Source organism: Seriola dumerili, unplaced genomic scaffold (assembly GCF_002260705.1).
Source record: "Seriola dumerili isolate Sdu_G_001 unplaced genomic scaffold, Sdu_1.0 BDQW01000018.1, whole genome shotgun sequence".
Lineage (NCBI taxonomy): Eukaryota > Metazoa > Chordata > Actinopteri > Carangiformes > Carangidae > Seriola > Seriola dumerili.
Window position 1 is genome coordinate 1,167,740 of NW_019174273.1, and position 144,179 is coordinate 1,311,918.

Here is a 144,179-nt window from a genome sequence, read left to right on the forward strand (position 1 = left end):
CGCCACACATACTGTTTAATACCAGGAGATATGAAGCTGCTAGACGCCTCAGATTCTCAAACACATGAGAAGCCTGACTCTGTTCTAGAGCTGTGGGAAAGTTTCTATTTTTACTGCTCAGGTCAGGATTTTAAAGCTGTACTTCAATGATCTTGATCGATCATATCCAGATTCAGAAATATACACACACAGCACTTTGTTTTTACCCATTTTCAAAGATAAAGAAAACACAAAAACAACAAGCAACAAGCTGCTTCCTGCCTGGAGAGCATGAAGTCTTTCCTTATTGAGTGTAGTAGCAATGCATCATTCCTGCATTTTGTCATGTTCATCACATATTCATCCCAGTTTGTATCGAAGGGAAGGGTCACTACTTCAATAGTTTTCTACATAAGTGAAGAAAAAATACATAAAGGAATAAATTAAAAGGAAATGTGTTGGGCTTGTTCACAGTCCCTATAATTAAAATAAGAGAAACAGTATTAAAAGGATTTTGGGAAATTTGGGAAAACATAAACAAAATAAAAGGTGCTAATTGAGAAGCTTTCATCATCTTACTCTTTTCTCATCTTACTGAGAAATCAAATCAACATATTTCCTTAATTGTCAAATGATTCCTTTCACAACGCAGTTAGGAAGATAATGTTTCTTGGTTCCCTCCACCCACAGGTGTCCTGTGGAACCTGTCCTCGTGTGACGCGGTGAAGATGACCATCATCCGCGACGCTCTCACCACACTGACCAACACGGTCGTCATCCCCCACTCGGGCTGGAGCAGCGTCTCGCACCGCGAAGAACACAAAGTCAAGTTCCAGTCCTCCCTGCTGCTGCGCAACACCACCGGCTGCCTGAGGTGAGGAAGGAATCAAACGCACCCCTCACTGATGAGTTCTCAGAAGAGTTTTATATGATGTTAAAGAGTCTGTTGTTTTTACTTTTTCAGAATAGATATTTAACATTTTAAAAAAGAAATCTCCAATCATCAGTACTGTCATTATTGTAGTTATTGATCAAAGCACATAATATCTTTGATGAGCATGCTTATGCATATTAATCACCGCACTGCTTCACATTTCCACAACTCTACAGTCAGATCTGTCCCTATTCAATATCCATCTATTCTCCTTTCTTAATGAAAATAGATTGAACAAAGTCCTCTGCCTCCTAAGCCTGTTGAGTTTCCAGGCGTGCCGTTAGCTCATTAAATCGATTCTTGCTTTGAAATGCAAGGATGACTTTTGGATTTATTGGTCGTTGGTGCTGCTGTTTTTCTGTCTGCTCTTCATCTTAATGATTCTGTAAAACCAAAGCACATAATCACTGTTGCATAATCCATCAATAAGAGGCTCTGTAATGGAGATTTTATGCAGGCATGAAGTCAACAGAGGCAAATACCAGCAAAGTGATATCTTTTTTTAACAATCAAAGCTCAGGATGAAGGTTTAGATTTATTATGTGTAGTAGTTACTCAGTTCTTGGCGCATTTGAAAGATGAAATTTGAAATAGAACCTTGTTTAATCTCATACAACTCATCTAGAGACCAAGATCTTCATGATGTTTTGTAAATAACTGATGTTAGCTTAAAGTTGCATGTGGCAAAATCACGCACTGGAGGCTTCAGAGTGACGGGAAGAAAACATTTCAGCTGCAAATTCTCACATTTAAGAGGCTAAAACCAACAAATTTTTGACATTTTTACTTGGAAAGTGGCTGAAACGATAAATTGATTATCAAAATATAAACCGATTTAATTTTCTTTCAATTGGCTAATCTCATAATCCCACGTGATGTGAACGTGGCATCAGGAAGCCAAACCTGACACCAGATTTTATTTTGTCAGGGAAACAAAGAATCAAGTCATGGAAATGCAGTGTTGTATTGCTTGACAACAGCATCTAGTGAGTGAATTTGACAGCTGTTCTTCAGTTTTAGACTCTGATTGTGCTACAGCTCCTCTGAATTAAACCTGCTGAGCGCAGCCTTCCCAGTTAAATGAGAAGATAGCTGCCATCATTCTTCAGTGTCAGGAGCCAATCAGGACCAGGTCCAGGTGTGATGACAGAAGTAGGTTTATGAGAGCAGCTATTTGAAAATGCAACAACCTTGATTTTAACTACAAACTAAATACATTTTTAACAATTTTATTTTACATTTTTGTTCACATTTGTTGTGATCATCCATTTCCTTTAACAGGGCAGCTTTAAAACAACATCTCTGTACACACAAGCCTCCAGCGTTGCTCTGCACTCTGGCTGAGGCTGTAGATTGATGGTATAGAGATGCATTATGGGAGCTCAGTGCTGTTGTGCAGTCTTCTCATGTCAGCTCTCCATTAGCAGCAGCTGAAGGATCCTATTGGAGGAGCAGCCCCCTCCTTTACTGTATCCAGGCAGGTTTTAAGCCACCCTGTGGGGGAATCCACACACTGCACCTCCAGTCTCAATTCGTGTGTCTGTGTGTGTGTGTGTGTCTGTGTGTCTGTGTGTGTGTCTGTGTGTCTGTGTGTGTCTGTGTGTGCGCGCGTGTGCGTGAGGAACCTGAGCTCAGCAGGGGAGGAGGCGAGGAGTCAACTGCGTTGCTGTGAAGGTCTGGTTGACTCACTGCTCCACGTCCTCAAAGCCTGCGTCAACACCTCCGACTACGACAGCAAGGTGCTGCAAAAACACACACACGTTTCTGTCAGTTTATTACTTACTACACTTACCTAAACCTACGTCTAACACAGCCTCCACCACATGTAATAAATGTGTTGAGTCCCCATAATGTGCCATTACTCTTGTCCAGTGTAGAGTCTAATGTGAAGCAGAAGTCAAAGGTCTCTGTTCAGTTATATTTCCGGTAGCTATAGAAACAAGTAGGTTTAATAGTCACAGGTCCATCGTCAGCACGACTTATAGAACATGTGATTTATCTTTGTATAAAACTTTGTCATCTTTTGCACATGAAGTAAACTGATTGTTAGCATATGAAAAGTCTGTTGTACTTGTTATTCTACTTGTTGTAGGCCACATTTCTCTGAGACTGGACAGCTGATTTTGGCAACGAGATTCACAACGTGTTGATAAACACATTTATCTCCTCTGCACCAAATTTATTATCCAGGCATTTGGTCACAAAGACCTCTGTCAGAGCCTCTATTAGCTTCTATGTCTTTAAAAGCACAAGACCTTTCACAGTAGCTAAGTTTAAAGACTTGTTTTGTTATGAGATCTAGGTGATACACAAGGAGTAGTCAGTTTTTATTATTATTATTTAAGTAATTTGTACAATCAATAAATGACCAGACTGATATGAAGGTCAGCTTTGTGCACAAGATCCTGTTTCTTACATCTGCACTGATGTTTGTTGTGGATGTTCAACCTGACTGTGTTGACTCTATTTCCTTTCCTCTAGCGCCTCCCTCAGGCTCAAACTTGAAAGTACTGACAGCAGAGGCATTAAGACTTGAATATTTCTCCTCAGATCGTGGAGAACAGCGTCTGCACCCTGAGGAACCTCTCATACCGGCTGGAGGTGGAGATGCCCTCCTCTCGTCTCCTCAGCAACCAGGAGCTGGACACGCTGCTGGGCTTCTCCTTCCCGGCCAAGGAGCTGGACTACCTCTGCTGGGGGAAGAGGAGGCGAGGCAGGAAGCGGGGTGGCTGGCCCGACGACAAGGTACCAACACAGAGGGTTGGGTTTATCAAGAGGTGTTCAGGGCCTGGAAAAATTTTGAAAATACAGGAGATTTCCAGGTCTGTTTTGGAATTGGAGAAAAGGGTGAGAGCGTATGAGAAAAATAGTTTTGCAACCCAGTACTCAGAATTCACTAATGAGTAAATGCAATTACACACATCCTGATAAGCAAAGGTAATCGAGTTTACAGCTCTAGTTGCTAAAGTTCATTAAATGAATGTGACCTAAATCCAGTTAAACAGCAGAAAGTGGATCTTTCCCATTATGAGTCAGTGAGCTTCCTTCCTACTGTAGCTAGTGTTTGCTATAGGTCTGAAGGTGCTGAAAGCCTCCTGCTGCACACCTCCACTTTTAGTTTCTAGGTGTGCAACCTCTCCTGATGTTTTGTGCAGTGGGATGACGTGGGGCCAATCCCAGGTTTCTCCCAGCCTCTGAGAGGAGCAGAGCTGCTGTGGCACCCGATGGTGGTGAAGCCATACCTCAACCTGCTGGCTGAAAGCTCCAACCCTGCCACACTGGAGGGAGCCGCCGGGTCACTGCAAAACCTCTCTGCTGGAAACTGGAAGGTAGGACTCCTCTATTTTTAACACAAGCAAGGCCATGATAAGTAAATCACTCACTGCATAAACAGAAATTCAGTAGTATGATTTACTCCTGAATCTTGAAATTGAAACATTAAAATTCCAAAAGTTTTGTTTTTAAAGATAAAGTAAGTTGCTTTGTCTTAAAAATCTAGAGGCAAAAGTCTTTACCTTAAGCCTCTGTGAAACTTACTGGATGAACTTCAGATGAGCTAAAAAGGCAGTTTTTCTAAAATTTTACATTTTAAAGCCACAGGTTTTTCACTCAACAGCAACATGCACTAAAATCCTCAAACTGTCCCATTAATTCATAAAATTGTAGGATCCTATTGCTTACAGTAAGAAATAGTTTGTCAAGGCCTTTAAGACTCTGTGTGTGTGTGTGTGTGTGTGTGTGTGTGTGTGTGTGTGTGTGTGCGTGTGCGTGTGTGTGTGCGTGTGTGTGTGCACGTGTGTGTGCGCGCGCAGTTCTCGGCCTACATCCGAGCAGCGGTGCGTAAGGAGAAAGGTCTGCCCATCCTGGTGGAGCTGCTGAGGATGGACAACGACCGGGTCGTCTGCTCCGTCGCCACGGCTCTCCGCAACATGGCGCTGGACAGCCGCAACAAGGAGCTGATAGGTCCAAACACACACAGTGAACAGATTGATCCCAGCTCAGCTGAGAAACTGAAACTGTGAAAAGATCATCTTCACACTTCAGTCAGAAACATCAACAGCAGCTTGTTCAAAACAGGTTTTCATATCAGACCACAGTGTGACACAAGTCCATTCACATCAATCACATTCAAGTCTGACAGAGTGAGAACACATTGCCCCCTTGTGGACAACAGGTGTGTAGCTGTTGAAATAATCCCACAGTTAACCTGCCTGCAGACAAATCAACAAATCATTGAGCTTCCACACAAAACAAACAAACAAAATGTAACTGGGGGCAATGGTAAACACAAGAGTCTCAGCAAAATAAAGCCCCAGCAGCCTCAGAAATTGGAAGCAACCTGCAGTCTCACACACCTTCTCCCTGTGCCACCATGTGGAGAATCTGCAGGACACACCTTTACAGAAACATCTTATATTTTCTCTCTCTGTGTAAAGCTAAGGTTAAAATATTTGTCAGTCCAAATCAAGTCTGTTCTGTTCTGCGTCTCCTCCTGCAGGGAAGTACGCCATGCGGGATCTGGTGAACCGACTGCCCGGCGGCAGTCCCTCAGTGCTGTCGGACGACACGGTGGCGTCGGTCTGCTGCACGCTGCATGAGGTCACCAGCCGCAACATGGAGAACGCCAAAGCTTTAGCCGACAGCGGAGGCATCGAGAAGCTGGTGAACATCAGCAAAGGACGAGGGAAAGGGTACGAAACAGCAGGAAAACTTAAAGTAGAAATTCTGCTTTATTTTTTAACCTTTGTTATGACTTTTGAAGTGTTTTACTGGTGTTTTGTGATGTGGTGTTCCAGCTATTCGATGAAGGTTGTGAAGGCAGCAGCTCAGGTGTTGAACACACTGTGGCAGTACAGAGAGCTGAGGAGCCTCTACAAACAGGTCAGCACCAGCACATACACCCAGACAAGTTCTCTTATGTCAAACTTAATTAAGAAGCTAAGTCTTTTAATTTATCAGCACCACATTGTGAAACTTTTAATAATTCGGACTCATGATACACAAAGAGTCAAAATTAACTCGGCAAAGCAATTACAGAGTCAGATTTGTCCCAGAATAATTTCTGCAGTGCTTGCAAAACATTAAAAGGGCTGGGTGACACAGATTTGCGTAAACAGTGTGTTAGATTTAGCTGTTACAAAAAGCTGAGTAGTAATAATATTTTTTTCCACATTATCTGACAGAAATAAAGAAACTGATAAACACTTTCAATACAAACAATCAGTATACCACAATAAATACATTAATCACATGAACTTTGTGCAGGATGGATGGAACTACACCCACTTCATCACCCCCGTCTCCACTCTGGAGCGAGACCGCTACCGTTCACAGCCGACTCTGCCCACCAGCCCTCTGCAGATGTCCCCTGTCATCCAATCAGGTGAGAGATCCAAGTCCGACCCATTGGAACAAAGTATAAAACTGTCCCGGTAATGTTTTGAGATTGTGAAAACATTCAGTTGTTTTTGTCGTTTTTACTCAGGCGGTAGTGCAACATCCTCACCAGCGATGCTCGGGATAAGAGGACACAGCTCAAATTATCAGAGGGCGCAGTCATCTATGCAACTCGACACCTATTATGGAGACAACAGTTTACACAAACAGCAGTACACAGGTTTGTCTTGTTTATCTTGTAAACCTAAATTATGACCCATGAAAAGCCCCCCCCCCCTCCTCTCTGTGTTTATGCTTATGTTTTTCTCCTGTCTGTGCTGTTGAACTTTCCACTTCAGGGTCTGAGAAGAAAACCCCATATTTCATCGGGACATATTCTTCCCAGTCAGGGGAAGATTTGAGAAGGTCCCAGGTAAGAGCTTTTGTAACCACATTGTTGCATTAAAGTATTGAATCTTGGTTCGTACAGCTAAAGATTGTAGAGAGATTGTACAGGTAAATCAGTGATCTATCAATCACTTGTTTGTTCCTCCCCCAGCATCCAGAGCCATTCTACGACGAACCCGACAGGAAGAACTACAACAGCTACAGAATGTACCTGTCGTCCCCACAAGGCTACGGAGAGGAGCAGTACGAGGACGAACCGGTCCACCTGACCCCGTCCTCCCCCGATGGCTACGCCAGCCAGTCGCTCCAGTTCAAAGCCAACACCAACTATGTGGACTTCTACTCCACCACACGGAGGCCTTCAAACAGGGCGAACAAGTTCACCGGCTCCCCTGACTCCTGGGTGTAGATACAAAACGGACAGTGCGTAGGTTGAGCTTCGCCGTTTTGGCTATGTTTTCCGTGGGTGTTGGTGTGTGGGGTGTTGGTGTGTGGGGTGTCGGTGTGTGGGGTGTCGGTGTGTGGGGAGTGCACGTGGGTGAGCCGTATGGTCGTGTGAAAGGTTGAGGATGCATGTGAATGTGTGTGCATCTGTGTTGAAACTGTACTGAAGGACCAGGGCTTGGTTTTCTACCTGCAGCTTTTGCCTAAGTCAGAACATGTGCTCAATAATGTAGATAAATATGAACTATTCCTTTATTTTTGGCCTTTATCCCACACTAAAAAAAAGTTATTCAAAGGGTAGATCTCAAGTTTAAAGCTGGAGACTGGTAATATTTGCTTTATTCTCATTTTCTTTGTTTCATAATTGAAAACATCTGTGAGACTTAGAGGTGAAGGTTGTTGCCCATGACTCATGTGTATCTAATGACTCTCACATGACTGCCAGGTGGCCTAACAATGTTACCGGTGTGAACGACCCGACAGAGGTCGCCATCATGGGCATCCTTACCAGAAGTTCAGATAAGAGGCGAGAAAGTAAGTCCATTTACCTTTTGACTTTAGATGAGATCTTCAGACATTTTTCTATTGGAAAAAAAAAAGATTGGAAATTTAAAAACGTATAAAGACACCAGGTGTTATCTGCATTATTATGGACATGGACTAAGCATCTTTCCTGTTGTAAATGCACACAGCACATAGATGGGCTCAGTCAAAAGATGCTTTTTGAAAAAACCCAGCCCTAACTTTGCTGTTTACCAGAGTGTTTGTTAACGTCAACTGGTTTCATTTTTCTCTGCAGTTAAAGTGTGCAGTGTGTTGGCTTTGTAACATAAATATTGTTCGCCAGCATCATCTTGAATGCAAGAGAAAAAGAAATTATTGAAGGTAAGGATCCTGTAAAAAAAAAAAAGGAAAAAAAGACCACACCTGGGCCAAATACTATTTACCAGTAATTCTTTGCACCAAACAGGATAAAAGTCTCTCTAAAAATTATTTCTAAATATTATTTGACCAAGGTTTGGAAGAGAAACTCACTCTCTGGAACCTTTAAAGACTCAGAGAACCAAGGTTACATCAGTAAACCTTGGGTTTTCTGTAATGTTTGGCCAAAAGTGCAGTATATCATAAAGTATGTGAAATATGTGACAAAAACATGTGAAAATCTATTTGTACAGATACAATGGTTTAACTGTCCTGTTACATTGTTGTATTCAATATGTAGAACTTTATATGTGATTGTGTGAAGAAGATTTTTCTATTATTTGATTATTTTTATTAATTTAATTGTGACCTGACCAAAATACCCCATCTGTCTGTTCTGTCCAAAACTGATAATGATAATGTGCAATGTTACAGAGGGAATATATGTATAGGGATTAAAGATTATATCATGAAGATATCTGAAAGTTGTCTTTCATCTTTTTGTCAAAAATAAGGACAAAAATGAAAGTTAAATAGATATATCTTTTATTATCTGTTGCAGGTATTATTCAGAGACATGATGCCGCAGCCAAAAGAAACGAAGGGAACTAAAAAAACATTCTGCAAACTTAAAATGTACATCGTGATGAGGTAAATGCATTGTGTATACAATTGCCTCAGTTTGTCCTCCCTGAGCATGCCTTTAACACAAGCTCTGGTTCATGCAGTTACATTCATTTATTCAGCGTGACTGCAGCTGCCCGGCTCGCTCAAAACAACCACAATCGAACGATTAAACGTCAAATAAAGAAGCTGATAATGGGGCTCATTCTCGGGCAACGAAAGCAACTGATCTGAAGCCTGAAGCTCTGTTATCTCAAAAGCTTCCCAGTCTATTTACGTTCTTGGCCGATAAAATTAGAGGACACATCCACCGAGATATATACATTCAAAAGCATGCTCAGCTGGCAGCACAGACTAATATATCTTTGATTAGAGGGTAAAGACTGATTACAATCTTTTGCTTTTAATTGGACGTTTTTTCTACAAAACCTTGTAGCCTCATTTCTGGTAATTTAATTTACCTTTTGCTGAACAAAAGGTAAACCAGCACAAGTCTTTCATTCTGGTGGTCCAGGTGTTTCTAAAGGCACGAGGTGTGGCAGAGTGAGAGCCAATCAATAGGATGATCATTAAGTTTGTCTGCTTTAGTGTTTCTGTTGCATTATTCTCACTCCATCTCTTTGTTTTTAAGGATGCTGAATGATCGGGAACTTTACATCATTACAACATCCTGAAATGTTATGGAAAAGAATTTAAGAAGATTTAAAGCCTTCTCCAGACTGTTGTACTGTTCTCTCAGTCCAAGGAACATCTGATTGGCTGGTCAGTGTCCCTGCAGTGCAATACAGTCAACCACATCTTAGAATAATTTCAACATACAAGATTCTGAAACTCAAATACTTAACCTTAAAAAATTAAAGGCCAGAACTTTTCTTAAGATTTTTACCTCCCCTGAGGTGAGCCAATCCCACTTGCAATTTAATGAGGTCTGTTTTTTTGACTGTTAACCACCTCTCTCTCTTGGCAAGAAAGCGAATAAGAATGTCAAACTCCTTCATTTAAATGCTGGTTTAAGATTAAATTATAAATCTGCTCTGCCTGGCTCTCTAAGCCGTACAAACTGTAGTTGCAAACTTATTCATGTCGTAACTCAGGGCCTCATTTATAAATGTTACACTTTATTCTGTTGCATAATTATGAATACAAATGAAACTATCTATAATCTGGAGCATAATTTAGGACATAAACACAACACCTTATAAATGAGGCCTCTGATCTACATTTAGCAAATCTCATATCGGTATATGCACTATGTTTGGATTCTCCGAGCGATGACAGTCTGTTGTGATGGTCTCCCACTGGTGCTCCAGCAGGATGGGTGGTGCTTGTGGTTCCAGGTGGAGGGCATGCTTTGAGTTGTTTATGGTTTGTCTGCAGGAAGAAAATATCTAAATCATCAAAATGTTAAACCTTTTACAGGCATTCAGAAATTTGAAATGCCATTATAAGAACTCACTGGGTTAACTTGTGGTTTTTAGTGGGTGACTCCGGCTCTGATGCAGGTGCTGATAGGGGATGACAGTGATGGATGATGGCCTGGACGGATGGGCTTTGCTGAGACACAAAGAGCAAATGGTAACTCCACACTGTCAGTTGTCAGTTTTTTTTTCTACTGCATATGTAAAAAAACTAATCTCACCAATCTGAGCAGAGTACCCCCTCCTGGCCATGTTCTTTGCCCGCACGGCCTCTTTGATGCGGTCAACCTCCTGCTGGTAGCGCTTGCGGTCCCTCATTGCGTTCTCCTTGGCCTCCTTCAGGGCATTCTCCAAGGCTTTGACTCGCCCAGCCGTGGCACGCAGACGCTTCTCCAGCTTGGGCAGTTCGCAGCGAAGGTCTGCGTTGTCTCGAACCAGCTGAGAAGAGAAGTACATTTACATTACTGAACTACAATTACAACAATCCTGATCTACTGCAGGTAATAGACCAGAACTATTAGTGCAAGTGAAGAAACTAGGTACTTCATCTTTCATCACTGGCTGGAGGGAATACTATTCAGACAGTTTTATGTTCATGTAACTTTACCTGCTTGTGGACCTTGGTCAGCTGTTCCAAGTTGTTCTCCAGGAAGGAGATCTTCTGTTTCTGGGCAACGTTGCCAAGTCCCTCCTCACAGTCCAGTTCTGCACTCTAGAAGAAATAGACAGTGTTAAACTGTGATTTTGAGAGAAACTAATACTGAACAAAAACAAAAAAAAACAGGTGATGTACTTTTTTAACCCGTGTGGTTAGGTCCTGAATGAAGAGTTTACGGAGGTTGTGCAGAGTCTGCAGCTCTTTGGCCTGAGGAAGAAGAAAGAAATCATTTATTATGGTTGAGACACAACTGATAGCAAGCCTCACTACAGGTAATAATTCTTTTTCTTACAAAAATCCACCACATTGCCAGTGCCAGGAAAGTTAAAAATAAATGTTATAGTGTTTTAGACACTGCCTCTCCCAAATGTCCACTGAAACAATCCAATATACCTTTAAATGAACCTTAGAAGCTCAAGGTTAGAGTCATCCTGGAATTATGTAAATTATAAAATCCAAGACTCTCTGGCCGAACCTGTTTGTCCCTGACTTGCCTCTCTTGTCTGAACCCTGGTAATCACTTCAGCCTTCTGTCCCTGACCTCAAGAACTGCTTTGTCTGAGTGATCCTGTGCTGGCTCATTCAGCCCAAGCATTTTTTTGATTTACCTGCCAGCTCCAGTTTCTGCCTGGGCAAAAATAAAGGTCATTACAAACTACTTTTGTTGAACTGTTCTGCATTTGGATTGAGGTAGTGAAAAGACTTTTTGACTAACACTTGTTCTTCACTTTAATGTCAGCAAGACTGACGTGTTTCAAAGCTCCATTAAAAGCTAGACACTGGTCCTTGAGTTGAGATTTTTTTTATTCTCCTGAGCTATCTGCAAGTTTGAAAGTTGTCTGGTTTTACAGCTGCAAATTCCTAACTTTGAAAGGGTTTTTTTGGTCTTGACATTTAGAGAAAATGTCTTGACCAAATATGGAGGCAAAGTGCACACAAACAGAAACATAATATAAAATTCCTCACTAAAACACTGTAAGCTGTCTTCCCCTCTCGACCATTGTTTACAGTTTTGACTTTTCCTACATTTCTTATCAATGATATGAGTTAAGATGTTTGAAAGTCAACAGAGAAGCTTGAACCAGTTAGCCCATGTGGGGAAAAGCATGCTAAGTTAGCTTAGCTGTGAATTCAATGTCAATTTGAGACTACTAACTTTGACATGACTTCCAAGCTATGAAAGAGCTACACAAAGGCATTTGGTGTCATGTATTTACATTCTTCTGTAATGATATTTAATTGAAGTTACCGAAATGTTTGTAGCATCCTTTCTACCGCAAAGCCAAGGTGAAAGGTCAGACTGTCAAACAGGAGGTGGGTGAATCCAATTTGATTTATAGAAGGGGGAACCCGGATTGGAGTAAAAGTTATTTAGTCTCCTCCATCACCAGGAAGTCACCTCCATCAATTGCTCTGCTCTCATACTATGACATTTTATGAAATCCTATACTACAACATTTTTATGGCAGTAGTAGTAGAATACAAGTTGTTAGACTCACCACTGTTTCCTCCAGCCCCTTCAAGTCTTCTCTGGCCTGTTCCCTCTCTTCATTCAGCAGCCTGGACAGAAAACAGATATACTATAGTAACATTGACAAAACATATTAAGCTGAGCTCCATCCAAGTGTCAACTGGGACCTACATGAGTTTCTGCAGCTTTGTATCCTTCTCCTGCTCCTCAGCCTTCAGTTTCTCATAATCTGACATGAGTCTCTCCTGCTCCAGTAACAAACCCTGGTTCAGACTGTGAGACAAACCGAAATAGACACAAAAATAAAACATTTTGACATTGTATAGGTATCAATTATTTGAGTATTATTGATGTTTCCTCACTCTGTCAGTTCATCCAGCATCCTCTGTTTGTCTTCAATCTCATCTCTGAGGCGGCTGAGCTGCTTCTGATGAGTCTCCCTGTGGTTCTCCAGCTGCTCCTCCAGTGTTTTCTGGAGGACAGTGACAACAAAAAAACATTACACACAATCATTTCCTACTGTGAATAGTGACAGTCCTTTTAATTCACCTTGATCTCCTCGCCCCCATCCAGTCTGCTGATGTCCTCCTTCTCCAGCCCCGACATCTCGTGTCTTTTCTCTAAGAAACACCAAAGACAACAATTTAGTTTGTACTGTTTGTGATGTGGCATGAATTTAAGATCTATCTAACAAAATAAAACTAAGTGGATTTGACCCTGGATGTGTGCTGACCCTGAGCCTGCAGTTTGGCGAGCTCCTCAGTCAGAGCATCCTGATTCTCCTCCAGCTGCCTCTTCTTCTGCTCCATGTTCTGCATGTAGTCGGTCAGAGACTTGATCTTGGCCTGGTGCTGTGCACAGAGGAGACAACATAAACACCTCAACGCCAGTCAACATTCACAACATTCAGTCATGGGGCACTGAATTTTGAAAATACCTGCATAGCTGACCCAATTTTTATTTATCATAACTATGACTAGTGAGTTATGATGATGATGATATAGTTACAGTGATTATAACTATGGCCCAAGGTGACAGTTACCTGGGAGATGAGAAGCTGACAGGATGCCAGCTCCTTTTCATTGGCCTGGATCTTCCGGTGGGCGTCGGCCTGAGCGCTCTCCAGCTGCTTGCTGCGGTTGACCAGTGACTTCACCTCGGACTTCATCTTGCTGATGTAGAGGCGAGCGACGGTGAACTCCTCCTCCACCGCCGAGCCGTTCCCCTTCGTTTCTGAAGACTGAGGATGGAGGAACAGGTTAGGGTGTGAGTGTGGGATATGATGTGCTGTATTTAAGTGTGTGTGTGTGCTCATCCTCACCGCAGCGGTCTTGACGTCACTGGTGCCGATGATGGCGCCAATGTCGCTGAGGTCTCGCAGCAGCTGATTGAGGACTTCGCAGGCTCTCTTCCTCTGCAGGCCATTTAGCTCCTGCAGCTGACTCAGCTCCCTCTGCACCGCCGAGAGCAACACCTGTCCACAACAGACACACGGGGACAACTCATTGACATAATGCATTGAAAACATTGTGAAATATATAGAGCACACATTTAACACAAAGCTGACCCACCGTCTTGTGGGTCAGCTCCTCCGTCAGCTGCAGGTTGGTCTGCTCTCGCTCCTCCACCTCCAGGCTCTTCCGGTCGTAGTTGACAGCCAGCTCCTCCAAGGCCTGCAGCACCTCCTTCACCTCCTCCTTGGCCAGCTCGTTCTCCGTCTGCAGCCGGCAGAGCTCTTCCTGGATCTTCTCGTAGTCGCGCCGCGTTGATGCCAGCAGCTGAGAGCATGCATAAAGGACAGGAAACATTAATATCCAACAAAATGAGTTCTTACAGTTTGATAAAACAGAAGGGACAAACCTCTTCCTGATCCAACATCTGCTCCTTGAGTTTCTCAGCCAGTTGACTGTGTTGGTTGATCTCATCATCCTGTAAAAATATATTCAATAAGAGTAAATTAAACCTTTATCCATTGTTGTTATTTCCCAACTGTTTCCAGTTATGAGCCCCCTGTTAACTGGTCACACTGAGTTATATGTTGTTAATTTTATTCAGGCACCCTTTCGGTCAGCCCAGGTGCATTGTAGGTTACTAACATTCGGGAGTTAGTGTTACCATAGTAACCGACGGGTTTCCCTTGTGTACAGAGAATGCATTTGATGAAAGTTATTAATAGCTCGAAAAACCATTTGTTTATATGAGATAACTTTATATGTAGGTTCTGTTATGTTGCCTAGACTCTGTTGTTATTGACTCACTCTCGGTTGAGCTAATACTAGCTAATTAGCCGTGTTGCATGTGTTACGTGTGTGTGTGTGTATGTGAGATGCTAATTAAGCTATTCTAGTAGCTATTTTGTTCAGTATAAAGCCTAGTGTCTTCAGTATTTAAATCTAATCTGTTAAATATTATTTCTGTTTTATTCTGTTTGCAGGAAACCATTCTCAGTTAAATTCCTGCGTCAGTGGATCATTCAATATGCTGTGCTACCAATCATCTAAACCTAAATAAAGATCAAAAAGCAAGAACTGTTCCCTGTGTCTGCCTTCACTTTCTGACCGGAGTTGCTGTAGTGGATAAAGTGGTCCCAGCATTACATTTCATTAACCCACAATCATCAATATCCATAGAAATGTGGAGAAGGGTGAGGAGTCTCACTTTGTCATCCAGCTGCTTGTACAGGTTGGTGATGTCCTCCTCGTACTTGCTCCCCTCCTCGCCGGAAACTGAGACGCCTCCTCCGGCTGGCAGCAGGTTGTCGATGATGGGAGTGTTGTCGTACGGCTCGACGTTCTTCTGGTCTTTAGAGCTCAGCTGTTCCTCCTCAGGAACGTTCTCCCCTGTAGGTTACATGCATCTGTTAGTTCATTTACTCGTCCATTAACATCCAGTAAAATCATATCATCATATTGTCTCATGGGTATGTGCCTTAAAACAAAACTAACAGTGTGTGCACAGCCTGTTAGCGGCAGTGTGACTTCAGCAGATAAAGAACTTACGATGATTATTGATTTTTTTTAATTTTTTTTTTATTGAGGTTTGCTTCAATAGTGATGAGCGCCAACAGCAAATGAAAAGATGGAGCAGAGGACAGACTGAGAAGGGGATGTGCAGCTCTCAATAAATGGCTCGGCATGAAGCCAGCAGCTGACTCATGTCAGAAACACTGCATCAGCATAACACGCACGCGCGTGCGTGTGTGTGTGTACCTCCCTGTCACTACATTTACATTTATAAAGAGCGTAGGCTTCAGAGGCTGCAGCTGAGCTAATTTGTTGCTAAGGAGCGTTATCAGCGTCCTCAAGGGAATTACAAAATAAAAAACGACAGCCAGAGAGAGGTATGGAAACACATTAAGGCAAAGAGGAAAAGGGGGAGAGCGACAGAGAGGCGGGGGCTTCAGTGGTTACCATGCAACAGAGATGGAAAAAAGGCAGAGAGATGCTGTGCAGGAGATACTGCTCAGAGGAGAGACAACAGACAGTGTGTTTGAATATAATCGAACAACTCTTGCAAACATCCAGCTTTTGTCGGTAGAAGGAAAAGGTACAACCGGCTCTGATCGGCAGTGATGTAAACACAACACAACTGTAAACACACCTGCAACCTGGTAACCAGACACGGCAGTGCTTGGGCACCAACCCCAGAATAAGACCAGTTTGCACGGTGGCTAACAGCTCACTCTTTCTCCCCTGCGTCTGTGTGTGTGGTTTACCAGTTTGCCCTGTTTGTATCTCACCGTTCCTCCAGCGGTTGAGCTCGGCCTCCAGCTTCTGGATGATGCCTTTCAGGCTCTTGTTCTTCTCCTTCTCCTTCTCATATTTCTTCTTCCACTCCTCAGCTGTCAGCTCCAGGTTCACACACACTGTGTTCTTGATGGTCTTGGCTCTAAACAGTCACGGACACAGAGCAGAGTTAAGTTTGTTGTTTAAGTCAACAGGTTACTCAAGCACCACGCACGCATGCACAGTTTTAATTAACTGCCCTGATTAATCCTCTCCTCTGTATCTCACTGACATCTCCTTCCCTCCGTTGTTGTACCGCAGAGCTAAACTGAGTAAAACACTTGTGAGGGTGGATTTAAATTATATAAATTCTGTATTAAAGGCCAAAGTCTTGGCTATGAAGCCCCAAATCAAGTGTTTTTCATGGTGCCAATATCACATATGTTAAATAAAGATTCCTCATTCTTTTTTATTGTTAACTGTATGTATTAGGAGAATATAATGAATATAATCTAAACATGTTCACTGGGTAATGCAGTCTATTGTGTGAGGCTGACATGTTGCTCTCTGTCAGAGGAAGTCCAGCCATCCAGATCTTTCCTCTAATGATGGAAATCTCATTTCAAACTGAAGCCCTCATTTCCTCTCCGTCTCTCAGGCAGATGGCTCATCAGTCATCTCCCGTCACTGCTGCTGCTGAATGCTTTATTACATAAGCAGTTTGAACTGTGTAGACACTATCTCATTTTATCTTGCATCCACTGCCATCATCTCTGTCAGTGTCACTGTCTGAATGAACAACAGAGATGAAGAAACGAGGTGTTGTGGGATCTTTAAATAGGAATAAACCAGGATGCACAGCGGGAAACTCAGAGCCATCTGGCTTCTAGCTCTGACGTCAGATGAGGACCATCATACACACACACACACACACACACACACTTTATTCAATACGCCACCTATCAGCTGGTCAGGGCTGAGGCGCTGAATGTTAGGTGTCACACGTACCTCTGTCCAAACATGAGCGTGGACTTTGTCTCGGCTTCGTTGTAGATGGATGGCGAGCAGCAGATGATGATGGTGGTGCGACAGTTTCCTCCCAGGGAGTCCTGCAGGATTCGAGTCATCTTACTGTCTCTGTATGGCACGTGGGTTTTCTGAAAAATCAAATTTATCATTAAGTGTTGCTTGGTGCTGCGTTTCTTCAAATATGTGGAGACAGAATGATGATGAACTTACTGTTCCCTCGGCCAGTGCTGAGATGACGTTTCCCAGCGCAGACAGGGATTTGTTGATGTTCTTCGCCTCATCCAGCACTGCTCCCTCAGCTCCCGTCTTACTGACCTGTTCAAACAGACAATATACAGATTTTATAACATTTTTACTTCATAAAACTCAACAACAGTAAGCACCTTTCACTAAACATTAACTCTATCTAAGACTGACCTTCTCACTGCCAGCCAGGTCGACCAGGTAGAGCTTCCCTGACAGCTTCTTCTCCGTCTCAATGTTTTCCTGCTTGATGTTGATGAGGAAGATGCTGTGGCTGCGAGAACTGTGCTCATTCATGTCTAGAAAATGATTTAAAAACATTATTACAGGTGGTCTACAGCAACTGCTAGCAGCTACTCCATCCAATATTTGTTGCTATCCATGGAGCTAAGCCGCTAGCGTGGATGAAAATGGAGATACAAACATTAAAATAAGTACAGATGCAGTGATACGTACTGGTCACTGCCACATGCCGATTGGCTTTGCCCTCATCAATAACATCCATCACCTCCTCTGGACTGGACACAAAACGCTCAGTACAACCCTGAGAGAGAGAGAGAGGTAACAAAACAAGTGAGATATCATTGCTCTTTCTGCTACAAAAGGTAGCAAATGTAGAGTCACTACTTTATTTTTATCCCAAAGGAAACATTTAAGCGTTTCATTAGCTGTCAGGAAGAGAGTCTTGGTGTATTGTCTTATCTCAAGTTCACCAACCTTGACGTAGGGCACTCTGTTTTTGTCTTCATGCACAGAGAGGTTTGTCTTCGACACTTAAAATAAACCAAAGAATCAAATGACTTTTAATAAAATCTATAATGCAAAATATTCCCACTAAATGTCACCTAAATTTGTCTTAAATGTTGCACACTCACCATCCAGCAGGTCTCTGATCTTGTCCAAGTAGATTTCAAAATAGGAGACCTGCACAGAGAAACACATCAGTATCTTACTCCACACCTTGAAGCATTTCCAAACATGATCAAGGTCCAAATAATTATTCTACAACATCAGCTATCTGAATCTTTGCACTAGGACTGGTTTCTTGTGAAGTGTGTGATTTAGATATTTAGATATGTAACATATATTATATCTAGATATGTTGTTAGATCATTTTTTATGTCTGAGACAGTTTATGTTTGGTGGATAAATCACCTTCAATGCAAATTCAATAGCTGTGTTGAGCCACAACTGGGATTCTCATCATTACATAATTATTTTTTTAGCCTTAACTTTCATTCTGAGTTTATGAGAATTTATAAGTTTGTGCTGTGACAAACATATTTGTCTACCTTGATGTGAAACTCCAGGTTCTCGTCCATGGAGTAGATGTGGTCAAAGATGTCGTGGGCGATGCGAGGGATGATTCCCATCAGCTGGGGGTCGTGCAGTTTGCCCTGAGCACAACGGTGGAGATTGACGTTTTAATACAAAATGTACGTTTCCAAACAACCAAACAGACAGTGAAGTGAAGGTTCTTCATCACAGATCACATCAGAGAATTAAACAGAGGCTTTCGGCTGCTGTCTAGGTGGATTAGTCTACGAGCTGAAGTAATTTGCACTCATGATGCTGATCTCCTCTGAGAGTCAGTCCGTGCCAAAACTCTATTTTTTCTACGTTATCTGTAAATTTCTCCACAGACAGTGAATTTGGACGTCAGTGCCTTGCTGAAAGGCTTTGCTGTTGGCAGGAATCAAACCCTCCTGGTACAGGACAATCTCTGATATCAGGCTTTTGATTCCTGTTTGATTCCTTCCTGTAAGACCTTGTATGGATTTAGTGTTTGGGGTAAATCTGTTACACAATGGCTGCTGTGCTCTAATCTTCTGACTGGAGACAGAAGCTTAAATAAAAGTCACTGCTGCGCTGTACTCTGGGATTGATCGATGGGTTGATTGATTGACAGTAAATATACAAAAAGTGGAGGAATTGAGGGCTTCTATATCAGTCATCTTAACATCTGGCTTGAGATATTTCTGATAACTGACTTCTGTGTTTTTGAAATACTGTACTGGACCAGATGAGTCTCTCACCTCCATGGTGTGTGTCTTCCCTGAGGACGTCTGTCCGTAGGCAAAGATGGTCCCGTTGTAGCCGCCCAGCACATCTGCAATGACACAGAAACATAAATATGGAAAATTACACACATATTGGTAATGCTATTACTTCTGTTACTACTATTTTTTACTACTATCGATACTGTATTATTAAACCTAAACTACTAGTGCATCACTATCTGCTATGTCTATCACTAACACAGCTGCTACTAATAAAACATCTTCTTTTAAACATGGCTACACAAAGAGCTTAATGTAGAAATGATCATTTAAGATCAGAAACATAGTAAATAACATAAACTAAACATGTATGGATTTTTTTTAAAGTGACTAATGCCAAGTGCTTATACCTAGTGTAAAATGCCATTTCTACAGCTCCATTATAAACTAAGAATAAAAAGAGAGTTGAGGATAAAAGATGGAGGACAGATTAAGTCTGTGTGCTGATATACAGTAGATTAACGTTACATAACAACGTTTCCTCCGTCTCCCTCCAGCAGGTTTAAACCTTCATACCGTACCTTTAACTATCTGTTTGGCACACTGGTCGTACACTTGTTCCTGTGCCGTGTTTGGAGGCAGCACGCGGTCGAAAACGTAGGGTTTACCCTGTTTCAGACCAACAGACATACACATTAATAACAACAGGGAGATGACAGTGGATTACAATACAACTGACAACAGCATGGCAAATGGTTGCATATAAATATTAATGTATTGTAGTTAATATTCCACCACTGTGCACAGAATCCTGAGCTGCAAACACTCCAATAACTTCCAGGATCTGTCAGTCTGGCCATCCATCACTCCCCCTGCCTATGTCCAACTACTGACTCTTTGTCTCAGGGGTGGAAGGATCGCTGCTGTGAAAAGCAGCTCTCAGCACTTGGAAGCAGCAACAGCAGTGCTCTCGCTCTCTCTGAACACCCAAAACGAAGCAGACAAACCACTGACACCGACAGTATCAGAGCGCACGGCCTCAGTAATGTGTTTCTGCGGTTTGATTGATGGCACAAGGCGGTTACGCGCAGTTTGTCCTGGCAGAGCAGGTAGAAGACAAACAACAAACTTACAGGCTCTACAGGGACAGAAAACACAGTTTTCAGGCTGGGCATTTAGAGAAATAACACTCGTTAAGATTCAAGCAATAACCAGTGCAGTGTTTTCTGTCCTCTTGCTTTAACTTCTGATATTTGAGGTTGGAGATTAAAATGACTTTGCAATAAATCATCTAAACCTTCTGACCCAAATATGAAATTGTCTGTGTTATCTTCACCCACCTGGAATTCCATGGAGTAGAAAACAAACAAACCAAACCCAAATCTCAGGCCTCTCAGGAGTACCCTATATAATATGTATGTGTATGGTTTCACACTGTGGTTAAGCACAGTATTGATGTAACCCTCCCTAACTTCCTGTGGCCTCCTGAATCAGCACATTTATAATGGTGAGTCAGTGTGAAAATGACCTTTGACTCCTCCAAATTATAACGGCATTTGTGATTGAAAAAAATCAAAGCGTTTTCCTCTGCAGCAAAACTCTGTGGATCAGTTTTAATATAGCTATAAAGCTTTGAACTGAAGCCATGACTGCTTAAAAAGGCTGTAGAAGAAGATTGTTTTCTCTGTTTCCCACATATGTTTGATTTTGTTTGTGTGGTTACATTTAAAGTTCTATTTTCAAAACAAATTTTTTTTTAATGCATCACAGCAGAGAATCACTAAAATCCTTTATGATCTGTGTATCTCCTGTTCCACTTAAACACAACAATTTTGCTATTTGATAAATAAGATTTGGATGCAAACACATAAAATATCAATTTTATATGATTAAACTATTTGAATTATAGATTTAAATGCTGCAGCAAGGAGCTATGAGTCTGTTGAGTACTAGAATAGTCCCAGTTGTGTTGACAATGAGTCAGTGTTTGTGCCCACTGCTGCAGTGAGTCCAAAGACAACACAGCCTGAGGTTCTTATTGTTTGAATACATTGATGAAATATTATTAGTAACAGTCTGTCATGCAGTAGTAGAGCATGTGTCTATTTTCAGTAGAACATGTTTTGACATGAGGTATTTGGCTCTGTTTTAAAAAGTACATTTGCATCAAATACAGTACATAGAGGCAGCTTTGAAGTTTGAGCTGACACAAGAGCACCACAAATTCCTACAGTTTAGAGTTTATTTGGAGTACTTTCACACACTATATCTCTGTGATATATGATATAATTGGTATAATAATATAATATTCTTCTAAAGCATCACAGGCATATTGCGCACTTGGCATCCCCAGCCTGCCTGCAGGGCTCCAGGAGACTTTCTTCCTCCAGCACACTGCAGTGTTTACACACAAATCACTACCACCACCACCATCATCATCATCATCATCATCATCATCATCATCATCACAACATCAGTGAGAGGGCACACTCACCGTTATGACCACGGTGTCGTCGTCTTTGAATTTGGGGATGTATTTGTCTCCTCTGGTGATCTCGGCCTCGTTCAGAGGCCTGAAGCGGCACATCACTCTCACCCCGCACTCCGCTGCATCCACCATGGCTGCTGCTGCTGCTGCTGGCACTGTTTACACTGCCCCTCCAAATAATGCGGGTACACACACTCAAACAAACAAGCAAACACACACACAGACCACACACACACACACACACAAACAAACAGGCTAGAAAAGAGGCGAGGATCAGTCTGTCTCACGCAGGGTGGTGCCTAAAGTGAGGTTCAGGGACCTTCAGCGGGGCCTTGAGAATTGTCCCTGCGTCCCGGGTCAACTGGGAGTTCACAATTTACTAAAACACGGTCTCAGATCATTATTGGCAAGCAAACCGTTTCCCGAGGGTAAAACGTAGGGTTTACGGGAACCCGCACCGCGTGAAAGTTTAGAAACCTCCGACGTGCAACGCGCCCTTCATCCCAGCCGAGTGTCTCCGGGTTTCCTCAGCTGCGCCATGGCCAAACCGGATCAACTGCAGCGCTGCGAGGAGCTAACACACCACTGTACAGGCCTCCCTCCCTGTGCGGCGGTGACACTCAACAATCGCGTCGACAGCGGACTGAGTTGTATTTGTGCTCCTTAACGGCAGGGCACAGTCAGGGTTTGCTGCCCGGTTTGCAGAGGGAGAGCCCGGAAAGGATGCGCAGAGTCAGCCGCATCGTCCTGACTTGCAAAAGAAGCGCGCTCCCGGCACGATGCCGCGGCGCGCTTCCGCTCCTGCATCAGCACCACCACCATCACTGAGCTGTTTGTGAACGCGCACACAATTCAATTCAATGCCTTTGTTGTCATTACAGTGTACAAAAACCTGAATCATCTTCTTAAGAAACCAGCAGCATGAGTGGATACAATTTGCTAACCTTTGACAGCTGATGAGCACATAAATGCATCACTAATTGTGATTTAGCTAAATTATAAACATTAATGTGAAATGAGCCAAGGAGTATTTTTTACTTTTGGTATATTAAGTATGTGTAGATGCTAATACTTTTACAGCTTTGTCCGATTTAGACTGGCAAGGCTAGGCTAGGCTAACAATAACATATTATATATTTAAGCCGTATATAGTTACGACTGTGATTGTCTTCGGTACTGCGGCCTCGTACCTATGACCAAATCACAGCCGTGCTGATATTCCGTACTTAAGACAACATTTCGACCTCGAGTGTAATATTGCCTTTATACAACAGTTCTTCGAGCAGCATATTAGTCAAATAAGCAACAACACATTATGATTTGTTCGTTTAATTGGTCACTTATTCGGCTACGACAACACAAATAGTTCTAGAACTGGACTGGTAGCGGACTGTTGCTAACCAAAACACAAACTTTGTCCTGACCTGCACAGTTAAGTGTAGCTTGATACCTTGTCTACGTTACCTCAGGAGTGCGCTGAAGTATCCAGGCTTCTTCCCTTCATCATCTTCTGACGACCATACATGACTTAATTCAAATGTTATTCCTCGACATATTTTCATCTCTGCAAAGTTAGTTAAAACCCAAGCTAGATAACGACCGCTAGCGTGACGCTAATTAACAGTTAACAGAACACCTGTGACGCGGAGTGATACATGTTGCTAAAGTCCCAGTGCCGTTGTACTCTGTATCAGCACTAATGGAATGCCTCTTGTCCAGTCAAATGACATGATCGGAACTAACTGTTGTATAAATTATATACATTATATCAGATATATATTATTTTATATATTAATTGTCCTGTCATGATTACTTTTTGAGGTGGAAACCTCAGTTGAAACGACAATCTCACCACAAGGTGGTGCTTTAGATCATATCACACAATCATCACGTCATCATTTTTTTTGTTAGGGCAAACTTAATCTCCTGATGATCATCTAGTACAAGAGAGAGCTCTAGAACATCTACTAAATGGACTTTATGGTAAGTTTCCTCCAAGGAAATAATGACTTGCATTTTCATAGACTGAATATTATATATATATTTATTATATTCTAGATAGTTTTGGTTAATAAACACAAGATACCAAACTGTACAGTTCATTATCCGTGTATTCAGTAATTTGTTCTTTAAATAATATATATTTCTATATTTTAATTTCATATTTCGGACCATTATCTCAATTTTTTATTCTAAATTCTACATAATCTTTGGTGGGGAACATTCAGTAGACAATATTAAAATTGCAATCTTCTATTTGCCCACTAGAGGGCAGTGTGTAACAGGAAATTCTGGCTTTAACACCAACGTCTGATATAAACCATATTTTTAAACTTGGTATAAAATTAATCTGGGAACTGTGAAGAAAGAATCAGGAAACAGGGAACATAACAACACCTAACACAACCGATTATTCAAGTAAGAGTGACCATGTTTTTAATATCTTAAACATCTGTGCAACATTGTTCAAAATGTTACATCACTGCATGACCTGTAATGTTTCACAATATTTACAAAAAAATGCTGCTTACATCAAACCATTAAAAAAAGTCCAAACAATCTCAAAATAATGGACTCTGACAAACTATCCCTAGCCCACATTAATGCAAAAAGAAAAATAAACAAGAGCAATCAAGTGCACATCATACTTCACGCAAGTCTATTTTTTGTAAAGTATATATTAGTGAGAAAATATATACTTAATTACAAGTTGAAAAAATAAAATACTGACAAGGAAAGGGTGGAAGAGGGAAATGAGATTCAAAGAGCAGAAACAAGTTCACCAGAAAAAATAAAATAAAATAAAAATAATAATCACCCTCACACACACACAGTCACAGGCTGGAGGAGGAAAAAATAGACTGCACAGACCATCTGAAACACAAAAATGCTTTGAACTCTTGACCACAAATAACATGAAACTGATAAAACAGATCCATAACACATGGGTTCCCAACACGAGACCAGGTTCCTGCATGTCATTGCACAAAAAAAACGGGGGAAGAGAGGCAGAATGAACTTTACCGAAAGAGCTCATGTGTTCTCGACACCGAATGTCACATTTTGAAAAAGGCCGGAGGATTTCCTTGCCACAGTTTACAGTAAAACTCAACTCTGAGGTTCCTTAAAAGTGCGCACACTGAAAAAACTGGGACACTTTGAAAAGCATAGACGTCAGACTATAAAATTTGACTTAGATATTTAGAATTTCCATTATCAAAAATGGAAAATAATCACACTGGGTTGAGCTAACACCGATGTCTCATATTCATCAATGAATACTGACATTTTCTTGATGTTACCGGGCTTTGTTGCTACAAATCCAGGACAGAAACTGAGCTTTTTCAAAAAGTCCTTGAGTTTTTTTCAGTGTGCACATGACAAAAAAAGGTCAAAAATACTTTGAAATAAGTCAGAGATCTCATCAGAAAATACAGTACAAATGACTTTAACGTTCTTCAAAGTGTGAACACACGAATAAAGTTAGAACTGTTGAAATTGCTTACTTGGCTGTAATTCATAGTTTGACTTTGAAGCTCCTGGTTTTGGATATTTCTCAATGGTTACATTTGAAAACTACTGAAATTTGAGAGTAATACTCATCTGTGTGAAGTAGTGTACTATTTGGTTCAAGTAACGGCTTTTTAGTAATATGATATTTGGATGCATCAGATATTTTGTTTACCTTAGTAGAATTAAATGTGCTGTTGGCCTTAACGGGTGTGGCGTGTGTGTAAAGGTAAAGCTACGAATAAATTACTACTTCATGGCTCTTAGGTCAGGACATCTGAAAAAGAAAAGGGTAACAGATTACACGTCAGAGGAGATGCCGACATTTTGAAAACAGGCAACAAATTACAGTCCGAGTTGTTGAAGGTGTGTACAAAAGAAAATGTTTCAAACAATCAGAGATGCAGTGTTTCTAAACGGTTGATCTTTGCCATCGATTAGTATATTGCACTTGATAATTCTGTAGTGATTTCAGGTTGTTGGTTGATTTTGATCAGGAGGAGCACCTGTGTGTGTGTTTGTGTGTGTGTATGTGAGTTCACGGTCGATTATCACGGTGAGGATTCTGCTTTCCGGCTTGAAACTTTCATGATAGTTTTTTAGTGTTAAAACTGCATTTGTTACCAACATAAACGCCATCTGCCTTTTCACACGTGCATATTCATAAATAGTGTGGTTATTTTCTTCAACTAAGAAATCCATGACACAGTCTGTAACAAAAACAAGTAGCTCAGAAAGCCTCACGGTAAAAAAAGTGTTATCTGTGATGCTCACTTCTTAAATAAAAGGGAAAAGACCTTTGTAATGGACTATGAATACATGATCTATTCACTTGTTTAAAAAAACAAACAAAAAAAAAAACAAAACATACATATACACATATAAGGCTTGAGTTCTCAACTCTTGGTAGTATTATTGCCATCTAGCATATTTGTAAAGCTTAAAATAAATATGGAGTACTGTACATAAATAATTTACATCAATAAGCAAAACAAACAAACCAACGAAAAAACAATAAAACAAAATAAAAACACAAGGCCCCTAAATGCGAGAAATGCTTTCACTGCTCCTGAAAAGCATGTTAGTGTTACTGTTTGATAATCTAGACTCTGCCTCTGAGCTCAGTTCCTCTACCTAAAGCTATAGATGTGGCAAAAACGACTACAGTCATGAAAAAAAATCAAAAAAATCAAAAAAATCACTGTACAAACAAGCACTAGAACATGATCACAACATCCAAATGAAATAATTCATCAATGCAGACTGTGATTCTTGGTCGTAGGTGAAGGAAAAATCCATCCAGCTCCACTGTTAGTGGTGATTTTATGTTGCACTTCAGTTTGGAGTTTTACTTCTTCCCACAGATAACTGGCCAGAAGATGAAGCCAAGGGAAACATTTCCAGCTACAGAAGTCTCTGTGACCTCAAACATCAACAGTAAGTGGGGCCTTCTTTTAAAAACATCAATTTGTACTGTTCAATAATAAAAAGAAGAAATCCATCATAGATGAGGCACAGATGCCAATTTCTGCACCAGTTTACAGCCAGCTTTCCCCTATTGAGCCGATTTCTTGAACGCCATGTAAACAACAAACCTGGTTTCACTAACCAGAGTATGAGATTAGAGAAACGGGATTGCCACAGCTGGATTCCTCCTAAAAGTCTCCCCCAAAGTCAATTTCCTGCCACAACCTTTCAGGAAGCAGCAGGGGAGAAATCAGAGCACTGGCCTGCTGCACGTATACACATCTTCACGGTAACCAGGTAACCAACATACTGATAGAAACAGCTACATGTTAGCTTGCTGGGTAGCCATCAGGTGACGCTGCAACTGGTGTTTATTTTACCTATAGATTAACCCGCTGAATATTGTTTTGATGAATCGATTTGTTGTTTAGTCGATGAAATGCCAACATCTCAGAGCCAAGCCTTCAGCTTTCATCTTCTTTCACCCAACGCGCCTAAACCTCTAGGTATTCGATCGACTAATCAAGTAATCGATTTAACCCAACCACTGTGAGTTGTAGGAAATTGTTCTGGAAAATCTTGGAAATAATTTTGGCAAAACTCCGAAAACTCAAACAACAACACAAAATGTAAAACTGCCTGAAGGTGGATTTTTCCTTCTAAAAACGTCAGGTAACCAACTTCCTTTTGTCTGCCAGTTACGATGATTGGTAAACCCAAAAAATTCACCTGCCAACCAGACTGGATCTCCCAATATGTTGTTTTTCCTGTCAAGGTGCCTGGTGGAGCAGATGAAGATTTACCAACACTCGTCCGGCCGCTGGTCGTTTCCCGCCCTGCTCAGGGGAACATTGAACACTTTCAGCTGGTAAAGTTCATTCTGTTTTTTATCTTTTTTTTTTTTTTTTTACCCAATACAAATGAACACTTAACTGGTGTGAAGTGGCTATCGTAATGGAGAACTCATATACTCGTGCCTGTTCCACTGCTGTTCCCTTACATTTAAAAAAACAAACCAAAAAACAAAAAGAAACAAAAAAAAAAACAAAAAAAAACAAAAAAAGCACGTCTTACAGTTCATCATATAAAAGCTTTAGGCTGTATTCTTATTTATCCTATGCATGCGGCCGTATGCAACCGCATTTCTGAATAGAAACCAAGACATTGGTACACTTCTTCTGCTTTGTTTTGTACAATAAAAGATAAAATGTGCATTAGGTACGCTTGTACATGACATTGTACAATATTTACATACATTTCTTAATAGCATGAAATTTCAGGATTATCTATATACATATTGAAAATGTATCAGAAATATTTGGACTGTCTATTTTTCTTAAATATGTAAGGTAATGCTTGTAGCTTTTTTTGTTTATTTTACTATCTTATACTAGAAAAAAATAGTTAATTCAGTGAGCTGTAGACAAATTGCAACCATTTTTGATGTTTTTCTCAATTTTTTCTTTTTTTTTGTCTTCTACAGTTAAAACTGTATTGGTGATTGGAATTTCCAGCACCTTCTGTGGTCAGTCATTAAGTCAAGTCGATATGGAACAAAGATGTACCACTGAAAGTCCATGTGTAGCACCTGTTAGAGAGCTCAGATCGCATCAAGGCTGAACGGACAAAGTCTCCGAAGGCTTTGAGGACGTTCTTGGGCCGACACATTCAATGTTATCTGGATATTTTCCTCCTCTTAGGCTTGGGGAGCTTCACCTGACGATCTCTCGACGGGATCTGATGGCAGACGGACAGAGAGAAACATGATGGTGAAGGCTGGACAGGTGGAGAGAGAGCTATCCTTCATGAGGAAAAAAACGGTCTCTCTGTGAGATCAACAAAGGTCTAAATACTCACTGTGCCTGACATCTTATCCAGCTCGCTCATGGCTTCGTGGATAGCAGCTTCCAAGTGATTATTCAGTTTCCCCGGTCTGTTGGACATTTTACATTATTTACATTTCCAAAACCAAAAACACAAGAGCAAACATGTAAGGAATAGAGGGGGTCGACTGATTATCGGCCTGGCTGATTATCAGATCTGACATTCAGGCTAAAATGTGTAGTTTTACTTACTTCAGGCCTCTTTTGGCGGCTCGGTCAAGTGCCTCCAGGTCGTGAGTTAGTGTTTTTAGCTTCTCTGGCTCTACCTGTATGAAAAGCAGAGAAAACACCTGAGTACAGCCAAGACTGTTCAGCAGCAGAATGAGAATTTCCCACCAACCAAAATGATGCTGAATTTAGACTGTCATCAGTTTGTCACGTCTACAACTTAATTTCACAGTCATAAGTCAAACCTTTTCTGTTCTGAAGTTAGAATTTGGCAGGTAAAATGGTGTTTAGAGCATGTTGGCCTCTGTGGCCAGTGGACAAAATATCTCTTGTTTCCTTCTGACTTTTCAGAGTTGCAATAAATTTCCATCTGAGGAAAAATTGGTTACAGTCAAATACAACATATTCTCTCATCTTGACTTTCTGGCAAGCAACCATCTTACAGTGGAAAATAACTTGCTGTAATCCAAGACTCTACAGAACTTTTAATATGAATTTATAGGAAACATTTCTGGCTGCTAAGTTTGTAAAGTGCACCAGCCACTGAAATCTGCCGTTAGTCTTATTTAGTCAGAAATTTCAAATTGGCTGGTAAAATGATAAGACAGGTGGTCACAGACTGGTTTCTCACCTTGGCCTGCTCCCGCAACTGCATAGCAGCGCTGTGCACTTGTTCGTCCCCGGCCAGCTTGGCAGGCCAGGATGGAAAGCCCTTCAGCTGGCCCCAGACCAGCTCTCCCATGTTGAAGGTCCTGGACCGGTAGTGGAGCAGCTCTGACGAGGGAGAGTCAGGCTGCCGCAGGTCCTCCTCGCTGCTCAGGCTCTTTGTGTCCGAGGGGCTGGGCGCCATACCGTTGAAATGGCCGTTGTAGTGGCTGTAGTCTTTGGCTGTGGCCAGGGGACCCTCCAGGCTAGTGGAGGAACTGGGTGACTGGTCGTCCCCCGTCAGCTCCTGCCGTGGGGGGCCCAGGACTTCTCCGTAACCCCGAGTGTTAAAGTGAGGGGTGGCACCATTGATATGGGCGCAGCGTTCGACTGTCTGCTCCAGACGCTCCTTGTAGTTCGCAGGTGTCCGGCTGCAGTTGGTGAAGCGGTAGCCCTCGTCGAGAAAGGCCTTATCGTGGGCCATGGCCAGGCCATGATCGTTGGACCCCTCAGTGGGGCAGGGTGGGGCGGGAGCTAAGCTGGCGGGTCGCTCCATGCAAGGGCTACTCCTCACCTGGGTAGAACACTCCAGAAACTCCTCACCTCCCCAGGCGCTGTTGTTGCTGAGAGCGTCGAAACCTCCCCCATGCTGCGTCTCCCCGTCCCATTGCCCCCTGGGAGTCCCACGGCCAGGAGAACGGAAGTAGTCATTGGCGTCAGGGCCATCTGGAGTGCTTTTCCCTGGATCCATGTTCTTCTGACCCCGTCCTGGCCTCACCTGCCTCGGCCTGGTCTGCTGGGGTAACGCCTCCCCTTCCTGGTGCCCGTGCAGGACTGCACTAACTGCTTGGGGGAGGTTGACAGGCTCCCCTATGGAGGCAGTGAAGGCACTCATGGCGCTGAGGGCAGGCACCGGACTCGCCTGTGTGGTCCCGCTCACTGTGGTGGTTATGGTAACATGCATGCCCTTGCTGGCGGCGTCCACAACAGCTCTGTAGATGGCATCCACCGACTCCGGACCTCCACCGGGGCCCCTGTCAGAGCCAGGTGTACCCGCTGGAAGCCCCTCTCCCTGGGGCTGTTGCCCCTCCCCAAACTGTGAGTGAGGCAACATCCCCTGCTGTGGACACAACATCAAGGTCACAACATTATGAAAAATGCTTTTATGAAACTATCTGGAAAGATACAGAGATTAAAAGCTAACTCATCATCCCACCTGGTAGTTCTGGTAGAGGCAGGCCATAGAGCCAGCGTTGGCAATGTTGCTGTCTGTGTAGGGTGGGTTGTCAGGAAAGTGCTGCTGGCCCTGGTAGGCTGGGTGGGAGGCCACCCCCTGCTGCATGCCCTGGTGGACCTGCTGCTGGTACATCTGACCTGCGCCAGTGCTGACATGTGGCTGCAGGCCTCCCACACCACAGCCAAGGGATGACGGGTTTCCTGCAAAACCATTGGGACATACAAGTCAAAAGGATGTCACTGCTGCACCTCTGCACCTTTAAAACAGTGAAGCTGACATCAGAGAGCAAAGAAAAAAGCTGTCAGTGTCCCCTGTACCTGAAACTGCACAGAGGAAGGTCTGACATGCACTATTTCTATTTGGTATGACTACGCCTAGAATTCCAAAAACAATTATTTTTTGTCAATAAACCAATTCCAAATCAAAGTAGGACAGCGATGAGACCGTCCATAGACGGTCTCATCGCTGTCCTACTTTGATCCATTGCTGCAAGAAACTTATGCTTCGAATGACTTGAATCCATGGTTTCTCACAAGATGAGAATGAGTTTGTTTTGTTTTACTCCTTTGCTTAGTAGTACACTGTATGAAAATACAAAATGACTTATTCTTATTATTCTTAATCGTAGGTCGCCCAAATACATTCAAACTTTGGTAAACACTTTTCACACAGGTTTTTGAAAGGATTTACATCGCTGAGTGTGCATATGATGCAAAAAGATTTTTCAGAGACACAATTTAAAGACAGTTGTTCTTAACTCTGGTGTCATTGTACTTTTTTTTAGTGCTAATAGTCAATGAAGTACGTCTACTATTATCTGCTGAGCAGTTGGGTGGAATTTATACCTTTTCAGACCAGAATATGATCATGAGTTGCACATTAACAATCTGTTCAATCTGTTGCACCCACAACTAACAGATAGACATGCTGCTAGATTTGTGGTACAGACTGACTTGTTAGCAAAACACACAAAAACACAACATGAACAATATATATCAAGGCAACAAATGTATCAATGAATGGAGAGAAAACCCAGCAGCAATGTTATGCAGACAAAGCTGAAGCAGATACAAAATCTCTAAGGCCTAATGGTGTGTGTGTGTGTGTGTGTGTGTGTGTGTGTGTGTGTGTGTTTGTGTGTGTGTGTGGACAAGTGGCGACTGGAGCAGCTGGTGCGATGCTACGTAGCTGAAGGGCAGCTGTGTGTGTTCTCCATTTTTTTTTCTCTTCTCGTCTTTCTTCCCCTCTCCCTCCCCTCTAACGCTGAGAGCCACGACTCGGCCAACCCCTCCCCCCTACCTCCCCACATCCTCCGCTACTGCTATGATATAGTGACGGCTGTTGCCGAGGGAGGTTGCCATGGCTACCGGGTGATGATTGGTGGTGCTGTCTGCTGCCAGGAAGCTTGTTGGGGGAGTTGGGTGGGTGGATGAGGGGGGTTACGAGGGTCGGGTGGTGTGATTTTCGCCTGCTGGGGGATGGGGGGGCAGTCAGCTGGGTGGCAGGAGGTCTGGGGGGGTTTACAATGAACTTTGGAGTATTTGTTGATGGCAGGAGAGGGGGGGGGTTGTTCAAAGCTTGCTAGCTGTCTAGAAACAGATGCTTAGAGGCTAATGCTAAGAAGGCACTGACTAGGACACTTTCAAAGAGCTTTCAGCGCTCTTAAGATCCCTAACATGTCATCCAAATTAGCTTCAAGTACTGGGAAATCTACAGAGCTACTCACCAGCATAACATCTGCCATTTGGTGACAAAATATTCTTTCATCCCAAGAGCCTCTGATTGCTTGTTTTGCCACCAGGGACCCTGGACAGCTGACTTAACCTTCTTCAGGAGCTGAGTTGATTTAATTTGCTGTATTGGTCATCTGTGAGATTCTTAATGTTTTATTTATTTATTTATTTTAAAAAAAGAAAAAAGAAAGGAAGAAGCACCAATTAGTTTTGGGCCACTAGAGGGATTGCAGAGTAATGTTTTACTGACCAGATCCCCTAAATGTTTGTATCACCTGTTTTACAACCATGACACAAGGGTGTACATGAATGAACACATATATGGCACCAGTAGAGGCTGGTATCGGCTACTGGCAGTAATAATTACAATATAAATAACAGAGTAGGAGCAGCAGACAAGACAGGGCCTATGCAGGGTTATGTTTTTAAAATGAGGTAAGAAATCTATCCAACATGTTTGTAATAATATAGTTAATGATACTCTGCAACCGCTTTGATCTCCAAAAAAGTCAAAGTATTTAGCATATAATGTTTATAAAAAGGAGACAAGTGGGAGGTTTTCACAGGACGTATGCGGCAGATGTTTGGCATTTCACTTGATATGTGACTAAAAAAATTAACTGATGGAACAGAATACACATGGTTGTATATACTGCAAAGAGAAAAAAAACGCAGAAAAATAGATTAGCTAATAGATTGGCGACATAACCCTAAATAATAAAAACAGGCATGACATAAGCAACAGGAGGACACAACAGGTTGTCTCTCTTCCTCCTCAGAGTCGAACCCCATATGGTGTTGAGTCAGACGTGCCTGCATGTTGGTTCAGTTATGATGAAAATATAACACTGCCATGGCTGTATTTACAAACAGCTTTAGACACATCGATCTTTGTTTCATTTTTTAACTTATGAAATCCAAAATAAGGCCATAGCTTGAAATGAAGTAGGCAGGTGTTGCTTTAACAGGTGTGTCATTATTTTTCATGTTTTTTTTTAGTTTTACGTCACATAAATGAGGATATGGAATAGGTTTTCTCCCAGCGCTTTAGGCATCAAATGCAGAAAACTACAAACCTCAGATATGATGATTAAAATGATTGTTGCTGGAGTCACTATGACGATATCAAAAATGTAAATGTCAAAACTACAATTTGCAGTGACTTTTTTCTCCCTTTCCCACCTCCGCTGGCAACAACCGCCATGCTCTACCTCCTGACCCACACCAGACCACCTGAATTTCAATGACCTGACTTAGGAGAAATACAGAATAACAAGGCACCTGGTGATAAGAACAGGTGGCCTGCAGCAGACCTTGGTGTTATCTCCATTATAAACCATATGAGGACACACAGATGCATGATGAATACATAAACTCATAGCCCAGCCCCACAGCACACAGGGAAGGAAAGAAAAAATACGATCTAGGTCTTTTCAGTGCTTTTAAAACAAACACTAACATGAATGTGCGTAAACAGACACACACACACACAAAAAAAAAAAACCATAGTCACACACAAAGTTATTCATATGCACACAAATAAAACAGAAGAACACACACTGTAAAACACAAGTAGACATGCACACACAGTCATTCAATCACACACACAGGCCAAAACCCTCATCAAAGGCTTCACTCTGGTCTCTATTCAGGGTCCATCGTTACTATAGCGACCAGCTAGCTGGGAGAAGCTCTTAAGAGTGCCCTATCTGGGCTGCTTCCCTTAAAGCGTGATGCAGATCCCATTTCCATCTTCTTACACCATTGACTGATGCTAGCATACAAATAAAACAAAGGGAAACACTGGCTGACTGACAATTAGCTGAGCTTCCAAAGATGAGGGGCCTGCTCATTAGCTCAAAGATACTGGAGGAGCCAAACTGTCCAGGCTCAGGGCCTATCACCTAAATCCTAGTTTTGGGTCACCCATAACCATAGAAACCACATCTTTATCCAACCAGTGACTTATCACAAAGAAAAGAGGGGGACATCAACACCATCCTCCAGCCAGAGGATGGTCAATCTCATAATTCTTCTGATTATTTCTATTAGTGGGGCGACTGGGATTATCAAAGTTGCTGTTAAGTATTTAAATCTACCAGAGTAGATGTAACACAGGGTTAAAATAAGTGTTCATAAATATTATCCTTAACAATCTGACTTTTAGCGTCTGATGTCATACACTGCAATTCCAACATTTGATAAATCTAGATACAATTCAACCATCAAGACTAAAAAGATACACTACTGGTACTATAAAATGTATTTTAAATTGATTGTTGTGTCCATTTTGCTTAAAATTAAGATCCTATTAACCCTGATCAATTTGGTAAGATGACTAATGCTGAGTTTAGCAATAGCATTTTCAGCCCAATTAGCAGACCTGAGGTACTGTAGTGCTGCTGTCTCACCTGTATCAGAAATAGTCTGTGTACAGCTTCCATCACCACCTCCATGTGACATCACCACCATGTTAGTCCGCCCCATACTGTGAAGGAGGTTCTGTTGTGATGGATGAGGTCCAGGATGGGATAGCGGTGGGGGGTTTGTGTTGGGGCGTCCCAGTGGCATGCCATCAGGGCCCACCGGTCCACCGCCTGGCCCCATAGGCCCACAGTTACTCATGGAGGAAGCCTGCATTGGGGCCATCATGTCAGGGAACTGGCCTGGACGAGAACCCAGATGGCCCCCAGACGTGTCCATGTTCTGGCAGTGCTGCATGGCATCTCCTGGACCCCGCAGCCTCTGCTGGGCAAGGAGGCTCTGCTGAGGGCCACCAGGGACTATGCCTGTGCTGTCGTTGTAGTGCAGCTGTGCAGCTCCTTGAGGACCCTGCCCTGGACCAGGGCTAAGACCTGGACGATGGCTGTTCCCAGCCAGGTTGTGGGAGCTCTGGCAGCTCATGGACTGGAGAAGCTGGGCCATGGAGGTGTTTGGGGGAAGGTTTCCAAGTCGGCCCACTTTTCGCAGCTGCTCAGTCGCACTGGGCCCTGGCATGTGGGGTCCTCCCATGCCTGATTTGTTAAGCATGTTGTAGACCATGTTGTTACTGTTGTCATGGTTTACAGCTGCGCTGCCTGACGACTGCTTCCGTTTGCGCATGGGGTCCCTCTGCTGGGCCATGAGCTTGTCTCTAAGAGCTGCCCGACCACTCTGGCCCTCAGGAGTGTTGAGCAGCATGGTGGAGTTTGGCGGGAGCATGGGGTTTAAAGTGCTGTGTCCCTCCATGCCTCGAGGGCCACTCATAGGGCCAGGATGCCCACCACCCCCACCATTACCTCCGCCACCTGCCCCCATGCCTGCCATACCAACTCCACCACCAGTCATGCCAGCAGTGCTGTTGCCAGCAGCGCTGAGTTTGTTTTGATTTGCTAGCTGTGCTTTGGCTGCAGCTGACAAGAGACTGCTGGCGGGGAAGGAGGCGGCATTCTGTTGGCTGAGGATCTGGTTGAGGGGCATCCCCAGGAGTCCTGGGTGGCCCTTCTGGGAAGCGCTGGGGGTCACCAGAGAAGAGGTTGACGAGGAGGACGAGGTGGGTGAGTACATGGGGTTGCCGTGCTGCTGGGTGCCAATCGAGTTTCCCATCCCGGGCAGCAGCTGGGAGTCTTTGTACTGGTGGAGTGGGTCTGTTTTGTTGGTGGAGGGGCTGGAGGGCATGGCTGGCCTGGGAGATCCCATAGCTGACCTGGGGGAACGAGGAGGAACCTTCATGGTGCCACAAGGGCCCTGGTGCCCAGAGGGCATTGCAAAGTTCCCATGATCAGAGGAGGTGGAGGATGAGCGTGAGCGATGAGGGGAGGCCTCAACTCTCCCAAGGGCAGGCCCGGCCATGTGGACAGGGGAAGTGACAGGGGAGGGGGACATGGAGGAAGCTGGACCACCCTGTTGAGTCCTCTGAACATGGCCACCATGCCCCACAGGCCCAGGCTTCACTGTGGGTAAAGGTAAGTTGCTTGGCAAGGGAACAATGGCGGGAGGGGGTATGTTTACATTCATCATTGGTACCTGAGAGTGGATGTTAGGCTGGAAGTTGGAGGGGTTTGGGGCGTTGGTGGGGGGCTGGCTGACTGGTTTGCTGGGGATAGGGTCCAGGATGCCTAAGGGATCTTTTTCAGAGGTCAACTGCCTTTTCTGAAGGGCACAGGAGGGTGGTATGGATGGAGGGGGCGGCACGGGGTGCACAGGGGGCTGTGTTTTATGGTGAAATGCTGCACGGGGCATATCCACACCAGGGGGGAAGTTCCCCCGTGGCATGTTCATGTTCATGACAGGGCTTTTGGCAGTGGCCGTTGGGGAGAGGGGCGTGCTAGTCCTCCCTGTCATGGCACAGGATGGCTGGCCCGCAGGGGAGCCATGGAGCATCACGCTGGGTGGGGAAAGAGGCGTCCTAGTATTCCCATGGATGGAGGCTGAGCCGGGACTGCCAGCTCCTGGAAAACCACAAGGATTGGTCCTTGGGAACCCCTCAGGGCTGCCCAGAGTGTCTGCACTGGGAGACTGTGAGCCATCTCCATACAGCTTAGCACTGGAGGGAGGTGGGCTCAGCATGCCTCCATACCCAGCCCGGTAAGGGGATTTGGGGCCTGGCTCCACACTGCCCAGCCTCTGTGGCCTCGTATACCCAGAGTAGATCTCGGACTGCTGGGCTCCACCCATCTCCTGGGGTGGATACAGCCTCTGCTGCTGTTGTCCAGCTGCCATCATCATCTTGAAAGGACTCTTGCAGTCGGGAACAACAGCATTGGGCGGAACATCGTGGGGTTTAGTCCTTATTGCTCGTTGAGTCATGGAGTGCGCAGCAACCACAGATGATGTACCTGCCAAACAAAGCACATTTGAGTTAAATCCACATAAACACCTTGGACAAAATGTCAGAAAAGCCATTATGTATAGTGGCCACAGTGGCTGGCAACCCATAAAAATGACAACTGAGAAGAAATAAAACATTTAACCACCTACATTTGGCTGGTTGCTGGTGTTTCATTCAGCAGAAACACATACTAAGTTACTGCAGATAGGAACACCAGCCACCGGCTTACCTCTGCATGTTTTACTTGGTGTGTCTGAGGCAGGCCATCAAATGAAAACATTGATTTTTGAGTTGAAACAATTGTTATTTATATGTGCTCGTACCTCCCCCTGGACTGGTCAGCGTCAGAGGTGGGTGTGTCTCCATGCTCTTGTGCAGCGTGGCCACGGCCAGAAGCTTCCTCTTGTGAATGCAGAGTTTGGTGACGTCTTCATCTGCTTTCACATCCTCCGCTGTCCTCTGCTTGACCGCTGCCCCTGGGTCGAAGTTGAACACCTGAAAATGCATTAACAACAATAAATTCACAGTTACAATGTCATTGTTTTCTTTGCATTTGTTTTGGATACTATCTAATACTGTTGTCATGTACTCCGAGCCAGATGAATGAAAAGACCAGACTATAATTCATGGCATATGACCAATCAGTCAGAACGGTGATGCTCATACAAATCTTGCAATATCTTCATGTTTCATTCTTTCTTGATGTTTTAAATTAGATTTCTACAGGGTAAAAGAAAAGTGACCATGGTCCAATTATGTTTTTCAGATCCATGACTTCATGTCAATGCACCAAACTCTTCAATTCATGGTTTCCAGAAGTCAAAATCTCCAATCATATATGAAGATACCTGTTTAAATGATCCATTCAGATGGTCAAAATACATACAGATGGATGGATTCAGTTGGATACAATTGTTACGCTTCTTTTTGAGAGTGCAAGTGGTACACAAGGCTTTTGGGACAATCATAATTTATTCAAGTGAAAGGTGGGATATCCAGTGATCATGAAATCAAAGATAACAGTAAGCTGATTATCATGGGTTTGTGGCTAATCCGAGGACTTACAGGGATGCTGACGACTTCATGGTGCCATGTCAATATGCAGCAGCTCACCCTTGAATATCATGTCAATTACAGCCAGGTGTTAGCTAAGAATTGTACACACACTTTATGTCTCAGAGCAGCAGAGAATCAAATCTTACGTTTTCATGTCAGTGTCACAGAAAGCGTCACATATACAGCGAGAAATGAACCATAACAACCACAACATCAAATTGATGTTTGGAAATGTTTTTAATCACCATTCTTGGTCGGCCGACACTCTAAGGAGCATGTAGAGGAGTGTACGGAGGAGAATGTTTAAGGATTGGTGGGGTTTATATTTGCTTAATTAAAACATCAATAATAGAGCAGAGAAGCCAACGTTTTCACAGATGAGAGGATATCAGCCTGATTGGACAGACAGGGTGTGTTGGGGACAAATTTAGCTTCAAGAAGGATAATCGGTCGGATTACTCCATGTAATGTGATACAGTGGATGCTTCAGAGCACCCCGACATTTGTAGATTGGTCCTTCACAGAGATCAGCGGAAGTGGTCAGTGTGAATTTATTTCAAACGTCCTGAGCATATGAAACGGCAGCAGAGAAGTGGATTATGCTTCAGGAAGTGGTTTGAGAGCTTTCTATGGGCATTTTAATACTTTTTTTTCCACTGTGAAAACTGGTCACTATTGGAATTCATTGAAACACACATTAACTCAAGCGGACCTCATCCACCAGACTCCGTGAAGGACAAAAGTCCAAAATTTTTACAGCCACCTTTCAAGCTGACAGCGGTGACTTTTTGATACTCAAAAGACCATTTCCACACAAACAAAAGCCCCACTTTAACAATAGCCTGTCAGAAGTTGTTTTCACCTTGGTTTGACTAGAGTGACACAATTTCCTCCTCACAGACATGTTTACTTCCTTCTCCATCTCCTTCCCTCCTTTCCTGCTGCAGTCATGAATGTCAAATACGTAATGTGTTCTATCTTGAGGCCAAGACACGTCAACAGCTGATTGTCTGCTCTGAATTAAAATATCATGTAGTTTAAAGAGCCATTTAGCTAACACTTATTCTCTGTGACTTTGAGCAAGTACATATTTCTTGATCACCGACATCATCACATCTGCCCTGGATGTCAGTCACTTTTTTTTTTTTTACAAGCAATTACTAAATGCAACAGTCAAGTGGCATTTAATTCCTGCAAAATAAATTAAATATCAAAATTAACAAACCTTAAAATTGCAAAAGGCTTATGGAATGTTAAATTAAATGTTTTCCCATCTGTGTTAAAGGTATGAAACGTAGTCGGCACAATACGACAGAGTGGCCAAAACCCCTGCACAAGCAATCATGCAGTATCTTCACTGACCTTTACTTCTCCTCCAAAAGTAAATGTGAGAAAATGTACTAAAGAACTAAAATATTCTTCTTACAATGTGACTGTAAAGACCTGACAAAGCACACATGACCCCACAAACTAAACCAAAATCCTGCTCAACACAGTCTGCTAATGCACACTTAAAATGATGTGGGGTTCACATCGTTCCCTTTTTCTGTCACTGTTACCCTCCAGTGAACAGATGATTAATAAAGCTTGTTATAAAAACAATGACCAACATGTCACATACACAAAGGCCACCTGCTCATGCACATTTAGATACGATTGTTTTTAATCCATTTGGGGGCCTCGTTGAGCTGGAATTTTTTGGACAACAGCATCTTAATTTCATTTGCAGATTGTGACCTCCACCTTCATCTTTAATTACGTTGTATTCTGGAGTCAAGTTCAAAAGGCAGCTGTAAAATCAAAAAAACAAAACATTACCTTGTGGAGGATGAGTGGGCACTCCAGGCCGCATTTGCAGGTTCCATCTGTCAGCAGGTAGGTCTTCACCTGCTCCAAGCTGGACAGCACTGAGCCGCTGGGACTGCACACAGAAAACAACATTAGGCCGAGGGCAGACTTCAGCTGGTGTAGCTCCAGAGCACAAATGCTCCGATGATATCACATGTGGCAGCACTTATTTGCGTTGTTTGAAATAGGTTGTTGAATATCATGAAATATTTCTGAAGTGACGTTCCTGATAATCAATAATATTTTGCATTTAACTGAACATTTTTATGTGAAATAGTGTGCATTATGTGTGCTCCCACCACAATTTCATTCCTGACTCACAAGAAGAAAACAAACCATTGATGCTCCACTGACAGGCGTAGCATGTTTACAGGCCTGCAACCATGAAATTACACAGTTATCCATATGAATTAAAAACATTTTCAGTACCTGTGAAGCAGAAGACGTCTGTACCATATTGGCAGCGGACAACAGCGACTGAACAGCATTTTGAATAAAAAGTCCAAACTCGTCCAGTTCATCAGAAGATCAATTCATCACTCTAACACTAGCACTAATGAATGTTTAAATATGGAGGCAGCCAGTAGTTAATCTAACTCTCAGCTTGGACATCAGTCAGTGCCATTCATTGTTATTCATACATTTTATATTATTTGTCCCTTTGGTTGAACCCTGTTGTTTTAAATGTGCTAAATAAATAAACCTGATTTAATTTGATTTTGATACAGCAAGAAAATTATCCCTCAACTTCTCCAACCGTTTTTCCTTTCCCATGCAAGTGAATGAGAAAGTGGTCTCAGACTTTTGGACTCCACTGTGTGTCATTATGGTTTCCACATAATAGACAAATCTGGGGTTTCTTCTTTTTGCCCAATCAGGGTAAAACTATTGAAAGACTAAAGATAAAAATTAGAAAAGTGATCGGGAGGTCACAGCTGCAGGAAAGAACCCATGAGAAATGAAAAACAATGTGCCCAAAAAAGTTGGGAAAACCTGACAAATACCTCCTGTAAAACATTTAAAACTTGCCACCAATGAAAGAAGCACACTGTGTACCATTGGTTTCTATCAAACACATAGCACTGATGAGTTGACAAAACAACCAGTGACTGAATCATCAGTCACAGCTGCTGTGAAAATATCTGCTGTGCAGATCTGTAACTGCACATCCCTGAAGCAAACGCACATTTTAAATGTTAAGAATATGAGCAAATACAAGTGTGTGGTGACAGTATCAGGCCACGGTCACAGAAGTAGACAGGATTCTTTCCAACACCCAAAATAAACCTGACACCAGCCAACTGCTTTAGTTCATTGTGGCTGGTAAATACACGTGCTAGTGTTCATATATCGGGAAGGACACCAACTTCCAGTCTACATGACACAGTGACTGTCACAGGGTCCAACTCATTAGTCAAATCTGGTTTCTTTAAGGAGCCAATGGGTTTGTGAAATTTGTCAACCACATCCAAAATTTACCAAAATTTATTTTCGCGTCTTAAGAAAACATGTGGGTTGCCCTTCACCTGTTGAGGGACGGCATACTGTGATGACAGCAGTACAGAGTAACCATGACTCCTCACAGTGAGCAATGGCATCAAAAACACAGCCACCATGTTTCTGTCCATCTCCTGCAGAGCCAATCAATTAGAAGAACTTTATCCATGTGTAGCAAGTAAACAAACCTATTGGTGCTCTTTGATTTGAAAGGAATGGACACCAAAAGCTGACGTTTACCATAAATATATCAGAGCAATGAAATTTGTACTATTGAACTGACCAGTTATTGGCCACACTGGAGATGAAACAGTTAATTCAAAATATTTTACGTTGTTATGCGACAATGTAATTCTGGATGCTCGGATGTGAGGATTTGCTTCTGTTCTGTTTTATAACAATGTAAATGGACTATTGTTGAATTTTGGACTGTTGTTTGGTGCAAAGTGAGCGTTCTGAAGATGTGAAGATGGAGCAAAACTTCAAACTTTTTAAATTACATTTAATGCAATGGGCATTGTTGGCATGACCATATTCAGGTTCAGTACTGCCAAAAAATTTGTCAAAATTCTGTCTGATTTCCTAATTTTCTTGGTCAAATGACATTTTGTGGACCAAATCATAACTTGAAAATAATCATTGATCATTTCAGCCATATCATACTCTTGAAGAAATTTGAACAATCCAACAATCAAAATGAGTCCAGAAACAAAACCTTCAGTCTCTATAATAGTTTTTTAGATTTTTAAAATCAGTTTTGCAATTTTCTTTTCTCTTCAACTTCAAATTATGAAGGACAATGCTGGTGCTACAAAGCTTGTTTTTCTGGGGTAAGTGCCCAGAACTGACAAAATTATGGTGACCTTCTGTTCAGAACAGTGAACAGTGTTTTGAAATTTATCTCCCCTGATAGATTTGTCTCAAGTAGCACACTTGTCTGGTGTCCGACCTCTGATGGATGAATTCTTCTTACCTTATGTATATGACCCCTCTGCTGTGCTCCGCCTTGCGCTGCCAGCCAATGGGGACCTGGACAGGGACGGCCTGCCTCTCATCTCCCGCCTCACAGTCCTTTCCGCCATTCATTGCTCCACTGGTTTTACGCTCGACACCTCAGAGGTATATATATCAGACATCAACCAGTGTCTTCGCAATGCACGTCATGTTCGTCTTCCAAAGCCGTGGTGGAGGTGGTGGAGGGAGGGTTGAGGAGATGGGTAGGGATGCAGGATTATGCTTCAACGTGGGACTCCCCTCTCAGGTGGAGTTGAATGGGGTGGTGGATGAGTGGGTGGTCGGGTAGGGTGAGGCAAGCTCACAGCAAACCCTACCCTTTGAGCTGCTTCATGGCTACAGTGCTGAATTGCACGTAGACTTCCATTACTGCATCTTGTCGTTCAGAGCCATCCAACCCAGGAAGATGCTGGCTGAAAAGGAGAGGATGAGGATTTGGTGTGCACTGTGCTTTCACGGGGAAGTCCTTTATTACTAGTTTTTCACCATTTGTCTTCTGCCGCCCAGAATACCGTCAGACAAGTAGAATATGTTCAACATATTGGTTCCCAAACGCAGTTGGGTAGTGGTATTCCCATGGTTCCTGTGAGGGCAGAACAAGAATGTTAAATCCATAATTTAATCTGCTTTTATTTACAATCAATTATTTCCATTATCTTGAAAGGAAACTGCAAAATTATTGCTTGAAAAGGTGTTTTTAAATGTTTCGCCACAATGACCAAGACGGCAACCTTTAGACTCAATAAAAATGAAACCCCTTCTATCTATCTAGTCTTGATACTGGTCAATCTTTTGCTGGCCACCACACATTCTGACAATTACATTGACTTGACTGAATCAAGCCACTGCTTAGCTGCTTGTTCTGCCACTCCACACAATGAGGCCAGCATTATTCCTATGAAAGATGTCCTTTTATTTTAAATAAAACCATTTGTTATAGGCTACTAATGTTAAAATAGTGTTAAAGGTGTGGTGGGAAATATGTAGAGCTGCAAAAAAAAAAAACAGAACCGATTGGCAGATTAATCAATAATGAAAATAACTGTTGGTTAATTAGTTGCCCTGATCATGAGGATTTTTTTCCTGGATGGTCTATAACACAGGTTGGCTTTCAAATGCAAAAGCATGTAAAAAAAAAAAAAAAAAATTCAGCCTGTCAAAATTGACAATATTGCAATTTCAAGTATATTTTTAAATTTTTATATCTTCTAGGATGTTATAATTAGGTTTTTCTGTCTTAATTATAATCCAAGTCCTTTAATGCTGTATTGTAAATGACATTTATGCTTTCCTACAGATAGGATCCACTATTCCAGTATCTGCTCCAATAATGACCTGATTAAGAAGATCATCTATTGTGATAGACGTGATCTATATATCTATCATGATAAGACCAATTCACATAAAATGTATCTTTTTCATCAATGTCATTATACATCATAGTCACAAGGAGCCACAGACTCAGTTTTGTAGTGCCAGGGTCAACTGTGTGTAGGGATGGGTGCCAACAGCCAGTTCCATTTTGGATCCAGTTGCAAATTGATAAAAATACCTGGATTTGTTAAGCTTTGCAGCCTATCAATCACTTATTGAATTTTTCATTTGTACCCTCTGTCTGACACTATAGGCATTGGTAAAGAAAAAATAAAAGACCAAAATATATAAACGCACAATAACTCAGCGACTCTGTTGTTTACAGCAAACATGGCAGACTGGCTTGAACGTGTCCAAGTCAATGAAACTACAGAATCTAATATTTGTGGGAGAAATGCAAATCCTTTGTTTATTTATCATCCAACATGTTAAAGTAAGAACCAAACAAACGACAAAAAAGGATTCGAAAAGCAGATTTGGAACAGGATTCATTCTATAAAATGCCATGGAACCCCATCCCATAACTATATGGATCTCAGCTGATATCCAATCATCTTAATAAGGTCAGTAGAAGACCTGATACCAATCCAGTGTGTTGGACAGGTAGAAGTATATAAAATCCAATTTAAAAAAGACACGTCTGGTGAAGATATTAATTCAGCCTGTCGCCTGGTGTCTGTTTGTCCATGGTACTCTGCAGTTCAGGTGCTCATAATGCTTAGAGTGTTTATTTTACAATAAACTAAGAACTGAAAACTGGAACAGGACTTGGCCAACAGGTCTCAGAAAATGCCTTGATTAGTCCCAAATTGCAATTCTACAGATCTGCTCAGGATATCCCCTCTTATATCTTTTTATTTTATGGTACAAATATTGCAGGTTTACAATAAAACTTGTTACACACTATGACTGTCATATAGAAATGTTGTCTAATGAAAAGATGACAAAAAAAAAAACGTTACTGGCAGTTTCCCTCTCTCAGAAAATGATTTCAGTAGAAGCCCATCAAAGCTGGTAAATCAGGATGAATTCAGTGAGTGATGGAGATCCATGTAAAGCCTCCTCTCAGCCGCCAGTGCTGCTGACTCATAACTGCCCTGTGAGCTGCTGAGACCAAACCCAGCGACACCACCACCAGAGGAAGAGAGGCGAGGGGGGTACTGCTCACCGTGGCACAGTAAAATGAAGCAGCAGTTATACGTATACTGTTCATCTGGAAATACGCAGCTGCATCAGTCACACCTCTTCATCTCAGGAGGTGTGTTAGTCCTATGTGAGAAACCACCACATCATTAAAATCTCATTTCCCACAACTCCATGTTTGGAACATGCAGAGGTAACAGAGAAAAAATAATTTCTATTGTTGTATTCACACTAGAGGAACAAACTAATTATTTTCCCAACAAGTGCTTAGTGCAGCGTTGGATGTCTGTGGCTGTGACAAATATCTCATCTCTATCTTTAAGATTTCTATTCGTTATTTTGTCTCTTTTTTTGGTTGTATCAGAAAGAAAAAGATGAAGGATGGTAGAGAGGGGAGTGAGGTACAACATTTCTACATTACAACCTTTGGCAAACCCTTTACTCCCTGAATGTGCCACTGTGCTAATGTGAAAGCATGAATTAAAGCTCAACTTTTACTATTTTTCTGCTCATCTCTCCACGCCATTTCCTGACTCATGACTCAACAATTACCGTGTCCAAATTACATACGGTACTTACTAATCTCCAACCTTTTACAGCAGGCTGATCTTTTTTTAAGATTGCGCTTTTGCCCTTTTCGCATTTACTGTTCACAGCAATGAGACAGAGACAAACAGGCGCAAGGAGGACAGACAGAGGAGCAGAGGGGTGGTCAAACTCAGGACAATGTGGACACAAAAATCTACCCGAAATGCAGCGTGAATTCAATTATTTCTGCACTGGAAACATCTTAAGGTGGATTTTTTTTTCATTTAAGACAGCCTAGGCTTTGTTAGGTTGCTTTGCAGCTTGCAGCTATGAAGGTAGACCAGCTAAAACTGTATTTTTAGTTGTGCATTAACAGGTTACAACATAGATTTGCCTACATACGTAGAAGGGATCGTAGTTGATGCACATCCTCAAAGATGTAACTACATATTCAGGAGATACCACATTGGAGACACCAGAACTGTGATTTGCAAGCTTGGGATGCTCATGCAAGTTTCTGATGCCAAACAAAACATAAGTTTCAGTCCCACAAACCTACAAAAGTGAAAACCCTCTGCTCACCATGACTGCCGCTCACAATCTCAGTAAAAGGAAGAATGTAAACACAGTGACGACACTGGAGTATTCATCTATTCAGTCATGAAAGAAGCTGAGTGCAAGCAACCGAGATGTAACTCCAGTTTGGTGCATAGCCCACCATTGCTCCATATTGCAAAGTGAATGAAAAATATAACTAAAGCACAACGTGGCATGATCATGTACGATAAACCTGTCAAGTGCTGCAGGGGTTCCATCAATGTGTGAACTCCAACGCTGAAACTATAAATCAAAAGCTATGCCATCAGTCTCTCTTCAAATGAAATGCATATATCCTCTTTATCAATAAAATTGGACTTGGACGCAATACAACAAATACCCTGGCTATTGGTGAACTGGAGAATCTATAGCTTGTGGACTTTTTGGCTGATCAAAAGCTGACATATTCAAGCCTCATCAGGCCACAAAGCATCAAATATCATGCAAATTGTGCGTTAATTGTGTGGCACCAGCAATATGAAACTTGATTAACTGACAGTCTGTTCCTTTACCATTTGCTACAAAGAATTAAACAAGTCGCATGCAGAGCTCCACTGCAGCTTTTCAAGAGACAATGAGCAGGTATGTTAAAGGCTTTGTAATGAAGTAGTATACTGCTGTTAAGTGCATTTCTTATGCAGATCAGTACGTTCAGGACGTTGGCAAGAGCAGGTTGAAAACAATAAAGACATTTTGACTATCTATAGAAGGCTTAGGTCCAACAATCCTTAAAGTGAACTTAACACATCTTCAGAATTATTACCAATAGCAATTTTGAAGACACATCATATAGAAAGGGACGTACATGATCAACAGACACATTCTTTTTAAAGCTTGATGAGTCCACATCACTAACACAATACGCACTTGTGGATCATGTATGAGTTAGGTTAGGTGCCAAGAAGGCATAACAGCAATTAGAGGAGATATGATAATTTTAAGGCACTGTGCAATCACTGCTAAATAAAGAAGGGAAATATTGAAATGTCATCAATTATTGTGCAGTAGTTGAACACGTTTTCAGTCCCTGTGTAGCATTTGGTGCTAAAGCCTGAAGATACCTGTGACAGAGGGAATGCATGTGCTTGTTATTTCAGTGTCACTTTTTTTTTTAAATCACCTGATCACATCAGCAATTGATCTGGCTGTGTCAAAAAGAGAGAGAAAAAAGGATTTGCTCAGAATTTGGCTCAGAAATAAATGTGGAAGTGGATCCTGAATTTAATCCTATAATAAAATGCCCCCACCCCGTCCTCATTTTGTCCTCCATCACAAACGATGTTGGGGAGAAATGCCCTTAATAAATGACAAAAGAGAGTAATGTGGAGCCCGACAACGTCACTGCAGAGTCACTGATGTCTGTGATTTGAGACAAGACTGCAAAAATGGTGTGAGTGTCATACATTTTGTGGCACCTAGGAAGATAAATCTGATCTATCTGATGAGGTGGAAGTTGAAAAGTAAAAAAAAAAATCAAAATCATTTCCCATTTTCTTTTCCAACATTACATTAAGAAAAAGATGCAGCACCGCTGAGAACATATTTTGGGGGTAAACAACCAGTTTTGGCATAAAATTGACTTGAAAATGATGGTAATTAAACACATTTTGGACTCAATCCAGCTGCAAACTTCATACAAGAAGTGTGGAAGACGAAGAGGAAAAAGTTAATGCAGAAAAAGACATAATAAACACAGGCGCTGGAGAGTTACAGCAATGCGGCCAAAGAAAGAAAAAAAAAATTTAGATAAGAAATCGCATCAAAATGACAAGTGGAAGCCAAAGGTTCTTGAGTAACTGAATTTGCGGTCCATTAAGGATGGCAGTTTATGTAAATGAAAATGTTTTCATGTCCAAATTATAAAGCATATGATCAGACAAAGTAGCTTGTGTGCATCTCATTACATGGTCAAGAAGTAGATTTCTTCTTCTCTTATGATCTGTTATCATTAAAGTGGTTCATTGTGATATTTGGCATTTTTTGTTATTTTACAGTGAAATTATTGCATCATAACAGCTCTTTATTACTGTAGTGATCACAGGAGCTGTAAGTCTGGTGTTTACTTTGTCTGTAACGAAGGTCTGTCCGACCAAAAATCACTTCTAATTGTCTTTACTCTTCATGACCACACCAAGAAAACAAACTATCTACTAGCTGGTACAGCAACTGGTCAACTTCACCCGCAGACTCATGATGCAGTTCAGAAAATAACCTTCATACAATGACTGCTGAGGAACACAACAAAAGTTTACCAGCATTTTGATTTAGTAAATTCTCACCTAGCTCTGCCCCAATGGGAAGCCTTAATTCTTCAGAGTGCCAAATGAATAAAGCTGATTAAAAGTGATAACAGTGAGAGGGCAGCATTTCCTAAACCTGTAAAATCAAAGCAACAATCTCAGTCCACCATGACCTTAAAAGTCATGGATAAAAATGTGTTGACCCTGAACGTGTCTCCGAGCAGTCCCATTTTAATGAGATTTAAAGTCTTGTTAATTTGTCTAACGCTATGTATATCCAGATAAGGCCTGTATTTAGAGCCAGCTGACATAGATAGGCAGGTTACAACAAGATCAGAAATTTTGGTCAGATTTTCATTCACATTTGATATTTATCTGTTGAACTGCTATTTAACAGAAAAATATCAATTTGTGTTCAACCAGGGGTAAATTAGAGGCTTGCGGTGCTATTGTTGTCACCCTGAATATGGATAGTGTTTTGGAGACTTATCTTGTAAGGTTGCGCAGGACATATGTCACATATGACACGTATGTAATTTTGTCCCTGACAACTATTGAACATGAATTTGAGTATATATTTGTGCATTTATATCTGCATCTAAAGCTGTGCATTTGTAATCAGATCTCTAAAAATGCATTTAATGCAAAGTGAAGAGGGTCTGTCAAAGGTTGTCAAATAAAGCAAGAGTTGAGAACAGGTAACACAAAGCATTTACAGTCTGTGGTACGATAAAAAGGAATATGATACAAACTGTGCAACACCAAAATGGTAAATCTGATAACTCTAGTCTCCTCACACTGAATCACAAGCTAGCTACCACTGCTCTTTGAGTAACTGGCTAGATTAAAGCCATTAATTCTCAACCTAGCATTTAAATCTTGCTGTAACCCCATGGAGTTGGCTAAGGCTAGCTTTAGGGGTAATTTTGCCATATTGCATTTGCAGCAGCCTTCAAAGTTGACAGCTACACAAGTTGGCTAGCTAGATGACAAGACTTTTTCCCCCAAAACTGGAGAACATGACAACCAGACTGTGCACATTACCAAAGCAACCATAGGTGCCTGAACGTTAGATAATAGCTAATTAGCTTGGTGAACATTAGCCAGGCTGTCTATCAACTGTGCCAAGTGTTGCTTTATTAACGTTTAAGGGACAACCGTGTGGCACTAAAGGTTGCTTAGTTTATCACCGGGCGAGACGTGCAGCTCAAGCTCCGTCGCCTGCGGGCCTCCGCGTTAAAAAGTGACCGTGTCAACAAGCGATATCAGTCCTGTCTGACTGGGCTTTTTGATGCATTGGACACAGCATCTGAACTAGCTGGGGGTTAGCATGCCAAGCGTCAGCTGTCTAGCTACCGTTAGTTGGCTAGCCAGCTAGCTTGTTGTAACGAAAATGAATTAGAGGGCGAGCTCGGGTACGCTAATAACATTTTAGCATTTAATTGGCGAACCGTAACTGCGGCCGCACACATTAAGGACCCGCAGTCCTGATTCCGACCTCAAATTGTCGAAGTAAAAAGCAGCTAGGCCCGCGTTAGGGTTTCGAGCCAAGGGGCCAGGCAAGGCCAGGGCCAGGCCGAGTTAGCACGGGTTAGCTTAGCATGCTAGCTAACAGCCGTGCAAACCCGTTGCGTTCGCAGAGAGAGAGAGAGAGAAGAAGAAGAAGAGAGAGAGAGACGCTTTTCAGGCACTAACGTTTCTGTCTGCGTCAAATCAAATCGTAAACTGTCCGTTCTTACCTGGGCATCCCCGCAAATGCGTGCTGGTGCTAAAACATTGAAATGAGCGAGCAACAGTACGTTTCTGACCTTAGGAAAAATAAGAATAAGAAGCCTACCCATTAGTTCTCTTGCCTCTCTGCTGGTTCTCCTACACTGGGATATTGGAAATGATGGAGAGCCGCAGTGCGCATGCGCCGAGCAGGAGCAGCCAGCAGATGGGAGAGGTGATGCACGTTTTCATCCAGAGCACAGTTACACATACAGTAACCTCTGCACGGCCAAAGTTAACAATAAACATTATTAAATGAATGAGGGACGGCTGGATGAATGTAGAGGTGGAAGAAATATCTAGATTCATTATCACACTATAAAATCTCTATTACACGGAAAAGTCCTGCATAGAAAATGTTCATTACAGAAGTATTATTAGCTAAATGAACTTAAAGTATTCAAAATAAAAGGACTCGAAACAACATAAAAGTACAAAAGATATTGCTACCTTAGATGTTTAAATTAAGATTTAAATTCAAGATTAAAGAACTGACCATAAGTAGGCTAACTCAGGAAGAGACTACCTACATTATGAAAGGTAAACAGTCCATCCTCCAAACCCTTTACTATATAAAGAATGTAGATTTAACTAATAAGGTATACACATAAGTCATGCTCTGCAATTATAACTCTAACTTCTTTAACTCTAACATTTGAAGACTGAGACAAGCACAAATAATATCTGCATGAGAGCTGCTGGTGAATGATGGTAAACATGGTGCAGAATACAGATATTTTGTTGACTGACCAGGTGAAAAAGCCTGAGAAAAAGCATTTACATGAAGGAAATTTCAAGTTAATACTAAATGTAATTTCATGTCAAAGGGCCACAGCAAATAAAGGCAGAGGAGGCAACTGGGTTATTTACAAAAGAAAAAATACATTAAAATGTAAAAAGAGATGAGATGTGGATGTCAGTGAGGTCAAGGCAAGTGAATGGATGTCTGTGAAATGAAGTTGGTGAACACTGGTTTTTTAAAAAAAGACCCAAACAAAACACATGGAGAGAGTCTCTGTGAAAGGTGGTGGCTGGGAGCATTGGGCTCATGTGAACCTGTACCTGCAAGAGACAAGCAATGAGGCACATTTAAAGAAGCCAGAGGGCTACCACATATAACATCACATTCATACTTAAATAACTTAAGTGTAAATTAAAGGGATTCTCACAAAAATGAACTGTTGAAATGATTGACTGTATAGTGAATATGCAGGCACATACAGTAAATTGCAGCACTGCAGCTGTAAGGAGCTTACAGTTCGTAGCCCAGACTGTTTTGGTATTTGTTGATTTTGCACTTTGTGTAAATCTAAATTCAAACATGTCCGACCACCAAACTCCTCTGCAGTGCTGCTCCTCTTTGTGAAATCTCAGTAATAAGTTGATTTAGTCTTTGTTTTACAGATGAGTAAGCTTGTAGTCCGAGATCAAAACAAAAAATGACACATACCAGCAGACAGTTTTTCCTTTCATTTAACAAAGGCTAAACAAGATAAAGGTTCATTAAATAAGGACATCCCTCAATGATAGTGAAGTATTATCATTATAATATAATATTATGTACTTTTAAAAATTAAAAAGGATATTCTTTCATTCTTTTTCTTCAGTTTGAAACTGTTTCTAAAAAATGCAAAAGCACCAGTGTGGTTCCTCAAAGTACAACACATAAAGATCAATATGAAATAGTCAACAGAAATTTTACCCAATAATATAATATCCATTGTAAAGATGTATTCATAGTCAGGGTTAAAAAATCACCCATCCTTCATGTAATAAAACTTACTAATAATCTAATTAACAGGAAAATAGTTATTTTGCTAATAGCTTGGAGATGTTGTGTGACGTTTAATGAGGCATATTGTGTTAATAAGTTTATTACACTGCTAGCTGCAAATTGTTGTAATGTTAATATTTAATCACATTAATTGGAAGGTTTCACATTAAAACTTTTATCACCAGCTGTATCACCTGGAGCCTTTTTAGTATTTGATCAACCATCATGAAACAATGCTAAAAATCATTGCAAATGTTAAAAAAGAATAACCTGGAAAGACTTTAGTTCTTTAAAGGAATATTGTTGTGATATTATTGGAGAACAAACAAACAAAGAAACAAACAATCAAACAAAGAAACAAAGAAATACTATAAAATGTTCAAAAGACAACAAACAAACCAACAGTAACTATCAGTAAGGTGTTTTTGAGCAAGCCACTATTGTATTGTGGTCATTTCCCAGTTAAGATTAAATTAAATTAAATAAAGATTAAATGTATGAAAATCTGAAAATATGTAAAAAAAAAAAAAATGTAGTGGGTCTTGAGTAAAAACAAAAGCCCTGCTATAAAATTACGTTGGATAAATGAAGGTCGTAAAAGCTCAAAAAACATAAGAAGTTCAGTGATCTGAAGTGAAAAGAAAAAGCAGCTCAGGGTGCAAATGCTTGAATTTTGTCTGAAGGTCAAACCTGAGGAGATATTCAATTAATTCAGTGTATGGCTGCTGTAAAAGGGCCGCTTCATGTATTTTTAAGGGCAAACACAGAGCTGAATGCGTGAGCAGAGAGTCGTATTTTAGAATAATGTGACAGGCTAAACGTGAGCAGAGGCTGGGAGACGATTTGTGAGATATCTGGTGGTTTTATTGTGCTTTTTTCATCAGTCAACCAAAAGCCACAGGAAGCGTTTAAGTATCTCCAGAGCTTCATCATCACTTTGAATGAGTAAAAGATGTTGTTATGCAGGCAACCCTCAAGCCATTCAGATGAACCATCGCTCCTAACTTGGCGGTGGCAGTTATGGCTTTACAGATTTAAAAAAATAATCAATTTATAATTACATATAATTGCCACCATTAAGGCAATTAGTTTCATTTTTTTTAAATGCTATGCACCACATCTCCAAATTTAGACAAAATGACAGATTTTGTTTCAAATTAATATTTTTTGCTCTATTATGTACACTTATTGGGTCCCAACAAGATTTTGCTTGTCCAAAGAGAGTAAAATAGGCTAAAATTCAAGAGTAAAAGAAAATGTATAATTTAGGTTGTATGGTGTTATTGAAATTATTTACATTATGTATTTGCCAATTATTTGTAAAATAGTATTTCTGTACACACCTACTTGTTGAAACTCTTTAGATGGTCAACTACCTGAAAATGCTTAAAGCAAATACAAATAATAATTTCAAACTGCTACCACTGATGAAGAGTGTGATGTGGAGCTGAAAGCTCAAGGAAAAGATACTGTAGGCTAGTAAGTAGGCAACTTCCATATCCGAGGTCAAGAATGTTCCTGAAAATCTTTTAAAATACTAAAATTTGGTTTAATATTTCTATAAGGCTCTATAAGTCCAACTCCTAGCCCCTGTCTTTCAACTGACGATGTAACTGCTCAAAATATATAGTTTTTTTAATTTTTTTTTTTATAACTTTTAAAATATTTCCTATAACAGCCAGAAAGTTATTTTTTGCAAACATTACACTATCAGAAGTAAACGGTGCATTTTTGGGGGGACTATATTCAGCTACGGCTAACACACATTTGGTGCTATTTGGGGCAGCAGGATGTATGAGAGAGAAAGTAATAATTATAGTGATAAATTACAAAATGCCATATTCTAGTCTATTCTGTTCTATTCTAGTCCATTCTATTCTATTCTATTCTATCCCGAGCCTCAGCCAATCAGGGCCAGAGATTAAATAAATGCAGGAAGTCGTCATAGCTGGCTGAGCAGTTTTCCCGCGAAGATTGAGACCTCTCCCTGTACAAACTACTGTTTTCTTTAGGTATGTGTCGTTATTACTAACTAACGTTAATGTAACTACATAATGTTAGTCATTTTACCTTGCTAATACAAAGCGTGCTGCTAGTTTGCCTCAGCAGCGTCACGGTGACGTTCACGTCAACATGGAGAGAAAATGACAACAAACTCCATTATGACAGATCAGTGCCTTTTTGCTCGCCGGAAAATATTAATTCAATCTTGAATACAGCCTGTGACCGCTTCTGAATAGTTAGCAATCACTTTATAATTAGGCATACATACCATCCGCTAAAGCCTCAGAGATTGTAATATATTGTAACGCTTAAACTGTTATAAACAAACCTTCGGGCCAATCGTGAAGGCTTAGCCAGTTATGTGCTATAAGTGGAAATTGAATTCAACTAGACGTTTCTTGTTGCATTAGCCATATGCCGAATTCAATGGTAGTTTGTGCTAATCAATGACAGGCCTGATCCAATTTCACAGCCCTATTGTATATATGTAAAAAGTGAGATCATATATTGTTTTGACGAATACTGAATTGGAGTTTGGTGGAAACTTGTCAGAGCCCTTGACAGTCTGTTAAAGGAGCTGAGCCTGTCGTAGCCATTGTTAGTGCGTTTCATTTGCACACACTTGTCATCTCTAAAGGTTTTACACCTGTTTCAGAGTAAATCCATTACCACATACTTATTTTACTCATGTTTGCTGCTGCTGGATACAATAAAAGCCATATTGAAGTAGTTTTAATATTCTTTGGATGTCATTCAGGACCCTGTAGCATATTTTGGGAACCACTAAGCTCACTAATGTCATGTATTAAACCAATGAATTCCATGTTTTGCTGTTTAGAGTGGCAGCATCATGAGTAAGAGGAAGGTGAAGGATGCTCATCTGCCTATGGGAGAATGCATCACACAGGTAGGTTATCCTCTGTTAACAATTATTTACATGCTCAAGAGCTGGTAGATGACAATACAACACACTAATAATTCCTCAAAGTGTCACTGTGACCTGTTTATTCTCCTTCATTTACAGGTTCAGGAGATTATGAGGGAGCGGCTTTGCCATCAGCAGCTCCCTGACAAGCCGGAGGGAATAGAAGCTCAACACAAGTAGGTCTATTTCATCAATGCTGCTTAGACAGCGGAAATGTTGCTATGATCAACTTGAGCTTGTTGTTCAGTAATAACTCATTTTTATATGTTTGTCATCATCGATTAACTTGCCAATTATTTCCTCAGTTAATGGTTAAGTCTATAAATTGTCAGAGAATAGTGAAAAATACCTGCAAAAATTGCCTAAATGCTTAAGGTGCCATCTTCATGAAGCTTTTTCTCTTCAACCAACGCTTACAAGTAAGAAAGTGGAACCACAGAAACTAAAAACAATTATTTAAACAATTAATCCATTACCAAAATAATTGTAGATAACAGTTTGAATGGTTCAGAAATGACACATGAAAGGATAGAAAATTACAATTATGAAGAAAAATATTCTTACAAAAGGATAAAAGAGGCAAGACGAAGAGAAGATTCACATAATCAAAGAAAAACTCTTGACTATATAGAAACTGTAGTACAACTGTCATCTATAATAAAGAGACAATGTGGAGTTCAGTGTGAGTCTCAGTGACCCAGTTCAGTCTTACCTGGCTGACAGCACTGCCCCAGTTTGGAGGTTGCAAAAGCTACCAGCCACAGCACAAGCATCACAGGTGCTGCTCAGGTAGTGAAATCCATCTCCAACACTGAGGATTTAATAATTTGTGATAGTTAAATAATACAGAGCTTAATACAAATTTATATTTTACAACTGCAGAAGCATGATGGGTATTGTAGTCAAAAACTGTGTCTTTTCAGACACCTCCTGGAGCTGCTGAAGCGGACGGCCGTCCACGGGGAGAGTAACTCTGTGCTAATCGTCGGTCCCAGGGGAGCGGGAAAAACAATGGTGAGCTTAAAATGGGCTTCTGGGTAAAAGTGGTTGAAAAGATGATGAATTGCGTTGAAGTGCGTTTTAAATCCTGGGAGGGTTGCGACGTCTGATGGGGTCTGTGTTTGTGCTTTTGTGTTTACAGCTGCTCAAGTGTGTGTTGAGAGAGCTGCTGGAGGAGAAAGAAGCGCAGAAAAACCTGCTGCAGGTTCATCTCAACGGTACAGCCTCCGCCTCCTCACCACACTTCATTTATTCAGAATTTAATTTTCTGGTTTGTTCTTTCACCTGGGTTCACACAGGATCCAGAAATAAACCTACATCTTTTCATATAAGCTGCTACAATGACTGCCTGTTTGCTGTAGGTCTCCTGCAGACTGACGACAGAATAGCACTGAAAGAAATAACGCGGCAGCTCCACCTAGAAAACGTTGTCGGTGACAAAGTGTTTGTAAGTAAGAGAGAGTTTTATCAGTAGTTTTACCATTAATAATACAATAAATCTGCCACAAAAACCTGTGTCTGCTTCATTTCAGGGAAGTTTTGCAGAAAATCTGGCTTTCCTGCTTGAGGCACTAAAGAAAGGTTAGAAAATGTGAAAATTAAGAAAAATTTTCTGTGATTTTTGCATTGTTTTAAACTAAATTATCCAAATGCAAAGCATCAAAGAAATTGAAAGTGTGGTTTGATGTTTGGGTCCAGGTGATCGCAGCAGCAGTCGCCCGGTGCTGTTCATCCTGGACGAGTTCGACCTGTTCGCCCACCATAAGAACCAGACTCTGCTCTACAACCTGTTTGACGTCTCCCAGTCCGCCCAGGCGCCGATCGCTGTGGTCGGCATCACCTGCAGACTGGTGAGCCTCACAATCTGCTTTCATTTCCCATCCACTCAAAAATGCATCTTCATCATCATCCTTAAAGAACATTTTCTATGGGTCACTTTCCTTCAGGATGTTCTGGAGCTGCTGGAGAAGAGGGTAAAGTCACGCTTTTCCCACCGTCAGATCCACCTGCTCAGCAGCCTGACGTTCACTAAGTACCTGGAGCGGGTCCAAACCCAGCTCAGCCTGCCAGATGATTTTCCCGACACCAAGTTCGCTGAGGACTGGAACGACAGTATCAAGGTGAACAGTTTCAACATCACAAAATCAAACCGACTCGAATCACAGACGATAGTTTAGTTGTCAAATTAGAAAAATAGAAAAGTGTCTATGTTACTCAGCCAGCAACACTTGTCTTCTCTTTTTTCTTCTGTTTCTTCAGACTTTGTGTGAAGACAAATCAGTGGAGGACGTTTTACAGAGACACTTCAACTCCAGCAAAGACTTCCGCTCAATGCAAATGCTGCTGGTGAGAGCAACACACCTGTTGTACATGTCACCTGCCCTTTGTTGTCAGTATTTATTTTTAACAGTTGTACATTGTACACATGCTAACTTTTATGAAGGGAGTACTTTAAGTATGGGTACATTCTTGCCAGTGGTTTGCCATGGATCTTCAGGTGGTGGTAATGCGCTAAACAAAAAGGCAGCGAAGAAGATGTCAGTAAACATGGATGTAAACAATGCAGGTTTCACTCAGTGACACTTCTCTGTTTTTGTTCTTGCAGATGTTGTGTCTGAGTCGTGTCACCGTTGCCAAACCTGCCATCAAACCTGCCGACCTGCAGGAGGCCAGCAGACTCTGTTTTGCCGACGCCAAGGCGAACATGCTCCACGGTAACATCAAAATGAAAAGAGAAATGCCTGTAGAGACACCCTCCAGAGGATTTACATCAGTTGTGCTTTTGTTTTCTTCGCTCTTTTTAGGTCTGTCCATCTTGGAGCTGTGTCTGATCATCGCCATGAAACACCTCAACGATGTCTACGAAGGAGAGCCGTTCAATCTCCAAATGGTTCACAACGGTACGAGCACCTCGTTTTTTGGTTTGTCATAAAAAATACCCGAAAGAGCTGTGAAAAGGAACAGACACACAAGTGAGATTTCAAAGATAGAAAGGAAAAAGAGTTTATGTGGGTGTCACAATAAAACGGCATATAAAGGAGGATACAGGAGACAAATAAGAAGAAAACAACTGAATCAGCGAGGGAAATAAGAGAGTTTTAGCTGTGATGCTGAAAATGAAGTCTGGTTGTCAGTCAAAACAATCAAATCTCATCTTTTCACATGTATTATATTTTTCAACTGTACATATCCTCTTATTCAGAGTTTAAGAAGTTCCTGCAGAGGAAGTCGAACTCCATGTACAACTTTGAGCAGCCTGTCATCATGAAGGTTTGTACAAAGCCCTTATCTAAAATCCTTTTTCAAACCACTGGACCAAAACAACTTCATCAGTTTAAAGTCTAATAATACTAACTATACTCTTTCATCCTCAGGCCTTCGAGCACCTGCAGCAGCTGGAGCTGATCCGACCGGTCGACGGCTCCGCAGCCAAAACTCAGAGGGAATACCAGCTGATGAGACTCATGCTGGACCACAGTCAGATCATGGAGGCCCTGCAGAAGTATCCACAGTGCCCCACTGAGGTCAAGCAGTGGGGCATGTCGGCGTTCGGCTAGGAATCTACGTACATCTGGACTTTATGCGGACGCTGATTTAGTGTGCACCAACACTGGGAGAGAAAATGTTAATTAATTACACCTCAAAGTTTGTGAAGTTAAAACACAAGAAAGAAGTTGGTGAGGTTTCTGTGGTTTGTCTTATAGAAAGTGAAATTGACTGTATACCAGGTGAAATGTCTCAGCAAAATAAAGAGGTTTAGCACTACAGCTTGGAACAAGGACTGAAATTAACCAGGGAAAAAAACATGGCTGCTGGCAGGTCACCATTAGTGCACGTTTCATGTCAGGATGGTTTTTCTTGTATTCAGAATATGAGGAGTTGTAACAATTAGTCACTGTAAATGATTATCACAAAATAAAAAGGTTTGTTTTGAATCACTGAAATCTTTTTAATTATTTAACCTAAAAACTGCAGATAAAACTAAAATGGATATATTCTTTTAAAACGACCAGACTAATAAGACATCTGTTAGCTAATTTTGACCATCTTCCATTTTAAATTTCTTCCTGGATTTCACCTTCAAGAACCCTGGAAAGTGTTGGAGTTTGGAAACACAGGTATCAGGCTGGTGTCACACTTCATCTGCTCACTGCTGCCATCTAGTGGTGGATTTCTGCAGTCAACACCAGCCTGGACAAGGAGTACAAAGATCCTTATTAGATGGAAATGGAAAAAAAAAAAAAAGCCATTTTGATTTCTGGCACTAAACGCTCATTCTCCTGCTAAAACAACATTTCATCCTCATGATCAAAGGACAGATGTCGGGTGGTCCTGAAAAAAGCTGACAACAGCAAATTTTTTTCCTTCTATCCTAGAAAACACAGAACGTACTGTTCATATATGCAGTAAACAGGTCTATTAATAGCACACAGTGCACCAGGCCATTTATATGACTATGGGCAGTGAAACATGCTTCAGTTTAAAAAAGACTACAGAGTTTTACATTCCTTTTTACTCAGTGTCAGTAACAATAATATAATTCTCTATTACTTCCCTGAAGGCAAAATTTCCTTCTGGTAGATATTTAGAGATGGTTAAGGACACTTCACACTCTTCAGTACTGCTATTTTTCATTAACCTTTTAAAGTTAATTTGGTATAATTACTCTGGTTTTTATTTTTATTTCCTAACCTGTTAAATTTGTACTGAGTACTTAACACCCTGGTGTGTAATTTACACTACTCACTCTTTCTACCCATAATGGTTAATCTTAATTTTACAGCACCATGAATTTCAAATAATTTAGTAAAAGTTTCCTGGAAAGATAGCTGTAATTTGGAATTGATTGTAAGTTAAATTGAGACAATGTTCAATTGGTATAGTTTAATTACTTGCTATTGAAGTTTTAAATTTTGACAAATAATGAACAAATGTTGACTTGGGGTTTCTTTTAAGGAAATTTAGCTTTTTCCTAAATTAGTTCCAAATTACACAGTTCTTTTCCAGGAAAATTCCAACCAAATTACAAACAAACTGACGAATCTGTCAAATTAAGGGCTTCTGACTTTTGACTGCAGTTGTCAGATAAATGAAAATGAGGAGAAAAAGAAATGAAAAAAAGAGAAACATCAGCATTCACAATCTAAAAACACATTTATTTACATCACGTGGATCTCTTCAGCTGCTAAAAACCATGGCCGGCTAACATTAGCCATGAGTCACAGCGCTGATCAGGAACCAATTTTGCCTCTCTGATAATGTACCCAGGGTTTCTGAAGATTTTCCTGTTATAATACTTTGCAAAGGGAATTCTCTTTTCTCTAAACCTCCCTCGTCCCTTCACTGGGAGGTCAAAGGTCAGAAAATCAGGGTGAGAGCCCTGGAGCTGGTACTTCCTGCCCATTTTCCAGTTTTAAATTCCAGGCCTCAGTTTCTCTATCCTATTTTCACATTTTTGTCAGTAACATAAAACGTACAGTCACATGTATCAGGAGTAAAGAAACAAGACATTTTCATCATTTTAGAGATGTTTTTTTGTTTTTTTATAACACAATCCCCCAAAAAACCAGAAACCCTTTGGGCATCATTACCAATAGAGGCTGCGTTGGCAGATCCTGGATCAGCAATGCAACTCAGGAGCCTCGAGAAATGTGGGGGTCAAAAATGCTTGTAGTGTTTTTGTTATTTTTTTTGTAGAAATTTCAGGCCTGGCAACCGGACTTATCTTACTGCCAGGGCTCGTCTTGGCGGCGAGGTCATTGGAGTTCAATGTTTCCTCTAAAATTCTTACCAACAGTGGGAAAAGCAGGAGATTGAGATGCTGGAAAGAAATACCTGTGGTGGATGATTGTATTATCACATATGGAGTATTGCAACTGCTCTTCAAGAGCTTAAGGGGTTCTTCAAAATGCAACCAGTAGGGGACCCAAACAGGTTGGGCTGGGCTGAACGTTTTCATTCATTACATTTTTTTTCTGCCTATGAACCCTTAAGTGCTTTCTTTCTTTCTTTAAGTAACCAATGAGCCTCTAGCTTTTAGCTTACGCAAAGCTCAACTTTAAGTTTGTTTTTTTTTCGCATAGTGAAGGACAATTTTTATGCAGCCGGGCCAGACCCCTGCTGCTGAGTCATAACATAAGAAAAGTATACATGAATGTAGAGGAAACACTGAAGTTCAACACGCACTTATAAAGATTCAGCTCAGAGTATATAGTTGATACAGGTATTTATGTTCTCATGTCTGTACAGATCCTAGACTGCTTAAAATAGTGGGGGCAACAAGACACAAATGTTTCACTGGTAGTTAATATGCACAGCAATGTGAGGTGCTGGGCTGGAGGAGGTCGACACAGAAAAACGTAAAGCCAGCACACTGAGCAACCCACTCATACACCTTTAAATGACAAAGTTCAGATTTAGAGAGTCAGAACAGGTTTGTTAAGACAGTCAAGACCTGAGGGGAACCAAAGAGATGAAACTCATCTGTGACTGATGAGACGAAATGGAAAACAAGACAGACTCAAATCGCCTTAACCAAGTGTTTGAGATGTTGATATCTTGGTGCAGGAGCAGACGAAGAGACAGACTGAATATTTTTAAGTTTGAGGAGCCTATGAAGAGTGTTATTGTGGAAATGTAGTGATTTGAAGACGGGCCACAGAAATGTGAAGGCCAGAAGCAGAGGTTTTTTTTTTGGGTACAATAAAACTATAAAAAGGTTCGATCCTTCTTGGGAGCTTCACAAAATTTGCTTTACTGTTGGTTTCTTTTCTCTCTGGTTGCACTGTGTGGTCTGACTGCTAGTTCACTGCCCATAGAGCAGGTCTTGCTTCACATCAGCAGGGAGCTGTACAAACAAGAGGTGTATGAATGGATCTCTGAGTGCGTCGGTTTTACTAGTTTCTACAGCGACAGGGCACAATCACACGAAACCAGCCAAACGCAAAGCCCTCTAAAGTTACACAGGGCCGGGCTCAATCCATCAAAGTACACACAATACTGGAATCCAGGAGTCTGAAGAACATTCATTCTCGGTCGTTTGTCCATAGACTGAATAGAAAGAAGCATGTTACAGTTTATATCTTTTCTTTTTGAATTAATGAAAGTATTTCCTGAATTACAACCAAACACCCACCCGCAACCCCCCAACAACAACCATAAATCGTGCCAACTCTTACAACTTTATTCTGAGTTGCACCTGAGCTCTGATCCCCATAACCTCAGGCCTGTAAATTAAAAAATAAATACAACATATCAATATGCAAGGTCACGGATTAAAAAAAAAATTAAAATGCTACAAGTTATTTGTGTGTGTGTATATTGAAAGTCACTCCTGCAGTTGATCCTACAGAAGTGTAGGGTAGTTTGCGGCACTGGTTGCATATAACTCGCTAGAACTTAGAAAAGCATAGTACTGAATCCCTGAATGGTATTTGTTGGTTTGGGACGGTTTCTCAGGCGCAGTTCAAACTCAAGCTGTCAAACATCTTCAACCATCTACCTACAGTACTAGGATGTGACTGCCAACCAAACGCTGGCAGGTTTTTTTTTTTTTTTTTTTTTTGCTGTGGCTGATAGGTTCGTCGACTCCCCCAGCCACTTTGGCAGGTAACCAGCCAACATTTGGAGGTTGTTTTTAAAATCTACTTGCTAAAATACTGGTGAGTAAGTTTTGCATTTGAGGACACAAACACGGGGGAGAAAGGGTAATACTGGTGTTTTTCCTTGAGATGTTAGATGTCGAGATGTCAAGGATCTTTTTCCTTTTTAATGAGAAGCCTTCTGCTTATTGTTCTGCCTTGTGCAGTACTGTACAACTTTCAGAGTGAGATAATACATCACAGTAAAACTGAGGAAACTTTTTAGCCTTAATTTGCTTGTCTCAAACTTATAAGAAACTGGAACTTTACCCCAATTCACGAACTCGGGAATCTGAGTCCCTTTTCTACTCGAGGAACCTGGTTGAGATTTTGGTTTATTTGCGATACTTTCTACCCCAAAGAAATCCCTGTGAATGAGGTAGTACTTATTGAGGGGCTGCTGGGGTTTGCAGTACTGATCGTCCCTGACTGTTCAAGCCTCATAAGGACCTTAGATATTGGCTGTTTTTGAATAGCAGTTAATTGAAAAACAGCAGCAGCAAAACGAAGCGATATTGATGCAAATATCGTACTCGTGCTACAGTAAGTAAATAAGGAGATGATGGCTTCGACTTCCTTCAAGGTTTGCTGTGTTGTTGCAATAGTCTTATATTATCATGCTGAAATAATATCCCAAGCTTGTTGTACTTGCGTCCTGTGTCCTCCTGATTTAACAAAAGGTCGCCGTTTTAGAGGTGGAGCAGTAATCAAATACTCTCAAAGAACTTTTAGAGTTGGTGCTTATTTCTTCTAGTTTCTAGGCTTTTTGGTGGAAAATGGCCTGACAACTGTTAATATGAAGCTAGTTTGGCCTTGTAAAGTCTGTATTTTAGAGAAATGACCAAAGAATCAGTTGTTACAAAACTGACATAAACACAGCATGTATCACAGAATGGATGGGGTACATCTAAGTGCTCAAAACAAACATAAATAAATTAGAAATTATAAATGGTCACTGATAAATTTCATTACCTCCACAGAACGTACAGAACTGATCTGCACCAATCTTGGTGGAAGGATGGACCAGGGAAAAACCCATTACATTTCAACATTTCAGCGCTGATCCAGTTAAAAAGGCGGATCCAGTCATTTTCTTTTTCACATCAACATGGCAAGATTTTTTTGACATTTTCCTCAACATTTCGCCTCAGCAGAGGTATGTGCTCTACTGAATACTCTACTTTTAAGTTTTTTTTTTACTTTTTAACTTGGCTCTTTACTTCCTCAAGCACTATAGTTCAGTGTTTTCTTTAAATGCTAAACATGTTGTAAAGAAAGCTTAATAATTACGTACTGTCCTGAATGTGAAATGGTTTGGTAGAAAGAAGTTTCTTCATGTTTTAAAATATATTTCCAGTCGCACCACTTGATTTTAAACAGCACGCTGTGCAACCGTCCCAAACCTTGAGGAGAGACTGCAGGTCTGCCGGCACCAGTGTTCAATGTCCCTCAGAGGAAATAAAGACTCAAAAATGTCATTGCTACCTTCACAACAATGACAGATACATCCGTTTTGCCTGACATCTACAAGAGTAACTAATATGGATACGTAGAAATGGCACCAGGATGAAAGAGAGAAAGAGAGGTTCCTCGTCTAACTGTGGTTAGCCGTACGATTGTTTGGTTAGAGTCAGCAGGATTTCAATATCATTAATGTCAGCCCTGCGTGAGGAACATAAAACTGCACCTAACTAGCAGTTCATCTTCTTTTTTTTTTTTTTTGATCACATGCATATTTTGTGAAAACTGTTGAATCTGTTAACAGTTCGTGTCTAAATCCTAGAGTCTAAATGTCTAGAGGTCCGATCAGTTTCTCAAGACCTTCAGGGAAACAAATGACCCCAGATGTCCACCATTCATCTTTCTTGTTCAAAAAAAAAAAAACAAAAAAAACAATAACAAATCTCAAAAGGGTTGGTGTTAACACTGAAAACAGGAGAAAGATTGGTTAACTAGTTGACCAGAGTCAGAGTTAGACCTTATTTGGCTTGCTTATGGAGATGGTGAACACATGGGGCAACAACTAAGGTGTATGGGGGTTAATGTTTGCGCAGCATTTGACCTAATAAAAGAGTTGAAGTAATTAGTTCTCAGGGTTAAGTCCAGACCAGATGTTTAGCTCCACAGGGGCGGTTCTTTGGATTTAGGACTAACTAAAAAAACGTATAGGAATGGGTAAGATTCAGTGAGGTTCTAGAGACGTATCAGAGGAAAATATACAATTTAACTGTCTGATTAGTGGTAAGATTAAATTTGAACTTGTCCGAATGTCAGCAGAGACTGGTTTTGAGTATGACAGCACGGCTAAACCCTTACAAGTAGAGACGAGGCAAGAAGGTGACAGAGGAGGCATAAGAATCAACGAGAGAGGAAGTACTCCAGTCCAAAACAGGTGAGGATGAGGATGGGAAGAGGTGGAGGATGTGACGAGGTGGTGAGTAGCAAAGATTCCTGAGGTGTATCAAAAGAGAGCAGAAACTCTTGATAGTAATCCAGAAAAAGATGTGTGCAATCAAATCAAAAGCAAGCTGGCTCAGCTAAATACAGGTACAATTCCAAAGTAGGGCTGGGTACCCCTGGAAACTTCCTCCAAACTGCACTTCAAATCTGATACCTTTCCAAAATTAAACACATTGGATGATTTATTTTGTTAATCTGTTTTTTCTAAATAGAATCAGACCGCACACAACTGATTTCACAAAATGAAAAGAACAAGAAGAATAAGCTCCAAGTGTCTGACCATCCTGAAGCATTTTAATACCTTCTGGTTTGGTACTGATACCAAATATCAAAGGTATCATTGGTTGGTACCCAGCGCTAATCCAGAGAGATATAAATACATATAGTGTGTATCCAGATCTCACGGCCAAAATTAGACTTGTCAGCGATAGATATCATTACTCCGTTGACAGTTGACACGGCAAACCAAAACGGAAAAAATCACTTTAAACGATAACTTCATTATGGGGTTTTTTTTTTCCATTGTCAGCACAAAATCTCAAAGAGAAAAAAACAAAAAAAAAACAAACTAACAGAAGGAGAAAGTTATTATTCAGTCAAAAATCAAAGTGGAGCAAAACTAAACGTGAGACTGAGAAAGGGGAGGAAAAAGGGAGTTTACGGTGTGTATGGCCATATGTATATCGAGGCTTTGCTGACTACGTTACCCATGAGTGTCATGGCTGACAGCAGATTGTTTGGATGTCATGAAGAGCCAAGGTTGTGGAAAGTGAGAGCTTTGACTGTGAACAGGGAGAGGGACTAATTTAAACTGTGTCCATCTGAACTGAGGTATACCTGGTTGAAGGAGGTTTATGGTTTTTTATCGTTGTAATGCTTGAAAATGGACCCCCCCCTCCCCCCTTCCCCCTCACCCCTTTAAAATAAGCTTGATTACCAAGTTGTCTGGGTCCATAATACACTATGTACAGCAGCATTACACTATAAACATTCAGAAGCCGTTGCTTATTGGCAGAACGATAGTCGTTTCTTCAAAAAAACGCACACAGGAAAACAGCAAATGTATCGAGAGCCGGGTACTTGTCTTTTTTTTTTTTCTCTTTCTTTTTTCTTTTTTCTTTTTTACACTAAAATGCACCGAGAGTTCTGTGAAATTCCTCTGCAAGATCTCCTCTCTCTGTAGAAAACCGAGCAGAACAGGTTGCCCTCCTATGTGTATGTATGTATATAAAAACAAGACATGATCAAAGTGTTGAGTGTTGTCGTCCCAGCGTGTCAGCACTGTCACTCAGTGACGTCGTTTGTCGTCGTAAATATCCTGAATCGTTTGCTCGGGGTGAGAGAGTGTTGACCGTTAAAATGTTAAAATCCTTAGGCACACATATCAAAATGAGGTGGATATAAACTGATGTGGTGAGGTGGGCGCAGGGTGTGTCCTGAACGTGAGTAGCGGCCTGCACTTAAAGGAACAAAAAAAAAAGAAAAAAAGAACCCAACAAAAACAGAAAATGTAAAGAAAGAAAGAAAAAAAAAACACTACGCCAACCAACCAGGGTCGGCTGTTCATCCCCTCGTGTTGATCCGTGTTTCTGCAAGCTCATTCGGTGTCATCTGATTGGCCGATCATAAGCTGGACTCCTTGGGTGGGAGGTCCACATTGGTCACCATGGTGACCACAGTGACAATCTCCTCAGGGCCGATGATGGGGGCTTGGCGCTGCATTTGGCCGATGCGCTCCTCAACGCAGCCGGCGGACAGGCGAGCCTCGGCCTCGTGGTCCCAGCAGTCCTCGATGGTTTCGCAGAGCATGGCCAGACCCTGAGGGAGAGAGGAAGACCAGTGTTACGGCATGTCAGAGCTTCTCTGATGAGTTTATGGTCCTTTTTTTTTGACATTTTACAGAAATACTCAAAATGACAATTCTATATATTCTATATTCCAGACATCTTGTTTTTCACTGGTGTCTTTATTCAGAATATTTTGGCACCAAATTTAGCACAAGTTCTGATGTGAATCAAACATATGACCATTCAGTTACAGGACAGACTCTCAACAACTAAACAGTAACAATAAAAGTGGCTTCTCATCACTCACCGTGTGTTTCTGCCAGCAGTCTCGCAGGCAGGGCCGCAGTTTCTTATGCACAACGACCTCCTGCATGTCCTCCAGAGACGGATGCTGCCCCACCTCCTCCTCAAACGGGAGCATGTACTCATCCACTGGGCCTGTTCACACACAACCACATGTCCACAGTTGAAGTTAATGTGGAGTAATGTAACACAGTTGGAACAATCTGATTGCAGCATTTTCTTTGTTGATGCGTCAGTGTCAGTCTCACCGTCAGCGGCCGTGCACCGCGCCGCGAGCTCCCACAGGACGAGGCCGAAGGCGTACATGTCAATGCGCAGGAAAGAGTCGCGCTGGAAGTTGATGGCCCCCTCCAGGACTTCGGGAGCCATGTAGCGCCGCGTTCCCACCTACAGGTTCAGAGGGAGCAGTTCAAAAGGTCAAAGGTCAGCATCAGGACATAAACATGAATAGAATTATCAAGAAGAAGCAGTGAGGAAGGAGAAAGTCATGACACTGCCACAGATGGGCTGAGACGGTGAAAAGTGATGCTCATCATCGAAGGGTTGTTGCTTAGTCGGCAGATCAACATTAAACCAAGACAGTATAACAAATCTGTTCACAAGACTTGATCCCAGCATGTTTTTTTTAACCATTCCAATTAAAGCAGTCATGGGTTTGACAAAAACTCAGGTTTAACCAATACAAAACACGAATTGAAAATGTGAAGTAACATTTGTATCATACACAGGTCTGTTGATAAACTAGGAATTATGTTTCAGCTGCATTATCATAGTTTTGTCCAACTTCCTATCCAAAGAAGAATCAACACTTAATCCTAAAGATGTTTTAAATTATCTTCAATCTTTTTCAATCTTTACATGGCTGCTTAAGAACATAAAAAGTCCCTACCATTAAATTTCTGTCCCACACTGCCACCCACAGGCGCTATCAGATAATGGTGACTCAGTACCATTACCCACAGTACACTATGATGATCCAGTCAAAACCGCTGAAACATTACAAAGACGTTCATTCATGTGTTGATTTGAGAAGCCAGTAGAAACCTAAAAAGGCAGGACACATGGTGAAGAGGTGGATGAATAGGTTGTATTTTAACATTTGTAAACTGTACCTGTCCATGTGTATCTCCTGCCGACTTTCCAGCCTCAAACTTCAGGGCAAGACCAAAGTCAGCTACGCAGGCTGTCAGGTTATTCTTCAACAGCACATTCTTACTCTTAATGTCCCTAAGATGCAAAGAGAAACAAGGAAAATACAACCAGTCCAACAGATCAGCCAATGCAGAACTGCTGTGACGCCAATGTCTTGATAAAAGCTGAATAACTCGTCAGCGTACCTGTGAGCGATGGAGGGTTTGTGTCCGTCCTTGTGTCCTGGGATGTCTTCGTGGAGGTAGGCCAGGCCGCGGGCCGCCGTCTGGGCAATGTGGCAGAGCTCGTTCCAGGACACCACGTTGGCCTTCAGGTAGTCTGTCAGCGACCCCTGGAGAGGGAGAGAGTGAGGAAAGACACATTCAGTATCTAGAAAAGATTTCAAGATCATATCTGTCAATAACAAGCAAGACTATGTAACTTTTGAGAGAAGCTGAAATTTAGGTAAATGTAACAACATAACAGACATTAACGAGTCAGAATGCTAACTTGTTACGGCACTGTTACTTAAATGATACCAAAAAGTCAGTCTTTCTTTAAATTAAGCAATAGATATTATATAAATAATAATAATAATAATAATAATGATAATAGTAATAAGATTCAATTTATGACAAAACATTATTATGATAGAGGATAACAAATGAACAAAGATGACAGAAGTCTAAATATATTTACTGACAATACATCTAGAAGTGTGGGTTATTAAACAGTAATACTAAGTATGAGACAGTAAAAGAACAAATAATATTTAGAGAGATGGCTACTAGATACTTGTAATGGAGCATGCAATGTTTCCATGGTAACAGCAATACCCCGAATGGGTTTAAATTCATCTAAAGCTTGTGGGTAGTATTGTTATTCACAAGGGACGCAGTAATAAAACGGTTTCTGTACGACGGCGTCTGCAGAAAGAGATATCTGAAGTTCTGCTTGATGGTACAGAATATCCAAACTTTAGGGAGGATTATCGAAGAGGGAGAAATGGGAGTTGCCTTCTGGAGCTTTACTATTCAGTACAGGGTGATAAATACAAGTTAAAACCTACTGGGTGTCCTCTTAAAACCACAGTGAAGTCCTTTGGTCACCTCTGTCACCAAGCCAACGTCCTGCACATTTACTGTTCGTGGTGAATAATACAGCTCTGATAAATGCTATTCATTTATCTCGTTGTTGTTGAGGTGTTAGATAACTGTTCTTTAATCTCTATTTATCAAAAGAAGGTTTGCTGACCACATGAGCCCATTATCAGCAAAGACTTGCTTAAATCTTCACACTGTTTTACATTATTTTAAAACTCTATTTTAAAACGTGTATCCCGTATACACCATCTTTGTTCTTACATAATGTATGTCAATATAATACAAGGTCACTTCTGGCAAATGGCCACACAGACGTAGTGTAACTTAGTGACCACTAGAGGGCAGGCAGCTACAACAGATGTAGAAAAAGCATTCAGTGTGATTAGTTCAGTCTTCCTGTTTTTGGATAAATATTCCTCTGTGTCTGTGTGTGTGTGTGTGTGTGTGTGTGTGTGTGTGTGTGTGTGTGTGTGTATATCAGTATTTTCAGTGCTGTGTTTATTTCTCTTCAATTGTGACAAATCAGACCACATCCCTTTGAAAGACAGCTATTATTATTATCTACATATTGTCCAAAATGTGAAAAATGCAAACTGGGAGTTTTGAAAGGAGCTTGTATCCTTTGAGGCAAAGACTCAAACAGTTAATTTGAATTCTAACACACAGAGCTACTTAGATGAGTCAAACTTCGAAGGGTAAATCAACTGTCAAGGAAACGCTGAACCCTGCAATCACTGTTCCAGCTGTGTTACACAAGCTAAGGTCAGTCCAAACTGAGGTGTCACACATTTTTACGCCTGCTCAGGAGGGAAAAGCTCTTTGTAGGTCAAAATCCTCTAGAGACTTACAAAATAATTACAGTAAATGGTTGACAAGGCACTTAAACATCTTTCTGATATATTCCCGGTGGTATGACCTTTCCTAAAATGCCTCTAAAACAAATTCCTTTAATGTTATTTCCACTTGGAGAGCTACTACAAATCAGAGTAGCACTTTTAGACCTGCTCCAGGGTTAAGTGGCTACGAGTTGGACTGCTGGGTTAAAGCATCCCCGCCACGCCCACAACCTTTAATTTTTCAACCTTTATCCACGCAGGGAATGTTTCTTAAGCACGCACATTCAAATTCTTGCCTGGCTGGGAAATTCAAGAAAGGGAAGTGCACGGAAATCGCTCTCCATTCTCTCGGTAATGACCCTCAAAACACAGAGGCACTTAAAGCCCCAAATGCTGCAATGACTGTGGTAGAGAGGGTGAGTGAAGCACGACATGCCTAACAAAGCACAAGTCTTCCTTCTCTGGGTAATCGAGGCTTAAAAAACAGAACAAACCCCCCCAGCATGAAGTATATTGTAATTATGGATTAGCTCTTAAGGCACCAAAGAGAATCAATACAATGTGAAAGTTTCATGCATGTTTTTTTTTTTTTTTACAACTTTGTTAGCTGCCTGCCCAGGAGGTTTTCAGATGAGTGCACAATAAGCATGGGGTGACTAAGACCACGATATCACTGTGTTTACATGGAGAAAAACATGTAAACACAAGAGATATGGAAACAATCTGGATAGTGGGAGAAATCAGGCGGGAAATCAGAGAATTTGTTTACGTGCAGTATCGTAAGTGGTTACAGGAAAACACGCGTTTACATGCAGCTGGTCAGTAATCAGATTTCTCCACTAAGATATTTTTGAACCACGGCAGGCCTATTTATTCTCTATTTTTTTGGACCTGAGACAGTTTTTTTCTTACTATGTGAATACGTCTTACAAATAACCCACTGTTCAGCTGTAGAGACTAGTGTACTTATTTGGACTTTCAGTCTCGTGAATAGTTTCAGATACAAGGACGCACCACTACTTTCACCTCTCTGCATTTTTATTACAGCAACACTTCAGTTGCAGGAAGTGTGGATTTAGATTTGTTAGGTTTAATATGAAGCTTAAAATCATCTTTTGGACTTTTTCACATTATGTTATTGGCTTTACTCGCATGTACTGGTTAGGTGAGAAGGTTGGAAGCCTTCGTTGAGAATCTGAGAAACCTAAAATCTACAGCATTCATAATTAATGTGAGAAAAGCCTTTGCTGGTGTTGGTATTCCTCAAAATATTAGCTATTGCCTGAGCCTCATGTTGAGGCAGCTAAACCTACAAATGTAAAATGGGAAAAATACCGTCATTAATTTAAAAGAGGAACATATTGCATCAGAAAAACATAGCTGTTTGCAGGTACTATATATCTCCAGTGACAGTGTACCTTGTCATGGTAGGCAGTGATTAGCCACAACTCCAGGTCCAGGTTGTTGTTCCTTTTCTCCACGCCGATGAAGTGGAGGATGTTGTCGTGCTTCATGCCGCTCACGCTGTAGATCTCATACTCGTTCTGCCAAGACAACTTGTCCTACGCGAGAAGCAGAGAGAACAGATGCAGATATTGTTTTTGCCCGATTAACAAGGGTAACAAATACAACTTGTAGAAGAAAAGTAAGGGAGGTGACAGGAAGTGTGCTAGGAATGATTGAATCTATCACAAACTCAGCACTGGCGGGAAAAAAATACAGACTTAAGTCCACACTTCGCCAAAGGAGTCAGAAGTAAACAAAGCCAGCTGCACACCTGAATCGGGAAGATCTTCACGGCCACATATTCATTCAGCAGCTGGGCCTTCCACACGCATCCAAAGCGCCCCCTGGCTTTCACCTCGATCAGCTGCAGTGGTTTATGTCCCAAAATGGGGGACGGGGGTGAGGGCCCGGGATCCTGCAGAGACAGGGTGGACAAAATAGAAAAAACAGACGAAGGACAGGGTTATTCTTCTGTTTTTTTTTTTTGCAGAGCATTAAAATAGCATTGGCTTACACTGAAGGTGACCGGGCTTTTGGCTCAGCGACAACATGCCTGAGGAGCTCGGGCCGGCAGAATCAATATCATCTTCACGTCTTAAATCACATCTTACAACTTACATTTATAGACTTGCTTTTATGTGATGATGCTCTCCGATTATTCTTTGCCACCATACTGTTTTTAGCCTCTTTTGTCATCTTTTATGCTGCAGTGCCTCATTGCTTTTTTTTTTTAACTTGCTTTATTTATTTTATGGCTCCATTTGCTTTATTTGATTGTTTAAAGCACTTTGGAAATACTGGTTTAGGAAGTGCTGCATGTTTGAATTTAGTAACATTATTATTACTGTGAAATTTTTCAGCGGTGAGGACACAGCATACCAAGCAGGGTTTGGATTCATTCATTTTTAAATTCAATTAAACCCCGCAGGGCTACATTTGCTTGAGTTTACAGAAGCAGGATTATAGCTGGAAGGTTGCCAGTTTGAATCCAATGAGCCACTGAGGAAAAGTGGGTGGGGAAATATTGAAAACCTTTGACTACCCGTGAGCAAGGCACACGAAGAGCAGACGAGACGTCAATATGAATTAATATGAAACAGGATAGGCTTAATTCCTGGTTAAAATATAAATAAAAACATTTACGAGCCATCGTGTCCAACTCTGCGAGGTCAAGCCTCATGCGTGTGTGTTCATGCTGATCCCATAAACAAAAGTGAAAGCAAGGAAGCCAAGTGTTCCAAATCTAAAGCATGTTAAACACAGCTGGTGATTGGGATTAAGCTGATCACTTTCGCATGTGACTTCACAGAGAAGGACAGAGGGCGAGTGAGGATAGAGAGACACACACACAGAGAGAGAGGGAGAGGAAGGTTAAAAAGAAGCATGCAGTGAGGGAGTCACATTTCCACAGGATAAAAGGTGGATGAGAAAGACTAGCACATGACTGATGGCCTTTGATGAAACCAGATATGCTGCTGTAAAATCTCGACTTTACTTCCGTGCCTCTGCGTACCTGCTGTCAGTTAACCCCCCCCCCCAAAAAAACACACCAACGTTCATGTTTTTACTTGAACTGAAGGCTTACAAGGTGCTCGATAAGCTGGAGCAAGTTTGAAGACCCTGAGGCCCGCAGAATCCACTGAAACCCCGTGACAATATATCAGAAGTGCACGCTTGTCAGTCCGAGCCTGCTTTTCTAACTTCCCGTAAAATGCCTCCCTTTGAGTTACAAGGTTTTCTACTGATATGAGGGACAGAGAAGATTTAACAGATGGAACGACAGTCGCACAAACGTTGGTTGTGTGAGCAACAAAAGCTACACTTCAGCACACACAGATTACCTGACCATCATTTTGGCAGTGAACCTTGCTTAAAGACAGACCTTGGTGCTATCCAAGAGCTAAAGTGGTACCTGCACTGCATTTCACTGCATGTGTAGTAAAACAGGGAGACGTGGCTTCAGCTTTTACCGCCCATCCTGACAAGGTTATTGTGGCTACAGAAGCAAACTGTACATCATTTAGCAGCGTTTATGGGTTTGATTTTTATCAAGTGGAAACTTAATGCCTGGTTATGATGACTTAGGCCTTCAGAGCACATGAAAGATTCTGCTGAAACGAAGAGATTTCTTCATTTCACATTTCAATTTTAGTCTCCTTATTTAAAAGGATTTTGATATAAAAACAAAACAGAAAACAAATTGAATCCTGTTTGGCATATGTTCATTGAGAGGCGCCTTTAATAATATGTACAATTTGGGAGAAAAAAAGAGGTAAAAAAGTGATTGAAAGGCTGGTCTTTGCAAGTGAAGGACAGTTCATAACATTTTGCAGAAATAATGCTGTTCAAATGCTTCTGAATAAGAACTTGTTCAAACTAATGAAATTAAATCAATGAGGAACAGGCAAAATAAACTGACAATCATTAAGCTCAGACAAATGAAGCAGAACTTTTTGTCTGCTCTCATAATATAATTCATTTAAATAATTATGCAGTCTGTTACTTATAAGTTGAATAATATTGGCTCTTTTCAAGTCAATAAGGATTATGTATTCAAGACTTTATCCTCTGTACCACTGACTACAATATGTCCTTCTGGTGGATTATTATCAGTTTATTCTTGTGTGACTGTTTATTACAATGTATTCTTGTTCCTTAATCTGAAATATTAAGGACCAAATTTATATATTACTGTTTGACCAAATTGCTCCAAATAAATGATCTAAGTTTCATCCAACCTAATTTATTATTGAGGCTCGAATGGTGTACTTTACTGTAATGGTATTTGTAGATGACTGCTTATTTAAGCTTTATAAGAATAAAAGGAAAAAGTATTTGTTGTTGTTTTTCGGTATAAATACGGAGCAGGCTTTCCATGCCGGTGGCGGAAAGGGGGAATGGAGGCTTTGAGTGGGAACTGGTGTGTTTACTTAAAGCTTTTTCCCTCTGACAGAGAGCTGCGAGGCAGACCTGCTGTCTCTACACTCTCTCTCACACAGAATGCCAGCCAAATGATGGGGAAAATTACACATGATGGTGCTGAGGTTGGATTACAGAGCGGCCCCAACGCTCCCAAGTTGAAAAAATGTCCCAAAATGTATGAACCAAAATAATGAATTTCTAGTAAAGTTTCAATACATCTGTTCTCACTGCTGTTTTATGTGCATGAGAATGTAGAGGAAGTCGAGTTTAATTTCTTATTAACGCTTTAAAATGGATTTCAAATATTACATTATAATATTAAATATTATACAATATTTCAAATAGCATTTTGGGAGTTAACCATTCAAACAGAGGGCTGGAAGTTACTACATTTAACTTGGATTTGATTTGCTCATGACCAGAAAGAGTGCACTCCATTTAAGCTATATTTACTTCCTCATATCAGAAAGTTACTGTCCAGTTCGGTGAGTGACTCTTATTGATTTATCCACTAAAGTTGAAGGATTCGGTGCTTGGCAGGCTGTAATTTTAGACCTTGCACATGGTGCGTTTGGCAGCACAGTTAGAGATTGAAGAATAACTGACACTAAATCAACTGATATCTGGTTTGTTTCAGTCTGGACTCGATGGTTAGAAATATGTAGGAACAAGTTGTGTTATCGTGAAGTTTGTAAAACTATTTAGCCAAACCAAGATTCATTATGAAAACCAGTCTTTTCTCTTGGTCTTGCTCTATTTTCTTCTCGTGTCCCCAAAATAAAAAATAATCAAATCCAGGGACGGCGAGATGAGAATTCACATATTTTAGGCCTTTGTTCCTCAGTCTGCTTTAAGTGTGACAGGACAATTTGCTTAAAATTCTTGATTAGCAACACTGCAAGTAACAAATACAAAGGAATACACAACAGTGAAGCAACTGTGACCTGACAACAGATATAAAGAGTCTCAAATGCAATTCAATATGACAAGAAAGTGCAAGGGAAAGGATGACCAGAATGGTATATGTGCAATCTGTAAATGTGAACACTTATCAATGACAATGAGGTAACACTTGAAGGACTCCCTTTGTGCCAGAAATGTGACCAAAAACTATATTACTGCATTTATTGAGCTTAGCCTATGAAGCGATTATTATTCTCATCATGATTTGTTGAGAAAATTAGGGTACTATCCAAACACTCTGTCTCGTTCACCAAAGCCAGCAGTGTTGTGTATCAATTTATTCATTTATTTTCATTTCTGTACAAATGTTTATTGTTATTGTTAATTATAGGATTTCCAATTCTGATCATGATGTGGACAAAAAAAAAAAAGATAATTGAAGCACTTGTTTTGTCATCGATTAGTCTGCAGAAACGCAAGCGAGAAAAATTCCAGTGCATCTATTATCCATCCACCCATCAGTTATACTTCGTATCCCTTTGAGGGCCAATCCCAGCTGACAGTGAGGGTGAGCACCCTGGACAGGTCGACAGTATATATACGGGGTGACATGTAGAGACAAACAACTATTAACTCTTCACACTCACAACCTACAGCCAATTTAGAATCGCCAATTAACCTAAACCTGCATGTCTTTGCACTGTGGGAGGAAACCCATGCAGGCATGAGGAGAACATGCAGGCGCCACAAAAAAGGCACTGGCCGGCCGGAACCCAGAACCTCTTAGCTGTGAAGGCGATGGGGCTAAACTCTGCACCACAGTGCCGCCCACATCTATTATAAGCATGATAATTGTGGTTCCATTTGAGATTTAGACCAGAAAGGAGCATTTTTCCATGCCACAAAGACAAATTCATGTACCTTTTTTTTTGACTAGAGATAAAAATGATCACAGTGTGGAAACAACTGACAGGTACACACGTTTATGTAAAATGTACAAAGATAGGTTTCAGTGTTTTTAAAGTCCTTAATGACTGAAGTCGCTCCGTTTCTGGAAACAAATGTGGTGAAGAAATCACTAATGGCTGCACCGTGTTATCTTTCCCCCTTCTATCCGTCTCCCCTGTGTTGTGTTACAATGACAGTCATCAGTATGTCTGCACAGATGTCACTAAAGACAAATTCCTGTGCATCCGTTGAGCTCGGTGAAATATGTGCAACGATGTCTGATAATGATGTGCATGTGAAAATGATCACTGAGGGACTCTGTCTGGCTAAAATACCAGAGTTGTTCACTACAAGTCGTCGTCACGTCCAAGGCTGAGGTGAATTCCTGCACAGTTATTATGCCCGGCAACAGACTGACTGACTTTGACCATGATCTTGATGTGAATGATGACTGATGGGTTTGTGGGTGATGGCCTTATCCTGAACACCACCACTGCTTCATGTTACAATGCAAGTCATCATACTTGTGCTGGCATTTGAGATCATTCTGATTTTGATGTGGTTTAAAAACAAGTCATTGTGGGACTCTTTTCTTTCTTTGTTCCTGCATTGTTTCTGGAAACTCAGCCTGATGAGGCAGCGCGGCCCCGGCCCCGGCCCGGCCAGGCCTCCCCGGGGAGTCACTGGATCCCTTGTCCGATCACAGGGCGCCGTGGCCTCAAACGGGGACGCATTACACTTAGTCAGCAGACCACAGGAAACAGGAAAACAGAATCTGCTGCTTCACGCCATTCTTCCCAACCCTCAACCATCTCCCGTGGCCTAATCGGGTTACACCTTCATCTATTACACCCTAACAGGTCCTTTAGGCCTGGTTTGGTTTGTCCTGGGTTTAGGTGCAGATACAGAGATATAACAGAAGTCCAATGGGCAGTTATTCCGGACTCCAAAGCTCATATCTTAAGGTCATATCTTGAGGTCTTGTCAAATACAAAAAGTTGTTGATGTGACCTTAAAAAGAGATAACCTGAAATCCTGAGTTCACAATAGGATGGTGTGTAAACTCTCAGAGTCTGGGTTTTACTTTGTGAGCTACCTCCTCTTCCTTACATGAGTATTTTCAGTGATATCTGCAGCCTCACTTCTATTCCAATTTGTCCAATTTTGAGCCAAAGTACATTTGCAAAGGCTTATGCTCCTCTTGTACTTAAGTAATTTACACTCTCTGACTTGAAAAATGTTCCAGATAAGTGGCAATGCTCCTACTTATGCAAAATGTATCTGCACTCCTCCTCAGTCTGCATGTGAAATGGAAAAAACATGCTGCAGATTCAGTTTCAAACACCTTCAGCTTTGTGTCTCTGCATGAGAAACATGGTGAGCCATAGGTCTAGCAGATACCATTCTGGAAACTGGGTCACATCACACACAATAAGTTACATAAACATCACAGATGGACATTCATACAAAAAAAGGGGCTGCATTCGGAGCCATGTTGGCCACTTTCCACCATGCACAATACATTTTCAGCAGGGAGCACAAAAGACATCCATCCATGCAATAAACCCAGGCAAAAAAAAAAAACAGACAGAAATGTGTTACAAACTGAGTAAACAAGATGCTGTCGAAAAAGCAAAGACAAGAACAAAATGGTGGTCTGAGATTGAGGTGGAGAATTCATACCAAGCTCTGAACCCAAAAAGGGGGGAAAACTAATAGTGTTTCAACTTCAGTTAAACTGCTCTTACCTCTACCATAATGTGAAAGGCGTGCTTGTTGAAAAGGAACATAAGAAGCAAACAGAGAAATTATTGCTATTTTCTGTCAGTTAGTGGAAGAAATAGAGGCTGAAAAAAGGTCGGAGATGATGGGTTGTCCCTGAACAAGCTTTTGTTCCCCCTCGTACTCCAGACCAGCGCTTCCAAAGCTATGGTTTGAGACACATGAAGAGCCACGGGGCTGTCTGTTAATAAGCATTGCACCAAAGGCAACATGGTTCATTTTATGAACTTAAATGATGCTCTGAAGCAAAGAAACTGAAAATTGACTGAACAATGTGGAAAAGGAACAAAAAAAAAAAAAACTTTGTTCCTAGATCACAGTAAAACCAAATACACATGAATGCAAAGTTCACAACGACGGATGCATGAAACAGTTCCAGTGTACCCACAAAAATCACGGAAGACACCGAAATGTTGGGTTTCGAAAGTGAATGAAAGCCCCTCAACTGAGGAGATTAATGCAGACTGTACAAAACAAGACACAGAAAAAATCATTTCACATATGACCGAAGATGCTAAAAGCTCAAACTTTAAAAAACAAGGATTCTTATGGGAATTCTATCTAAAAGAAAAAATGTATCTAAAGATGTTGATATTTCAATTTAAATTGGGAACTATGTAAAGAAAAAAATGATTAAAAAAAGAAGTGGTAAACACATTTCTGATATCAAAAAATACCCAAACAAAATGCTAGAGGACAGCAAATGAAAGTCCATTGCTCTGTGTGGAAAGAAAACAACATAAAACTGTTGGGAGAGAAAAAAAAATCATTTATATGTCATATAATTTCACTGTCTTTAACAACATCTGCCAAAGTTTGGAAAAATAGCGTGGTTTTGGGGGATCTTGATGATATGTGGAGTCCAACACGACTTCTTTGGAAAGCTACACCCAGACAAACAAGACGTTAGTAGCTCCATAATAAAGCAGGTGCTGAGACTTTGGTCAGTTTCGATCGGTAAGAGGGATAAAGATGAGAAAATAGGGTCCAGGTTGGAAAAAAAAAAAATGCCCTGACTTATGTTTAAGTGCTCCAGGTCTCTCCGTGTGAAAGCTGTGGGTCTGTGTACTCAGACAGAATCAATTCCAGTTTGCCTCCACTTCGCACTGTGGTGTGAATAATGGAGGCTTGGTGGCAAATATGCAGCCCATGATGGACCACGATCACAGTGACATAATGACAGTGTGCAGCAAAGTTTCTTTCTTCTGTCTTTCTTTAGCGCCTTCCCATCATAAAATTAGAGAGCCGTGATAATGGGCCCATTAATGATCATTAGGTGGGAAGAATTACTTTTGCATCATGAAGACTGCATGTTTCATTAGCTTGCAAAGAGAACTCATTCACCGCAGAGAAACATGCGACTGCATTCAGTGTTGAAAATACAGAGAATGCAGACAGTGATAAAGCATCAAAGATTTTGGGGTGATACTTTTCTGTGTATATGATTTATAAATCTAAATTAGTAATTACAGTATGCACTTAGTTATCTGCATGCTGGTTGAACTTCAGTCCTTTAGCTTATCTTAACCCACTGCTTATTTCCACTTTGTGCAACAATAGCTTCAGTTGCTGGATCATAAACATAAAAAACTGTTTTTTAAGGAGTTCAAGCTTCAGTGCTGTAGTATCCTAAAGCTAAGGACGTTGCTTTGCTTAAAAGCAGAAATCAGTGCAGTGTATATGTTATGTATTTGTCTTTGGCTCTGTTCAGATGGCTGCTACTTGTTTATGACATAATCACATTCCTGCTCCTTTTAATTAAAGATTTATATTAAATGTGCGCAGGGCTCTTCCATTTTAAAAGACCAATCATTGAAGCTGCCTTGTGGATGTTGTTAGGGAACAGGGAAAAAAAACATCATCTATTACCACCAACACCTTTGATGAACAATTATAATGACTTCCCATCCACACAGGGCACTTTAAAATCTAACTAGCAACAGGTGTGGGCAATCTGTTACAGTCAAATTAAAAATACATGCCTAAGCAAGGAGCATTATGCTCTGATGAATGAAGTATAGCAGAGAAACAAACATGATAAAGCATAAATGAAAGTCCAGTCAATCAGTGCTTCTTTTTTTTCTTTTCTTTTTTTGGACCAAAGCTGTGATGCAGCTTCTCTTATTTGAAGTTTGGAATAGCTGCTGAAAGTTGATATGTAACACAGCAAATTCCAAGAGGCTGCCTCAATCACATAGAGAGTGGCTTAAAAGGAATAACTCAACATTTTGGGGAATCTGCTTATATGTTTAAAAGCAGGATGACCAATCACTCTTGTGTCAGTGCGTTTAGCATTGGATTAGTTTTGAATTCATGCAATAAGACATTTTTAAACAGTGGATGATGATTTCAAATATCAGATATCTTACTGTCTTGAAATGCTTTCGTATATACTATGATTTCATTGGGCAGGTGTCCCACAGCCCACCACAGTAACCTGTGGTGAAACCGAAGGTATGTGTGTGGTGTTTTTACTCTCAACAGTCTAAGTATTGCTAGAATCTGCCCTTGATGATTTTGCAAGACTGAGCTATTGAGTGATTCTAAGAGTCACCTGTTTTTTTTTTTTTTTACACCCTGTGGTGCAACACAAAAACATAATCTTCCACAACACAACAACAAAAAAAATCCCCCTACATCTCCCCTCCCACTGCTTCCATCCATCTACTCCTCCATCTAATGTATTGAAAAATCTGGCTGAAACTGTATGTGTATCAAATAGTGCTTGCAATATACATCTGTTTGTTTTAGTTTCCTTCAAACAGCAGGCAGGTTGGGTTTACTGCATCACCTGCGTCTAGAAAAGCACAGAGCAACTTTGAAATATATTCATTTACAAATTAACCACCTTTTCCTCCCCTGTCCTTGCGCAACTACTCATTCATGCACTAATACACTTCTGCACACAAACACATGTGAGTATACATGACTCCACTTATTCCATCCTGGCTATTTCATTTCATTTTATTCCCTTTGTGATTTTATCAGACTTCTAGCTGGTTTTTTTTCCACTGCATCATCATTTGTTATCTGATCTACTCTTCTTTGGCCATGATCTTGTTTTGTTATGCTGTTTATTTATTCATTCATGTGTTTCCAGGTAAGATGTTTCATAAGCCTCTTAGCGGTGTTGCTTTTCCAATGCACATTAGCATTTGTTTCCTGATTGTATTGTGTCTTTTTATCTCTTCCCTACTGTGTTTTAGCACTGTGCAAATACAATAACCAAGTTGAGAGAAGTGCATGTCTCCCCTCAATCCCTCCCCCGCACTCCACACTCACCCACCCTCCCACCCACCCACCACACCCACCACCACCACCACCACCATCCTCCGAGGCAGAGCTGCAAGCGTCTCTGTGTTTAGTTTTGTTTGCCTATGTAAAGCCTCATCAATAATGCAGAGGCCCCTGACTCCTCTTCCATACGGTGGAAGCTCTGCATGGGCTTTCTGTTTCCCCTGCTGCCGAGCAGCACAGAATATCGCTGTACTGCTGTTGAGTTAGAACCGCCTTGGAGTTAACTCAATTAATCAAGAATTTAAATAAACAGCCTTACTATCACTCCAAGAACAGAGATTTGAGAAAGGTTTTATAAAGGTGATATATCCGGCTGATTCAAGTGGAGACATTAAAGAACTAAGCAACAACGTAAAAGCATGGCAGAAGAGGAAAAGAAGAAAGGACTGTGTGAATAAGCAAAGAGTGATGAAAGGTGAACGTGTACATGATCAGATGTGAATCATATCTCTGTTTTGCCTACAATCATTTTAACCTGAATAGCACAATATTCACTTAAAATGTAGGCATGATTCCAGGCCCCTCTGACACAACATGAGCCATCCCAATTAAATTCATCCAGACTCTAGTCTGGTGCATTAAAAGAAAATCTGAGATGCATTTGCTCAAAAAGAGACTCATGGAAAAAGATAAAGCCAGAACCAGGGCTCTCTTACTCTACAATACACCTCTGACAGAAGAAACTGAAAAAGCAATTATCCCAAAGTAAATTCTCCGCACAGTTTGTCCTTTCTGGTTGACCGTAGCTGTCCCTCTGCTGCACAGGGCAGGCAGGGCCGAGGCTGTTTCAGCCCACTGAGAAACTAGATCAGCGGTGATGTTGAAGGTTGGTTAAATAGAGAGGGCAGAGAAGTGTTTTTAATGTATAATGCTACAAACTTCAAACAATACACAAGATGTTTTATGGGAGCACATAATGTGCATTGACTCATGTGGGAAATAAGTATCAACAAAATCGACCGGAGCTGAGTCAGACATTTTCTGCAAAAAATGATCTTAGACTTTATTAACCTGCTTGCTGTATGTAGCATTTGGTTCATAGCGATCCTTCAGCAAACACCATTCTGCATTTTAGGCAGGTAACTTTGAACTACATTAGTTATTTTTCTGTTTATCTCCACCTTTTGTGTTTGCAATACATGTGTTTCAAGGAAAGAAATCATTTGCCGTGCCGAATAAGTTTCCTCTTTGTTTACAATTAACAGATGAAGTGGGAGACAATGGTCACCATGGATGAACAGACAAGAAGAGAAACTAACTGCATCAACAGCGACTTCAAAGAAAGGTGACACCTTGAAACACACTACAGTGATGAGCGTTATGGACGAAAGATGAAGACAAGAAAACAAAGAGGTGGTCATGGATCAGACTTCTGTCAGAGTAAAGGAGGGTTTGAGAGATTGTTTCATCTGGTTTTCATTTCCTCAACCTGCTGAGACTTACATGTGTGGGGACGAGGGCGGCGGGGTAGGCCAGTTTGTGATGTCTCCACATCCAGAAAGAGAAGAGGACAACGGCGGCCAGGCCTATGATGGGAACCAGGGAGTACAGGAGAGTGCTGAAGAGCTGGGGCTTCTGGGAAAATGGGTTGGAGGTGGCTGTGGGGAGGAAACAGAGAGGGCAGTGGAAAGAAGAGGAAACGTTAACAAGACTCTGAACTGGCTTTTGTGATCTGCATGGTGACAAAAATAAAGCAATTAAATATCAAAAATGGTGGACGCTGTCAGGGAGAACACAGTAAGTACAAAGAAAGAGAGAGAGAAAAGAAAGAGAGCGAACAGCACGCCTGATTGGCTTGACATTGTGCTACATCATCTCTAAGTGCAGCACTAACCCTGCTTACAGCTTACTGCCACTGTGCTTAGGGATCATATCAATGCACTCACGCACGCACGCACGCATGCACACACAAACACAAACACACACAAACACAAACACACACACACACACACTCACACGCAGCAGGATTAGCAAATCCATCTCGTGACATAACGTAATCCGCCTGCCAAAAATAACAGAGCTCTGAACTGTGTGCGACCCCTGCAGGAGTCGCTTGGTGACGCCTGCTGGCTCAGCCTGTCCTCCCATCACAAGGTGTGACAGTCTGATTCGGCAGCGCTGTCAAAGCGCCGACACTCGGACGCCGAACACCCCTGCTGTCCTCAGGGTGGGGATTGGAAGAGCAGGAGGGAGGAAAGGAAGGGGTAGGGGCCGATGGGGCTGCACCAGCTGCAACATGGAACTCTTGGGGTGTTTGTCAGAGACATTGTGGAAAGTTTTTCTCTACAGGGTGTCTGCAGGTTTCAGAAAGTCAAATTTAAAGGAATAAAAACAGACAAACTGGCCTGTTGGACAATTTAAGGACACCATCGTCAAATCTGTATCATGAGTAACACCGCAAGAGTCCCATTACTGTAATAAATAAAGACTTATTACTGTGCTAACTGTCTTTGTCAGCTTATTTCAGTCTTCTCAGTATCGCAATCTGTCTTCTAGTATTATTGTATCTGTTGCCTGATTTTGTTTTGTTTTATCTGCAACCTTTGATGCTGCTGTGTTGTCAGGACTCCTTTGTAAAAGAGGCTTCCAACCTCTTAGCTAGTTAAACACAGGTTAAATAAAGTGAGGCAAACACTATATTGAGTGATAAAGGGCTCCATGCTAACTCTTTAGCGCAGACTATCTGGAGTGGTTTGGATTATACATAAGCAGACTGCATGCTAAAACTTTAGGTTTAACTATATTATGTAATTGTAGCCTCCAAGCGAACACTTTAGCAAAATCTGTATGAGGCTTCATGCAGCATTTTGCTCTTCACATGAGGACATTTCAACTCTTACCAAAATAAAGCACAGCGTCTCTCAAACCTGGACTGTGTTACTCTTGTTGTCCTTCCTAAAATCCTTAAATATTTTTTAAGACCTGAACACCTCAGGCTCAGAGGCTCAGTAGCTGGCAGCGGTCCAGAGCACAAGTGTCTTACATCACACACTCTGCACTGGACTACTGTCGGTCTTCAAAGTAAAAGCCTGGGTGTTCTGCCCAAGGTAAGAAATAAAGTTAAATATACATTTAAATTTAGATGTAATTGACTACACATATTTACAAGTACCTGGTTCACCTGTAATTGAGTGAACAAACCTAAATACATATATAAGACAATCAAGGTGTGGCTGCAATAGAAACCTGGTGTAAACACTGGATGTTTGTGTGTGTGTGTGTGTGTGTGTGTGTATATTGGACTGTACATACTATATGCAGTTGAATGGTGTGGGTCGCTCTGTGGCGGCGCTTCAGGGGTGTACAGGAACCTCTCGTTGCACATGTTGCCTTCACAGCAGCAGAAGAAAACATCGGGGCTCTCCTTCCTCTCCACACACTCGTTACTGCAGAAGATATGGAGGTGGAAATTGAAAAACTATCTTTCATTCACACATACACACACCAGTCCTCTCTGTCCTCTTACTGCAAAGAACATTAAAGCAATTTAATTTTTAAAGTGAGAGAAACTGCACGCTTTCGAACTCACACATCCTCTGCATGTGCACACAGACAAAAAAAAAAAAAAAAAAAAAAAAAACACATTTGTGCACAAATTAAGCTCACACACTTCTCCATGCACACACTGCAAAAGATGTGTTGTTTTCTAAAAAGCAGGAACACACACAAACACACACTTCTGGACTGTACACACAAATACACACAAACATACACTCCTCTCCTTCCTCTCCATTCCCTTGCTGCCGCAGAGGACATGAAAGAAAAACATTTATAAAATAACTCCTACACACGCCAATATGCAGACATGCAAACAAACACACATGTACACTAACAATCACACACATACACACTCACTCTCTCTTTCACACTCACAGTCATCAGATAAAAGCCAAAGGAAACGGCAGCCGCCCTCGACTTGCTCTGGACTCTCGAGGGAGGCGAGGCGGCGCCGGCTGAGCAGAGGTACCCAAACTGTGCGGGCTGCAGAATCTACAGCGACTTCATCGCTCAGGAATCAAAGGGAGACTCTGGCAGAACTGGCTCAAACCAGCATCTGATGCCAGCTTGATGTTCAAGCAGGGAAGGAACTATAATAATACCATCTATTAATACCTGCTTACTGATCTGGGTTTGGACACTTGGTTTGAGAATCACACATCAATTTAAATTTCATCTGTCTGCAGTAATTAAAAATGTGGCCTTGTGCAAGTCGTTCAGATGGGGAAGCACACAGAGGGACAAAGACTGTGCTCAAGGTGATTTTAGATCTATTTACAGTTGAGCCTTCCTAATGATGTGCTGGCTTTGTCTTTAGTAAGCGACCAGTGCTGCTGCTTTTTGTCTAAAATCAATGTTCAGGTTTTTGGGAAGGATGTGTTCTATGATTAAAAATAAATGGATTGATAAATAAAACTCTTAATTTTCGCAAGGAATGGATGACTGAATTGGTCATTAATTGGTAGTCTTTGATTTCTTTTATCTCCCAAAGTTGGAGGATGCAGTTTATTCTACTGGTTCTTAGCTACAAATTTGAACCATCAGTATGTTGAGATGACACCACAAACTTAAAATAATCAGCAGAGTTGATATGTTTTCAATGCAAAAGGGTATTTGCAGGTCGCTGTAAGCCAAATGTAAAACTTTAAATGCTGCTTGGAATTAAATTTAAAAAGACACTAAGGAATACACAAAAAATAGTTTATTTCTGACTTAAAAGGATGCTATATGTTTTGGGTTACATGATGAAAAAGGAAACTAAAAACTAAAATGAGGACACTCCTAGTACTTTTAAAAGGTGTAAAACGTTTTGGTGATGTTCTAGTCTTTTTTCAGGTTTATTTCTGGCTGTCTGTGTTTACCTGTCGTAGCAGTTGACGTCGTCCAGCCAGCAGCCTTGCTTGACGACCTCCACGGTGCCGGAGACGTTCTTCCACGTGGCGAAGCAGTGCCGCCGCTTGTCTTTCTCGCCATAGCAGGGCTCGATGCCACTGCGGTTGGTGCGCTCCTTCTCCCAGCTGGAGTTGTAGTACACGCACTCCTGAGTCTCCGAGCGTCCGAGGATGGCACCTGGAGAGGACAAAGAGGACATTTTTACATTTCTTTGAATTTGTGGGCGAGTGCCAATATTAGGAAAGCATCCATGCCTGTGTGACTTTTTCTGGGGGAGGTAAAAGTTAAAAATAACTATTTTGCTTTTTAACATTTTGCCAGGTAAACCCTGAAAAACTTGTGAAAGCAGCTTTGAGTTTGGTGATTTACAAGCAGCTGTGGCTGGGAGATGAAAAAGTCATTTTGCTGCTCTGTCACTGACAAAGAAGATAATTTAGTTGTGTATCAAAAGGACATTTCTTTACAACCTCAGACTATGAGATACAGTGAAGCTGTAAAACATTTAGTAATAATAAAATCCACTTCTGAGGTATTTTTTAATAAGAGTTCCCTGGTGCTTTAGAGTCAATACACCAATGAAAAATGAAAGCTTTTTTAAGATGAACAATAAAAACCAGCCAGGCAAGGCTGACAGAAAGAAGGAACACAGAAGCAAAGCATTTCTTTTCCAATGCTCTGCCATCGACTTCCTCCCCCACCAAAATAAAGGAGACTCTGATTTCCCGCAGATGAAGGCAGGCAGCAGGTTTTCACAAACCCATATCCAGGGAAATGACTGCATGACAGCATGTCAGTTTAGTGTTGCTGCTGCTGCTTGTCATCACCTGTCAGACAGTTAGTCCAGTTTAGACTGCCGACAAGACTGAAGACGGTCGGCCTCTGTCTGCCTGCTTCCTGGTGCTGCAAACCAAACGGTTCAGACACACAGGAAACCAGGATTGCTTCCTACGCATCATTTTTTGTGCTCTGATGGTGCAGTAAGTAGGACTTCACTGTTCCAAAATGTTCCTGTTGACTCTCAGTCATCCATATGCATTATCAAGAGAAATGTATTTTTTCCTCTTCACAAAGACATTTTCTGTTGAGTTCCACACTGAACAGCCAGCTCACTCTTTACTATCGTGAAAATGTGACTTGACCCGTTTGTGTGAAAGACAGCTCATCATGCCCTGGAGAGGGAAAGCAGTGCATGTGTAGGTCAGATGCTCATAAACTTCATCAGGTTGTTGACTTAAGTGGAAAAAAAAGTTAGCAAAATCACACACTGTCCTCTGTGCCTCAATGTAAATGCAGATGATTCCTGTCTAATGTGTGTAAACTGGAGTTCATTGTCTATAATGTCTGGCCATTCAAATTCAGTAATGACTATCATATTCTTTTTTAAGTGTTAAAATTTAGTATAATGCTACCTTTGTGTGATGTGTGATTACTGAGGATTGGGGTCTATTGTCCATGTTTAAAGCTTGTCAGATGAAAACATCTAAGTGTTGATTCTATTCATTTTTTTCCTGTTTTATTCTTATTTATTTATTATTTATCAGATTTGTACTCTTCACCAGCTTTTATTTACTGTGGCTTTTAATATCTACAGAACTCTCCATAATTTAAAATAAAAGTACAACAAATAAAGAAAAATGCTCCAATTAATGTGATCATCACCCACTATTCTCTGCAAGTGACAACACTGCAGAGGAGAAGAGTCCTGTCCACCCTGACACTGTCTGTAGTCACAGTAGCTTCCAGAAATTACGACTTATCCTGCATAATGAAGGTTAACTTCAGGAAGATCATGTATTTTTCAATAAAATGGCTGCTTATTAAGTCAATCCAGCTAATGCCAACCAGGACCCTGGAAGCGCTGCACGTCTCTTTTCAACGACATTAACAGCTGCAGATGGGAGTGAGAGGAGAGTGGCTACTTCACTGGCAGACGAGGTCACCATGCCTCTTAGCAGCGCTGACGGCATTTTCTCTCATCAAATCCATTTCCCATGAAGCCCTAAACTATTTCACAGCAACAGGTGCAACTGTGAACTGTTGCCTGTGTGATTGAGAGCAAATGGCCAAAGTAAAGGGAGAGGAGAGAAAAATAGTCTGTGCTGATGAATGAGTGGTGCCCAGGAGAGCAGCAACATGTTGAAAATGCTGAAATAATTGGTTTAAACAACAAAGCAGGTGTATTCACATAGAAACACATGAGAGCACAGAAGAAAAACTGTATGAACCAAACGGCAAATAGCCATGTAAGTAACGGCAAACACAAGTAAACAGTGCCACAAAACTGTACTATATCTAACTTGTGGAAAAAATGAGGGTTTGCCCAAACGTGCACATGAGCATAAATAATGCCACAAAGAAGATTACATCATTTGACATGTGGTCTTGATTTTGATCCCTCCTAAAGAATGCAAACAAATCACCTTCTAGATTTGTTTTTAATGTACATTTTGTTTATTGAAATAAAAAGCATATTTGACTACACTGACTGCACTAAACTGAGGTGCGAGCAGACTGAGCTCAACTCGCTGACTTTTTTGTCAGCAGAAACTACTGCCAAGGTTACCCTGAACAAGATACTCACGTCTGCTGAGAGTAGGTGTGAAGAAGAGTTGTGGAAAAGACAGCTCTTCATGTCAGAACTATGAAATATGTGCATGAAATACTGTAAGAAAAAACAGCCACAATAATATAAACAATACATAAGGTATTGAACTCAAGTACTTGGAGTTAACCTTTTGATAACCCATGCCTTAGAGTAGAGTTCCAATCACATCTGGAGGTTGAGAAAATAAAGAAGTTTAGGTGACCGGGGATGAACGATGGATAATAAAAAATCACCTTCAGGCAACAAAAGATAAGGAAACATATTTGATGTTTCTCTTGAAAGACCCTGTCCCCAAATAACCTACTTCAGTGTTATAAAGCTGTGCAAGATGTATGGGCTACTATTAATTTGTCTAAAAATGAGACGCGAAATCCCTGGCTGTGTTTAGTATGTTTATCTACTTCATCAGGCCCTTTAGCAGTTTCAGTGTCAGCTGTACGGCACCTATTCTATTCTTTCTATTCTTCCTGGATGGGGATGAGTGCATCGTTCCTTTCAACAGCCCTCATGGGAGATGAAGGCGCTAATGATAGAGAGATACGCGGAGGTAAAGCGGAAGGTTAGCACATTAGCTAATTCTGGTATAACTGCATCAGCCGTGCTAGCGCCGATCCCCACAGACGCTAAAGCGAGGTGCATGGCATATGCATTTCCATTTTACAAGCAACTGATAGTAATGACACAGAAAACAGGTGAAATGAATACTGTAGGTTGATTTTGCCAAAGACCAAATAGTTGCAGATTAATATTTTGTCCATCAATTGTTGCTAGCTTTGAGATGAGTTGGTTTCTGCTGTCACATTTATGATACCCTCTGTCCCCTAAGCTGAGCCCAGAGAATCATCCCTCTAAATCAAAGGCTTAGATATAAAGTGCAAGAAGAAAGTAAAGAAAGACTAACTTCAACTTCTATAAATTGACAGTGAACTGATGTACTTCTAAATATGACAAAAGCGGGACAAAAAGTATGTCGTCTTTGTTCTTCAGCCAAGGCGAGCTGCAACACCTCAAGAAGCTCCATTGATAACGCCTCCATTCCGGTATTACACTGTGTGAGAAAGAGTTGTGAGCCATGTGAACTGCAAATACACAGCTCCGTTGTAAATACATCCATTAAGCGCTCAAATCAATCACTTCCCTGAAATGAGGTGACAGTACAGGTCGGCTGCCTATAGCGTCGTGTGCCAAAGGTGGGCAAAAGTTGCCTGGCAGTATGGTGGATATGAAGGATATAAAGCAGAGAAATCAATCCTCTGACTAAGTCTCAGCTCAGAGTTCACTAAAGCGGATAATGTCACAGAGTACAGGGCCTACACAAGCGATTGTGCAAGGACATACAATAGGGCTTCCACCCACAAGCACACATCCAGGCAATAAAAAGAGAGACCTCTTTGTCTCCAAAAGATATTTCACGTATAGAGATGTCAAACATGAGTGGCACAGGCTCATTTTGTTTGCCGTAATAAGGTGAGTTGGAGAGAAAGATTGAGAAAGAGAGAACATTGGATAATTACAGCTACATGGTGTAAATGCTCTGCCTTTTTCTCAGTAATGATGCTAGTGACATGTATTTAATTTATTACTTACTAAAGGAGAATGTCACAGAGTTTCTAAATGAAAGAATTAAAGCAAGTGAAACAAAGGAGAAAAAGTAAATCAATAAAGCAAAGAGGGAAAATGTTTTGTTATTTGAAAATGGCTTCTTGTAAGACCACCTTGGAAGGTCAGCTCATGGGGATCAGGGGTAAAGAAAAACATCTATTTAAACTTCATATTGAGTTAATGCAGACCTGCATCACTGTGAGGCCACTTGTGAGAAACTGCCAACAATAAGCCAAAGAGTTTTTGTGATGGTTAATTGATCATCTCCCATAAAAGGAAACAACCGTCTGTCCTTTACCTCATCAAGATGAATATTTGCTCTAAAGAAGAACAGAAGCACAATCAGTCAAATCACTGCAACACCTCACAGAATGAATGTTCTCCCCCTACACTGTTTCCTCTCGTCTCCTGAAGAGAAATGACCACATAGCATTTCATAGAAGCGGCTTTCTTTCTTCTAGTCATACGAGAGATTTATCAAGGTTAACCGCGACCTACTTTAGCTGCGGATATTTAAGCAATACCCCCACTCCTGCAAAAACGTCTAAACTCTCGACCCACTTCTCAATCCACTGGGGCTTTTTGAAAAACTGCTGCTCACCCCTCGCTAGCTGCCTGGTGGCTCTGAAAATTCACTCTGACATTTAAAATTTTATATTTTGGGCTTTTAGTTGCTGCTCGTAACCACAGTGATTAAGCTCAGAATTCCTATAGCACCAAACTTACATGAGGTAAAATGTAAGGGTAGAAGATGTTCCTGCGACCACAGAATGATCAGATAAGGCTATTAGACAGGATTGCATAAAAAACAATTAGACTGCAAACAGTGGATGAGATTCACTTGAGCGAGTGCAGTATGAAGATAGAAAAGATGGTGAACTTGGCAGGGATACTGCGACTGGAGGAGGATACTGATTATCTGCCGGCTCTGAAAATTCAATCTTGTCTCGCGGCCAAGAGGTCACATTAGGTAGAGGCAATTCAAAGCACCTGAATCTGACAGATACAGTGGAGGTCTTGACACTGCGAGTAGGAAGGTGATGCGATCCCCTTTGATAGCGAGGTGCACCGTGGTGGACCTGGACACTGACAAACAGCCAACTTGCTGCCATATCCACGAAATTGATTCAAGCTCTCGAAGCTTAAATGTTCTATCATAATGTACTTTGATCAAATTTTTGGCTAAGCCATGTGTAACTACATCACAATAATGAAAGAAGCTACACAAAATGCTCAAACTGGCAGAAAATGCCAGTTTTAGGAAGTCATTCAAATAGCTTTTTCATAGTTTCTTTTTATATTTGGGTTTTTGAATAAAATGAAGCTACTTCAAAAATCAGAAGTAGACCAAATTGTCAGTGGCAAACCTGAAAAAGTATTGGCCAGTGTTCAGACTGAAAATAGTACTGTATTAAAAAATGACCGGAGGACAAAATGCGACCAAGGAAGTCTGCTTTAAGTAAAACATCCATGAGTTTGAAGGTTTATCAGCGATTTATAGAATGATGAGACGGGATTTTACAAGTATGGCAAGTTAATACAGCGACAATCACTTTTATCCTCCATTTCAACAACTGGAAGTTAAACAGTGGAATTAAGCAGTTTACATTGCAAAGTATTCTACCAGAAATGCTAACTTTACATAAATGAAGAGGCAGTGTTTTTTGACGCAGTTGAAACAGGGCCTTTGTACCAAAAAATTATATGAATACAGATTAAGATACAGGTTTGAAACAGCTCAAAGAAGATTTTACTTTTGTTAGCCTCTTAAACTCTCCGTCTTCCATTTGAAATTCCCAAGAAAATTTGAATTTTGGAAAACCAAATCTTTTCTGTGGCAGGATTGGCCCGCGGGTGGAGGGTGTTCCCTTTGGCAAAGTACCGTTTGTTTAAGTACCGGAGGGGAACTATGACAAGCGCCCATGTGCACAGTTAAGTTGTGGCGAGATTCCACATATTAGTCAGCTATAACGGACCACACGATCAAATGTTAGTAAGACTTTATGAACAGATTCATCATGTTGAGAATATTACAATTAAGCTTTCATTTACAGCAGACTGTGGAAGCAGCACAAACTGTCCAAGTTTAACAGACTGATTGTTAAGTTTCTCTGCAAATTCATCAAAAATAAAGAAACTGTCAGAAGAGTGAATGAGGAATGAAAGGATGTTTTTCTGCATTCTTACTTTCTATTTATCAATAGCAAGGTAGAAACAAATGATAAAATTGACTGTGCTGCTCTAAGGCTACTGGAAACTTTTAAGGTGGAAAGTTTTCTTTCTTGTTACTCATTGCATAACTTGACATTGTAAATCAATCAATACACCCTTAAATGTCAGTATGACAACTTCCCATCCCAACCATCCCACTTTTTGTGCTCACACAGAGAGGGCTGGTAGAGACCGACGCAACAGGGCCAGTAAAAATGTTATGAATGACGGTCCATCACCTCAGCAATGTGGCGGCCCAACAAGATCTGTCCTTGTTCTGCCCAATGGCCAGTCGCACTATGAAGAGTTTTGTTGTACCTGGGTGGGGCAGACAGCAGGCCAGAATATCAACAGGTAGCCTATCAGAAATCTATCTAGCTTAATGTTAGCTGGTCTTCCTCTCGCCTCGGTCAGATGCATCATTTCAAAACAAAATCCCTCTGTAGACTGTGATGAAATATGACCATAAGCAATTTCTTCTTTACACATTTTATTTTATGAGACACGTAGATCTGAGTAATAGCACAAATTCACTTTCTAACTCGGATGACATGCACTCTCCCAACCACCACTTCTATCGAAAATACAAGGCAGAGTTCCAAACAGGAAACAAAAATCACAAGGGAGAGCTACATCAGATCCTGTGTATTGGCACATGTCTCTTTATTAGCCGAGTGAGAAGGCTACAAGGTAGGAGCCACGCAACAGAGATGGTTCTGGTCTGATCTGCAGCCAGGCCAGTGAGGTGCATGCTGGGTGGGAAATGACCACCAACCACCTGCCAAATGTTGGAGAAATTTTGACTAAGCCACTCTGGCAGGTAGCCAGCCAACGCCCAGGGGTTTTGTTCTCTCTCCTCCAAAACTAAAGCTGGCTGGTGAAACAGATAAAGTGTCTGATTAATTTAGGAGTCCTTGAGCCTGTATGGCAGGAAGGCAAGAACAGTTTTGTTCCTCTGAGTTTTAACTGCAACACTAACTGTAAGGAGAGAAACAACAACATCTGCCAGACAGGCCATCTTTATATAAATAAATGTATACTTGGCTCCTCTCCTTCACCAGTTGTATTCACACCACAATGATTCAGCCTTCATCATGTTCAAGAAAGCTTTGCACATAGCTTTATCCTTTTCCTTTCCTTTTGTTTCTTGCTTTCATATTTCTGGTTTCAGTGACAGGCGATCTGTGTTGTGCAGTGCGGAAACACCACAGCAGTATTCAGTGAGTATTCATCTCAAAAGATGCAGAAAAAATTTTAAAAATTTAAAAAAGATAGAAAAACAGCACAGGTGACTTTATCATTGGTCAATAATCGCATTTAAATGTGACATTTCAGACTCAAGAACTGTCCATCAGGCAGGTTTTGCCTGACAACTGCTGAGGAATACAGGAACTAATATCCAATTTCCTCTCTGTGGCTGGTCACAGGGGCAAGCTGTGCTACACTCAGCTCCGTAGCCTCATAATGAAGTGGCATTTTGGCGGGCCAAGCCTGCACTCTGCACTGCGTGCACCGAAGAAGGTAAACAACTCATTCATCAAGGCTTTTTTGTGTGCCTGCCAGGAGTGGGGATTGTTCGTTATGATGGAATTTGTTCTAAGGATCAACTTATCATCTGCGTCCGGGCAGACGTGAAATAGATTTGAGGTGATGTATGGGTGTTTGGGGCGCTGGTCTGTGTGGGAATATGTGCGACTGGCGCTAAAAACAAATGTGAGCGATGGGTTTTGAATAGTGTTGAATAAAGAAGAGTTAGACTGAAGCCAGGGGTCAAAATGCTGTCTGCAGAGCTTGCCTCTTGGCTTGTCAGCAATGCTTGTTGCTGCTGCTGATGCAATTTAACACTCCTCCCCCACATCACTGACTCAAGACACAACTAAATACAGCTTTTGCATGTGTAAATAACGGCATACATCTAGTAGAAAACTTCTAATCCTAGCAGTGTTAACACCTTGCCGCACCTATTAAAAGCAAAAAAGCTGTGGTAACGTCATTAAGTCTTCCATCCTACATTCAGTATATAATAAAAACTGCACTGGTTCTGTCAAATGTTGTGCAGCAGAGCAGTAGAAGAAGAGATTCTGTGTGTCAGAGAGACAAGGAGGGAAGGAGAGAGAAAGATTTGAAGTGGCTTCAAGGTCAAGTTAGGTTCAGTCAACACATTTTGTAAGCTGTCAGGCCTGGATTGAGCTACAGCCCTAAACAAATCAGGCTTAAATTTCAGGCCTATGTTGTTCTCTTCTTCTTAAGCTCGTTTATTAAATAGGTAACTAGCATTTCTCTGGTTACAAAAACATAAAAGCTATGTGTGTCTTTTGGTAATTTTCCTGCAGGCAGACAGAAATAATGTTTGAAAATCCAGCGTGAGTGGATGTTGATTTGCTCAGCCATGGGAGATCATGTTTAAAAAAAACATACAAATCATTTTAATTAACTAAATGTAGCTGTAACTCTTCACATCCAAGATCTCTTTTTATACTACCACCATCAATCCTTTCTCCCCGACTCGAAAACGTGGGCAGTGCCGGTTAGAAATGCAGCCCACCACTTGCCTTTAGGGCAGCTCCTGGTCGGCTTGGATAAAGATTTTTTACACCATTTATAGCTGTTTGACTATCACAGGCATTAGGCACCAGAGGCAGCATGGGAGACCACTGGCCCACGGCAAGGTTATCACCTCAGTGTATACACTATTTTAGGGCCAGGCAATGGATTCTCAAGTCCCACTACACAGAGTTTATTACGCAGTCAGCCTTAGTGCTTAATCAGTATTTCAGTGATGAGAGAGAACTTCATCACCTTCAAATATCTGATGGTAATAATCATAAAAATGATAATAGAAAAGATGCTGGGGAAAGATAAGAGTGTAGATGAGCTCAGAGACAACAGGTTTTGCTCTTCAATGAAATGATGTCTTTTAGAGGAAAGTATGGTAACGTCTTATAATTACATTAATTCTATGTTTCCAGCAGCTGTGGTAATCTTGTTGCTGTAGCTGAGTGAATAGAGGTAGCAGCCTAGGCTGCACATAGAGACACTATTTTACAGTAGACTGTAATTTTACAGAGCAACCTGGGTCTCGCCGGAGTGCTACGTTAATGCTCAATCAGATGGTGTCGTGACATGGCAGGGGTGGTCGGGTTGGCTTGGGTGAGCTGGTCACAAAGACTGTACTCTTTCCATGGCTGGGAGGAGGGGCGGGGGTGGGGGGTGGGTGGGTGGGTGGGTGGGGGGTGGGGGTTGGGGGGCATTAAAAACCACCGAACTCAGCAACTGAATCCAATCCCTTTAATCCTCGCTGGTATGCCCGAGCGACAAACGCCCATTGGTCTCCGCCTCAATTAGCGCTGATGGGGCCGGTTGCCGGACAGGTCAGGAGAGTGCCTGAGTCTCTCGCCATGAATCACCGCAGACTGTACCGTTTGCACAAGGAGCACATACCAGCGTAGCCCTGTGTGTGTCCCTTCTGTGTAATGGGCTCAAGTCAGCCATAGCATACCGTACATTCTTTACAGGACGAGCAATTTAAAACGCCTTGCTATCTTTCACAGGGTACTGTAGAAGGATCTGGAAAACCCCCTCTGCCTCTGCTACCCCATCCCCCCCTCTGTGCTTGAATTGTTTGGATTTATTTGAAGGGTGTGTTAAGTGCCACTTGGGCTTAAAGCTGCACTGTGTATTGAATTTGCAGTGATATTGCAATATCACAAAGCCTGCAGCATGGGCAGTTCAATTCATTTTTATAAAACAAGCAATCAATGAGTGAAGAACGCAGGGAGGAAGAGGGAGGGAAACACAGAGAGAGGGAGACTGGCAGACAAGCCATTATATATATGAGGAGATTGGTCCTTTGAGAGTCCAGTCCAGTTCAGAGGGAGAGATTTTCCATAATCCACTGCTGTAAAGCTATGAATGTGCTTCAAGCACCCACTGCAAGGTAATGCAGACACTGATATGTGGTATTGCAATTCATATCGCAAATACCATTCGTGTCAAGGTAATCAAAATATGATATTGTGTTCACCTTCTGCAGCTTTCCTTACACGACAAACCAAAAGAGGCGAGAAAGTCTCGGAGAGTTAGAAGTGTACAGAAATACACTGTGGTCAAGGTTAGGCCCCACTAGCTCACAGGCTGCTGCTGCTGCTGCTGCTGCCGTGTGTAACTGATGCACCTCCCCATTCTGAGTCATCTCACATGGCCTAAGACATGCCGTCTGCCGTTCAATTAAGTTCACTGTTTGCACTTGCCAGCTTCGCATTTGTACAAGACAAACCAATAAATGCTGGGAGTCAATAAATCCTTCCTCTTTCATCCATCCAGCCATCCGACGACCTCGCTGACTCCTGTCTCATCTTTATATTTAGTGTAAACTAATGACACACACTGGTCACAAGGCATCATAGCCAAAATAAAGCACCAACACTTGTGTATTTTTAATTGAGATTATATTACAGGTGCAGTAAGCTAAGAATGTGACTCCCCTGATGCAGAGAATAACCATCATGTTTCTGCAGGGGTTTATAGTTTTGTTTATCAATACCAGGGATGATGACTCAGTGATTACCAGGCATAGCTGAGATTTCAAAACTATCTTTCCTGTTAATGCTGCTTTGGAAGAAAAACTTGTCAACCATTAAGGGTTTTAAGGTTGTACAGTTCCCCTCTCCACATTACTGGCTTTTCAATTGGAGGTTGGTGCTACATGTAAGGCACCAGTGTCAAAAGACAAGTCAGCTACAGGAGCTAAAAGGCAAATAAGCAGTGACAGACACTTTGATTATTCTGGTTGGATCTAGAAACTTACTCCTCTTTCATTTTCTGTGAATGTGTTGTTTGTGTTGATTACAGGACAATAAATGTCGGGCCAAAGATCTGTTGATGTTTTCTCAGTTCACATGATTGCTGCTCAATGCATCCTAAATGACATTTGTGGTTTATTAGATAGCAACGCAAAATGACAGCAACAATAACGTCAGCATGACAAACCCACAATATCATGAGCCAACAGCGTTCACCCCAGCCTGCCGAGTCCCCAAGACACCATTACCCTTTAGTGGTTTTGGTGATAAGAGGTCACGGTGACCTTCATGACAGGGAGGAATCTTGGCTCGGATGAAGACGAAGAAGAGGAGGAGGAAGGAGGGCGTGTAAAGCAGGCGAGGACCCTTGAGAGAGCCTGAAACAAGAGCATGATGAATGTACAGCTCGCAGTTTTTAATCAAGGATCAAAGCAGGGCCTCTCTGTCTGAGCAGCCAGCCTGTCTAGACTGAAACTCTCCCCAGCACATAAAGCAACATCTGCAGGATGCATTAATTACAGTAAAGGCCCATTCTGGACTGTTCTCTGGGGTACCGACACATCCAGCAGCATATAGACTGAGATAAAATAGTCCTGTTTATACGAATAATTTCATCCAAAAAGTTACTTAAGAAATTCTACATTTCGAGACTCTGCCATCTCAAGTTCATCTGCTCAAAAAATACAGGATCAACACTAAAGGTGATGTTTCTTTTAAGCCTAGACTCATCATCTTCCCTATCATTTGTTTTAATTCAGTCAGTAATGGTTACAGGGGCAATTCATCGACTTCCCATTACAAAGGCACGCACTGTCTGCATTTACATTTTAGGCTTTTAGCTGATGCTCTTATCCAGCACGATTTACAATAAGCTGAGCAAGTAGGGTTTTGCTCAAGGACGCGCTGACAGGACGAATACATGTAGCCGATGTCAAACATGTGACCTTTTGGTTACGGGGTGGACTCTGTGGCCTCTTGTTGGCCCCTGATGACCTACCTGTCTGCTACAACTACAGAATTAATCATGTAAAGCCACAGATCACATAAAATGACTGATTACAGCACCTGAGTGTCTTGTTTCATTAAAGCACATGCTCCGCCACTCTTTAAGTATCATTTCATTTAATTTATGCTCAATGGCTCCACAATAAACAAGACTATTGAGATGTGAAATGTGAGTCTGATTATCATGTGATTAATAACAACAATTACAATATCAAGCAGAATAATCACAAGCCTCATTTTAGCCGGGGACAGTGCCGCTCAAACATCTCACGTTCTCAGAAACCTCAGTTTCCTTCCAAGCCTACACCTCTGCTTCCTCTAAGGAGGGGAAAGCTGAATTAAATATGTATGTTATTTTAGTCCCTTCACTGCTTCTACACTGCTGTTATAAAAAGACTTGCAGCCTTACAGCATTTGCAAATAATCCTTTGCATTTGCTTTGACTTGCTCGGAGTATCTAAGATTTACCGCATCAGATGGTGTCAGCCTCAAAAAAAAAAAAAAGTACATAAACTGGCCTTCAAATGCTTTCCTCTAATTACTTAACCTCTGTGGTGTTTTTTCAGCATACTGTCCTGTGTTGCAATACTCAATAACCAATGATACCGGGAGCAGGTTGAAACAAATCACTGCTCCTGAAGAAAATCCCCTCAATAACAATAATGGTGTTTTGATGATTCGTAATTGTAGTGAAAGTTTAGACAGTCATTTATGTGGTGAGTATGTTTTAAAAAGCCTCAAGCAGGAAATCTGTTAAAAACATCACTGTCTGATTTTTAAAAGCTCACGTGTCATTCCTTCCACACATAATAAACACAATCACTTGAAATTGATTTATTTTCAATGTAATTCAGTAACCAGAGAAACTTAGGCAACATGTAAAGAAGCTGAGCTGAGTAAAGGAACATTCTGAAGGTCAACTGCACTTCTGTTTTCCTGTCCTATGCCATTTCACCTGTCTCATGGAAAATAATGGACATTAAGTTGACTGCAACAGTTGGTCAAAATTTACCAGTTCACCACAATTTCCTTTTGCAAGAGAAAACTTTGGCCCATTGTTGGGGTCAAAGCTCCAAAGTTCTTTCTTTGGAGATAATCATTGGCTTCCAGCCAAAACACTACTTTAAAATGATCAAAACTGCTGTTTCCTCAAAGTCAACACCAAAACTGTGTGAATCAACAACAAATGCAACCATTCCTGATTCTTCGCTTTGATTTGTCACCAAATTGCACAAAAACATTCATGTTGGTTGCAGAGTGTGCAGAGCACAGAACACCTGGCCATGGTCTAAATTTAACCAGTGCTCTGACTGGTGGAAGGTCATAATTTCCCCAGCTGGACCCAACACCATGTTGTCTTTGGTCACCGTTTTACCTCCATGACAACAAACTGGTGCAGCACTTTGTTTTTATAATGTTGAAGCACAGAATGATACACGGCCCTGGAAGGAGGCAGTCTGGCTAGTTGGGCCCGATGGGAAATCCAGGCTACATCTGGCCTTAACAAATACACCTGTGCTTTTGGAGCCTAATGCATAATGCAAGAGAACATATTAGAAATAGATAGGGGGAAAAAATGGGACAGAGCTGGTAGGCGTCCTCTGACTGCTCCAGGAAATCACCCAAAACACTGCAGTAGAAGGGTACAGGATGGTAAGCGAGAGTGGTTTAGTCACAGTCCAAAGTGTTTAAACATAGATAAAAATGACCAACCTTGCATACATTTCCTACACATTTTACACTTATGGGTTAATTTAGATAGTAATTACTAAAATGAACTATACATATTGGTATGTTTAACCAGTCACAGGAGCAAAACTATGGAAAGATAGCATTTATTTTTAATTTTTTAAAACTGACTGGTAAATATTTTACCAATGGGAAGAATTTCTTGTGTTATTCTGTTTGGTTTGACAATCAATTCAGTGCATTTGTCATAATCTTAACTACGAAACAGAGTAAATATTCCACTCAGCCAGCTCAGTCTGTATTTAGTTAAGTTTCAGATCTTAATAACTGAATATTATTTTTGCTTCTGTTCGTAGTGTGTCTGGGTTTTTTTAGTTTAATATTGAAACATCATGTCTACTGATTAACTGTGTTTGGGAAGGCATGCCAAAGGCAAAATTCTCACCTTGTCTGAGGAACTAAGTTGTACTGAATTGTGCTCAAATGATTAATTGACTCAGAGAAACAAGTTCATTTTACACATTTTAACATCAATAAGATATTTAATGTTTTGATTGATTTATTTTGTTTTGGTGAGGGGCTGTCCAAGGCAGAGCTCCATAATCTGATAATTAATTGTACGCTGGAGGGAAAAGTCTCTTATCTCTTTAAATCCTTTACAGGAAGTTCAGAGGTCATGGTCAACTACAAACCACCAAGCTTGGAGCTATGAGAGATTTAGCGTCTTGCTAAAAAGCACTTGATGAGCAAGTCCTGGGTAGCACATGATGACAGAGAGGTTTAATCTGGTGGCAGATAGATTAACCAACCTGGTAAATGTTAAGTTTTCACCAGTTCAATGAGACATAACACAGATGCCTCAGACTGATGATCAACTTAGTTCAGATACCATTTCAAGTTGAGTTTGATGTGTAGCAGAGCTGAAACTGAATCATCAGATCTGTTGTGCTGCTCAGGATTTTTTTTAAAAACCCAGAGCTGCTTCATCCTCGACATATTGATGTAACCTTACACTGGCATGCAAGAGGATCAATGTCTGTGTGAAACTGCTGCAGTGTACAAAACAGGAGGCCAAATGTGAAGGCAGAGCACGAGACTCAACTTATCTATCGGCCTGAGCGGTGGAAACATGTAGAAATATAAACAGCCATTTTCCTGAAACTACCTGCCAAACATGACTTTTACGCTGCAGTATGAGCTGGAAAGCTAGTGACTAATTACTTGACTTGCATTCACATCATGTCAGAGGAAGAGGAGAAACAGAACAGAGTCTTGTTGTTTCAACTTATACCCATTTATACTCATTAACTCATTAGAGAAAATGAGATGGTCATAGGGTCAACGGTCGTATGACAGGAAAATGCTGCTGTTATCAGCCCTATAAAAATGCAGAAGATAGTGTTTGCTGTTAATATGCATAACTGTGTTAGCACAAACATAATGATCATTTGGGTTATTATTTAATGCACGTGTCAACATACTTTCACAGTTTCCGACAACCAGCGGGAAACATCAGGGCTAAAAAAAAAAAAAAAAAAAATTTGCCACATGTCTAACTTTTAATCATGTTTCTTTCAGGCTTCAGCTCATATTCACAGTAAATCTGACAGGACCTGAACGTGCTGTAGGGCAGCACAGTAAATATTTACCAATTTGCAGCTGAAGCTCACATGGGATCTAAGGCAGAGGTCACCTTTCAGAGAGATGACCTGGGGCAAACATGCGCCTGCTGCAGCGTCACATTATCAGGTCTTTGGAAGTAAAATGTCACTTTCCAGTTCGGCACGCGGGTGTTTGCAAACTAAACCCAAAGCAGGAAAACTTACACAGGAAGCCCATTTACTACACATCAACACTTCGGCGGACAACCTTGACCTGACATTAAACCCGTTCAAATCTCATATTCATGCCTCTCTCTCTCTCTTTTTTTTTTTAAAAACACAAACACCTCCTCTTATAAATATCAATAATCAAAGCAAGTAATGTTTTTAAAGGTTTAATTAAGCGACTTTGAATATTCATAAATATCCTAAAATTCTGTTCACTGCAACTAAATATTATTTTATTATTGATTAATCTGACAAATACTTTGTAAATGAACCGATCATTTGTCAGAAATGTCAGAAAATAGTGACAGATAATCACAATTTCGTAGAGGCTTTCATAATTTCTTCTAATTGTTGTTTTTTTTCTCTGAACAAAATGCAAAGATATTCAATTTACTGATATATAACACAAACTAAGCTGGAGTTTTGGGTGGAAATAACATTGAATCCATCACAACTGTTTTGTGTTAATTAACCAGTCACTTAAGCTCTTAATATTTTTGCTGCATTTTTGAGTTTCGGAACATTGTAAAGTGAATATGCAGCGTTTCTGACTGCTGGACAAAGCGCTTATTCATTACTGTTAAGGAGTTGTATCATTTCATCATTTCCTATCTGGTGAAATGTACATATCTAACACCATGATTTAACTTGAACATAATAAAAAGACTGCCTCACTTAAGGTTTTTTTTGTTGTTGTTTTCTTATAGACAGGACCTTGTGTGTTTTGAGGTCATTGAATAAAAATCTCAACGTTAACTCACATTTTGTTGACGTGTTGCAGCAGACCTCATCAAATAAAACCACTCTGGGCTAAGTGCCCTGCCCTTATCAGAGGTTTCTTGGTGCTGCCTTGTGCTGTGCCAATTCAACTTGGATTTCATAGAGGATTATTATTCGTCCTCAAGTAGGAACCATTCATTTCCCCACTTCAGACAGTAATGAGCAAGTGGAATAATCATCTGCTGCACTGTGCAATACAGACAGCACCTGGCTTACACTCTAACCAACCCCAACTATTACCCTATTTGAGAAGCCTTTTAATTTCTGCTAGAACGATCAAAGAGACCCCAGAGCTCGCAGTTAAAGGACTATTCCACTGTGGCTTGAGATTTTATTTTACCCCTTCCATTTCTTCAGTCTTAATTGCTTTTATAAAAAGGTGCACTGGATATTTTATAAGCCCGATCATTCGCTGCCATTTACTTACAAACAGCAGAGAAAACAGCATGCAAACAACAGGCAATAATATTTTTAGCTTTTGAAAGAAACGTGTAATTAACAGCAAGAAAAATTCTGCCTCAAGGTCCAATTATTGTTTTCTTTTACTAATGATTCTTTCAGCCAACATATCTTCATCTGTGGTTTCACAACGCATTGGATCCTGTCATCACAACACAGTCAAACTGACAGATAAGGTGATAAACAAAGTGAAACTATTGTTATCTGTGTATGAAAGTGTGTGCGAAAGGTTGCTCTTGTTGGCAGCATGGACATGGTATTTGGTTGGTATTTGGGGCATAATGGAAGTTAAAAGCACTGGTCTACTTGTCACCTCTCAGTCATGTGATGAAGCACATCACAACAAGTTCAGGTGTCATGACACACTCAGTTTCCCAATGGCATTTACACTTTGTTGACCCATTTGACAAACTGCATGGTCATTACTGTGGAAATTGTGTTACTATGTGAATCTAGACGAGGTGGGACAGGTTCACTGAAGCCTTAGGGTCCTCTGAAGCACTCATTTTCATTGGCTGGATCCGGTGGAACATCAAGCCCATGAACTAGAAAAATTCTCACAATCTCTATAATTAAACCCAAAACAAACAGTAATCTTAACGTTACAAGCTTCAAACTGATGCCCTCCTTTCTAAGCTGATGTTTAGCCAGCATCTCTTTCCAAATATGCAGTCTAATAAAAACATCAAATATGTACTGACATGAAGAAAGCAGGATTTCAATGTTACAACCCATCAAGAGCATTTCTCTCACAGAGGAAGTGATGTTTAGGTCTACCCACAGCCATATCACCAATATGCTCTAAAAGAAAAATAGCACTCCTGTGTTCACCCTTTCTCCTTATTACCACTTGACTGGCCCCACTGACATTCATTATGCATCCATTCTTGGGAAAGGAGAACATATAAAGGATGTTGTTCATCAACTGTAGGGCTGACAATTACTTTGCTGTGATGTGATTTTACCATTGCAATGTTATAATACTGAGCGAATGTGCTGAAAAGAGGGTTAATCCTTTTCAAACTTTCCATGACCTTTTGAGCCAATGTTCTCTTTTATCAACAAGCTACATTTCCAGCAACAATGACATGACTGTAAATAAAAGCTTTATAAAACGGGACTTTTGAGGCAGACTTTTTTTTCTAAATACAATGTCCTGCTTGGTTTTTTTACACATTAACTGTAACTGTTTATTTACACTCTACAAGTGTTTACCCCATGTACTTCACATCAACCACATTTAATGTAAGTTTTGACTTGGTAATTAATCATTACATAACCGTCTGTTCTGCAAGTTGGGAGTGGAGAAAAAACAACCATCCTCATACGGATCTACACATCCCTTCTATTCTCGGAGTGAAATTAAGCTTAAGAAATAAAGTCGAAACACAATTTGTACTGATTGGAGCTCCTCAAGGGCCTCCTGAGGTCCCCTGGCCCCATCTTGGACTCACTACTGACATCTGCTACATGCACAATGCACACCGTGCACACCGTACACATGCAGGATGGAGGATGCAAAGAAAGGACACCAGTAATGAGGCAGAATGACAGAGTGGGATCCCCCCCCCCCCTTCCCACTGCATTCTCCCCAAATAACAACAATCTATGCATTGCATTCTGCAGAGGTAACAATAACCACTGCACTGAATTCCCCACAGCTGACAATAAGACATGTACAGCCCATCCACACCCACCTGAAGAGCAGGAGATGAGGAAAACGGCGAAGGCCAGTTTGGTGGCGTCTCCCATTTTCCATCCGAATCGGATCCTCTGACTAGAAAGAGAATAAAAAAACCAAAAAACCCCAAAATCTCAAAACGACTGAGTCAAATTAAATGTCTTGCTGCTCCAAGGAGCACTGTCTCTGCAAAAAGGACATCTTTAAAATGTCGGGATCGAGTCTAAATCCAAAATATCCCAGGTAATGCAAGCCTCACTAGTCCAAAAAAAGAAGAGGTGAGGAAGAGGAGAAGGATGAAGAGGAGTGGATGGTTGGTGGAATTTCCAGGTTTACAGACAAGCAATGGAGGTGGACTTGTTGGCATTCAAGCCAGGGCTGTCATGTACTTGCAAGGTCTGCAGCATTGTTATAAACAGACGTGTTCACCTGTGCCTGTTGGTTTTTAACCTGTTATTTTCGGAAAAGCGGAGCAGAGAGCCGAGCCACAGCCGGACAGGGCTAACATCCATCGGACTGGAAATCAAGCGCACTCCGCTCTCCAATCAAACTTCTCCTCCGTGAGCTCCGTCGCATTGGTATACAATGTCAAAACACCGTTGAAATGGGCATTTCCACTCTCCTAACATGAAAACTGTGGATTTAAATCGTTGCTGTTGTTACATTCCGTGTTGAAGTCTCGGTTTCGTCCGACAGTCCAGCGGGGCTGCCCGGCCACAACCAGAGCCCCGTCCGCTCCAGCAGGGAAACAACCGATTACGAGGCTCCCTCCGCTGTGCTAGCCCTCTCCAAAGTGGGACAAGCAGCCTTCCCCCGTCGAAATGAGTTGAACGAACAAGTGGAAACACTATCATATGATAGAAATAACTGCTAAGGCTGCCGTTAATCCTTAAGGCTAACGCAGCTATCGAGTTTAGGACGAGCTGGTTTTCCCAAGTCCGTCTCCTCCTCGCCTTCTCTGGTCGGGACAATTTCAAGATGGCGTCACCGTGACCCACGTCAAGTCAGCCAAACTGATATACAAAGCTTCCGGTGAAGTATTTCAAAATAAAACGATTCAATGGAACATGAGGTTTAAGTGTGGGACAGAAACATGAAGGAGAACATCCAGCCTTAAAACAAACAAACAAACAAACAAACATGAAGAGGTCCATATTAGGAGCGTTTCTCTAAAGCCAGCATTTATTAACAGGTTGTTTAATTTCCCACAGGCCAAGATGACATCTTTGGATGTCTTATTTTGTATGATCAACAGTCTAAACCCAAAATATATTCAGATAAGTAACATGTATGACAATTAAGCATCAAATCCTCATATTTTAGAAGCTGGAAGCAAATGTTCAATTATCAAAATAGTGCCTGATAAATTTTCTGTTCATCAACTAATCAATTAATCAACTAATCTTTACAGTGTCCAAATTAACCACCCTGCTATTCTTTTTGCAGGAATAAAACAAACCATTTTGACAAATATTACTTAAATATGTTGTAGTTTGTGTTTAGTATTTCCAGTTTTATACTTAAATATTTTATTGATACTTTTTGGTTCACTTTAATTTTGAAGGGGGTATTGTTGAATTTCCGTTACTAATCTGTCTCCCATGAGCCAACTTGATGAAACTGCTTTACGAGCTATGGGATTGTTTTTGTTAGGGAGGGCTGTTCGTTTTGTACTCCAGCGTGTGCCCTTGCAGGAGAAGAGGGGCGGCCGGAATCAGGCAGTCGTCTTTTCAAAATAACAAACAGCCAAAATATTTTTACCATGTTATCACATATGACGCAGATATTAGGCTATTGATGGCTACAATCTGCATACTTGTGTGTACATTATTATATAGGCTACGTGTGCACGTTTCCGTCCAAAATACACAGCAAACCAAAAGAAGAACTATGTAGGAGATCTAAACCACATCCTTTGCCAATTATAGGGGTGTTTCAAGAGGTTTAAACGATAAAACATATCTTATTTTAAATCAACAATGTGTTCATAACATGAAACCTGCCACTCCATGTAGGTCACACATATTTCACCCTACATATAGCCTCATGCAGCGGCATGTGCTACTATACGGTCACATATCAGATTTCAACATGGGTTGAGTGCTCAGTAATAAATGCTGTGAATGCCATGAAGTACAGATATAGGCTTGGCCCATTCCCAAATCTGTGTGACACTAATCTCTCTAATAGCCTGGAGCAGATCTCCAACCATAAGCGCTGCTAAACGATTACGAGGTCAAAGGTCTCAGGGGATTTCTCTGCCAAGCTGAAAGCTGAGTCACCTGTTCTATATTGGAGTGTTGGCGTTCATCTTGAGTAAAACACACAGTCCTGTATGTAGCTTAATGGCAAGAGCTTGAGGCACATACACAGGGCAGGTGAGGAGTTCAGTTCCTGTACATGTTATTCCCCTGGCAGTGATTTTGAACTTTCATCACGAATTAACTGTCTTTCCAGAAAGAGCAAGTACAGCCTGGCTCTGTCCTGTAAATGTACGGGATGTTGATCATTTCACAGATTACTCCCTGAACAATATTAGAAACATGCCTCAAAAGACTGGTTTGTGATGACATATGAGGACACTGTCAGCATAGTTATGTTCAACAAACCACAGCATAATTACATTTCACTTCATTGTTAGGGTCCTTTGTCTTGCGTCACAATTAATTAATTAATTAAATTAGTGGAATTTAGGGTGAACCCTGCACGAACTCTTGCTTTAGCATGAGCTGCACCATCACCTTACACTTCACCTGCAGGATGATGCAGATTTGTACCAGTAAATACACATCAAGTATCGTCATTTTGGTAAGCAGTAAAGTTTTTATGGAAGTAATATTTTAGCATCTGTGTTAGAAAAGTCTTTATTGTATCTTTAAGAGGAAACAGTCAATTGAAAATACAAAATGCATCAGCAGCTGTCAATCACACATTTGTTTTCAAGGACAAGGTTTTGTATGGTACATGTGAAAGAGACAGATGCAAAACATGTAACGTAACATGGAACAAAAGTGAAAAATAACTCTCCACACTAAAGCAGATAAATAAGGTAAAACAAGGTCATTGCTCAAATGTGGTTTCATTAATAACCTGTCACTTCACTCTATAAATCAGCTCTAAAAGTCTGTCTTGTTTTTGACAACTTAACATTTAATCATTGTCCGTTCCACAGAACGACACATATATTTACCCAAGGCACTTTGCACGGAGGCCTTGGTGTTGTATTGATAAGATATATTTTTTTTCATTCTAGTTCACTGTAAATATCACAATATGACAAATACATGCAAAATCTTACAGTAAACACTCAAAAAGACATTCGGAGTATCAGATGTATACCCTCAGTAAGGATGACACTGATATAATCATCCAACCTAAATTAAACACAAGCCTCATTCTAGGGTCATTGTGTGGTGGAGGATAAATGCATTCACCCTGTTAGCAAAGCACACATGCTTCTCTGCTCTGTAGTGCTTGATGCTAACGCAGGTGATGACTGATTCATCGGTGGTGTTGTTGAGCTGCCATGAAGTGTTCTCCTGTCATCATTTAGTTCTGTTTGTAAGTTTTCTCCAAAGTTACCGACACCCTAACAAAACAAGAAATTAACACGTCTCAAAAATTAGATACATGTATGTCAAAAAGAAGTGAAAAAAATCTGCTATCATAGAAGAGAAATTCATGATAAATGTCTTGCACTGCACTCTACAGCCATGCAGGCAGTTCTGTGAGGCTGGACTAAGCCACAGCAATGCTTTGAGCCGTGACTCAGCTCACAGTGACAATGCTAACATGCTAATGTTTTGCAGGCACACTCACCGTCTTAGTTTACTATTGTACAAATTGAAATTTTGCCCTAATGCAAAGTCAGAGGATCATGAAATTTATTACAGTTCATCCTGACTGGAGCATGAATGCCTGTACCAGATATCATGGCAATCCATCCACAAACATCAACCTGTTGTAGGTGTTAGAGGAGAAGCCATGTGATTAGAATACATATTTTGGGAACCATGAAGTCTGTATAAAATTTCATGGCAATCCATGTGACAGTTGTTGAGATATTTCAGTCTGGATGAAGTGTTCGGACTGACCAACAGACTGACATTGTCATCCCTGGAGCGGCTCTAGGATGGCTAAAGGAACAAAAATGGGGCTTAGAAATATAAAAGAAAGACCAGTAATATTAAGAATAGCAGCAGCACTGGTTAAAGTTCTTAGACACAATAATGTAAAGAAGAAGACCTGCCATGATGCAGACATGCAGATCTTTTCTACATAGTGACAATAAGTGCACAGCTTCCTTAAAATAAAAGGAACACATACATTAGTAAGCATTCAGCCATGACACAGGGATGACTTTGCATTATGTGCATATGGAGCAAGTTGGTTTGTGTGTCTATCTGTCTTCCTTTGAGTGGGGAAGACCTACAGTTCTGGTCCTGGAGACTTACTGCCCAGCTAATCCCATTACTCAACTATCAGATGCCAAATCCCCTCTAATGGCATTACACGTGCCAGAATTACGTATGATGCTTGCTAATGAGAGTTCAGCAGATATACCTTACTGGAACCAGTGGCCCCTGTGCACAGAGTAGCCCCATGGCTCTGCGGCTTAATGGACTCAGTATTGAGTGTCGAGGGAAGTCAAATTTATCGACAAAGTGCTTTTAACAAAAAGCAGGTTGCTCACAGAGTGCATTGCAGAGCAACAAAGGATGTAAATACATCTAAAGCTGCGAGCAAACGTGTCAAAATTTTAATAGCCAAAGTGTGTGTTTGTAGAGTGTGGGTGTGCATGTGACAATGAGAGCAGCAGGACAACACCAAGGGCAAATGGACACTTGAATGTGCAAGCATGAATGATGAATGGAAGGATGGAGTTTCCCATACAAACCTCAAATCAGGCGGATGCTGCCTCTGCTGCTGAAGCACCTCAGAATCTCCCTTTCAGAAGCTGATATGTCCACTTTGTGAAAATAAGGTTTTTGGAAATGTCTTCAAAAACAGGTATTCAGATAATTGTCAACTTTAACACAACGGTGGAGGAAGCATTCAGAGCTTTTATTGAAGTAACTGTACCAATGCTGCAGTACAAAAATACACAATTTAAGGTTTAAAAATGTCATTTAAAGAAAGATTTACGCAAATAATTCTGAACAATTCCCTCTGTGAGTGTCATACTATTACACATTATAATACTGGATCATTATTACTGATGCAGTAATGTGAAAGTAGCTTTTTCATTTTTTAACATACACCAGACTTCAGAGGAAAAAAATTAAAATCTGCCCTTCCCTCGCCCATTCCCCCTCCCTCCACCAAGTTCGGTGGAGATCGGTTTTGTCCTTTTTTTGCGTAATCCTGCTGACGAACAAGCAGACATAACCTCCTTGGCAGAGGTAATTACATAATGCGGCCAAAGGTATGTGGACACCCAAAATATTTAACCCATAGGTGCTTGTTGAATAAATCCATTGAACAAAACCATGAGGCCTTTCCAGCCTCCCCTCTCCTGGTTTCAGCCTTATTGCCAGATTTTGGAACCTGGTTTCAGGGATTTGCTCCCATTCAGCCACAAGAGCATTAGTGAGGTTGGACACTGGAGTTGGGTGATTAGACCTGGTGTTCCAGTTCATTCTAAAAGTGTTGGAAGGTCAGTCAAGTTCTTTGACACCACACTGGGATCACCACGTCTTTGCTGACCTGGTTTTGTGCATGAGAACATTGTCGTGTTGAAACAGCAAAAGGCCTTGTCCAAACTGTTGACACAAAGTTGGAAGAACACTATTGTCTAAAATATCCTTGTATGCTGTTCCATTAAGATTAACCTTCACTGGAACGAAGGAGCCCGGACCAGGAAAAGAACACACATTTGGCTGTACAGCGTGATGCTCTATTTCCTACACTAATAACCTGAAATGATGTGCTAAACTTGCCAAAAGGTTGAAATTGACTCCAGTTTTTGTTATTGAGTGCTAAATGAACTTATCCACCAAGATTAAGAGGCTGTTTTGCAAATGTAAACACTGCAGAGAAAATATGCAGCTGAGTGCAGAAGCAAAAATAGAATCAAAGTCGCATTAGAGAGACGGTGAAGTCCTACAGTGTGTGTTTCATCAGGCAGGAGTCCAATATCAAACCAGTAGCCTCCTTGTGGGCCGAAACTGTTTAAATCCTTTTTGAAATTCTTCAGCATCACTTTAAAACGCAGCAAGAGAGCAATTCTACATCATCTCTGCACTGTGCTCCACTAAGAGCAAGCGTCACATGAGAAGCCCCTCTTGTCTAATTCAACACTTGTGATTAAAAACAATACTATCAGCAGGTAGTTTAATGGCTGGGTAGCATGCTGGGTATTTCAACTCTATCTAAGCAGAAGCTCCTGCTAAAAATCAAGGCCTTTACTTTTGCTCTTAAGCGCTCTGGAAAATGATTTATACGCCTGCTTTTGGCTTGTCGCGATGCCACTCAGAGCGATTTATCTTGTCTTGGCTCTGGTTCTGTGTAGCAGGAGCTAGCCAACCTCCCCCTCCCTCCTTTCTGTTGTTTCAGCATGAATGATCTTTTCCATTGACAGCTTTGTTCGTCCCTGCAGGCAGATCTGCACCTGTAACCAAAGCCCGGTGGATACCGGCCTAATTACCGTTCTCATCTGGCACCCAGCTGCCTTCCTTGTCCTCGCACGAACCCATACAGCAAACCACAGAAGAGGAGGCATTAGTGAGTTAAAAATGAGCCTTCATCTCTGTAGCTGCTGTGTGAAAACCACATATCTCCAAAGCAGCACAGATGAAGCTGAAAAGAAAGGGATTTTGGGGTTTCAAGGACAGGGGCGACACACAGAATCAGCCGAAGAAGAAGAGAACACACTAAATTTACAGTAACATCATCAATCATTTCATGACAGTTCACGCTTATGTCATGGAGACAGGTATCACTGACTTCTTAATCCCTGGCGTGCCTGCCATCATCTGTAACAGCTACCGTTTTTACACTGAGTCATGCAAGAGCTGTCAGCGGCAGAGCCTCCAAACATCAGGCTGTGAAGGCTGACTGAGAGGGAAACGAGTTCCTTGTGCCCCAAAGGTGGATGGGTTCACTCACAGCACAGAACATCAGTGCTCGACAATACCACAACAAGGCAGAGAGAAGCTATTTTACCCACTGAATACCAGTATGACTGCATGTGAGGCATGTGGGTGCCAAGAAATGAGCATGCAACCTTGAGTTAAGGTCAAATAAACAGTATTTCCCGCACTGGAGTGAATATTTCTCCCCTGTATGGTCAGATTGAACCGGATGACCACAGACCAGATGATGACGCACGCAGCAGAGTTGAACAATGTATGGTATCAACCCGACGAAGGACAAACTTACTGTGAGGTGTATAGCTCTGGCATTAAATGCTTTTCATTAATTCTGTTCGTGCAGTATGTACTCATATCAAGGCCTGCCATTGTTGCATTTATATGCAAATATTGACCTTTGCCAAGCTGTTAGATGAATACTGTACATCTCCTTGTCCTGCTTCATTCTTATCCACTAAACACTTGTTTGCACTCAGACTGACAGAATTTCCTTTCAGATAGTCATTTTACGTTTAACCTAACATCGCCTCATCCTCGGAAAATGGAGTCTGATGTTTCCAGGTAGAGTTTAGCGTCAGTCACCAAGTGGCCGAACGCTCTTGAACTGATCTAGCTCTCCTGAAATATGACTTGTTCTCCTCTTTATTTTCCTCTGTGCAGGGATTTGGCAGGTGACACGGTGCTGACAGCTCTAAATTTAATATGCAGCAGGCCAAAAATACGCGTCGGCATGACCAGGCTAGTTTGAAAATAACACCACGCTAAAGCTGAGGCGGCCCATGCCCCGAGCATGACGTGACTCTTATGCAATCGCACAATGAGACCATGATATTTGGGGAATGTAACTCAATACCCCAAAACCTTTATAGACAGGTTGTTGCCAACGTTCAGGAGGGCAACTGTACAGGCAGCACGCATGCATAAAGGGCCATCGCCAAAAGAACAGAGGTCCAGGTTTGTTTGAGGATGAAACCACAATTTTAAACTGAAATGGAATTTAATTGAATCCCACTTTTTAATTAGAGTCAATATTTGTACCCTTCATTGAAAATAATGCTATTAAGACAAAGGCACATTGCTTTTGTATTTTAACTATATCCAGCCCATCAGAAATAAACAAAGTTCAAAAAATTAAATAGGTTTTGTATCTTTCTGAGAGGCAGCTGCATAATTAATGAAGTGTTATTAAAATTCAATGTAATTCTTTTTTTTTCTAAAGATTAAATTGAAAACGTAAAGGTGATCCCTGCCTGCAGTGGTTCAGTAATCCCTTTATGATGCTTAATGAAAGGCCTTAAGTTAAGTGTTAGCTTTACTTTGCAGTCAGGTGTATTTGGCTGAACTGTATTAAAGCAAGTAACAATAGGGGCCAAAAGTGATTTTTATTGAAAAGCTATGGTTAAGACCATGAAGTGTTTCTCACTGTCTCACCTGCTGCATTGACCTGTTTTTTTTCTTTGCAAAATGTCTTTCCATATCCCTCTGAATACATCTCAATAACTTGAATATTGATAGCACTGCTAGAATAAGATTATTCTTGTTTTCTTACTGATCACAAAGAATCCAGTCGGCAAAGCTTTTTCACAGCACACATTTGGACTCTTAGGTTTAAGTGCTAACATTAATGATTCCCCTTTTCCAGCAGCCAATAATGTCATTAAGTGCGTGCTTTGAAAACGGCCCATTCAACTTCAGTTTATATACTTTGTACAGCATACTTTGGATAACACTGCATTAAAGGAAAAATGATCCTCTCTTTAAAATCTGACAGGAAAGTGGAAAAAATGACCGACTTTCACTTCATTTCTTTTAATTTTAACAGTTAAAGCTTCAAAAAGTGCACGTCTCAGTCGGCTGTGACACTTTCCAGATTTTTGCACATTTTTATACCTAATGATAAAAAGACAGTGTAAAAGCCAAATGAACTCTGTTTAACTGAGTTTTACCTATTTTATGTATATGACTACACGTCTATGAATTCAGTTATTATTATATTTCTCTTTATTATGAGTGCGAATTGGTATTATTTTCATCTTTTAGGTTACATTAGACAGGTTGGATATTTTGAAATGTCCTTTGTTAATTGATTTATTTTTTGAAGGGAAATTTATGAGTTGCTCTTCCTTGGTGTCCCAATATTGGTGACAACAGAAACAAAAGGATAACTGAATATTTGTACACCTGACTGGGGAATTTAATTTAGTTTTGATTTCTGTCTTATACTTATGCTTGTTCGCAAGGTCACACAAGGTCGGTCTGGAAACACATGACATCATCGTGAGGATAAATGACCCCTCTGGTCCCGCCCCTGGCTCCCTGAAACTCCTCTTATGAGGCTTATTTTTGTTCCCTGCCACAGCAGCGTTTTCTAAACCTGGACGATGTCACGTGACGCTGCCCCGGTTATAGACGGCGTCATGTTTGGTTTCCTTTCAGAGGTCAACAAGTTCAAAGCAGTATTTTTTTACTTCTTTTTCATTGTTTTCCACACAGATGATAGGAGAAGAAAATGTTGATGGAGCTGCCAATGAACCTAACCTGCATGTCTGATGATATTGGATTGTGGGAGGAAGCTGGAGTACTCTGAGGAAACCCACACAGAACAAATCTACTTTCTAATCAAATAAATAAAAGAATATAATAAAAGATGATCAAATGATGCTTTTCTTGGTCTGTTAAGTCTGATTTACTCTCATAAGCTAGATGCTGAAAAACCAAAAGTAATGTAATCCTGTGTGAGAACTGAACCCAGATCACTGGACTGCAGTTTTTAGAAGTTTAGACTTTCATTTGAAAAGCTTCAAGTCTGTTCCTGTGTGAGATATTGGTATTTACCACCACACTTCATGTTAGTCCAGTACTGTAAACAGTGGACAAGCGGTCTGTCAACCAGCATACAGTGCGTGTAGTTGTTGTGTTACAATAAGTAATTCATCAGCCTGGACTTTACATCCACTTGTCATGAGAACCTCAGCGAACACATGTTTACACGACTAAAAGGGGATGAATTACTGCCTCCTGTTTGTGTCCAATCAGACAGTGTGGAGACCTATTCAAAGTGTTGTCGCTGGCTTAATCCCTGCAGTATGCGTGTGTGTGTGTGTGTGTGTGTGTGTGAGAGAGATCATAGATAATAGTTCTGGCCTTCCTGAACACTGTGACAGCACTCAACAGCTGTACAAGTCTCTGCCAAGGACTTCCTCTGTCTGTCTCCCTCTGCTTCTGTTTCTCTCTCTGGCCTTCACCGTGCTTTTCTCTTTTTCTTCTCTTCCTTTCTTTCCTTTATTTTATTTTCTTTTCAATGCACTCTTAATATCTTTTAATGCATTTCCATGCCGATGTAAAGCCCTTTGAATTGCTTGTGTCTGACTGGTGCTACATACATGAACTTGCCTGCCTTTATTTTTGTCTCATCTACTGAATTACAGGCGGATTTTTAAAAAGCATCAAAAGGAATTGGGTGCATCTTCACCTCCCTATACACTGAAAACCATCCAGTAAAGTACAAGTCCATGAAAAAAAATGAAACAAATCCACAAGAAAAATGAGAAGAATCCTTCCAAGATTCATTGCTGTTGGATAATACAAATGTTGGCTACAATTTACTGCTTTTACATAAGACAGAAACAAATACCAACAAATACTCAGCAGAGTTCTGCACCGGCCTGAAGCTGAGGGTAATGCCCGGTCTGCAGACAGGTTTTAAAACCCAACCTGTCTGATCACAAATAGACAAAGACGAGGCACAGTCAGAGAGAGAAGGAGACATTTATTGCAGCAGAATAGCTTGAATGTGCCCTCACAGATATCATTAACAAGTGTGGTGATTTTTGGGAGGTCAAAGTGGGCAGAAGTGTTCAGACTGAAAGTGGCGCTTTGTTAAAAAACACAAATTACTGCATTGTTGGGGACCGACAATATTCGATAAGACTGTACAGTGACCACAGCGTCCTCTGACCGGGGTGCAGTGAGCTGCCAGATATGACGCCGGTTTGCATTGTGGCAAAAGTGATGACAGAGTCAACTTTGTGGCCGGACGCCGATCCTGTGTTTTCATACTGGAGCCCTGTGCGTCAGGAGTTGCAGAGTGCCAACGCAGGGCTCTCATTGAAATGCTTTGGTTGTGCAGGATTCTGTCACAAACAACCTACACACGACAGTCTCAGCCAAATATTCACACAGGAAAAAAAGGAGAAGAAAATCCTCATTCCTCATTATACAAATGAATGAGAGGGCTGAGGATTTTCATCACATAACCTTACAGACAAAAGTTCATGCCCTGCAAAGCTGAATGATTTCTCTGCTTCACATGCTGTACCTGAATCTTCTGTGAGTTTAAAAGCTGCACAAAAACGCTTCTAAATAAATTCTACAGAGAATTTTTTTCTTTCCTGACACTGTTTCTGTCTTTCCCTCACTTTCTTCTTTTTTTGTCTTCCACTGTCTTCCACTCTGTTGTCTCCCTCCCTCTTCCTCTCCCTGGATAAAACACTGGTGTTGTCTTGCAGCAGATGGCTGCGCTCTGCCACCCCCACACCCACAATGCACTGGGACCCCGTGTGGGAGTTAAACACAGGCAGTAACATAGCCTCTACTTACACATACATCTCACCTGTACTACTATATACAGTCACATTTACATATCCACCCTTGCTGTGGTAGAGAGTTCACATTAGGAAAACATGACTTCCAAAACCAGGAGATGCTTCCGTGCTAGGAACGTTAGCGACTTGAACTCTGTTGTGAACACAAACACAGTCTCAGCATTGCTCAAATATCTTCATCATCCCATGACCTGACTACTGAAGCACTACCACGCATTCATGATATGTTTTTATGCATTTGTTTCCATCCTTAGTTTAGCCAACAAAGTCAGTTAAGTGAGTGAGAAACATGGCCTTCCAAGAGGAAAACAAAACAAGATGGATGTAAAAACAGCCCCTTTTTTCCTGCACACCACTCTGCACAATGGAGAGGATTTTAAGTAATTTTGTCTTTCTCGAATTCAGTTTTTTTTTTTTTAATATTAAAGTAATTTTACCTTGTTACAGCGCAAAATTATCTTGTAATTTACCAGAAAATGGGGAAAAAACATAATTTTGTGGTGCAGAAATACTGTATTTATATATGTATATTTGCTTCTATCCAGTCAATTGTTTTGTAACGCCTGAGATTTTTCTTCTGAGCCCACGTGACAGAAAATGAATTGATAAAAGATTCAGATTCAACCTCTCACACGTGAGAAGCTGCTGTTTTTCTCAATTTTGTGTAAATGAATGTCTTTGGACTGTTGGTCCGACCTAACAGGAATTTGAGGATGTCACCTTATGTTATCAGAAATTATGAATCACTATGTTTTTGTTTAAATGATTAATCTGAAAAATAGTCAAGTGATGAATACAGGATGAAAATAGTCATTATGTGCAGCTCTAGTAGAAGTGCTGCTGGAGTTCGTGAGTGAATATCTACAGCTTCTTGCATTCTTTCTCACAGCTGCACTTCCATGAGAAAGCTTTATGTTGTTTTGGAACCAAACTCCTCACTTGGCATTTTTCTGACAGGGTGGAGGAGGTGGAGGGGGGGGGGCGTTTACTTCTCAGGCCAGAGCCAGTGACATCAGCAGTGCTTTTAGTGCCACTTATCTCCACTGGATCTCCCAGCTGCCCTGGCATTTCCTGAAACACACACACACACACACACACACACACACACACACACACACACACACACACACACACACACACACACACACACACAGAAAAACTAAAAAGATTCAAGGAACCTTTCGGGAGGGTTTCACACTGTAATCACAGAGGAACCCAAGAGAATCCAATTGCCATTTTGTTTTTTTCTGACATAATTTGTCTCTGGGTTTCAAAATAAAATAAAAAAAAAACTGTATAATGATGATCATAGATGCTCCATGCATACAAACACTGTGTGTGTTTCTGGTTTTCATGAGAAACCTCTGGGTGTGTATGTCAGCTTGTTTTGGAGGTCAGTAGATCCTCAATTTTCAGAGTGGGGTTTCCCACATTGATTCACTTATTCCCACATCTCCACTGGTGTACATGTTCTTGTGTTTGGGTGGAAACTTATCTCAAACTCGTCACCTTTAGTTAAAAACACCTACCACTTTCCTTTACAGATAACACTGTATATTTTTACATGCTTATCTGTAGGTTTAAGGTGTTCGTAAAGTTTTATGAAAGTTAAGAAGAAACATGTGATCATTCAAGTTACAGGAAGATAGTTCAATGCGCTGTAATAAGTGAAATCAAAAGTGACACCTGATAAATGCTCTCCTACCTACATCCCTTTAGCAAAATAAAGATCATTATTGCTGATATTTCTGAAAACATAAGGCTGTGGAGAGTACATTATGACTGTCAGTCTAGTGCTGATTATATATAAGGTAATTCATAGATCTAGATGTATTGTCAAGTACAAAACCACTGCACAAAGAAACGAAGAAAAGTTATTCTTGCTCTATAAAGAGCTTTGCAGCTGAGTTGGCTCTGTGATGAACATCATCTTGAATCATCTTGAAGCATCTCTGATCCTCCGTTGTATTTTCTGCTCTACTTTGCTTAAAGGTGACAATCCAGAGACACGGCATAACAATATAGTTTAATGTGCTCCACCTGTTTGTCTCAGGATATGTCAAATGGTTGCCATCATTAAATGGAACATATATTGCTGCCCATCCTGTTTTGTAATCACTGTGTCACATCTGTTTCCCTCTGAAATGTTGTAATACTTCAATAGATGTATTGCAGTGTTCAGATTTAATGTCTACATAAAGGATAAGGTGTTCATTTTGCAGCTGTTTGCAGCTTCACTTTGTCTTTACATTAGCAGAACAGTTGCTGCTCAACAAACTGCAGCTTCTGAAGGTTTAAATCAGGAAGGAACAACACTGTGTAAGATATGAAATGAGTATGTAATCTATGCTCTTTCTTATCTTTGTCATCTTGGTAAATTTAGGCACCTACACCATCATGATAATGCAAAGATTATCTTCACTGTTACAATAAAAATAATGTTGTAAGTACAAACATCCACCCCGTCCCCTATTCTACAATGCTCTGCAGCTGTGTAATGTCACACTACATTTGCAGAGGACAGTCATTCTTCACATAGAACTGTAAACATAATTCCTCTAAAGCATCTGATGCTGTGGGTTTTTTTTTTCTGAGGGAAAGTCACAAGAGGATATGCTTCAATTAAAAACAACAACTGTGTCCTTAACACTGGGATCAGAATACATGACATGCATATTGTAAGATAAGGTACCCAGGAAGTGAGAATAGGCGATCACGGCGCCGCCAGTTCCTACTGACAGACACGTCAGACAAGTCGGACCCTGGTCAACCATATCTGCAGGTCATTCACAACCTGCATGACACACAGCAATGAAGGGTTAGAGGAAGACTCGTGGGATGAAGAATGCCAACAGCTACTGTGTCAGGTTGTCAAACTAGTTCAGACCCATCTCAAGGTCCACTTGCTATCACTTCCTTTCAGCCACATCACACAGATTTGTGACAGTCTTCTGCAGGACTTTGAAGGACCTCTTGTATTTGTTGGATTTGTGTTTGACAAAAGAATTCTAACTCAAGGTCGGCTTACTAGATATTTGTCCTCTGTTGTCAACCAAACTAGAGGAGAGGAGGACATATTGTCCGACCCACTCTCCTTCTGTGCAGAATTACCTCCCAATGTGAAACACTGCAAAGAATAAAACCATAAAGTGCCATGCCTGAAGTTAATTTTTGTTCCACATCTGTCAGATTGGCATGTTATCGAGCTGATGTTGTTCGGTCAGAGCTGACGTGACGTGACTAAAGAAAATCCTAAAGATCAAAATCAAAGGGTAGTTTAAAGGGATTTCAAAGATACTCTGACATCATCAACTCTGTCCCCCAGAAAAATGATGTTCAAATACAACTCATTTGCAACGGCAATGAATAAATTAACATGAAAAAATGTTAATCAACCAAAACCACAATCCTTCCTTAAGCAACCATCCTTTTGTTGGCTGACCTAACAACAGATGCAAACCTCAGACTCTTTGCACATCCACCACCTACTCCAGCCATTTCTCTGTGATGTGAATATAATCCAGGAAAAGATTATGTTTACCACAACAACATAACTTGAACAACAATGTAGACGTAGTTTCCAGGAGACAGGGTTGGTCAAAGTTAATCCAAAAAAATTCTGTCTTGACCTAATGAGGGGTCCTAGATGGAAAATTGGCTGTGATGCTGGTGCACTGAAATCATGTGATGAGAGAGCTGTGATGAAGATCCTTAGATAGTCTGGATCAAAGAGTTGAATTCTGGTCAGGAAAAGGGAAGGTATAACTACTCTGTCTAGTCTCAGTGTTAGCTGAACCCCAGCTGAGCCCACAGTCCCTCAGAAAACGAGTGAGGCGGAGGAATGAATGTGAGCCACAAATTGGCTTTATTAAAGTTATTTGCTTCGTTTAGTGAGCGTGTCAGGCTACATCACAGGAGGAGAACTTATAGTGACATATAAACTACCTGTTTGTTTCTCATTTACTCTTGTTTACTTGCTGTGACTTGTTTACCATTGAACATACTGACACTTTAAATGCTTATTTTGAATCCAGCAAATTATGATTAATTCAGCGTTGAAGCTTTTAGAACTTTTCTGCGGTTTAAGGAATATTTTGAACAAAAATAACGACTCTAAGAAACTCTGTCTCACATCCCTGTTCATCTCTTCATTAGTGTCACTTGCACAAACAAAAACAAAGTTGTGAAAGTTTCACATATGAACACAGTGAATTCAAAAAACCTAAGCACACTCTGAACTTCACACATGTGCACACACATGCAATAATGAACTTTAGCGAGCCGACCCTTCACAGCAAGAAAATCCAAACGCCTCAAACACAAACACTCACTCACTTACACACACACACACTCACACACACACACATACGTCGCTGCCAGCACAGCTTGCCATTAGCCCGAGGTTGGACGACTCCAGACGATGTTTCCAATCTCCTGCACCATCTGCTCCTCGCCTCGGCGCTATCGAAAGGAGGAAGAGTGCAGCTTCCTCTTCCTCCTCCTTGTCCTTCCTACGAGGCTGGCCATCTTGTGTGGAGGTGTGAAAGCTCTGGGACTTGAAACCTCCTGAAAATATTAGTGATAGTAATGTGTTTGCATGTGTAAACTTCTCTATCATGCATGCTGTTGCCTGAAAAGGTTGTCATCCTCACACCCATCCATCAACCAGTTTAAGTTAAATCAAAATTACTTGTTATTCTTTAATGTTTTGATCTTGTTGGTCATTTTTCAGTAGTAGTTGCCTCTTCTTGGCACGACTACCTTCTAAAACCAAAAGCAAACGACTCACACAATCAATAAAACACTAAAGACATGACATTAAAAACAAAGTACCATTAACATAATAGATATTTGCGGGTAATAGCACAACAGTATCAATAACAGTTGCCATTAATTTCCCAGAAATTATGACTTTGATGGATTTTATTTGTCTTGCAGGAATGCTAAGAATAGCTTTCAATCTGTCAATATTCATCTGTCACCTATTGATAAATGTAGCTTTTAACGATGTATTAAAAGTATATGCATATATAACTGGTCTTGCTGCAAAGCCAAGACAAATAAATAATTTTGTATTAATTTGCTGTTCAGTTTTCATGCAGGTCTGTCAGTGGAAGGCCTCAGCATCCATCCATATCCACTTCAAGGATGAGGACTGAAAAATGCGAAGGATGTGTTCTGCAGAATATAAAGCAGAGGACAGAAATCCAAGAGCTGACAGAAATACTCCATGAATCATATGTGGTGATATTACATAATGTACTTCAGTTCCCTTTCTTCCTGTTTTCTCAGCGCAGCCTTTTTTCACATGGCTTCGCTCATGCAAGATTGCTTTCATGTTGCTTTATCGATTTCTCCTTCACTCCTCTTAAGGGATAATTATTTTCTTTGAATGTCCTGTGATTGTGGGGATTATTGTCGGTGCATTTCTATAATTTTTTAATATAAAATCTTCATGCTCTGGAGAGGAAACAGTGTCTACTAATAAGACTGAAAATACACTTGTCACCAGTATAACAGGTAATTAGTTTTCCTGTTTAGATGTTTGGTTTATATCTTCCTGCACTGGAGAATGTAGAGAGGCAGTTTTGAGGCACATTTAGCACAAGCTTCACGTACTATCTCTTTGTCATCATATATCATTAGTGTGTGATGTTCCAATGGAGCTTTTTTCTTGCAGTGTAAGTGAGTTTCATTTATTTCGTTCACCTTATTTAAACTTTTTCAGCTGGCGATTTCCCAGAACACCTTACAACAAACCTTGAACCTGTTTAAAGATTCAAACTATCCATCCATCCTCCCATCCATCCATTCTCTTGGCCAAATGACTAACTTCCTCCACCTCCTGCTCTGGGATAACAGCTCACTCCCAGGCCAGCTGGGAGTTGTAATCCCTCCAGCAGGTCCTGGCTCTGCCCTGAACTCTTGGTCCTCACAGCCAGAAAGGACCAGAACAAGCAGCCAGGAAGCACGAAAACAAGCTGATCATACAGGAATTGTTCCTTGTCTTGCATTAAATCGTACTGTGACCTCACTTGTTTACAGTCTGTCGCAGGTAGAAACATTCAGGATGGAGATAAGTTGACTATGGTTGTAATGCTAGCGTAGTGTGCATGTGGTTCATCTGTGGGTTGAAAAGAAGAAAAGTTATGCACCCTCCCTCCATGCAGATAATGGAACAGAAGCTACGTCCTGACTTAGTCCGTAGTATAGGCCAGGGTCTAACATGGTGGATCCTACATTTTACATAATGTAACTTGATTGCATCTTCGTTGTTGAGATGTACCAGTCAGCCTTGAAATCCCAGAAGCTAGAGCACTTCTTTAAGCTTATGACATAAAATGACCAGGTTGCTGAATGTTCATTTCTATGTTTTTGAAACACAAACAAAATAATGTGTCGTAACTTAGAGATTTTATACAAACAACATTATAAATTGGCATTTTAAAGTCAAATTAACATAAAAATGTTTGTTCTAGTCGAATCACACGTTGTGGGAATATCTAGTGTACACAACACAAAGCCACGGGGGCCACGGGGCCGAGAAGAGCCAACCGCTCTATACAAATTTCCTTTCTCTATCATGTTTCTTGGTAGTGAAACATGAAGCAATAAAAATGGAAGGAGATGCTACAGACCTCAGAGAGCCTTTGGCCATATAATTTTCCTGCTGTGCTTTTACTTATCAAAGCCTGTCGCTATTAAAATGTATTTGTCACTGTTCAAATCTTCCAGAGGTTAGTAGGCTGTAGTTGGGTCACTTAGGTTTTAGTCTGAGAAGAGTCTTAATATCTTAGACTAAATAACGAAAAAGACAGTCAAGGATAAAGCTTTGTGCGTTGTGAATAATTTATGAATCCAGACCTCCTTTTATCTCTTATTTTTTGCTGCTCTTTCAATCTTATTTTCCTTTTTCTTGTTGTAAAAAACGCAGACCTCTCTGCCCTCTTCTTGCTCTCTCCTTTGATTATTGCTCTTTCTTCATGGACGTGTCTGTCTCTCACATTTCTGCTACTTTCATCGAGCTCATTTTTCTTCTTTTGTTGAGGGAGCCAGGCTTCTATCTCATTTCTCCTTTGCAAACCTGTCTCGTTTTTCCTTCTTTCAGGCCCATTTTCTCTCTGTCCTCTATCTTTCATCCTCACTCTTTCTCCTAATTACTTCTTTTTCCTTCAATTTTTAGCTTCATCTCCTTCTGTGTCGCTTTCGAGATGCAGACCTACTGCATGTGTATCTTATTTTCTTCATCTCTGAAGCCATTTACAAAACCATCAGCATGGTTGACTGCTGTAAAACTGGTGGAGTGTGTTGAAACTGTAAATCCATATACTGTATTTACTGAGAGTCAGCGAAGACTGTGGGTTTTGATCTTCCATCAGCAGAATAGTTGTGTGCACCTTCACTTGTTTTAAGGCCAGGGGCCGGATACAGCTGTATATTGTAGTAAAAAGTGAAACAATATCCGCACACTGGAGTACAGCTCCCAATATTTAATTGACTACAACTGTTGTATTCAATTAAACATTGGGAGCTGTACTCCATGACCATCAGAAATTCAGGATTTGTCAGCTTTTGTCAGCCAACAAAACAAGCTGATGCAGACCTCTGACTCCATTACAGTTTCTTTTTTTAAAGCTTGTCTGAGTGCACTCCTTTCTCACTTTCACTGCCTTCATTTTTCTCTCTTCCTTTAAAGGATAAAGCTGGTAATATTTTATATCTTTGGTATTGTGAACTGCTAGTCCATCTTTCAGTGAGTTCTGACTTCCCCTTCCCTACCTGTGGCTTTGTCAAGCCTCCTGGCTCCTACTGAAGATTTAAATCTTTAAAAACCAGTCAAGAAAAAGGTTCAGTAATTTCCTACTGGTCACTGCAGTTTTTAGCAAGCTGCAAATATGCATTTGTTGGGGACTATTTTGTGTGGCAGATTAATCCACCGTTGGTGCTCTAGTAAATATTTGGGGCAGCAGGACGGTCTATGTGGGATTGAATCAAAATAAACTACAGTGAGAGTATTCATGGTAATGAAGGGAATGCCCCCAGTGATGTGTTTTTAATGGAGCTCTACAACCCATGTCTCCTAGACATAACTTTTATATACAAATACAATGTGAAGGAAATGTAGCTGCTACCAGATTGTGTTTTGAGGGGAAGATCCTGGTCTGGTTTAATACAGAAAAACATGTGCTTATTTACATCTAACCAAAACCATGATCTTTCCCTAGCCTCATTCTCAGTGGTGCATTTTGTATGCCTGCCATCCACCTCAATCACTTCCTGGTGAGTCCTCTGCTATTAATGTAGCACCTCATTCAATCAAAAACAAGACAGAACATAATCCAGCCAGCAATTACACTGACAGTTTTGTAATTTACTAAAGCCATTTTCTAGTGCGTTGTGCGTGTATACACTCACACAATAAGATCAGTTCACTGCTGGTTATCGTTCTCCCAGGGTTGCTCAGCCTCAGCCTCATGTTATGTGTCTCACCTCACAGGGAACGCTCTGCTCTGGCCTGTTAGCTTTAAAAGCATCTGCGTGCATGTGCATGTGCATGCTATTGTAAGTGTGCGTTTTCACAGTGGCCCGGCAGCTGCTGTAGAGTTGTTTTCTGGGTGTAAGACGTGACTTAAAAAGTAAAAGGATGCAGAAAGCAGATCCACGAAATCCAACATTTCAATAACTTACAAAACAAATTATGTAATCAGAATAATGATCACCGAACGTTTAACTTTTAAATGTCTTGTTCAGCTCACAGTTAGTCCAGAATGTGTGACTCTCTAGTGAAGCAGATACTGCCAAAAAATTCAGCTTGTATGAACCATAACTGTCTTGGTGGTACAATTACATTTTTGCTAATGAAAACATTTTTTTATTCCACTCTGCCCACAGTCAAAGCTGAAATCTGTGACTTTTAGCACATAGTTGCACTTTCCGCACTGTGACACTTTTTTCAGTGCATGCAAGCACACACATTGTGTAAAACCTCCAGTGTGCCGGCTTCGGTCTGAGCAGATTTCAACAGGACAGGTGCCAGCACACATGCTGATCAATGTTTTTCAACAGCGCTTCCAGCCACAGTGAATGTGACAGTTTTTGTGCTTTCAACAGATGATGTGTTAATTAAAAACACTGCAGCTATACTAGCTTTAAAGTGATCAAGAACGAAAGTTGTGGGCGCTGGGAATTAAATTACAATATTGTGCTCTGACGAACCGCCACATAATGAACTGGAATCCCAAAATGGAAAAGGTTAATTATTCAAAAAGGCATTTAATTTAAATGGTAAAAAGTAATTGTGGCTTTTCACGTGGAGTGGCTCTCCAGGAAAAAAAATGGCTAACTGCTAGTTCGTCAAAGGAGGTGCTTTTTTGCCTCCAGTCTCCAGGGCTTTCAGGATCTCAAGCATCTTTCCAAGAGGATTACCAAACATGAAAGCAGCTGGAGGCAAAGACAGTGGGTGAGAGAAAACAGCTAGCCAAATAGACAGCACATACAAACAGGGACTTCAGCAACACAACAGGGAGTGGAGAACAGGTATGCGCTCACCCGTGTAGAAAATGTGGAATACAGCATTATGTGAAAATGTAAAATTGTTTAACTTTCTTGCCTTGCATCTGTTCAAAGAAATTGTCCATCCATGCATCCATGCATCCATCCATCCATCCATCCTGCTTCTCTACAGTAGTTGCTGTGCAGTGCGTTGGTTCTGCAGGAGGCTTTTGCTCCCTCTGACTGGGGTAGATGATAAGCAGCACCAGCCTGCCTTTAGGGCTTTAAGGCTCCCACAGATCTTTCTCTTCTCTGCCTTTTAAAGAAGACACCCTCCCTCCGCTGACTACAGACCACCAGCATTCACTCGCCAAGGTGTTGGGGACCATGGGGGCCTCAGGTGCCTATAGTGGGGGCAGCATGATTTAAAGATAAAGTAAGCTTGATTCAAGGACAGTGGCACACCTATTATTGAGGGTACATTCCTAGATAATGTAATGATAATAATAACAATGACACAACCAAAATGAAGTTGTTGTACACTTGTAGCCTGATGCCACTGATGTGTATTATATATAGCTGCTGGTGTTCAGGATGCGACTGCTGCTCCCTCGAGATACTATTTTTATTGCAGGATCAGGTGAGGTACTGACAGGTGTGTGTGTGTGTGTGTGTGTGTGTGTGTGTGTGTGTGTGTAGTGCATGGACACAGTGTACACACACTTTTGTCTTTGCTCTCTCCAGCGATGGTAATCTCAGCTGTCGTGTTGTGTCTTACTGTATATTCAGAATGGACTGCAAATCTCTTTTTTCTATTTTAATTCAACTGGGTTAAACTGAAAATAGAAGTGATGACTTTAAATATAGAATTCATAACTAAAAACATTTAATGAGATTTAGAGAACTTAATGCATGTGTTCTTAAAGGATCACTTCACGCAATAAAAAAAAGACACTTGGCCCTTGGTTTCAGGTTCATTTGGGGAAGTTTAGAGGATGACCTCACTGACCTCAGCCACTCCTAATACAAATATGAAAAAATAAAGCACACTTGTGTTGCTCATAGTGTCAAAAACAGAAACAATGAAAGTTTATCAGCCTTTAACAATCTAATACGTAATACCTGTAAAAACCTGAGTCTGGTACAACAGACTCATGTAAAGTCTTGCTTAGATTACAAAATGTATCATTTGGTGTTGGCCAGTGGAACTTTTTTAAAAATCTTTTTTCCTTTTTTTGTATTTATAGGAAAGCAAGAATGGGTGCTGTGATTGTGGCAAAAAGGCCAAACGTTATTGAATTTTTTTTTTTACATTTAAATAAAAAAAAGGTTACTTATTTGACAATAGGTTGAGAAAAATTATTGAAGAAATTAATGCTGGATGCTTAGATAATCTGGTCCATGTTCCATGACCTCATTCATGTCTTTCAACTTTTTTTTCCATTTGCTGAATATAAATTCAGCTTTAGTTTAGCATTAACACTTTTTTCCCCAGAAACTGAAAATTTTTCTACAAGGATTTGAACGTTACCTACAGAGTGAAGGCTGTTCTTCAAAGATCCTTCAGAACTTGTTGAGGATCCTGAGACGGTTCCTTGGGGAACTCCTTCATGCTCTCCTATGAACCTCTGGGCTCTGCAAAGAACCTTTGAACAAAACCCTGAAGTCTTCAGAAGCAATCTTCAGCTTCCCGAGGATAAACTTTTGGCTCGAGGAGGGAAGCAATTCCACCAATACATGCTCCTCAAAGGGAAATCGATTCTTCTACTCCAGCTTGTCTGTAGATTTTTTTTTGTTCAGCAGCAATAACAAACCTCAGAGTTTTGGAAGGTGTTGCAGTGATAATCAATTTCGTCTTCCTATAGCAGACACATCTGCAGCTCCATGGGGATCACTTTTATTAATACTATTTTGTCTCCAGCCTCTCAGGACATAGCCGTGCGTCAGCTGATAGAAGTTGTTAGAAACAGCATCAGAAATCATCCCTTTCTTTTCTAGCTCTGTTTCTGTCTCTTTTTCATAGTGCTGCATTGCTGCTGCTGGCTGAGCCTTAAATCTCCAAAATATCAAGTTTTGACAGGACACACAAAAAAAAGTCAATAAAGGAGAACCTCAGCTTTCAGCTGTTAAAAAACATTAAATCTTAAACTACAACATTAAAAGTGAGGTATTAACTCATCACCTAGTCATGAAAAAAAAACAATCTACTAAATGACATTTTGTTGTTCTTTTCTGCCTTTTTTTCCTATTTTTGTTTTATTGTTTTATCTCACATTATCAAATACATTTTCTCACTTTCCCCTCCTCATTTTCTCCCTGTCAATTTTTCTTTTCTTGCCCCCCCCATCTTTTGTCTTCCTCTCACTTCCTTCGTCTCTCTCATCCCTCTCACCTGTCTCTCTCTCCGTTAGACTTCCTTGAACATTTTAAGCCTTGTACTATTTTTGTCTCTCTTTTCTGTATGTAAATCAATAGATGCAGCAGAGCATGCTTGTTATGGCAGCAGTATTAGGAGAATTCAGACTGAGATACAACTCTCAGGCCTGTGATCATGGAGTTACAGTATAGCTGACATGGTTTTAGCACTGTAACATCAGTTGGACATTTTAGAAGGGATCATTTTCCAGCATCTTCCCTCCTCTCTCTGTGGAGTTTAGAGATGGGAAAGCAGAGGATGACAGGCTCCTGTCAATCAAGTAAGCAAACTTCCATCATCATCATCTGAGGACCCTGAATTATCATTTTATGGCAGTCAAATCTAACCTGGTGTAACTTTCGGTCTTGTGTTACACATACTTCCTGTTGTATTTTGTAGAACTCACCTCTCTTGTCGTTGCCGTTTCCTGTCCTTGTGTGTTTCCCGCTCCTCATCAGCCACACCTGTTGCCAATCACTCACCTGCCCCTGATTATCCCCATAGCCATCCCTGTGTATATGTACTTCCCTGTTTCCCATGCGTCCTTGTCAGATTGCACCCTCACTTTTATATTTTGCACCCTCAGTTGAAATTTGAATTACAAATGTGTCATCAGCAAGAGTGGGAACTCTGCATTGCATGATGGTGAAACTAATGGCGGCTTTAATTTCCTCCCTCACATCTTCTGCTTCCTCCCTTTTCCTCGTTCTTTCCTCCCTCTTTTGCTTTTGTTTTGCACAACCCTTCTTTCCGCTTTCCCTCTTCTTTCCTCAAATATCAAACTCTCCTGCTCCCCTCCTCACTCTTCATTTCTCTGCCTCTTTTCCACTCTCTCTCCTCCTCTTGTTCTTTCACCTTTAAGTGTCTCATTAATAATGCTTCAGCTCTCCCTCTCCCAGAGCGTTCATTATTATGGCGGCTGCAACATGTACGCCACTGTGATCAATCCAAATTAACAACTGAAAGTCGACTTAAAATAGAAAGAGTCGGGCACTGGACGAGTGTGGAGGGATTTGCCTCCCTCAGTGGAGTTTGGAAGAGAAACTCCGGCTGTGTTTTCATTTTTCTTTTTTTTGTTGTTGTTGTTTTCATTTCTTTCCTTCTTGGCATCATGAAAAGAAAGCAAGTGTAATTGAAATTAATGTCAGTTTGCATCAAACGGGCAGGGGTGTGTCTGTGCGTGTGTGTTTGAGATGTGCACACATACAGATATGCAAATACTTAGAAAATCAGGCTCCCATATGCATTAGTGGATACACCCGGAGTACAGAAGTGCAAACGCGCTCACACACACACACACACACACACACACACACACACACACACACACACACACACACACACACACACACACACACACACACACACACAACGGACTCCTGCGCTGACAGTGATGAAGTGGAGAGTGTGTTGGAGCCTGGCAGAGAAGAGTGATGAACACGGCTGCTGAGACACCAGGAAACCACCTGGGGGTAGTGTGTCTTTGTGTGTGTGTGTGTGTGTGTGTGTGCATAGAGATAGTGTGTATGTCTGTTTTTATTTGAAATAATTCAGAAATCTGTCTATCTATTTATCATGAATATTAAAACCGAGGGAATAATCTCATTTAAAACAAGCAAACAAAGGAAAAACATGGAACAATAATTGAATTTTGAACTTTTTGCAGCTAACTGTTTTTGCTCTCTATCACTTTCTATTACTTGAAGTATATTCTGAGCTTCACTTGCCACATAAGAACCTCAACTGTGAACTGAGATGATCAGCAGCTTCTTGAGGCAGAATATACAAGTTTTTACTGCAACTTTATAAAGATTTAAAAAAAAAAAAATGTGTGTGTCTGTATGAGCGAGACAGACCAAGCAAAGGGGAGGGTGAATGCATTATTAAATGTAATGTGTGTGCATGTGTGTGTGCAAATCCTTCCAGGAAAAGGCGGAATGAATGCAGTATGTACTTTGTGTGTGTGTATGTGTGTGTGTGTGTGTGTGTTCCTGCAGACAGATAATGTATTTGAGAAGCCCAGTCGTCTTTCTGACTGGCTGCAGCTCTGAGCATGGAGCCGGCTGATAGAGAGAGCACAAGCAGCTTACTACTTTCACTCTAGTTTGTTGTACAGGAGTCATTTTTGAATATTTGTCCAAAAACCCTGTGATCTTTTAATAATGAATACCTTGGCTGTCTTTATGTGTTGTTTAATGTAATGTTTCAGGTGAAGATTGAACTTTTTTTTTTGTTTGTTTCCTCTTCTTCCTGCTGTAAAGATATCTGACTTTGGACTTTCACCTCTGCTCCGCTGTGAAAATATTCATCTTCAGGAGACATTCAGTCTATTATGAGTCTTAAAACCATTTTCATGGATGGACGCTTTATAAACCAGAAATTTGGCATAGGAAGAGATGTAGAGATCAGTTTCTGTATGCAGCAAATAGACCAGAATCCATTGCAGCTACACATCTGAGAGTGGGGATCAGGTCGTCGTGGGAAATAAAGGAAATCACTGCCTGAAACAGAAGTGGACGAGGCAGGTTGAGGGGTAAATTATATCACTTCTTGACAAAATAAGTCACAATGAGGCCCAGCAGCTGAAGACGGTATTCTTCACATTAAAATCTGGTTACTGAAGGGTTGCAGGTTGAACAATCAGGCGCCAGAACACCAGCTTCGTCCTCGACAACAATCCTCCTCATCCGCCTGGAGTGCCCGCGGCACTTGGCCAGCATTAATTGCATTTGGAGTCGAGTCAGAGCATCGTCTCCAACCTAAAGAGTAGCTCAGCAGTCTGCCTCGCAGCACCCAGACTCCTCTTTCTCTCTGTTTCTTTTTGTCTCTCTTATGTAATTAAGCAAATGTGGTTACCGTGAAATGACTCCCTGAGCTCCCAAAATAGGAAGGAGGTGTTAATCGAGGAAATGTACATAAGCTGCCTGTGGAGAGAGCGCTGCTGAGAATAGGATTAACACATCAAAACGGCATTGTGGAGGCCATAACACCTCATCTCCAGATGTTTCTTTCTCCTCAGGGTGAAGAAAAGAAGGCATCTAGCTCCTTTTTCTCTCACTGACATCCATGTAGCTGATGTGTTCAACATCACACAATGAGGTTTAAAGGGCATTTAAGCTTTCACAAGGACAAAGAAAGTGCCTGCACAGCAGTTACATGATCTCAGATCCATCACTGCCTGGAGCGATGATGCAACTGGTTTTTAAGTGCCGTGCTTCAGGGCACATTGGTAGAGAAAGCAGAGCAACAAGAGCTCATAAAAAATGCAATTAGCACAAATTATGTAAAGATGGCATTCCGTCAGCATGAAAGAGTGACAACAGCACAATGCAGCAGTCTCCTCTCATGCAGCACTGAAGCGGTTGGTGTATTTTAATGCCGATTTTGCTTGTTGGTAAATAAATGAAACACAAAATTTTTTGTCATGAGTGGGGAATCTGCGTCCTCATGTGTCCTCCAGTTAATCCCCTTTTCTGCTGGGAGACACAGACTGTGCTATATTTGCATTTTACAACATCATTCTCATTTCATGCATTTCCAGCTGTGTCAGGTTGGATTGGAAAAAAAAAAAACCCCAGTGGTGTTTTATAGAATTCAGCTTTCACAGATTGGAAATCCAGACAATTGCTGAGCCTCAACTCAGATACTTAAGTCAGTACACTCACATGTAGTACACCGTGTGCACAGGATACTTACTGGCATAGTGGGTGTGAATTTCGACAGGGTAGTGTTGTCTCAAATTAAACACTGCCATTGTGCATTCACTGGAAACGACATTAGCAACATGTGACTGGCTGCTTTGCTCACTTGATTTGAAAGTGATCACTTTACTTTCTCGTGTGTGCCCCCTGTGTCATGTGACAAAGAACTTATGCCGTAATCCGCGCCGCCGTGTCCTTTTTCCTCTGCTGCCATTTTCACAAGTTTGAAACACCAAAAATGACACAAAAAAATTGATAATGGTGAGATTGTAACAATTCATACAATTTTTTTTAAATATTGTGTTTACTTTATGTTTTTTAGTCTTTATTTAGGCCCATAAGTTTCCACAGAGTAGTTGCTATTGTCTTCCTGTGGTCTGTATGAATGAAATAAAACACAAGTTATTGACAACAGCAAATCACACAGTATAAATTGAACAAGAAAATGGAAGAGCAGACAGATATATTGCAAGAAGATTTTGAAGCAAACAGACAAACAACCAAGAATACATTCCCCACTGCAGGTTATATATCAGTATAGTTGAAAATAACACGCATTACACTTCCACACAAACTGCCTGGATTCAGTGTCATGGGCTGACAGATGATGTGAAAGTCAGATGAACTAATTTTACAATCAAGACGTGGTGCAGTGAAAAGTCATTTTATTTTGCTGTCTGCCTGGCATTACTCCTGGAAAATGAAGGAGAGACAGAGGAAGAGGAAGGAAGGAAGAGACTGGCAGCCATACTGGAGGAGCATGCACATATATATGTAAAATGTATATAAGACAAAGCAGTGTTTATATAATCAGTGACTCAGGGCATTAATTCACTGCATTAATTATAGAAATACAGTGTGAGAGTTCCCATTATGCGGCACTCAGTGCTGATGTGCTCTTGAATATCTGGTTTACTGCTGTCTCTCTGTACGTACCTGATTTCTTAAATGTCACATAAACAAGAAATGCAGTTTTTGCAATCAGGATAAATTCACATGTTTGACTGAGGTCTGAGTTTTATCCACGTGTCTGTGCAGCCATGTTAATGAGGGCTCTTGATTTCTTGCACTCCTCATGGAGGATATAAATAAGTTGGTTACCACTGAGCAGCTGAGTCAAAAATGTCAAACTTTTTTCCTTTAAACAAGACATAACCCAAAATAAATATGCCAGCGTAACTGTAGTGAAGATCCCTACTTTCTTTCATTTACCTCTTCCTTTCTTCACTACCCTTACTTCCTTTCCTTTCTTTATCACTGTTTGGCTCTTGTTTTCTCCCTCCACCCCTCATTTACCTGATAGAGTTCACCTGGGCACTAGAAGATTATTAATTAATTATTTTTGCCTTGACATGGGGTGGCAGTTTCTTGTAAGAGAAGTTTTATTAATCTATAGTTCCTATAGTTTGTCTGTTAGTCTCTGAGAACATTTTTTATTGGATTGGATAGATGTTTCATGGCCTTCGTGCTTTCATCCTGCATCCTGACCCGATGCACATGGTGATAGTGAACCTTTTCTGAACCTCCTTAACAGTAACTTTAAATGACATCTGTTTATCTGCATCTGCAAGTTCCACGCTGTTCCTTAAAAAGCATTGTGATTACGGCGTGGAGTGAGACTCACCGACTGTAAACCATCTTCTCCTTGTGCACCACATTAATTCTCCCCCCTACTATGCATCATTGCAGAGAAACATATCCCATGTGTCCTTGCAGCTCTCAGCCTCAGACTTTTCATTTCCATTTCCAATGCGTCCCGCCGCCCTCTGGGAAGGACCTTGTTATCTGACGAGGCAGCATGGAAGATGACATGCAAACCCATGTATTTAACGGTGAACACACAGGAGGCCTGCAGGCGGTTTCACCTACTGTATTTCACTGGTTTTATTAGTTCTTATTCATTTTTTGGTTTCTATTTCAACCTTTACTTTCCAGAACTGGTGATATATTTGCATTTTGATTTTCAGAGTATAGCTGAACTCTTGAACTTTATGGTAACCTAATTTAACTGAGGCAATTTTTAACATCTATTTTAACATATGCCTATACAGGTCAACATAATGTTCCTGCAGTGGGTTACAGTGTATCTGTGTTGGTCAGTGGAAGGAGTTTATAATGATGGTATTTGTTTTAAATCTTTGTGATGATGGTGGTTGAGTAGAAAGGTTTTGCTTAAGGATTTGTGAAGTGTTATTAGTACCTTTATCTTATGATTTTCCTGTGGATTTTTCATTGGAAACAACAATAAGATGATCTTAACTCAAAGGTTCCTTTACTTACATACTGTAAGTGTTTTGCACTGATAAACATATCTGTCTTTACAGTCTAACAATCATGTTAAATGCATCCTCTTCATTTACACTTAAACTTCTTGTTGTTTTGAAACGTACATTGACTTAGTTTTCTACTTCTTTTACTGGTGCGTTGCCAATAACTAGCATCAAATGTTACAGCTATCTGCACTCAGCTGAATGTGGATCACGTCCCTCTCATTGCGCTGTGCATTTTTGACTAAAGTCCACAGGGTATCTTTGAAATGCAGCATATTGTGTAGATGCATTGCATTCTGGTCTATTTCCTGCTGAACAGGGAGTAAAAAGCTCCTCTTGTATGATTGTTGAATGTCAGAAAGTGCAGCTAACAGATGACTGTTGAAGGTCAGTGGGAAGTGGCAGCTACAAGAACATAGAAATGTAAAGTAAGTCTCAAATAGCACATGAAGTAATTCCTGGATACATGAAAATGCTACTGACCACCACTTGACAACAGGAATATCAGCACAGAATGATGAATAAAACATGTGATTAGAAGTTGAGTTTGTGCCTTCAATCAGTACGTTTGTGGAGGTTGGGGGGGGCAGTGCGGCTCAGATCAGTACTGATCGATGTTTGCTGGAGTGTCTGAAAGCACAGGGATCCTTTTGTTGGCTGAAAAAAGCTCCCCGCTCTCTCGGCCTTTCATCTTTCATTTGGGGCTCAGGGCATTGATTGGGCTAGCGGGGAGCCATTGACATCAAACCTGGACACTGTCTTTTATTCCCCCCGCCCGGTTTCACTGAAGCGAGGATTTACAGGTACTCCAGTCGTTGCCAAGCTACAACGTGGGTTTTACTTCAAAAAGGCGAGATTATCTATCACATATGGCAGAGAGAAAGTGTCCTTCATCTAATATGGAGGGATGATTTATAGCTACACAAACCAATGGGCAATTTTTAAGCATGAAAACTCAGAAAGCCAATGTAAGACAATAGTTGTTGGTTCCAGTCCTCGGTTATAAAACTTTTGAAGGCTTTTCATCAACAAATAAAACAGAATTAAGCAAAAAAACTGCAAATGATATCATGTGAATCTGGAAGAGCTTCTCTCCTAGTGAGTTTTGATGTAATAACTTGGATTGTTTCAGTTTACTTCTGATCCTGTTTAAATGCAAATAAAATGTACAATATATATAAATGTATATACAATGTGCGTACATGATAAACAAAGTAAAAAGAACTTCTGGATTCCTTCCTGTGTTGTACTGTGTTCCTATTCTAACTTTATTGTACCTTTATCATTATAGTTTTTACTTATTTTGCCTCTATCAGCAACTCATTCATTTGTGATTCCTTTTGTTTTTTTCTGTCTAGGAGATAAAGGCTGAAAACAGACATGGTTGTCCAACATGTCAAGAGTTTATAGCCGGTCTAATGACCACACTTGAAGGCAGGCACAAAGGGGCAAGATGCAATAATCATTCAAGTGTGAGTAACTCAAGTGCTGCTCACTTTCAGACAGGCTCTCCTCGACGGCACTCTTTGGCTTTCTACCTGGTTTCGCAAACAAAAGGGGACAATAGATGAGTGAAGAGTGAAATGAATCAGCTTGAGGAAGCAGCCCCCCCATTACTGCAAATCCTCATGGGAAAATTTTATAAGGTTTTGATGATCTGACTTTATCTGAAGCACCTTGACCCTTCCGTCCTTTCCATGCCTTTTCAACAGAACTCAATCTCAAGTAAACTGATTCACAGCCTCTTAAACCACCGTGTGGCTTTAAAGCCTCCAAACACAGCTGCCTCCATGTTGTCAAACAATTAATTATTATGCAAAGCGATTTCAAAGCAATAACTAATTGATCAGAAAAGAGAAAGATGCTGCTTGCTGCATACATATGATACATCACTCTGTATAATAAGTCACTTCTGCTAAGAGCATCAACTTAATTTAAATTAAGTTGAGTGCATTCAAGGTCATTAGGAACAAACATGTCAAAAATCCCTCTCCAGATGTTTTCTCTGACACAGTATCAACTTGATGAATTTGTTTGTGTGCACATCTTCATTAGGCTCTGGGGTTAAACCAAAACCAATCATATTGCTCCCTTAATTGTGAACCTTATTGGAGGATTGATTGTAATTAGACTTGCTTGATGGGAAGTTAATATCTGTCAATTATGCAGGAGACAACGGAATAACAAAGATGAAACACCGCTCATCGCTATTCCCCTGCTGATGGTTTGTTGGGAGTGGAGGATGACAGAGACTCCAGGCTGGCCTCAATCTGTCTTCAAGAAGAAATAGATTTGAATATTAAATACTTTTTTTTTTTTTTTTAAAAAACCTGTATCTCTCCGGGGAGGGTTGTCTTAACAATGTGTGCTCTTTTAAAACATTTGCTTCTTTTACAGAAAGTTTTCAGACCACTTCACTTTTTTTAAAAACATTTTATGTTGCAGCTTTATGTTACATATTCAGACTCTTAGGCAGTATAAGTTGAAGCACCTTTAGCTAGTTGGATGGGTATTGTCAGTGGGCAACCATTTTCAAGTCTCTCCAGAGATGTTTGATTGGGCTAGAGTTTTCCTTAAGCCACTCCTACATTGTCTCACCTGTGTGCTGAGGGTCATTGTCCTGTTGCAAGGTGAAGATTCAGCATCAGAGGTCCTGAGCGCTGTGGACCAGGTTTTCATGAAGAATATCTCTGTGATTCGCTCAGCGGTTCCTGAACCCTGACCAGTTACCCTGCCGCTGAAAAACACCGCCACAGCATCGTGGTTGCAGTATCATGCTGCGTTTTTCAGTGCTACAATGACAGATTTACTTCTGAGAGAGAGAAAATGTGGAAGGATGTGGGCAATTTTCAAGAACGAAAATTCAGAAAGCCATTGAAAGACAAAAATAGCTGGTTCCATCCTCGATTATTTACCTTTTGAAGACTTTTCATCTACAAATAAAGCAGAATGCTTCACTGTTGGGATGGTGTTGGGCAGGGGATAAGTGGTGCAAACTTTCACTGTTGAGAGGTTTCAGCCTGCCATAAAGCCCAGATCAGTAGTTGTGGTTTTCCTTCTGAGGTTTCCTTATTATTCCTTATTATTTTCAAAATTTTAGTGTAAGACTTCAAGATAACAAAATGTGAAAAAATGGAAGGGGTCTGAACACTTTCTGAATGCACTGTACCATTTTTTTTGTCTGTCTTTTAATATTTATTTAAAATAAAAAAAAGTTTCAAGTATTTGTGTGTTATTCTATTGAAGTTAAAGTCATTCAATATTTCTATAACCTCTTCAATGTCTTTACAGTGTCTTGAAATTATTGTTTGAGCACCACTGACAACACATGCAGAGGAATAACCTTGTAGATTTTCGTGCTCAATGTGTTCCAGGTGTAAGAAAGAGCTACAGTACTGTTGGCTCATGAGAATAAAAGTAATTATTCACATTTATTTGAAGAAGTCACGGAGTATTAAGTATAATTTCTTCAAGGAAGGAGATTGTTATGTCAGAATTCTCTATGATTAAAAAAACAGATATAGTTTGCCCTAAGCCTTGCCCTGAGGTACTTCAGAAGCACTTGCATTGTGTCAGCAGCTGTATTGATGTACAACACAAGTGAGAGAACTCATTGTCAAAAAGTTTCCATTTTCCCCACTCACGCCACAATTTTATACCTGCATGAAGCTGTTTGGAGGAATTAATATATAACCATATGTGGTTTTCAGTGATTATGTGAAATGTAACGCAGTATTTGTAATATCTAAAACCTGAATTCAAACGTGCTTTTAATAAGTGCGAATTTAGTTGACCACATACTTCAATTCCACAGTATCTTCCTTTTATTCTACTGTGAGGAAGTTTTCATGGTCAGGTTGTGGTACCATGATTAGAAATGTAGCAGTACAACATTCTTAAACCTCCAAAAAGGTAAAAATGAAGAGATGAATCTCCTTTAAAACAGAATATGACTGACTGAATTTCGACATTGTGAATGTTGACATTAAATTGTTAGGAAAAAGAAAGTTAAAAATTAGGATTTCAGAACATAAGAGGCTTGAGAGCAAATGAGAACTTCAGACCAAAACTTGTACTGAGGGACAAAAATAAACCAAACACTATTTTCTGAGTATTACTGTTATGCTTTTAGACAGAAGGGGGTAAAGGTTCAAAATCAATTTCCAAAAGCCACAGTGTGAAAACGCCTGTGGTCGATTTAATACACTGCAAAATATGGCGATAAGCATGGGGCATTCACAGCGAGCCGGTGGGTCGGGCTGATTACACCCCGCAGACCACAAGACAACAACACCAGGAGATTATCCCTGCACTACAGTGTACAGCTGCAGACACACACCTCACATCTGAAAGCTGCATGGATACTCTACATGTCTCCACACCAGGGGGAGGGATATTTTTACATTTTTCATGATTGATTTTTAATCATTTTCTTTTAGTGACCCTCTTTATAAACCCTCTGAAGGTGTTTGGTCCTTTATGAAAACCTAATTTCTCCTCCTTCATTTGCTTTTGAGTGTCAGGGAGAATCTCATCAAAAAGGTCAAGGGTCATCTCAGCAGTATGGTGATACAGTATGACGTTTGAAATGAAGAGAGAGGAAAACTGCTTTGCCTGATGGTGGAAACACACACACACACGCTTTACTTTCTCATATTTGTATTAGGAGTGGTTGAGGTCAGTGAGGTCATCCTCAAAACTTCTCCAAATGAACCTGAAAGCAAGGGCTAAGTGTCGTTTTTTTTATTGCTTGAAGTGATCCTTTAAGAACACATGCATTAAGTTCTCTAAATCTCATTAAATGCTTTAAATTATGATATATTTTAAAGTCATCACTTCTATTTTCAGTTTAACCCAGTGAATTAAAATAGAAAAAAAGAGATTTACATTCCACTCTGAATATACAGTAAAGACACAACACGACAGCTGAGATTACCATCGCTGGAGAGAGCAAAGACAAAAGTGTGTGTACACTGTGTCCATGCACTACACACGCACAACACACACACACACACACACACACACACACACACACACACACACACACACACACACACACACACACACACACACACAAACACCAGTCTGTTTACACACACTCTCTGTTGGCTGTCCTCTCTCACTCTGTGTGTGTGTGTGTGTGTGTGTGTGTCTCTTGGTGTCAAATATAGCTGTGGGATTCCTTCCCTCTGGCAAACCTGATTGTTGAGATCAAAAACGCTTCACCAGGGAAAAAGTGTGTGTGTTAGGTCCAGTTTGACTTTTCATCCAGTCTTTACTTAGTCAAAGGAATCTTTGAGGGTTAAGACTTGGTTTTATGGTTATTGTAAGAATAAAGTTTAGCTTAAGTCTTAAGTTTATGGTATTTATTTGTGATGGATAAGGTTAGCATTAGCGTTGGTAGCATGGGAATGTATTTTGTGAAGCATAGTCCTCACACGTATAAAGCTCTGGTTCTCACATGTCTGTATGAGATATAGATTCAGAGTCATTTAAGGCTTTATTTCCAAATGTCAGAGAATAAAACACAGGAAAACCGAAAAGCTGCTCTAGTCTATTGCATGTCACTCTGCACTATAAATATAAACCATTTTAAAAAGTAAATCAGTGTCCTCACTTAGCTGTATGAATGACACTTTGTGTAAACATGCCCCTGTTGGTTCCTATTTAATCCATGAAAATTGTCTCACCTCTGACTATAAATTTGTCTAGTGCCTTTTTTTGTGAATTACCATTCAAGGTTGTTTTGCTATGGTTGCATGTTATTCATTTATTGCTGTAAGTCTTTGTACTGATTTTTTGTTTTGCATGAATACATTTAAAAAAAAAAGGAAAGTATATGAGATTTAAGACTGGCTCCTGCTCAAACAAGAGGCTGGATAAGGCAAAGTCAGAATAAATTATACTAGTTTGCAGTGGCTGATGGGAAACAAGAGCCTTCAGTTGACATGTGAACAGGCTGAATATTGCATGAACATGCACTGAAATAATCGGGTTGCTTTTGGTGTTTTGTATCAGTCTGATTTCTGAGTAGCCTCTATAAATCTGAATAACTCAAAACTTTGACTTAACTTGACTTCTCCATGTGACCTGGTCATGCATTTTCTCTTTGAGGCTGGAAGTCCTGGAGGTCCCACCCCCCTCCTTCCAGCCTCCAGCTGTCTGTCACACTGAGCTGTCATCTGTCAAGTGCCTAAGGTAACCAGTGTCCTTAAAGCCTCTATATTTAATCTGACACTGGTGATCACTTTGTTTTCTCAACATTCAGCTTCTTTGTCTTCTTTGTCCTTTGCCTCCAGGTTGTTGTTGGCAAGTCCATTGTACTGGCTTACACCAAAAACATCAGAGTATGACTGGAAAGCCAAATTCAAGTAAAAAAACAGGGGCTGAAAATGCAAATGCATCATTTAATATCATTAAAGATGCATTTTGCAGCTTTAAGGTGTAGTCATGTTTTATTCCTCTAAAAATGGATATATAGATGTCCACATTTGGCATCTGCACTTATATTTCCCTGATTCCAACAGGCTTCAACCTTGAGCTGCAGCCAGAAGCCAGACAGGCGCCACACACCAACACACACACACTCAACACCGCTGGTCTGAGGCCAGCTTCCAGCACTCCCTGTTTGTGCCAGCGCTGTCATCGCCACTCCAAACACGCCGCTTGATAACGCCGGAGAGAGACAGAGAGAGCTCCTGCCAACACGGTATCTGATCTAACTATGGCTTCATGCTATTAAACCACAGTGATCGTCTTATGTAGAAACCTGGCACGGGTGCTGGAGGGAAGGTGGGGGAGGGCATGTAAGTCATTGGGTTATTTGATTAGGCTCCGCCAATCACAGATGCTTCATTGATTTAGGCCTGCAGCACCTCCAGCAGGCTCAGCAGTGATTTTTATTATATCAGTTAATAATCTGTGACATTTTTATACAAGCTCCCCTATACAGCATTGGAAAATCTTGGAAAAAGGCTGTGAGGAAAATGCAATCAGGTAACGTTTTTTTATTGCCATTAATACTTGATTTTGTTCAATTAAGGAAGCATATAATGACAATGTTCAGACTATTGAGCTTTAAATGGAGACTGACGCAACATTTTTAGAACATGTTGCTTCTGTAAGAAAGAGAAACCATTCAAACACAGTGTAGATATTAAAGAGAAAAAATCAGTTTGATTTGATGGGATGTTCAAAAAAACTGTAATAATTCAGCACTGTGACAAGATTCCAGAAATACTGACATTCCCCCAGCAAACAACCAAAAAACTCTAAATGTTTTATTTTTTCTTAATTGATTAATTCATTGAACTGTTAAATTTATAGTTTTGTTGAGTTTTATCTCCCCACTTGATCATCAAAATGCTGTTTGAAAGCCTTCTCCAGTCTGCTAGTGTATTATTCTGGTGGAAAAATGCTTAATTCTTTTTTATGTTTTTGATTTACTTCAACTTTTTTCATTGAAGGTAAAGATGTTTTGTCTAAAAACCACCAAGTGTGCAGGGAAAAGTCATCTTGTGCAACAAATCCACAGAAGCTTTAGGCACATTGCTTTTGTTTTATAGGTTTTAAGGAACACAATGCCTTCTGGGAAGTAAAAGTCGTTGGATTTTAATATTAAGATAAACTGCTGTGTGTTTAATTATCACTTGAAATAATTTCATTAGGTTGTGTGGTTGTGACTAATGTTGTGCTGTGATGCTTCAATTCTTAAACTGACTTTCCTAATTAGTTTGGAATGAAAAGAAATCCTCTGAAAACCATCATGGATGTTTTCTATGTTTTTCTTTCTTCATGTTTTGACTTGTATTAACATATGCTTGTGTATCTCTCTGTGTAAAATGTGTGAAAAGAAAAAGTGAAATTGAATCAGCCAACCCTCCACAGATGTCACGGTCCCACCGACCTGACTGACGGCTCGTTCCTGGTGTGATAGACTAAAATAGATTAAACTAAAGTAGATTCACTGTCTCACAAACAAAACAAATAAACTGGAATGACTAATCCTGATGGCTGGTCTGGATTTCAAACTGTTCTCAATACCGACTTCTTATCGCCTCGATCTGCATCCAACCTTAATTTTTTGCTTTTCTTATTCCTCTGATTTTGCTGCTGCAACTTCCCCGAGCATCATTAAAGTTTCATCTCATCGATATTTGCACATTCCTGTATGTATAACAAGGGAGATGCAGATGTTTTGCTGCTGATATTGAACTGTATGTGCAAACACACACACACACACAAACACACACACACACACACACACACACACACACACACACACACACACACACACACACACACACACACACACACACACACTATGTAATTTAGTTGACTCTAATTCCAGGCTCTGCGTCTCTTTGGTGAACACAATGTACTTTCTTAAAGGGCGAGTGATGCTAATCATATGAGTGTGTGTGTGTGTGTGTGTGTGTGTTTTTGTGCAGCAGATGAACGGTAAGCAATGCCCAATTCATCTAATTCAGACTGAAATGAGAAGTGAAACAAGGACACAGCATGGCTGATTTTTGTGCAGCAGCTGGCTTCAACAACATCTATCTATCTATCTATCTATCTATCTATCTATCTATCTATCTATCTATCTATCTATCTATCTATCTATCTATCTATCTATCTATCTATCTATCTATCTATCTATCTATCTATCTATCTATCTATCTGTCTATCTATCTGTCTATCTACAGTGTTCTTAAAATCTGTCTGGTCTGTCTGTTTCTATCAGTTCATTCTCTCTTGGAATAAGTGGTGAGTTCATGTTGGGTAAAAGGGCTGAACACACCACACACACACACACACACACACACACACACACACACACACACACACACACACACACACACACACACACACAGACACAAACACACACACAGACACACACACACACAAACACACACACACACTCTCATAGAGGTTGAAGCAGAGTGAGGCTGACAGCTTTACAGCCCCGCTTGTGTACAAACAGCATCCCGAAGCACCAGTGACCTCGAGAGTTATGTATCATTTTTAGATATTGTCATCATTGCTGCTGTTTCGTCTTCACAGAAAGACTACATTTCCCGTCAGCCCCACCTATGGGTTACACTATGGTACCTATGGTACACTCCAAATATCATACGCGCCCAAAAATGAAAAAAGAACCCTTTACAGTAATGCAGCATTCAAAACTGTTCATCATCTCCCCACACACTACTTTCCAACTTCCATTGTGTCTACACATGCTTCTAAAGAAGGTTTGTGGTTCTCATCTGACTCACTCAGCTCATAAAAAACAGTTTGTACATTCATCAGTCAGAATTAAATACTTCTCACTCACCTCATACTTCCCTGTATTACATTGGTGTTTTCAATCAAATCACTTTAAACTATCTTGAAATATGTATGAAAGAGTGAGGCCAGTCACACACTGTCAGCAGTAGTAAGTACAATTACGATTCAATATAACCACATGCTCTCAGAACATCACAACATA

The 144,179-nt window shown here is 40.9% G+C and overlaps 5 protein-coding genes across 8 annotated transcripts in view; 2 read left to right on the plus strand and 3 right to left on the minus strand.

Annotated features, from left to right (window-relative positions):
• Positions 1–7,185, plus strand: part of LOC111233444 (plakophilin-4-like) — a 30,513-nt gene extending 23,328 nt beyond the window's left edge. The window contains exons 11-21 of the mRNA XM_022761264.1: positions 670–853; positions 2,535–2,652; positions 3,464–3,658; positions 4,069–4,242; positions 4,726–4,876; positions 5,412–5,604; positions 5,710–5,794; positions 6,179–6,296; positions 6,399–6,530; positions 6,649–6,722; positions 6,849–7,185. Coding sequence (XP_022616985.1) covers positions 670–853; positions 2,535–2,652; positions 3,464–3,658; positions 4,069–4,242; positions 4,726–4,876; positions 5,412–5,604; positions 5,710–5,794; positions 6,179–6,296; positions 6,399–6,530; positions 6,649–6,722; positions 6,849–7,106 — 1,682 coding nt within the window. The 3' untranslated portion in view covers positions 7,107–7,185. The remainder of the gene's footprint in view (positions 1–669; positions 854–2,534; positions 2,653–3,463; positions 3,659–4,068; positions 4,243–4,725; positions 4,877–5,411; positions 5,605–5,709; positions 5,795–6,178; positions 6,297–6,398; positions 6,531–6,648; positions 6,723–6,848) is intronic.
• A 1,400-nt stretch (positions 7,186–8,585) lies between these two features.
• On the minus strand, positions 8,586–22,481 carry LOC111233455 (kinesin heavy chain-like). Of its 2 annotated transcripts, none has more exons than XM_022761283.1 (26): positions 21,725–22,481; positions 19,812–19,899; positions 19,267–19,340; positions 18,523–18,627; positions 18,106–18,154; positions 17,948–18,003; positions 17,687–17,774; positions 17,405–17,529; positions 17,198–17,302; positions 16,967–17,115; positions 15,973–16,121; positions 14,892–15,073; positions 14,094–14,162; positions 13,805–14,011; positions 13,555–13,686; positions 13,276–13,473; positions 12,967–13,084; positions 12,783–12,853; positions 12,596–12,705; positions 12,405–12,506; positions 12,262–12,322; positions 10,898–10,969; positions 10,712–10,816; positions 10,326–10,542; positions 10,143–10,240; positions 8,586–10,057 (listed from the first exon to the last, which is right to left on the minus strand). In XM_022761283.1, exons 1-25 carry the CDS (start codon positions 21,848–21,850, stop codon positions 10,161–10,163), a joined length of 2,838 nt encoding a protein of 945 aa, XP_022617004.1. In that variant the 5' UTR covers positions 21,851–22,481; the 3' UTR covers positions 8,586–10,057; positions 10,143–10,160. The 2 variants fall into 2 exon arrangements, with proteins under 2 accessions (XP_022617004.1, XP_022616996.1); XM_022761275.1 differs by having other exon boundaries at positions 13,555–13,707.
• Positions 22,482–24,152: 1,671 nt separating this feature from the next.
• mbd5 (methyl-CpG binding domain protein 5) lies at positions 24,153–42,665 on the minus strand. The gene is made up of 10 exons (XM_022761172.1): positions 42,546–42,665; positions 40,046–40,148; positions 37,495–37,666; positions 34,773–37,178; positions 30,608–30,828; positions 29,378–30,511; positions 28,771–28,844; positions 28,553–28,628; positions 28,284–28,432; positions 24,153–25,505 (listed from the first exon to the last, which is right to left on the minus strand). Exons 1-9 carry the CDS (start codon positions 42,656–42,658, stop codon positions 28,370–28,372), a joined length of 4,362 nt encoding a protein of 1,453 aa, XP_022616893.1. The 5' UTR covers positions 42,659–42,665; the 3' UTR covers positions 24,153–25,505; positions 28,284–28,369.
• Positions 42,666–50,261: 7,596 nt separating this feature from the next.
• Positions 50,262–58,881, plus strand: orc4 (origin recognition complex subunit 4). Of its 2 annotated transcripts, none has more exons than XM_022761130.1 (14): positions 50,262–50,413; positions 54,855–54,923; positions 55,041–55,117; positions 55,865–55,955; positions 56,083–56,158; positions 56,303–56,388; positions 56,474–56,522; positions 56,640–56,791; positions 56,888–57,061; positions 57,201–57,287; positions 57,547–57,655; positions 57,746–57,841; positions 58,144–58,211; positions 58,316–58,881. In XM_022761130.1, exons 1-14 carry the CDS (start codon positions 50,357–50,359, stop codon positions 58,496–58,498), a joined length of 1,374 nt encoding a protein of 457 aa, XP_022616851.1. In that variant the 5' UTR covers positions 50,262–50,356; the 3' UTR covers positions 58,499–58,881. The 2 variants fall into 2 exon arrangements, with proteins under 2 accessions (XP_022616851.1, XP_022616859.1); XM_022761138.1 differs by lacking the exon at positions 50,262–50,413 and adding an exon at positions 53,951–54,024.
• A 77-nt stretch (positions 58,882–58,958) lies between these two features.
• On the minus strand, positions 58,959–106,073 carry acvr2a (activin A receptor type 2A). 2 transcript variants are annotated; one of them, XR_002665601.1, is made up of 12 exons: positions 105,129–106,073; positions 86,419–86,626; positions 84,812–84,945; positions 83,003–83,157; positions 71,979–72,122; positions 71,620–71,763; positions 68,469–68,614; positions 68,244–68,358; positions 67,380–67,518; positions 67,136–67,266; positions 66,592–66,859; positions 58,959–59,132 (listed from the first exon to the last, which is right to left on the minus strand). XR_002665601.1 is itself a non-coding variant. In XM_022761117.1 (11 exons), exons 1-11 carry the CDS (start codon positions 105,181–105,183, stop codon positions 66,665–66,667), a joined length of 1,566 nt encoding a protein of 521 aa, XP_022616838.1. In that variant the 5' UTR covers positions 105,184–106,073; the 3' UTR covers positions 65,975–66,664. The 2 variants fall into 2 exon arrangements, 1 of the variants encoding a protein (XP_022616838.1); XM_022761117.1 differs by lacking the exon at positions 58,959–59,132 and having other exon boundaries at positions 65,975–66,859.
• Positions 106,074–144,179: the final 38,106 nt, after the last annotated feature.

What these genes read in the sequence shown, in the direction of transcription:
- LOC111233455 (XM_022761275.1), bottom strand. Translation starts at nt 21,850, where the DNA reads ATGGTGGATGCAGCGGAGTGCGGGGTGAGAGTGATGTGCCGCTTCAGG. An exon ending in ACCTGGAGTTTCACATCAAG is followed by an intron (nt 18,155 to 18,522) that starts GTAGACAAATAT and finishes TTCTCTGTGCAG; the next exon opens with GTCTCCTATTTTGAAATCTA. An exon ending in GATCAGAGACCTGCTGGATG is followed by an intron (nt 18,004 to 18,105) that starts GTGAGTGTGCAA and finishes GTTTATTTTAAG; the next exon opens with TGTCGAAGACAAACCTCTCT.
- orc4 (XM_022761130.1), top strand. Translation starts at nt 50,357, where the DNA reads ATGATGGAGAGCCGCAGTGCGCATGCGCCGAGCAGGAGCAGCCAGCAG. An exon ending in CAAGGCGAACATGCTCCACG is followed by an intron (nt 57,656 to 57,745) that starts GTAACATCAAAA and finishes CGCTCTTTTTAG; the next exon opens with GTCTGTCCATCTTGGAGCTG. An exon ending in AGCAGCCTGTCATCATGAAG is followed by an intron (nt 58,212 to 58,315) that starts GTTTGTACAAAG and finishes TTTCATCCTCAG; the next exon opens with GCCTTCGAGCACCTGCAGCA.
- mbd5 (XM_022761172.1), bottom strand. Translation starts at nt 42,658, where the DNA reads ATGAATGGCGGAAAGGACTGTGAGGCGGGAGATGAGAGGCAGGCCGTC. An exon ending in GCTGACCAGTCCAGGGGGAG is followed by an intron (nt 37,179 to 37,494) that starts GTACGAGCACAT and finishes TTTGTTTGGCAG; the next exon opens with GTACATCATCTGTGGTTGCT. An exon ending in GCCTCTACCAGAACTACCAG is followed by an intron (nt 30,512 to 30,607) that starts GTGGGATGATGA and finishes TTGTGTCCACAG; the next exon opens with CAGGGGATGTTGCCTCACTC.
- acvr2a (XM_022761117.1), bottom strand. Translation starts at nt 105,183, where the DNA reads ATGGGAGACGCCACCAAACTGGCCTTCGCCGTTTTCCTCATCTCCTGC. An exon ending in ACACCATTCAACTGCATATA is followed by an intron (nt 83,158 to 84,811) that starts GTATGTACAGTC and finishes TCCTCCCCACAG; the next exon opens with CCACCTCCAACCCATTTTCC. An exon ending in CCGCCCTCGTCCCCACACAT is followed by an intron (nt 72,123 to 83,002) that starts GTAAGTCTCAGC and finishes CTGTCTCTGCAG; the next exon opens with GATCCCGGGCCCTCACCCCC.